General features: G+C 39.6%; 2 long non-coding RNA genes across 2 annotated transcripts, besides 2 other annotated features; one reads left to right on the forward strand and one right to left on the reverse strand.

The window, feature by feature from the left end:
- Nucleotides 17,767–18,966: an enhancer, noted in NCBI's record as "BRD4-independent group 4 enhancer chr4:27218731-27219930 (GRCh37/hg19 assembly coordinates)". NCBI's record gives its function as "activates an origin of replication core promoter dependent on BRD2, P300/CBP, MED14 and CDK7 cofactors, and independent of BRD4, by STARR-seq in HCT116 cells {active_cell/tissue: HCT116}" and the evidence as "EXISTENCE:reporter gene assay evidence [ECO:0000049][PMID:35650434]".
- On the forward strand, nucleotides 18,137–82,883 carry LINC02261 (long intergenic non-protein coding RNA 2261). Its single transcript, NR_125921.1, has 6 exons — nucleotides 18,137–18,221; nucleotides 28,039–28,155; nucleotides 32,022–32,179; nucleotides 77,523–77,951; nucleotides 78,831–78,887; nucleotides 80,928–82,883. It is a non-coding gene; the product is annotated as a long intergenic non-protein coding RNA 2261 (long non-coding RNA).
- Nucleotides 63,164–67,999, reverse strand: LOC124900842 (uncharacterized). Its single transcript, XR_007058438.1, has 2 exons — nucleotides 67,882–67,999; nucleotides 63,164–63,781 (listed from the first exon to the last, which is right to left on the reverse strand). It is a non-coding gene; the product is annotated as an uncharacterized LOC124900842 (long non-coding RNA).
- Nucleotides 79,372–79,572: a silencer, noted in NCBI's record as "peak5014 fragment used in MPRA reporter construct". NCBI's record gives its function as "represses an SCP1 promoter by STARR-seq MPRAs in K562 erythroleukemia cells {active_cell/tissue: K562}" and the evidence as "EXISTENCE:reporter gene assay evidence [ECO:0000049][PMID:32103011]".
- Nucleotides 82,884–144,179: the final 61,296 nt, after the last annotated feature.

The raw sequence follows: 144,179 nt of genomic DNA on the forward strand, positions 1-144,179 counted from the left end.
GCTCACATCCTGACAGTTACTCCTTTGGAGGACAATGACCACCACCGCCAACACAACAACACTACAACTATAGAAGGAGGATAAATTAACTCTTTAAATAGAAGACTTACTATATATTTGACACCGTGCTAAGAATTTATTATGAATTATGCCATTGAGTCATGTTAACATTTATGATATAAGTAATATTGCTAGACATACTTTGCATATGAGAAAATCGAGATTCAAAGAGTCAAATGGAATTGGGATTTGAATCCAGGTGGGTTTGGCTCTATCTCCATTCCACAAAGATATTTATGTCCATAATATGTCTTTCTTGCTGCAGTATAAACTCAGTAGACCATGTGCATCTAGTTGACCCTGGCAACCCTCCTGATGCCACCATAGGGCACGGCAGGCAATAAGTTTATTGAGTAAATGAGTGAATGAATACAGCCTGCATCAATAATTACAGACACCTTTTTTTTATAATTCCTAAAGTATTTCATTTGTAATAAAACTCTTGCAAAAGGACAATAATAAAGTCATAAAAGACTGGCTATCTAAAACATTACTCTAGCCATCATCTTATTCATTTTCAATATCAGCCTGGGATTTCTCATTTAAAAAGGGATAAGTCTCATTAAACAAGAATCCTGAGACAACCAGCGTGCAATATATATGAGTATATATGCATTTTCTTTCATGTAGTGATGATTTGTGTGTTTAATTTTTTATCTCTAATAAAGAATTAAATTGTTTAGTGACCTGAAAATTGAAAATTTTCCCTGTACCAAGACAAAAATGATCATTTCCGGACTGAGTGTGAATAAATGTTCCCTGGTTATCACTTTAGTTCTTCACCAGTTGAATGTCAGAGTTGTGTATTTTCCTGATTATTAGTCTAGGAAATGACTATGTGCTGTTATGCTTCACAATTAATACTCAGACTGTTTTGAAAGAAAGATAATTTGGTGTTTTGAAAGGGAGATAATTTTGTGTTTTCTGGCTCATTCTTCAGGGATAAAAGTAAAGTGGAGAATATGCTCTTCTAGTCTTTATTGCAGTGGAGACAGAAGTTGATTAATTAAGTTGTCACCTAACTATAAAAAACCCATGTCAGTTATTTTACAACTTTAATAAAGTTTTTAGAAATTTACATCAAAATTTTAATCAACATTACATGTATTATTTATAATACCCGGATAGTATCACTGTGGTATATTTATAAGCATTGTGCACTGGTGCAGAATTTCAAACTTGATTCTTCATTAAATTTTAATTCCTGAACTTAGCTCCTCTAGGTGAACACAGATAGGAAATAACAAAGTCCTCACCCATCTTGGAAAGGAAAATGCTTTCCAGGCATTTCACGGCTTCCTCAAGCCCAGGGGGATATGCCTAATGGGTGTCCCCCACATTCCCCAATGACTTTGACACTTCCTTTCCATTTTTGCCTGTTGAATTGCTGAGTTTACCAATATTCCTGTACACTCAGCATTGTTCCAGCAAACCAGGGGTAAAATTACTTAAAAAAAAAAACACTGAATATCTTGGAGGAAATAGATTTTCCAAAGTAAAAGCATGATGGGGGAAAAATGCAGGAAACAGCAGGAAGGGATTGAGTCGGTGGAGGAGTATATCTGACACGTAAAAAATTCATGCTGAGCCTTCCTAAGCTGCTCAAATGAAAAGTGATTAAGGCAAAACTAATGTCTGCATGTCATTTAGAGGAGGAAAGACACACTTTTTAGAGCTGACTTTAATTTTATTCTTAGAATTTATGTGAAGGGAAGGGAATGTGGGAAATGCAATTAAAATAAAATTTTTGTTCAACATGTGCTGTTTAGATTGGCACTCATATTAATTCAAAGAAAGGGAAAATTATCATCAAATATTTAGCATCCTTTTGTGTGAGTATAACAAGTTCAGTAAACACAGTCTCTAACTTTTTGGAATTATCGCTTTAAGGCAGAATTAAGATATGGTAGGCAGAAATCTGACCGTTTAGAGACAGGGACAGTATTCGCTATGGCTTGAGATAAGCAGAATAAACAAATATCTACTTATGCAGGAACTAGGCTTCAGAGTTTGAAAAGCAGAACTTTAAAGCCTGCATGTATCACAAGCACTCTTTCCACGGAATAATTGTTCTGTTCATTTTAAAAATAGCTTTGGAATGACTAAGGCCCCTTTTCAAATATTATTGACACCTTAGTTAATATTTGCTAGCCCAAAAAAAAAAAAGTTTCTCAAATTTGCCAATGGGCAAATGGCTCACTTTCAGATTAAATGATGAAAGCTTTTCCTAAAAAGGTGCAGCATAAATAATGCCTTTGCTCTTTGTCTAATGCAACTGATTAGCAATCACCAAATGCTCTAAGGACATAACAATTCCTTCAAATTTCCAGTGAGGAGGCTAATTATACATTGGCCACTGGCTGGCCACATGGCCCTGGAGATATAATTTGTTTGGTCCATAAAGAATTATTGTTGATTTTCTTTTAAAATAAACATTTAATAATTGGGAAATTTTATCTAAATATCTACATTTATGGTTTCTTTTAAAAATATGTCTCTGCCATATTTTCACATAGCCACAAATCAGTTGCAGCTGAGAACATCTGCCCCTTTAGATTCCAAAGTTCTCCAGTTTCTTGATGTTTCTCAACATTTTTATCATTATCATTAACCTAAGAAAGTTTCTTTTGAGGATATTTTTCCCCTCCTAATTGCCTATCCATTCCCAGAATATTTTAATAACGTAAACACACTGTGTATCGGTTTATCTATGGTGGCCATTTGGAAGACCACAAGCCATTGTACTACCTAAGGATTTTGCACTTCTCAGTAAAAAATTTTTGCCCCCTTGTGAATGATATCACCCCTATGGAGAATGCATGCTGCTCTAAACCTTGTGGTTCGGCAACACTGAGACTGAGTGTGTTTTGTGGAACTAAAAATAAAGTATGAAAAAATTGGAGGACTATAAATCTTATACCTCCCTTATTTTAGTCCTTAAATGCCTGCCCCCTGTGGGCATTTAAGTTTGCAGTCTCTGATCCATATGGGATAGAGAGAAATCATCTTTACGACCTCTAAGGGATTCTAAGTTGAGCCTCTTGTCTGTGAGTACTCTGTCCTGGATGGCCACAGCCTTCTGTGCTGAGCTGTAGGAACCGTTTCTTCAATGATTTCCTCAGGTGAATGCAAGATGAGTGCTTTTTAATTCAGAAAGGAGATGATTGAGAATGTGCTCTGGTCTTGATAGACTGAATTCGTCATTTATCTGATCATGGTTTGTGCTCAAGAAATATTTATTGAAACTTACTCTTATATCTAGCACCGTGCTAGGTCACTGACACCAGTAGAACTCCATAGGCATCATGAACTGAACACAGTGATGATTTTGATCATGAGATTCCTTTGATTTCCTAGTCTCATGTTTGGGGTATTTGGTAAAAGTTAGTAATGAGGGATTTTAAATAATCAATCTTTAAATACTGAAAATGGAAGTGTGAGCAAAAGTAGGAGGAATCTACCGATTTCCTGACCATTGATGCAGGTTGGTATGTCAGTGCAATTTGCCTGTGACATAGTTTTCCTTATGAATGAAGCTTGTATGTGTATTAAAACAGAATAAGAAAATACAAAGCTGTAAGAGGCTGACAGTAGGAATTTTGATACAGGAAGATGTATCTTTTGATCTCATGAAAACAAAGGTAGGGTTCAACTGTTGGGTTTCATTTGATAATTAGGAGATAGGCTGGATTGAGGACTAGTTCTGGGCTGAATGCATAATTCCCATCAAGAGGCTTTTGGTAATTGCTGGAGACCAAATGTTTGTGTCTCCCCAAACTTTATACATTGAAATTCTTACTTCCAATGTGATGGCATTAGGAGGTGGGGCCTTTGGGAGGGTAATTAGGTTGTGAAGTGGAGGTTGATTAGTTCCCTTATAGAAAAGTCCTTGTAGAGCACCCTCATCCCTTCTGCCATGGGAGGACACATTGAGAAGACAGACATCTGTATTAGTCTGTTCTTATGCTGCTAATAAAGAAATACCCGAGATTGAGTAATTTATAAAGGAAAGAGGCTTAAGGGACTCACAGTTCCACATGGCTGTAGAGGCCTCACAGTAATGGCAGAAGATGAAGGACAAGCAACGGTACTACCTATGTGGTGGCAGGCAAGAGAGCTTGTGCAGGGGAACTCCCACTTACAGAACCATCAGATCTCGTGAGACTTATTCACTACCACAAGAACAGTATGGGGGAAACCGCCCTCAGGATTCAATTACTCAACCTGGCCCTGCCCTTGACATGTGGGGACTATTACAATTCAAGGTGAGATTTGGGTGGAGACACAGCCATATCACCATCTATGAACCAGGAAGTTAGCGCTCATCAGACACTGAATCTGTCAAAACCTTGATCTTGGATTCCCAGGCTTCAGAGCTGTGAGAAATAAATTATTGTTGTTTATAAGCCATCCAGTCTATGGCATTTTGTTATAGCAGCCTGCATTGACTAAGACAGATATTGGTGCTAAGACATTAACAGTATCAATTCTTGGGTCCTGCTCTTGTAGGTTCTGATTCTGAGGTCAGGTGGGGCCAGAACTTACTGATGTGGAAATTACTGGACTAGATGAACTCTTGAGACTACAAGTGTCAGCCTCCAAAAAAATATATTTTAGGACCTTAAGTACCAATCCGGGTGGAAATTCATCAGGTTTTGGAACTAGCCGAATATCTCATACCAGTTGATACATGGTACCAGCATATTTTAATGCTTAGTGTCTGTAAAGAGGTAAGCAATAATATTTGGAGAGCTTTTTGGTCTATGTATAGTACTATATCTTATGGAAGTGTTGGTGGCAGTATGAGTGAACCAATGATCAGTTTTAAATAGAATAAATGTAGGTCGACTGCTACTGCAATTAAATACTATAAAAGGACTCATTTAGTTGCTAGTGGCAAAAAATCAATTCAAATGGTTTGAACAAAAGGGGATTAGTTAGTTCACATTTTTGAAAAGGAGACTTTGGATTCAGATATTAAACAATTAGGATCTGTCTTTCTCTATTTTTCAGTTCTGCTTTTCTTTGTAATTTGCCACTACAGACACTATGAAATCCCTTCATTCTTGGGTAAGGTCCATCAGTGGGTGGCAGGATGGCCTCCAGCAGCTCTGGATTGACAAACCTCCTGGGTTAGCAACTCTAGAGTACAGAGAATTTCTCTTTCCCAAGACAGACAATAAAAGGACCAGGGCAAGTTTTCACTGGTCTGGTTGGGTCATGTGATGATCCCAAAACAAATCACAATAGCCATGGGAAATCTGACTTTGATTGGCCTGGAAAGGGTCACATGTCTATTCTTGTTGTTAAAGCATTGTATCAACTCAATCTGAAACACAAGGGCTGAGAATAGGGATTGTTCTCCAACTAAGAATGGGGTACAGTCACCAAAAGTAGGGGGAATGATTGTTGGACAAACAAAACCTGCAGATACCATAAAATAATAGCAAATATCATCAACAGTATTTTCTGAGATAATAAAATCCGCCTTTAAACTCAAAGAGAACAAATTAATGTATGGGTGAGTAAGACTGGTTTTAATCCTTTTAAATTGTCATTAGTGAAAGATCATTTCAGAATGATGGATTTACCTGAGAAAAAACAAAGTTTTCATATTCCAAAACAATGATCAAACTTACTAAGAAACTGTATTTGTGTCTGAAAATATTATTAACATCTTGTTGGTGGTTCTGAATTGGAATGAAAAGACACGCTTTCATTTCTTGAAAGATGATCAGTATAAAAACCGAGAAGTCTGATCCTTAGAGAAAAATGAGGGCCTGAGATGTCAAGCATGTCAAGGTCTAGAAGATACTTGAGGAAGCCAAGAAGCCATGACTCAAACACATCAAAACTTTCTGGAAAGATGAAAAATAACAGCTGGGTGTAGCGGTTCATGCCTGTAATCCCAGCACTTTGGGAGGCCGAGACATGTGCATCACTTGAGGTCAAGAGTTCAAGACCAGCCTTGAAACCTTGCCTTTATTAAAAATACAAAAATTAGCCGGGTATGGTGGACCACACCTGTAATCCCAGCTACTTGGGAGGCTGAGGCAGGAGAATCACTTGAACCTAGGAGATGGAGGTTGCAGTGAGTGGAGATTGTGCCACTACACTCCTCTCTGGGCAACAAGAGCAAGACTCTGTCTCTAAATAAATAAATAAATAAAAGATGAATAATAACGAAAAAGCAGATGGTCACCTATTCAAAGAGATGACAGCAGGGCAGTTAGAGGACAATAGTGGGAGACAGTTTGAATACCTTTTTATATTTTTGATGTTTTCACTATTATGTATTTAGAAATTTGTAAATAGAATTTAAAAAATTATTGGGCCATGACAAAAAAAAAATTCTTCAAAAGCTGGGCATGATGACACATGCCTGTAATCCCAGCTTCAGTGAGGCTGAAAGGAAGGAGGATCACTTGAGCCCAGGGTTCGAGGCCAGCCTGGGCAACATAGCAAGATTCTGTCTCAAAAAAAATAAAATATCCTAAAGTCATCATGTAAGCACAATACAATCTAGCATCTCTGCTGTGCTGGTTTTCTGATTCCAGTTGTGCCTCTCCCTGCTTTATAGGCAAGCCTCAGACTGGCTTCTGATCCATTACAGGGTTCCTCTGGATGGGACACACCAGAAACTTCCAGTTCAGCCTTTCTGGGTATAAATCTCCAACTCCTTTACCAAGATGCTTTCTTCAAGGAGAACAGAATGTACAGAAGGCTGGATGGCAACCTGGTGAGATAAACTACACAGAAAAGAGAAAAATGACATCACCTCATGGACAGATCACAAAACCCTGGCCTTAGAAGTTCTCCAAAATTTGAGGAATTCTTCAGCTTACAGCCATCTATGCTTTCCCTGACTCATGAAATTCTTCCTCTCCCATATGAATTTCTCCTGACTAATGCTAATTAAAGTAGACAGAAGACCCCCTTCCCCCACAGAGCACTGATCTGTATACTTTATGTAGGAAAAATGTTTTTAAAATATTTCTGGAAAACTGAGGCTGATAGGAAAGTCTGCTCACATAAAGGTCCAGCTTTTAGTTATGCAGAAACTTTGTCTAACATAAGAATTCATTTGGGAGGATTCCGGGAAACTGAGGCTTTCCTGGAAGCCTGGTTACTATGGTTTCTTGGGCATCCTTTGATGTCCTCTGCATTTGAATCACTGGCATTTTAATTCTGTGGGGACCATTGTCTGACTGCATTTCTCCTTCACCTTTCCCTGATATCTTGTACTAAACACCAGTAATGCAAATTGATGAATGAAACGAAAGCAATTTGGTGGAAGAGGCAAGAAAAACCTCCACTCAAATTAAATTTGTGCTTGTAAAACGTACATTGATGAGGAAGAACCTGCTGGCTCAGAAACCTTCCTGGAGTTGTGCTGATGAAGGATGGAGTTAACCTTGCTTTACCTTTTTGAGGCCTGAAGAAAGCCTCATGACCGAGAAGTCATATTTAATTTTATTTTCTATTCAGAGCTGATACCTCCTTCTCTCTGTCTTTATTTTGCAGGCTCTCTGTTGATCTGGCACAAGTGTGCAGGTTTTTAAAAACGATGATGTTATCTGTTTACTATTCAAATGCAATTTTAAATGGTTCAGCTCAGCACATTTGAATAAAAAATCCTATTAAAGATGCAATATTCCTCTGCTACCTTTTCGCTGAGTGCATTTGCATGGCATTCCTTTCTCAATTGGAATATAATACTATATACCTGTTCAGAGTGATGTGATTTCCAGCATTGAATTTGCAGTCGTGAAATAGGCTGTTCACCTTCTTATCATGGAAATTTGGTATTCATGCATAATTTTCTCCCTTACATTTACAAAATACATTATTAGCCACGTGTTTGTGCCCTTGCTCTGCTCTATAGCGTTTTCATTTGAAATCTTCCAAATTCTTATTTTTGCTCCTACCATTTGATAGAAATCATGAAATTGCTGAGTTAAGATAAGCACCCTTTCTTTCTTTCTTTCTTTTTTTTTTTTTCTCCTAAGCATGATTGGGGATAGATAGGAATGAGAGATGAAGAAAGCAATGAAGAAAGAGCAAATTGATCATTTACTTTAAAAAGTTCTGACCACTGGCTTGATGAGAAGCATCTTTAATTTTAAATATTTTGCATCTACTTAACTGCCTAATTGCATGGTTAAATGAGCTGTAGGAGAAAGATCGCAGCTAAAACCTTTGATCAATTTCAGCCAGTTCTAGAACACTGATGGTAACACCAGGCTGTGTTTCTCCTCTGGTAATTTTGAACTTCTTCAGAGAGCCCTGTTTATTAAGCAAGGCAGACTTTCTGCTTGGGCAGCATTTTCCAATTACAGAGCCTTCCCTGCAGTATCTAGAGATGGAATCAGGGACCACAAACGTGTTCCGGGCAATGCCGGGCAGCCCAAAGTCAGCAAGTCCAATGCTCAGCCTCACCTTCTCAGTGTGCTGCAGCCTAGTGTTGTTTCCGAGTGCATTTTGACATGTGTTCTGTGTGGTGAATAGGTGGGAGCAGGCTGTCTGCAATAATTGGCCAGCCGGGATTGCCTGGGTGAAGCTCCTGGAACTCGCCCTCATCAATCGCATCCATTGAAATACAGTTACGTTGCTGCTCATAAAGACTGAGTGTGTGTGTGTGCGTGCATATGTGTGTGCATGTATGCTTGTATTCATGCACATATCTGTGGATACTCAGGATGCTGGTTTTTTGGAACTGGTAATTATTTAGAAATCTTGGACTAAGTCATAATGATAATTCATTAGAGGAAGAAAACCTGTCTAGGTTGCCTTGAGATATGGGGCAGACTGTGGGTGGGGGTATTCAACATTCCATGGGTATTGGCTGAGCAATCCCAGTTGTGCTAATTATGAGAAAAACAAATATAGTAACACAAGAAATGTATCAATAAGAATAAAACCCAGCCACCACAATGAGTGTAGCACTAACGGGTGTGCCAAGCTGTGCTGAGTTAAGTCTTCCATGAAAACAATCTCATGCAATGGCAAGAGCATAGATTATGGAGCCAGTCCCTCTACATTTGAATCATGGCTTTATCATTTACTAAAGTTATGTGATTAGGCGTAAATTGATTAACTGCTTTGTGCCTCTGCCTCAGTTTCATCAACTGTAAAATGGGTATATGAATTCTACCTAATTCTACCAGATCATTTGTTCTCAACTTGATGCATCTTTACTGCCTTCTAAGTCTCCCCTGTACTGTGGAGAAGCCAATAACTATGGTTCTTAGAACATCTTTTTGTGTATGGCTTTGTGTAGAGTCTGCCAAGGAGAGGGACTTGGGTGAGATTTTCCTAAAATGAGAGAAGCAGCAGCCATTATGTTTTAAGGGAGTTGGTTGCAGGCAAGTGTGTGGGCAGGTAGATAACAGATTTATAATGGCTTTCAGGTAAGCCTAAGAATCACCTATCTCAGGAATGCTGGCTGAGAAGCCAGAGAGACCCTCCCAGAGGCCCTTAAGGTGTTCAGTGGCCTCTGGGTGAGTGTCGACTCCCACTTGCATAGATACAGCAGCAGGCAGAAAGGTCCTGGTGGCTTCCCTGAATTCATTGCTAAGTCTTTCCAAAAGACTGCAAACCTCTAATTTCCTGCATTAGAACTGTGGATACTTAGAACATGCAAAATACCTTTTGTTTTTGTGACCAAATGCTGACGGACACACTATCTCATAGGGTTGTTGTACAAATTGTGTGGGGGGTTTCAAACAAATGCTTGGACTAGTGCTTTCCACTGAAATTTGCAGCTCATAAGTGCTTGTTACTTAGTTCTCACCTCAACTTTAAGAGGTGTTGGTGGGTAGGAAAGTAGTGAGAGTGTAGTTTCTAGGGTCGGTGTATCTAGGTTTGGAAATTACAGTTAATTTACTTATGAGCTACATGGTTGGACAAATTTATACATACATCGGGGATAGAAGTAGCACTTGCTTGATATGATTGTTGAGAAGATGGAGAGTTAATAACACATAAAGTAAAAGTACCTGCTACAGAGTAAGACACTATGCTTATTAGCATGTTGACAACTTGTTGAGAAGACTGGGTTCTCAGAGATCAGGTTTCCGTTCATCTCTCTGGAAGTGACGGTGGGGGGGGCGGTTGCCTCTGCAGACCATGCCTCGGTTTCCCATAAATGATCCCGGAATTGCCTCTTGCTGGTGTTTGCCTTCCTATCAGACTGGCCTCCAGTCTTTCCTGTTGCCACCTGCTCTGCATTCACTGGGCCTCCCTGCTGGTGAGTGGCCTTGCCCTGATGATCTGCCATTGCATGCTCCCGATTTCTGGCTCTTCTGGTCCAGCTGAGCTTCCTCCAAGTTGTCTGTGATATGTGAGACTGGCCAGGGGACAAAGAAATACTTATTGCCCATTGTCCAGTCACTGCTCCATGTAGAACCCTTTACGGGGAAATAGCTTACTGAACAAAGCAAGTTAAATGAATGTTTTCCCTAGCTGGACCTTGGGCCCCAGACCCAAGTGTAGAACTCCAGTGAGCCTGGCTGTACCAGGGGGAGGATGCTTTTATTTTCGTAAGGGGAGTCAGCTCATGTGACCTGGCACCAGTGCAGGCCCAAGGACAGATCCAGAATTTTGTGTCACTCTAGTCCAATCTAGGGAAAAGGCAAGTACACTTTCCACCTCATCGCCTCCTTCATGATAAATGTGGACACAGTGAATTGGCACTGAGGCTGATACAAAAAGATGGCTGAGCTTCGACTGACAAGACGTTACACCAGGACAAAGGTTGAGCCAAAACTTTAAGAAAGAAGCTTTTACAATAACCTGGCATATCAGATCCCTTTCCAAAGGCAAAAAGACAGAGATTGGCATGGTGGGACATTGAGAAGTAGAATATTTGGAATCAGAAAGGTACAGGCTAAGATACTGGCTGAGCCACCTGCGTGAGTCTGCTAACTTTTTAATCCTTCATCTTTCTCTTTTATGAACATGCAAATCACCATATTTATTTTCAGAACTGTGGTCAGCATCTGAAAGATAATGTGAAAAAGTTGAGGGTCTAGTATATGTAGAATAAATGGACTTCTCCTTCTATTTAAACAGTTTGCCCAAATACCCTCTCTGACAGCAATAACATTTTGGTTTGAGGAGTAAAATATGTGTGTATACATGCTTAGAGCAGGTCCTGGGACACCAAAAGTGCTATGTGGGTGTTAGTTAGGTAAGCATTTTAATTCCGTTATTAAAAAAGAAATACATTTGATAATACAATATAGACAATTCATAATGATAAATTTTAGAGGTTTAGGGATAGATCTTGAGGCCTCACTTGTGTGACAACATTAATAATGGTGCGAGCATTTCTAAATTACATTTTTTTCTAAAAATAGAAAGTTGAATAAAGTCTCCTCCAAAATGAAACCTTTGCAATTAAACTGGAAGGATTTTTGCAAATGTCACACTCTTGCCCTAAGGCTTCCTTTGAACCAAGTCAATAATTTTAGAGATTCATGGGTAGTTGTGGAATTTATATCATGGTATAAAAATTCAAAATGGTGGTTGGGGCACAGATGATTCTGTGAAAATCCCTGAATTTTTGTCATTTCCGATGGTGACATGTTTCAAGTGACATCCCTGTAAATACTGAATAATAATATGTTCCAGACAGAGCCCTCAGGGGACAGGAGAAGAAAATGAGAATGGAGCAGAATTAAAACTGACAAGAGTGAGAGACGGCATGGAAGATAAATAGCAAAAGTGTGGCTCTGTCAGAGGAGCAAGGGCGGCAGAGCTGCTCAGATGATTGCATGATTGATGGAATCAGCTGTGGAGGAAATGTCCAGTAATGTAGGAACAGATCAGTATTGAGAGATAAATCATCCTGCAATCATACACCGCTATCTCAACACTAATGGGGTTGAAAAACAGCACAGTTTTGAGGGAGGTCTTGAGATCATTGTTTTCTAACAACCTGTTCCTGTGTATTGGCAAGAAAGTTAAATCAAACTTGGGACAGCCTTGCCATGCCACGGGTATAAGGGTGTAGGGACTGGGGGAGCAATATACTTTTACCATTGAATTGAAATTTCAGCAGCTCATGGGCTACTCGCCAATCTAAAGGCAAGGGAGCCTTTTTTCCTTGCAAATAGAATTCAGATCCCAGTGCGAAATTGCCACTTTGCTCTCCTATCTTCCTCTTGAATTTTCCCTGTTAATTCCCAGAGGAATATCCTGGTTGTCAGCCTATGGCAGGTCTTCCTGGACATCAGGAAAAGCTTTTTAAGAAAATTTTTTTTAAGACAGAGTCTCGGTCTGTCGCCCAGGTTGGAGTGCAGTGGTGCGATCGTGGCTCACTGCAAACCCCACCTCCCAGGTTCAAGCGATTGTCCTGCCTCTGCCTCCCAAGTAGCTGGGATTACAGGCACCCACCATCATGCCCGGCTAATTTTTGTATTTTTAGTAGAGAGCGGCGGGGTGGGGGGGGTGGGTGGTTCACCATGTTGGCCAGGTTGGTCTTGAACTTCTGACCTCAGGTGATCCGCCCGCCTCAGCCTCCCAAAGTGCTGGGATTATAGGCATGAGTCACCGTTCCTGGCCAGGAAAAGCTTTTTTTAAAGAATGCTAACTGTGCCCTAATTTGAGCCAGTGATTACGTAGGAAGAAGAAAGTATTGCAAGGGAGAACAATGCTTTATTGAGTACCTACTGCATGAGTGGTAGGCATGGTGTTTAGCACATATTAGCCTCAGGAATCCCAAAGAATGCAATCAGATGGATCAATGATGAACTGAATCTGGGAAGATGCATTAAATAAAGGCAAAATGGCAGGATAAAAACCGTAGGTGCTCATTAGTTCTCTGTTCCCCACTCTGCTTAAGCAGGGTCTGGGTGAGCATTTTTCCAAGTCAGAGAAAGCATCACCAGAGTAGGGCATCTGGAGGCCTTTGTTAGCATGAGATTCTATAGATCACAAAATATTCTTAGGTTGCTGTTTGTCTCCAACAATTTAAGGGAAAATGCTTCTCAGAGACATGGAGGGGAGCTCAGCGACACCTTACTTCCTATTTTAATCTGGGAGACTCTTGGGTTAGCCAAAAAGCAGATCTGGTGGGACTTGAAGGAGCTAAACATAGTGGTTCTGCTACTTAATCTTGTACAACATATCCCTCTAGATTTGCATGGCCTTTTCGGCATTTAGAAATGCTGTTCATATCAAGGACTGTTGCAGTTGGACAGTACGTATTCTCTATTCATGTTTTTAGAAGCATTTTATACCGTTGACCCTTTAACTGCATGGGTCCACTTATACATGCGTTTTCTTCTCCTTTGCCACCCCTAAGAGAGCAAGACCAACCCCTCCTCGTCCTCCTCCTCCTCTGCACCTACTCAACATGAAAATAATGAACCTAAAGGCCATGCTCCACTTATGATGATCCACTTCCACCTAATGAATGGTAAAAATATTTTCTCTTCCTTATAATTTTAATAATATTTTCTCTATTATAAGAATACAGTATATAATACATATAACACATAAAATATATGTTAATCAGCTTTATGTTATCAGTGAGGCTTCAGGTCAACAATTGGCTATCAGTAGTTAAATTTTGGGGGACTCAAAAATTGTATGTGGATTCTTGACTGTGTGGGGTTTGTGCACCTAACCCCTGGGTCGTTCAAGGGTTGACTGCCTATGTAATTTTTATATATATATAAAAATACATAATTAATTTATATATACTATATAACATATATAAGTTATATAGTATATATAAATTATATATAATGTATAGCATATATTATATATAATACAAATTCTATATAGGTTTATATATAAATGAATTTTATTTTGTAAATCCTTCAAGTTATATATTATATATAGGTTTATATACAAATAAATTTTATTTTATAAATCCTTCCTTATGTTTTATATGAATAGTAGTGTATATATAGTAGTTTTTATACATATATACACAGTATATATAATAAAGTATGTGTATATATTACATATAGTGTATATATATATATACACACACTATATGTATAAAATACATGTATAAAATATAAGGATGAATTTATAAAATAAAATTTATTTAGGGCCGGGCGTGGTGGCTGACACCTGTAATCCCAGCACTTTGGGAGGCCGAGGTGGGCGGATCAGGAGGTCAGGAGATCGGGACCATCCTGGCTAACACGGTGAAACCCCGTCTCTACTAAAAATACAAAAAATTAGCTAGGCGTGGTGGCAGGTGCCTGTGGTCCCAGCTACTCAGGAGGCTGAGGCAGGAGAATGGTGTGAACCCGGGAGGCGGAGCTTGCAGTGAGCCTTGATCGCGCCACTGAACTCCAGCCTAGGCGACAGAGAGAGACTCCGTCTCAGAAAAAAAAAAAAAAAAAAAGAACAAGTTTACCCTCACACAACACTGGGAAATATGTTTTTTTCTCATTTTATAGATGAAGCTATTAAAGTCCAGGAAAAGTAAAGTCTTTGTCTAAGTTAGCGTTAGAATTTGAATCAGGCTGCATTCCTCTCCCCATCTTCCCGTCTGATTTCTTGTGATTCTTTCAAAGATGTGATTATTCACGTGGTCTGTGCTCCTTAATTCCCTCTACAATCTTACCCATAATGCAAAAGCACCTAATGGCAACAAAAGTCTATTCAACCTGAAATACTATGAGATGATCACCCTGCTTAATTGCTTAAGGAACCCAGCTGAATATAATTTTAAGCTATTTATTATGGGAACAGACTCTGGGATTCTCTGTCACAGTTTCTGAATAGAACTTTTTCTGTGCTGAGCTAAGTTTATCCAGGCATGGAGGCAAAGAACGCAGATGTTTAATTAAAAGGAGTGGCTTAACTTTAGATTAGATCATTGTAATCTTGGGAATCTAGCCGGATTTTAACACAATGTTATTTTTATTTGTGGATAGATATTTCTAAGGAGCTCCTGATATCTTTATAGCCTCTCCAGAACCCATTCTAATTCTAAAAACATTAAATTCACTCTTAGAATACCGAAGCTGAAGGTAATTCTTAGAGATAATCTATTCTTGTGCCTTTATTCTACAGATGTGGAAACTGAGGCCTAAGGATTTAAAAAAATCATCAAAGATCACACAAAAGATTGTCAAAGGTCAAATACAACTTATCCCTATTTTCCCAGGACTTTCTCAGTTTGAAAACTGAGGCAGGGCATGGTGGCACATGCCTATAATCCCAGCACTTTGGGAGACTGAGGCAGGAGGTTCCCTTGAGCCGTGGAGTTCAAGACCAGCCTGGACAATACAGTAAGACATTGTCTTCACAAAAAATTAAAAAATTGGCTGGGTGTGGCAGTGCACACCTATGGTCCCAGCTACTTAGGAGACTGAGGCAGGGGGATCACGTGAGCCTGGGAGGTCAAAAGGTTGAGACTACAGTGAGTCATGATCATGCCACTGCATTCTGGTCTGGGCAAAAACAAAAAACAAAAATCAAAAAAATCCTGGAAAGTCCTATGTCCCTGGGACTCCCTTAGTTCTGGGCAAACTGGGATGGCTGTCATCCTACCTTGCGCTCTATTTATTTATTTCACTGGCATAAATGCAAAATGGACAGATTTGGAGGAGAATTGCATGCTGCAGTTACTGATAGTATTCTAGAAACTGGACAGACAGAACCCAAATGTACTCTTTGGAGTGTCTGGCATGAGCAAACACTCAACAAACATTCATTGAATCAATGAGTGAATGAGAATGCAAGTCACTTAAAGTAGGTGTCATCGCTAGTTCATTTTTCTCAATGTTGCTCTAATTCCCATTGAGAGGGTACCAATGATTTCTTGCTTTTTAACCTGCCTACATTTTGTTCTGGAGTTCCTAGGTAAGATTAAGCTGCATGTAACCTATGGAGCTGCTGTTTTGCAGATGGTCGTTCCCAAGGTGCTTTTCACAGTGTTTTTGAATTATCTTGCCAAAATTTCAGGAAAAGCAGCAAAAAGAAGGGAAAGAAAAGCTTTCATAATGAGAAATGACAGGAAAGCAACTCCCTCATGGGGTTGTCAAGGAAAGAATTGTTGAATAATTCAAATAACAGATTTGTTCATTTCTAAGCCATTTCCTGCCCCAGCTTTGGAAATCTGCAGAAAAGTTCTGGATTAGGAATTATCCAAGACCTGATTTCATTGCTGCCAAGGGATCAGTTGAAGGGACAAGCTCCTTCAGGCGGCTTGGGGAAATTACCATAGTTTGAGGTCACTTACAGAATGTTCTGGGTTGGCAGGCCCTAGGTTGCTTTTTCCTTGCGCCAGGAAAATATAGACAGGGCCAGCACCACATCTCTGAAAATAAAATGTACTGAGTTCTCCCGGGTAGCTCAGCATTAGGTATGGCAGCTGCCCCAGCAGACTTACTTGTTCTTGTTTTGTTTGTTTTCTTTTTTTTTTTGCAGCTGTATCTAGGCATGGGAAGGGGTAGGAACTGGTGGTGAAACTCATGTAGGTTATGAGTCCAGGTGAAAGTAATTTGGCTCTTTTTAAGGAATTTCTGCAAAAGTTTAGAGGTCCTAATTGGGAAAAGTTATATTTTTGGATAATCTGCGAAATCCGTTTATCCGTATCATCCCTGGCCTTGTTATCACAGGTCACTGAGGGTTGGCTATACTTGTTTCTTATCTGCCCCAAGAGGACCTGGCGAGGATTTATTATCTCTTGCCACTAAATCCCTGACCATATGTGTATCAATTTACCAAACAGCCTTATATGTGCTTGGGGACATCCCTCAGAGATGGTTCAGTCATGAGAGCATTTCATAAGTTTTTACTATTACAAATACTACCTCACATTTGATAAGCTTTTACCTTTATTTTTCAGGCTAATCTTACAGTTATTATATTTTTATCCACAAAACTCTTCAAGGGAGGTAAAAGTGTTATTAATGTCCCCATCCCTGACAGATAAGAAAACTAAGTAATGGAGAAATGAGGTGATTTTCCAGAAGTTATTCATGTCAGAGCTGGTCCTGAAACCCAGATCTCTTACAGAAATTCAAATATTCACCTTTTTCTACTCTTCTTTGCAAATGCCTCTACTATTATTGATTGAATGGTAAACACTTTGAGGAAATGGGTTGGATGAAAACTCTTGCTTTGTTGGACATTCTTACTTGAAAAGTCCATCAGACTTAAACAAAGACCAGCTTATTTTGAATCTTAAAAAATGTAAGGCTACTCAAATTAACCTGAAGAGGGATTTGTGTTTTTTAGCAATTTCAGATGCCAGTCACTGTGACAAGTGCTTCTTATTCATTACCTGCACTAATGCTGGTGAGATGTTTGCACCAGCATCTGTTTGGTTTTAAGCTAGATAGTGATATATAGATGATGCCTAGGGCAGTGCACAGCTACCAAAGTACTAGGTATTGTAAGTTTCTTGGTTTGAATACAAATACATACTTGTACATACATACTCAAGAGATAAGCTAGTTTAAGTAAAATTCAATAGATATTAGTTGAAAATCACTCATTGTTCTGGGCACTGAATAAAACATAATCTCTTTCCTTCAAGGAGTTTGTGGTCCAATGAAGGAAACAGGACACTGATTAAAATATGGGTAAAAAGACTATGAGCTAGCATCCATGTGGTAGAAATAGTCTATAAGAAGGTAGGCTTCCCAAGGGCAGGAGTCCGTATCTCCAGAATTTAGTTGCTTCTTAAAGATTTGGTGAATGAAAAAAAAAATGAATGGGTGAATAAATAAATGTTCTAGGGAAGCATGTAGGAAAGACAATTGAGCTGTTCTAAAAGAGTTGTGGGAAGTTTCATAGAAATTGATGGGTGAGCTTCATATTCAAATATAAGTAAGATTTCAGTATATAAAGTTGGGAATTCTTGGCAAAGAAAAGAGCTAACAGAAATATTTGCAAGTGCACAGAGCATTTTGGAATTCAAGGGATGACAAATAATAAGTCTTGTGGGTGGGATTTAGACAGCTGGAAGTGATGAAGTGGAAGTCTAAGAGAATAAGCTAAAGAAGTAGGAAGTACCAAACTAAGGCTTTGACTCATTTATGCCCCAGGGAGGCATCATGTATTTATAAGTAGAAAATCAGCCTCTAATTTGTGCTTTAGTAAAGCCATCTCTTGTGTCCGTGTAGGAGAGTCCTGAGGTGGAGAAGGGCTGGGATCAAGCCAACCACTCACCCACTTAAGAAGTAATGAGATCTTTAATTGCCTTTTCAGCAGTAATGGGGGTGGAGGTGGGGGAGTAAATTCCAAAATCATTAGAAAAGTAGAATGGGTTGAGTTTGTTGACTCATTAGATGTGGGTGGGGAAGAGAGGGCGAAGGTAAAGATGACTAAAGTTTCTAGTCAGGCACTTGGGTGGATATACCAAAACTGTACATTTACATAGTCTGTGGGTTTCTGAACAACCTAACAATTTTAAACCCTCCTAACTAGATGGAAAACTCTTAAATTAGAAGTGCAATTTCAATCCCAAATTCATAAGTACTTTCTCATACAGCTTTGTTATCTTAGATTTCTTTTAGTATATTAAAAAAAAAGGTCAAGATGATGGCTTTTTTCATTCTCGGAAGAAAGCAGAGATGATCGTAATTTTTGCTTTGACATTCGCACTGTTCAGGCATGCCTCATAACTAGCTTTTAGGGCTTCAATAAGTAACGCAGTGACCAGAAGCTCTAAAATGGGATTTAGAAGTTTCCAAATGATACCCAATTAAAAAGTGTTCCAGGCAAAAAAGCAGCAAACCTTGCTTTGAAAGGTACTCACAGTTCCATTTCCCTGAGATGAGGAGGGAGCTGCAACTCTGGGCTGATGGTTAATGCTGAAAGCATTCAACTGCAGCTGTAATTACTGACAAGCAAACTATGAACCAGAATTAGGATTATTAGTAATTACTTCCTATGAATCAGGGCATGATGGGTTCATGGGTTTCTGTCAACTGTTTTGCTTGAGGCAGACGGATATCTAGAGTGTCAAACTTAAAAAAGTTCAGCACAAAGGAATAGATTAGGGAAGAAATTGCCTCAATGAGCTACATGAAAATGTAAAATTAGGTCTGTCTAAAGACAGTTGGTTGCTAACTTTGCTTCTTATCATGAAGGTTATGCTGAGTAAACCAGAAACTCAGGGTCATAAAACTTTGTTAGGATCAACTTTAGAGTTAATTTATTTTAGTCATTTTACTTAGGAAACTGAAGCCCAGACTAGGCAAGAAAGTTGCCCATGGTTACACAGCTGGTCAGTGATAACACTGAGACAAAGTGGTAGTCATTCTAGGTTGCAGGTGCAGGCCTTATCTAAAATGGTTTATCCAATTGTAATTTGTTGACTGTACATTTCGATGCATAGGTATGTGACTCTTGCTGGCATAATTTCTTTTTTTTAATTGTAAAAAACACATAAGATGGGATCTACCCTCTTAACAAATTTGTAAGTGGATTGTACAGTATTACGGTATTTACTATATGTGCATTAATTTTTTTTTTTTTTGAGATGGAGTTTCGCTCTTGTGGCCCAGGGTAGAGTGCAGTGGCATGATCTCTATTCACTGCAACCTCTGCCTCCCGGGTTCAGGTGATTCTCCTGCCTCAGCCTCCCGAGTAGCTGGGATTACAGGCACCTGCCACCATGCTTGGCTAATTTTTGTATTTTTAGTAGAGATGGGGTTTCACCATGGTGGCCAGGCTAGTCTCAAACCCCTGACCTCAAGTGATCTGCCTGCCTCAGCCTCCCAAAGTGCTGGGATTACAGGCGTGAGCCACCATGCCAGGCCTATATATGCATTGTTGTACAGCAGATCTCCACAACTTTTTTGTCTTGCATGACTGAAACTGTATTAATAAATAATACCTCAATTTCCCCATCCATAGCAGGGCAGCCATCATTCTACTTTCTGCTTCTATGAGTTTGACTACTTTAGATACTTCATGTAAGTGGAAAATTGAAGTATTTGTCCTTCTGTGACTGGTTTATTTCACTTAGCATAATGTTCTCAAAGTTTATCCATGCTGAAACAAATCATGGGATTTTCTTTTAAAAGACTAAATAATATTCCATTGTGTATATATATCACATATTTCTTTATCCATTCATCTGTTGACAGACAGTTAGGTTGTTTCCCTTCTTGATTGGTGTGAATAATGCCACAATGAACATGGGAGTTCAAATATCTCTTTGAGATCCTGCTTTAAATTATTTTGGATACATACCTAGAAATGAGACAGATGGATCATATGGTATTTTTATTTTCAGATTTTTCAAAGAACTTCTGTGCTATTTTCCATAGAGTGCCTGTATCTTGCTCCCCAATGGTGTGCAAGGGTTCCAATCTCTCTACATCCTCACCACCTCACAGATACTTGATATTTTCTGGTTTTTGGGTTTTTATTTTTTTAAATAATGACCATCCTAACAGATATGAGGGATATGGTGATATCTCATTGTGTGTTGCTTTTTTTTTTTTTTTTTGAGACAGAGTTTCACTCTGTTGTACAGGCTGGAGTTCAGTGGTGTGATCTTGGGTCACTGTAATCTCTGCCTCCCAGGTTCAAGTGATTCTCCTGCCTCAGCCTCCTGAGTAGCTGGGATTACAGGCGCCCACCACCATGCCTGGCTAATTTTTAGTAGAGATGGGGTTTCATCATGTTGGCCAGGCTGGTTTCAAACTCCTGACCTCAAATGATCCACCTGCCTCGGCCTCCCAAAGTGCTGGGATTACAGGTGTGAGCCACAGTGCCTGGCCACATTGTGGTTTTGATTTGAATTTCCCTGATGGTTAGTGATGCTGAGTATCTTTTCCTATACCTAGTGGCCATTTGCATGGCTTCTTCAAAGAAATGTCTATTTAATTAAGCTGTTTGCCCATTTTTAAATTGAGTTACTTATTTTGCAATTGGTTGTAGGAGTTTCTTATATATTTTAGAAATTAACCCCTTATCAGCTATATGATATGGAAATATTTTTTTCCAATTCATAGGTTGCTTTTCATCCTGTTGATTGTTTTATTTGCTGTGCAGAAGGTTTTAAGGTTTTCAAAGTCATCCCTTCTGTCTATTTTAGCTTTTGTGTCCTGTGCTTTTGATGTTATATTCAAGAAATCATGGAAAAATAGTTATAGTGCTCTTCTCTTATGTTTTCTTGTAGTTGTTGTATAGTTTCAGATTTTACATTTAATTTTATAGTGAATTTTGAGTTGACTTTTGTGTGTGGTGTAAAATAAAGGTTCAATTTTATTCTTTTACAACTAAATGTGCAGTTTTCCCTGCACCATCTGTTGGAGAGATATATTTCCCCATGATGTATTCTTGGCATCCTTGTTGAAGATAAGTTGACTGAATGTGCATAGGTTTATTTCTAGGGTATTTTTCCTGTTCCATTAATCTATAGGTTCATCTCTATGCCAGTACTATACTGTTTTGATTACTGTGGCTTTGTGATATAATTTGAAGTCAGGAAGTATGAGACTTCCAGCTTTGCTCTTTCTCACAGTTGTTTTGGCTTTTGGGGGGTACTTTGTGGTTCCCTATAGATGTTAGGGTTATTATTTCTCTTTATGTGAAAAAGTCTGGGATTTTGATGGGAATTTCATTGAATCTATAGATCACTTTGGGTAATGTGCACATTACAGTATTGAATCTTTCAATTTATGAACATGAGATGTCTTTAAATTTATTTGTGTCTTCTTTAATTTCATTCACCAGTGTTTTGCAGCATTCAGTGTACAAGTTTCTGGCCAACTTAGTTAAATTTATTTCAAACTATTTTTTTGGTGTTGTTATAAATGGGATTATTTTCCTTAACTTCTTTTTTTTGGATTGTTAATTTTTAGGGTATAGAAACATAACCAACTTTTTATGTTAATTTTGAAACCTGCCACCTTGTTGAATTTGTTTATTCAACAGGATTTTTTTTTTCAGAAACTAAAAGAACTTTAGGATTTTCTACATATACATCTGCAAACAGAGATAATTTTACTTATTCTTTTCTTGATTTGGGTAAGTTTAATGTATTTTTCTTGACTAATTTCTCTAGCTAAGATTTCCAGTTCCATGGTGAGTAAAAGTGGTGAGACTGGACATCCTTGGCTTGTTTCTGATCTCAGAGGAAAAGCTTTCAGTTTTTCACCTTTGAGTTTGGTGCTAGCTCCATTTTTTCTTTTTCATATATGATCTTGATCATGTTGAGGTAATTTTCTTCTACTCCTTGTTTGTTGAGTGTTTTTATTATAAAGTGGTGCTGAATTTTGTCAAATGCTTTTTTGGTGTCTATTGAGATGATCGTATGATTTTTATTCTTCTATTAATGTGACATATCGTATAGATAGATTCATACATTGAGCCATACTTGCATCTCAGGGATAAAACCTGCTTGAATGTGATATATAATAGTTTCAATTTGTTGTTCAATTAAGTTTGGTAGTGTTTTGTTGAAGATTTAAAAATTTATATGTATCAGAGATATTGGCTTACAGCTTTCTTTTTTTATAGTGTCTTTGTCTGGCTTTGATATTAGGATAATGCTGACTGCATAAAATGAGTTTGGAAGTATTACCTCCTTTTCAGCTTTTTGGAAGAGTTTGAGAAAGACTGACATTAGTTCTTCTTTAAAAGTTTGGTAGAATTCACCAGTAAAGCCCTTTAGTCTTGAGCTTTTCCTTTCTGGGAGGTTTTCGAATGTGGATTCAATCTTCTTATTCATCACTAGCACATTCAGATTTTCTATTTTTTTCATGATTCACTCTTGATACTTGTATGTCTTTAGGAATTTATCCATTTCTTCTTGGTTATCTGTAAGTCTCCTAGGCTTTCTTCATGCTTTTTATTCTTTTGTCTTTTTGCTCCTCTTACTGAGTAATTTCAAATGACTTTTCTTCAAGTTCACTGATTTTTTTCTTCTGCTTCATCAAGTCTGCTGTTGGACCACTCTAGTAAACGTTTTTGTTCAATTATTGTATTTTTCAGCACCAGAATTTCTATTTGACTTTTTTCTATATTTCCTTTTTTTTTGCTGATATTCTAATTTTGATTTTTTCTGAGCTCACTAAGCATCTTTATGGCTGTTTTTTTTTATTCTTTGTCAAGTATCTTACAGGCTTTCATTTCTTTAGGGTTGGTTTCTATAGATTTATTTTGATTCTTTGATTGGGCCATGCTTTCCTATTTCTTCGTGTGCCTTGTAACTTTGTGGGGGGATTTGCACATTAAAAAAAAGTCGCTTCTCTCAGTCTTTATAGAATGGCTTTAGACAGGGAAAGACCTTTCCTATTCAGCCTGGCTAAAGATTCCAGAGGCCTCTCAAACTTTTTCTGTGGATGCATCTTTTCTGGATTTGTTCAAGTACATTCTCAATTAGAGACATTTGCCAGCTTTTCTTCTTTTTTTCAGGACCTCTTAATTTCTTGCATCTTTGGTCTCTCTTTGTGGTATTTCAGGTTCTCTGGCTTTTAAGCAAGCCACCCGGTTCTTTTTCATTTGCAGTGATCTTCTGTGATCTGGAGTATGCTGGGTCACATCAGCACTCTGAGACAAGAGAGACAGAAACCAGTCCTTCAGGCAACACCTAAAAATCCTGCACATTGGATGGATATTTTAGTTTTCTCTTGCTTTCTCCAAGGAGAAGCCAGAAATTGACAGTTTTCCTCCAATTGCACTACATCGAGCTATGGGGCTCAATGGCAAGTGAGGGGTGTGGCAAGTGGGTGCCACAAATTTTCTTACTGACTTTGACGCAGTTGGTTTTGCCCTGACCTGGGGTGCAGGGACCTCTCAGTTTCTTTGGATTTCTTACAAAGGGAATTGGTCCATGTGTGGTTGAATAGGTTTCTCTGTGGGGAAAGGGAACATCCTGGACTTTCTATTCTGTTATCTTGCTTATGTCATCTCCCTCTCCACTCTTTAAAATGACAAATAATTACTCCTTTGTTAATAATATTCTTTAAAAAAACTTTAAGTGCTATTCAAGTGCAGTAGTGAGAATGGGGAACACAGTAGAACACGGAGTTTGATCTGTAACTGATTGAATTAACTGAGATAGCTCATTGTCTTCAGAAAAGTCTGCCCACTGCATTGCTAAGAGGAGTGGCTCTCTACTATTCTCTTTGTACTACTTGTCTTGGGTTGGGTTCCCCCAGAAGCAGATGGAGATTTGAATCACATAACTTATTTTGAACATAGTGCCAAGAAACACTAGAGGAGGAATGAGGAAATGAGGTGGAAAAGGAAAAAGAATCAACATAGTGAGTGTTAATGAGCAGGTTACCCCTGTGGGCAACTATGGGTAATTTCTGACAAGCGCCTCTGAGAGATAGTGCAGAATATGCCTCAGTGTGGTTCCACCCAAGGGGTAAAGTAGCCTCGGGTATTATTCTCCAACTTTCATCATTAAAAGCACTGTCCCTGGGAATGGCATATTCCTTGTCCTTCTGGCCTACACCACTCCTGGGTTGAGTCCTCTAAATCCAGTAGGGGAAAAGTCATAGGTGCTTGTCTTAGGCAGCAATCAACGTTCAAAGAATTGTGAGTTCAGAGGGAACACGGATAATACCCTGCCAGTGTCTGTTCTTCTGGGCTGGCTGTTGCAAACGGCATGCATTTGGATCCGGTAATCCCATATCACCAGATGCTAGAACAGTATCCAGGAAGAATTTGAAGTATTCTAGGAAATTTTAGAAGGTTAGGCAGAGACAGAGTTTTGGAAGTGAGAGCTCAAGCATTTCTTTGGAGAAATCACTAGAGCTTGGTGGAATTATGGATTCACGTATTCCCTGCATTAAGTTCCAAAGATTATAGGTTACATTGAATGAGAGTCCCATGAAAACCAGTACTGAGAACAGAAACATTGCTTGTGGAATGGCTTTGGCTCACAGCAGTATTAGCACTCTCCAGCATTACCACTCTCATCTAAGCCACTATTTTCCTCCTAGCTTATTGCCGTAGTGTCCTCAATGTTCTCCTTGCTTTTCCTGCAAACCCCCAATCCCTCTTTGCCTCTCTACCCTGACCAGTTATTCTCTACACAGTAGCCAGAGGGGCTATCTAGCACTAAGTCGGATTATGTTGTTCATTTGCTTATAATGTACCAGTGGCTTTCCATCTCACTCAGAGAAAATACTCTAAGGTCCTTTCAATGGTTTACAAGTCTCTGTATAATCAGCTCCTGCCTCCTCACCTCTGAGGTGACTTAGCCCCAGCTCCGGTGGCTTCTTTGCTGTCCGAAGACCACACCATGTGTATTCTCTCCTTCGAGCCTTTCCACTTGCTGTTTCCTCTCCCTGGAATGCTCTTTCCCACACCCACATGGATTGCTTTCTTACTTTCTTCAGGCCTCTGCTCAAATATTGGCTTTTATGGTTACTCTGCATGAAATATTCTTTACTCCTTCTTCGCAGCTTCATTTTTCTCCATAGCAATTTTTATTATTTATTTCTACAGCTAGAATGTAAACCCCACAAGTACTTGAATTTTGTTGATTATATTCAGTACTATATCTCCAGTGGTTAGAATAGTGCCTCACTTTCAATAAGCAATCAATGATTCAATAAATATTTGCTGAATAAATGAATGAAAGTATTAATACACGGATGTGGTTGGACAGAAACTGAAGTATACCCAGGGGAAAGTAGTCAGGCCAGGGAAGTCTAAACCATAAGAAATTGTTGTTGACTTCGAATTGTAGTTAATTTTCCTTTCTTACTCCTTATAATCTATAGTATATGGGGATGCTGAATTTGGAGAAGAGAAAGCATGGTAAGTGACTTCAGATTTTGAGGGACTAGTTTATGAAGAGGAGGATGAAGTTATTCCATGAATTACAAAGGCCAAGATCCCAGATCACAGGAAATAAACGACAGAGAAGCATATTTTTGAAGTCAAAGGAGGAAAGAACTCTCTAACCATTTGTACTTCCATAAAATGGAAGGGACTGCCTTTCTATAAGTAATGAGTCCCCCATCATCAGAGGTGTTCAAGCAGAGTAGAAAGTAGAGGTGAGATCCAGAAGATCTTTGAAGACTCTGTCAATCTTGAAATTCTAGAATTCCATAAACATGAGAGAGAAGCAAAAGTGTCTCTCACAAAGCATCCCACTACAGTGTGAATGCCATTTACTGAATATTCATCTCCTATAACATTTTTTTCATACAGCTGGAGAGTATTCTATTACCTGAAAGACTCAAACAAGCCCCCCCCCCAACTTTTTTTTAAAGCACATACCCAATGTTGGACATTTCTTTTAAATTTTTCATACTAAAAACAGAATTTGACCTTAGTTGGTTTCTGCCCTGAAGGGACATCCTAGCAACAGTGTTTGAGCAGACACAAGCTCAGGCGAAACTAAGAGTGGGTTTTAAAAAAAATATTGTTTCTTGGCCGGGCACCGTGGCTCACACCTGTAATCCCAGCACTTTGGGAGGCCGAGGCGGGCGGATCACGAGGTCAGGAGATCAAGACCATCCTGGCTAACACGGTGAAACCCTGTCTCTACTAAAAATACAAAAAATTAGCTGGGCGTGGTGGCGGGCGCCTGTAGTCCCAGCTACTCGAGAGGCTGAAGCAGGAAAATGGCGTGAACCTGGGAGGCGGAGCTTGCAGTGAGCATCGCGCCACTGCACTCCAGCCTGGGCGACAGAGCGAGACTGTCTCAAAAAAAAAAAGAAAAAAAAAACTGTTTCTTAGATCCAACCCTTTGTCTGTGTCGAACATGCAATGGTTAAGCCCCAAATATATCATGATGGAATAAGGAGGGGAGAGAGGTATTTGGGCTCTGAGTTTCCCCCATGTCTCCTAGGTCAGAGCTTCTTATATTTTATGTGCACACAATCATTGGGGTTTTTCTGTCACAGTGAAAATTCAAATATAGTAGGTCTGGGTTGGGGTCTGAGTTTTTGTATTTCTCCTAAGCTCTTGAGGGAAACCAGTCAGTTGACCGCTTTGTGAATATCACAGTCCTAGTTCATATTCCTTACGGGGCTGTCTATGAAATTGTCCCTATTTGGAGTCAGAAGCAGAAAATCTCATCCAAAGCCTAAAAACATTCTGAATCATTATGATGTTTACTTTGCATCAAGAAAAGCAATGACAAGTGGTTACTAATGAAAATAAGCTGTTGAAGGGAACTGCCAATTAGATAGAAACAATTCAGCTTTCATCTCACATCAAGGACAAAATTAATCATGCATGCTATTTCCAACAAAAATGCTTTAAGTAAATTATTTAGTATTTATATTTTGTAGTGATGCATGCCTAATAAAATCAATGGTTGCAGGGCATGATTAACCGGCATCCTTCAGAATCTAGACCTGCTGCCCTACTATAGGACTTGGTGTTTGAAAAATCCTGACCTTTTTGGAGAAGGGACAGAGGTTTACACTACAGTTTCTCTGTGGCATCCCAAAGTGTGACCTGGATATTTGCAGTTATCTAATCCAGGCTTGTTAAAGGTCCGTGTTCTTAGGCAGAAGTCCTGAACTCACTTTTAAAGGAGCAGTTCATCACAATGTATGACAATTGCCTCTGTTTGCTTCTTCCCTTCTAAAGTGGGAGTGACAGGGACAGTGTCTTGTTCACAGCACATGTAAATATTAAGAAACTAAAGACAGCCGGGCATGGTAGCTCACGTCTCTAATCCCAGCACTTTGGGAGCCCAAGGTGGACAGATCATGAGGTCAGGAGTTCAAGATCATCCTGTCCAACATGGTCAAACCCCGTCTCTACTAAAAATACAAAAATTAGCTGGGCGTGGTAACCTGCACCTGTAGTCCCAGCTACTCGGGAGACTGAGGCAGGAGAATCGCTTGAACCTGGGAGGCGGAGGAGGTTGCAGTGAGCTGAGATCGCACCATTGCACTCCAGCCTAGGCAACAAGAGCAAAACTCCATCTCAAAAAAAAAAAAAAAAAAAGGAAAAAAAAAAAAAGAAACTAAAGACATATTTTTTAGATAGAAAGAGTGAAACTTTCTTGAGAAGAAGTTCCATCTGCCAGCCCTGATCATATTGTAGTCTGCCTTGCAGAATTCATCTGAAGCTTCCTCCACTGCCAGACAGATCTTCCTGCATCAGGTCCGGTGCTGCCCCTGACATGAAATGCTCAAGATTTCTAGACATTGAAACACTCTGAAGAATTGAAAGGTAATTCAAAAAGGAAAAATAATGACTGTCCTCAATGTGTGTGTGTGTGTATATATGCACACCTACCTGCCTGTGTGTGCTTGTTTAGATGATAAGAAAAATACTAAGAAAGTCTCGACAATTGAAACACTATGGAATTGATACAAGCCAAGAAGCAGACCCAAATACACGCAGAGAATGAATAGTTTATCCACTAGATGGCTTAGGAAAAAAATGACTACTTAGTAAAACAACAAATTAAGTTAAATATATTTTCATATTACACAAACAGAAAACAAAAAATCCAGATGGCTTATTTAAAGAAATATTAACAAATAAAACAATAAAAGATCTATAATAAAATGTAGGTAAACATATTTTTGGAGTTCGAAAGACATTTTTAACAAAGAAAGAAAACACAAAGGAAAAGAGGAATATATTTGAATGCATACAATTTGAACACAAATTTGAAACTGATTTTCATCTTTTATACAATGCCAGTGAATTTCCAATGTTAGTAGAATGTAAGAAATAAACATTCTCATATAATGCTGGATAGACTATGAAATATACTTACATTACTGAAGTGTGATTTGGCAAACAAGGTCAAAAACCTGTAAGTTTTACATTCTATTTGATGCGGCAGTTGAATTTCTAAAAATTGGTTTTGAGAAAATTATTATAGATGTAGGGAAATATTATTTTGCAAAAAATAAGTAGAAACAATTAAGTATTCAATGGTAGGGAGTTAATTTACCAGATAATTATGCATCAATATGATGGAATACCATTCATCCATTAAAATGATGAATAAGAATATTTAATGATAAAGAGAAATATTGACAATACATTGTTAAGTAAAGCAGAAGTAAAGCTGTACTGAAAATGTGAACCCTACTTTAAAGACTGGGAGTTTATATGTAAAAAATTAATAGTGGTTATCCTTGAGTTTAGGTATTATGGGTAATTTAAAATTCTATTGCTGCTTTCTGTGCATTTTCATATTTTTATCAATAAACATATTTTACTTCTGAAATCAGAAAGAAGTGTTAATAAAAGAATGAAATCCCCTTACAGATGAAAATAGCATTGTTGTCACTATTAAAAATGAGCAGATGCTAATATTAATAATTGTACTAATTTAGGTCATGTTTTAAGTACTGTTAATAACTATTCTTGTTCTCTGTTAAATTAAGTCTCTTAAAGTTTTTACAAAGTACACAAAGGAACATGTTGAACAATATTTTAGTAGTCTAGATACAAAAAATGTCTCTTTATATTTATAAAAATAGACCAAATTATGCTGTGGTAACTAACAACCCTGAACCTCAGTGTTTTTAAATATGAAGGCTTAGTTCTCATTCTGGATGAATTTCTTTTCTTTTCTTTTTTGAGACACTTTCTTTTTTTTTTTTTAATTATACTTTAAGTTTTAGGGAACGTGTGCATAATGTGCGGGTTAGTTACATATGTATACATGTGCCATGTTGGTGTGCTGCACCCATTAACTCATCATTTAACATTAGGTATATTTCCTAATGCTATCCCTCCCCTCTCCCCCCACCCCACAACAGGCCCCGGTGTGTGATGCTCCCCTTCCTGTGTCCATGTGTTCTCATTGTTCAATTCCCACCTATGAGTGAGAACATGCTGTGTTTGGTTTTTTGTCCTTGCGATAGTTTACTGAGAATGATGGTTTCCAGCTTCATCCATGTCCCTACAAAGGACATGAACTCATCCTTTTTTATGGCTGCATAGTATTCCATGGTGTATATGTGCCACATTTTCTTAATCCAGTCTATCATTGTTGGACATTTAGGTTGGTTCCAAGTCTTTGCTATTGTGAATAGCGCCGCAATAAACATACATGTGCATGTGTCTTTATAGCAGCATGATTTATAATCCTTTGGGTATATACCCAGTAATGGGATGGCTGGGTCAAATGGTATTTCCAGCTCTAGATCCTTGAAGAATCACCACACTGACTTCCACAGTGGTTGAACTAGTTTACAGTCCCACCAACAGTGTAAAAGTGTTCCTATTTCTCCACATCCTCTCCAGCACCTGTTGTTTCCTGACATTTTAATGATCACCATTCTAACTGGTGTGAGATGGTGTCTCATTGTGGTTTTGATTTGCATTTCTCTGATTGCCAGTGATGATGAGCATTTTTTCATGTGTCTTTTGGCTGCATAAATGTCTTCTTTTGAGAAGTATCTGTTCATATCTTTGCCGACTTTTTGATGGGGTTGTTTGTTTTTTTCTTGTAAATTTGTTTGAGTTCATTGTAGATTCTGGATATTAGCCCTTTGTCAGATGAGTAGATTGCAAAAATTTTCTCCCATTCTGTAGGTTGCCTGTTCACTCTGATGGTAGTTTCTTTTGCTGTGCAGAAGCTCTTTTGTTTAATTAGATCCCGTTTGTCAATTTTGTCTTTTGTTGCCATTGCTTTTGGTGTTTTAGACATGAAGTTCTTGCCCATGCCTATGTCCTGAATGGTATTGCCTAGGTTTTCTTCTAGGGTTTTTATGGTTGCAGGTCTAACATTTAAGTCTTTAATCCATCTTGAATTAATTTTTGTATAAGGTGTAAGGAAGGGATCCAGTTTCAGCTTTCTACATATGGATAGCCAGTTTTCCCAGCACCATTTATTAAATAGGGAATCCTTTCCCCATTTCTTGTTTTTCTCAGGTTTGTCAATGATCAGACAGTTGTAGATATGCGGCATTATTTCTGAGGGCTCTGTTCTGTTCCGTTGGTCTATATCTCTGTTTTGGTACCAGTAGCATGCTGTTTTGGTTACTGTAGCCTTATAGTATAGTTTGAAGTCAGGTAGCGTGATGCCTCCAGCTTTGTTCTTTTGGCTTAGGATTGACTTGGCAATGCAGGCTCTTTTTTGGTTCCATATGAACTTTAAAGTGGTTTTTTCCAATTCTGTGAGGAAAGTCATTGGTAGCTTGATGGGGATGGCATTGAATCTATAAATTACCTTGGGCAGTATGGCCATTTTCACATTGATTCTTCCTACCCATGAGCATGGAATGTTCTTCCATTTGTTTCTATCCTCTTTTATTTCATTGAGCAGTGGGTTGTAGTTCTCCTTGAAGAGGTCCTTCACGTCCCTTGTAAGTTGGATTCCTAGGTATTTTATTCTCTTTGAATCAATTGTGAATGGGAGTTCACTCATGATTTGGCTCTCTGTTTGTCTGTTATTGGTGTATAAGAATGCTTGTGATTTTTGCACACTGATTTTGTATCCTGAGACTTTGCTGAAGTTGCTTATCAGCTTAAGGAGATTTTGGGCTGAGACGATGGGGTTTTCTAGATATACAATCATGTCATCTGCAAACAGGGACAATTTGACTTCCTCTTTTCCTAATTGAATACCCTTTATTTCCTTCTCCTGCCTGATTGCTGTGGCCAGAACTTCCAACACTATGTTGAATAGGAGTGGTGAGAAAGGGCATCCCTGTCTTGTGCCAGTTTTCAAAGGGAATGCTTCCAGTTTTTGCCCATTCAGTATGATATTGGCTGTGGGTTTGTCATAAATAGCTCTTATTATTTTGAGATACGTCCCATCAATACCTAATTTATTGAGAGTTTTTAGCATGAAGTGTTGTTGAATTTTGTCAAAGGCCTTTTCTGCATCTATTGAGATAATCATATGGTTTTTGTCATTGGTTCTGTTTATATGCTGGATTACGTTTATTGATTTGTGTATGTTGAACCAGCCTTGCATCCCAGGGATGAAGCCCACTTGATCATGGTGGATAAGCTTTTTGATGTACTGCTGGATTCGATTTGCCAGTATATTATTGAGGATTTTTGCATCGATGTTCATCAGGAATATTGGTCTAAAAATCTCTTTTTTTGTGTGTCTCTGCCAGGCTTTGGTATCAGGATGATGCTGGCCTCATAAAATGAGTTAGAGAGGATTCCCTCTTTTTCTATTGATTGGAATAGTTTCAGAAGGAATGGTACCAGCTCCTCCTTGTACCTCTGGTAGAATTCAGCTGTGAATCCATCTTGTCCTGGACTATTTTTGGTTGGTAAGCTATTAATTATTGCCTCAATTTCAGAACCTGTTATTTGTCTATTCAGAGATTCAACTTCTTCCTGGTTTAGTCTTGGGAGGGTGTATGTGTCGAGGAATTTATCCATTTCTTCTAGATTTTCTAGTTTATTTGCATAGAGGTGTTTATAGTATTCTCTGATGGTAGTTTATATTTCTGGTGGTGATATCCCCTTTATCATTTTTTATTGCGTCTATTTGATTCTTCTCTCTTTTCTTCTTTATTAGTCTTGCTAGCGGTCTATCAATTTTGTTGATCTTTTCAAAAAACCAACTCCTGAATTCATTGATTTTTTGAAGGGTTTTTTGTGTCTCTACTTCCTTCAGTTCTTCTCTGATCTTAGTTATTTCTTGCCTTCTGCTAGCTTTTGAACGTGTTTGCTTTTTCTTCTCTAGTTCTTTTAATTGTGATGTTAGGGTGTCAATTTTAGATCTTTTCTGCTTTCTCTTGTGGGCATTTAGTGCTATAAATTTCCCTCTACACACTGCTTTGAATGTGTCCCAGAGATTCTGATATGTTGTGTATTTGTTCTCGTTGATTTCAAAGAACATCTTTATTTCTGCCTTCATTTTGTTATGTACCCAGTAGTCATTCAGGAGCAGGTTGTTCAGTTTCCATGTAGTTGAGCCGTTTTGAGTGAATTTCTTAATCCTGAGTTCTAGTTTGGTTGCACTGTGGTCTGAGAGACAGTTTATTATAATTTCTGTTCTTTTACATTTGCTAAGGAGTGCTTTACTTCCAACTATGTGGTCAGTTTTGGAATAAGTGTGGTGTGGTGCTGAGAAGAATGTATATTCTGTTGATTTGGGGTGGAGTTATGAGACAGACTTTCACTCTTTGTTGCCCAGACTGGAGTGCAGTGGCTTGAGCTCAGCTCACTGCAGCCTTCTTTTGTCAGGTTCAAGCAGTTCTCCTATCTCAGCCTCCCAAGTAGCTGGGATTACTGGTGCCCTCCACCACACCTGGCTAATTTTTGTATTTTTAGTAGAGACGGGGTTTCACCATGTTGGCCAGGCTGGCCTCGAACTCCTGACCTCAGGTGATCCACCTGCCTTGGCCTCCCAAAGTGCTGGGATTACAGGTGTGAGCCACCACGCCCGGCCCATTCTGGATAAATTTCTATTGTGGAATTTTGAATGGAGGTGGGGAAGTGGGAGATCAGCCCATCTTGGTCACTCAGAGATCCACTGTCTTGAATGTTGTCAGAAACTGACACAGTTAAATGAAATGCAACAGGATCTCATACTGGCTCAGAAATGACATAAGATGTGTTTGCTCACAACACATTGGCCAAAATTAGCTATGTGGTCCCATAAATCATAAATGGCCAGGAAGATGGAAAGCCAGAAATATTTGGTGAATAGCATTCATAATTTCCTTCTTTCTTGACTTGGACAGTGGGTCTACAACTAAAATCTGAAGACTAGGAGGCTGTGATCTGGCAATTACCTTGAGAAAAGCTGAAACAATTAGCATAAGCAAAGAAAAAGAGATGCAACAGAGAAAATATTGAGCATATTTCTAGAGGAGCTTAAATTTCCTGCATTTCTCTTTCCTCAATATGATTAACATGAAATTCTATAGGCTACTCTTTGATAATGTGATTCACTTCAGTGATTACAATTAAAAACTGTAGTGTTTTATGTATTTTGAAAGACACCTCTATTCCTCTGCCCACCAGCAGGGTTATACAATGTTTTATCCGTTTATTTCCAACAGAAGCCAGATGTTTACCATGCTGGTAATGTTCTGCAAATATGTCTTGCTGCTTCAAAATGTTATCATGCAGTATTATTATAGTTCCTATTGTAGAACCATCCTCCTATGGCTCATTTTAAGTTTTGTCTCTTCTGAATTCTCTATAGGGAGTTTTGTTTTAAAACGAATCTTCCCAGTTAACAAGGACTGGGTTAAAGTGAGAAATGTAATGACCGTTCTATTGTAAGGTAAAACAGTCTTACAAATATCTGAACCAGTAGGCCAATCTAATTAATTAATCTAATCTAATTACTTAATTGGAGTAGCCAAAAGCAGTATGCAGAGATTAGGACACAAAAGTGGTCTAACTGTGTAGCAGCTGGATCCGAGGTTTGCCAGCGAGCTCTAGTAGGATTCCAGATGTTCCTGTCCAATCCCAGGATGAGAAATGTCAACTGATGTCAACCCTGCCAAAAGATGTTATTTCTTTAGTGCTGGAATATCTCCCATCCATTAGCCTCCAATGAAAGCGATGAGTGATTCTCATTTGCCATTTTTTTTTTCCCTTTCAGGAATGATCCTGAGAAAGCAAAACACACCAACAGCAGGTAGCAAATAAAATAAAAACTGCTTAGCTTGATGCCAAGTAAATTCTATTTTCTTTGCATTCTGGTCAACATAAAATGCAATATTAATGGATAAATTAAAAAGCTTGTATGACTTCAGAGAGGATCACTGGAGTACTAGTCATAAATGGCTAGAGGTTTTAAAAGAGTAAGGATTTGAAGCTTGCAAGATCAGCCAGATATAGCAGAAAGGTCATGGGTATTTGGATGAGACATGTAGTACTTTCAGCCATATATCATTAGTTCAAAAGTTTCTTATGAGCTCCAGACCCTCGTTATGAGTAATTGTCCCACAGATAGTACACATTCAACATATCCTAAGTGGAACTCATGTTTCCCTTTAACCTTTGTCTCCCCTTCCTCCCACTCTTTCTCTTCCTACTGTGGTGGTTGTGGGAGTAAGAACACTGAAACCAATGTGGGCAATAATCTTGATTTTGTCTTGCCATCAAATCCAATCAGACTCTATGGCATACACTCACAGCTACCTACCCAATATCCATTCTTCCTTTCTTTCCTACTCAGAACACTGATTTTGTTTAAGTGCAGTAATATACTCCAATAAAAATACTCACCCCTTGAGACTCTAGGGGTGATCATATAACCCGCTATCGGCCAGTGGGATAAGAGTGGAAGTCTCTTAGAACTTTTGGGAATCCTATCTTTTTCCTGATATTAAATAACAGGCTAAGTTGGCTCAAAGTTTTTGCCTTCCTCTTTCTCATTTCCTTTCCTGAACGCAGAAACAATGCCTGCAGAAACAATGCCTGCAGATAGAACATACGTTTTTCAACCATGAAGATAAGAGCCACATGCTTTAGATGATAGAGCAGGAAGCTAGGAAGAACCTAACCTTTGACGGCTTCCTTGAGTGGACACAGATTCTTGGACAGTCTATACCCAGACTTTTGTAATGTAAGAAAACTAAAACTTATTTGGTTGAGCCATTGCAGTGGATTTCTATTACATGAAACCAAATGCAATTTGCTATGGTTCGAATATTGGTCTGCTTCAAAACTCTTGTTAAAATGCAATCCCCAATATTGGCAGTATTGAGAGTTATGTTTGTTAAGAGGTGATTGGGTCATGAAGGCTCAGCCTTCATGAATGAATTAATTAATTCATGAATTCATGTCATGGGAGTGGAACTGGTGGCTTTATAAGAAGATGAAGAAAAATCTGAGCTAGCACACTCAGTTCCCTTGTTGTGTGATGTCCTGTACCAATTTGGGACTTGGCAGACTAGCAAGAAGGTCCTCACCAGATGAATTCCCTTAACCTTGGGCTTCCCAGCCTTCAGAACTGTAAGAAATAAATTTCATTTCTTCATTACCCAGTTTTAGGTATTCTGTTATAAACAACAAAAAATGAACTGAAACACAACCCTAACTACACAACCCCCATGTTTGTTGTCTTTACCTATGCAATATCTCTCAGACCTCTCTGCTTCTCTCCATCCCCACTGTCTTTTCTCTGGTTTAGATCATTATCCCCTTTTTCCAGAGTTTACTGCAATAGCCTCCTAGTTATGCTTTCTGCCATCAGTACTGTTCTTTTTCTGGATTGTCCTTAATGTGGCCAGAGTGTTCAAAAATTCAATATTAATCTTTTATGCCTTGCTTAGAGCAGTTCAGTGTTTCCTCATGACTTTGTACGTAAACCTGAACTCTTCCTCATGACTTACAGGGCCCTGTACACCTTCCTAACCTCATCTCTTGTCACTCTCTGCCTTGAACTCTGTACTCAAGCCATGTTTAACTTCCAATTCCTTAAATACATCATATTCTTTCTGTTTTTGGATTTTTGCAAATGCAAGTCCTTACTGTATAATCTTCTGATTGGCTAACTCCTACTTATTCTATAGGCCTCAGTAGTTGGATACACAGGGGAATACTCATTTAATGAGATGGAAAAGACTCAAGAAAGAAGCATTTGGTTTTAAATGTATTAAGTTTGGAATATTGATTAATGATCAAAGTTGAGATGTCCAGGATACAGTTCAATACAGGAGTTGGAAGCTGAGAGGAAAAGTCACAGCTGGAGATACACCTTCAGGAGTCAACAACATCAAGATTGTATTTGAAAACATGGAAAGAATGAGAGCAGTTGGTGAAGGAATAGAGATAAGCAGGGTGCAGGACCAAGCAACACTTGGTGGTCTAGGGAATGGGGAGCTGTCAAAGGACAGTCTTTAGTCTACTACATTGTAGTTTTTGTTGTTTGTTTCTTTTTACCAATATGTAGAGCTGGACTCCAAGCTCCATGAAAGTAGTGTCCCTACCTGTTTGATTTACCATTTTATCCTTGGTGTCCAGCAAAATGCCTGCTATATAGTAGCCATTCAGTGTAACTTTCTTCAAGGAAATAATAGACATGAATTCAACTCCTGCCTACATTATTAACTGGAGAACCTGTGCACCTTGTTTCTTATTTCTGTAAGAAGACTAAATAAAATAGTTTTTAAGATTTGTTTCAGTTCTAAAATCCTGATTTTAGAGTGCCTGTGTTCTATACCCAGCAAGCCAACATCCCAGATTTCTGCATCTATCCTGTGATTTGGGATTAGTAAATGTATCCACTGGTAACTTAGAAAGTGAAACGTTTTGATGTGGCTTCTGATATATCATTTTTCCTCTAGGCTACCAGTGTCCTCTTCTCTAAAGTGAGGGATTTTGACTGCAGCGCCCCTACAGCCCCTCATAGCTTAAAAATTCTGCATTCCATTGTAGGGGAGGCTAAAAATCGCACTACCTTAGTTCTTATGTGAGATCTTTGGCTGTGTCTAGGAACTAGATTGATGCAACACAGACTGACCAGAGAAAAGCATACAGGCTTTATCAATTTCACATGTACATGGGGATCTTTACAAGAGAGCAACATCTGAAGGAATAGCCAAAGCAAGATGCTTTTATACTTTGTATACAAATAGTGATACATTCATGAAGAAATGACAGGACAAAGGGATCTCTAGGCTAGGAGCAGTAAATTCTAAGGGTATCACTAGGAGATATATTGGGGGTGTAAAGCTAGTGGAAGATAAGGGTTACTTCAGGGAGTTTATTCAGGCCCACAGCAGCAACAATATCCTCTCTGGTGATCAGAGGTTATTTTTTCACCCTGGTATGGGGAAAGGCACCCCTCCCAAAGGAATTCTTATGGCTTGCTGTAGGAAATGGCAGATCAGATAGCTTTTTCTGCAAGTACACTTTCTCCAATATTTTCTGCATGAAATAATCAATATACAAAGCAGTCATATTTTGGGATGGCATGTGTATTAATCTGTTCTCATGCTGCTAATAAAGATATGCCCGAGACCGGGTAATATATAAAGGAAAGAGGTTTAATTGACTCACAGTTCCCCATGGCTGGGAAGGCCTCACAATCATGGTGGAGGGCGAAAGGAGAGCAAGACACATCTTACATGGTGGCAGGCAAGGCAAGAGAGCTTTTGCAGGGGAACTCCCCTTTTTATAAAACCATCAGATCTTATGTGACTTATTTACTTTCATGAGAACAGCACAGGAAAAGCCCATCCTCAAGATTCAATTACCTCCCACCAGGTTCCTCCCATGACTTGTGGGAATTATGGTGGGAGCTGCAATTCAAGATGAGATTTAGGTGGAGACACAGCCAAACCATATCAGCATGTCCCTAGCTCCTTCACCATATATATTGGAAAGAATATTAATAAGAGCTAACTTGGATTTTCTACCTTTTGTGGGCTTCATACTTTCCCAAGTCATTTCTTGGAAATAATTTCTTTGAATTATCCTCTTATTATGGGCTTCATTGTATCTCCCCCACAATCTGTATGTTGAAGCTCTAACCCCCAGTACATCAGAATGTGACTGGACTTGGAGATAAGGCCTTGTCTTAGACCATTTTTTAATTGCTTATGTCAGAATATATAAGACTAATTTATTTTTAAAAAGAAATTTATTTCTTATAGTTATGGAGGGTGGGAAGTCCCAGGTTGAGGGACTACATCTGGCAAGGGCCTTCTTGCTGGTGAGGACACTCTGCAGAGTCCCAAGGCAGCTCAGGGCATCACATGGAAGGGACTGAGTGTGCTGGCTCAGGTCTCTCTTCCTCTTCTTATAAAGCCACCAGTCCCACTTTCATGATAATCCATTGATCCATTAACCCATTAATCCATTAATCCATGAATAGATTAATCCATTTATGAGGGTATAGCCCTCATGATTACCTCTTAAAGGACCCACCTCTCCACACTGCCATGTTGGAAACGAAATTTCAACAATGAGTCTTGTGGGGCACAAATATTCAACCTGTCACAGGTCCTTAAAGAGGCAATTTAGTTAAAATAAAGTTATTGGGGTGAATCCTAATCTAATATGACTGGTGTCTTTATAAGAAGAGATTAAGAAAGACAAAATAAGAAAATGAGAGAGAAAGGATGAGAGCAAGAGAATGAGAGAGAGAGAGAGACCAGGCATGTGCACACACAAATCACTATGTGAACACATAAGTGAGAAGGCAACTGTGTGAAAGCCAGTGAGAGAGGCCTCAAAGAAATTAAACCTTCTAGCACCTTGATCTTGGACTTCCAGCCTCCAGAACTTTGAGGAAATACATTTCTGTTGTTTAAGCCACCCAATCTGTGACATTTTGTTATGTCAGCTCTAGCAAACTCATACACCACTTAATACATGTAAAAATCTTGTGAGTTTGATATTCTTTTCCTAACCACATTTACAGGTGAGGACACAGAGTTTAGTGAGGTGAAGTGATACAGTTAGCTCATGGTCTTAACCACTACACTCTAATTGAAGCAATGCAAGTGGAAGTGAAGTAAGAAAACCAAGCTTGTAAGCCAATAATAATGAACACCTGTTGAATATTTGGTAGGCATAATTGTATGCAATTTTTATGTATGAATTTATTCTTCATAACGCTAGTTGTTAGCTATTGCTGACTAACAAATTATCACATAAATCATAAATCATCAAACAGTTGCTTAAAACCACAAACATTTATTATCTCACAGGTTTTATGAGTAAAAAAATCTGGTGACATCTTGGCTGGGTACCTCTTACTCTGAGCCTCTCATAAAACCATATTCAAGATCTCAGATGGAGGTGTAGTCCTTGCAGGGCCCTTGCAGGGCTCACACTGTGGTTGTTGGCAGGATTTAGTTTCTTACAAATGATTGGACTGAGGGTTCAGGTCATCACTGGGTGTTGGCCAGAGGCCTCCCTCAGTTCCTTGCCATGTGTACCTCTCCATTGGACATCTCTCAACGTGGAAGCTGGCTTTCATCAGAGCAAGCAAGAGACAACAGAATGGAAGAGCAAGACAGACGTTTCAGTCTTCGTGTAACCCAATCTCAGAAGTGACATCCCCTTGATTTTGCCATATTTCATTGATGAGAAGCACGTCATTAGGTCCAGCCTATACTTAAGTGGAGGTGAATACAGGACATGTATATCAGGAGGTTGGCGAACTGGTTGTCTACTATGGATGAGCGAAGCTGAAGCACAGAAACGTCAAACAACGTGCTCAAAGTCACACAGCCAGTAAATGGCAAATGACAGCTAGTCAACTCTGCGTCCTGTGTTCTTCCGCTTTATGCTACAATGCTTCGCTATGCATAATACATCAAATGCTATCAGCAAATATTGGAAAAAAACCTTTGGAGTAGTGGTAATGGACCAAATCCAGAGTTGCCCTGTACTATTGCAAAATCAGTTATTGTGTTGGGGGCTGAAGGGGGAGCAGTCTGTAGCAGCAGTCAGCCACCCTCTTTTGTAAAGGGCCGTATAGTATTTAAAGCATTGTCCATATGGTTTCTGTGTCCAACTATTCAACTCTGCTGCTGTAGCTCGAAAGCAGACATAGATAGTAGTTAAATCAATGGGTGTGGTTGTGTTTCAGTGAAATTTTACTTACAAAAGCAGGCTGCAGGCTGGATTTGCCTGCAGACTACAGTGTGCCAACTCCTGGTCTGAATCACCGTGGGCACATAGATGTGCCAAGGAATTCTTAATGTTGTTAAAGCTAGGATGACTTGCTGTATTGAGATCTCAGGAGTCACTGAACCAAAGAATGCAGCAGAAACCATTTCAAAGCAATAGAAGCAAAGAAGGTTGATGTATTATTCCTTGGTCCCTATTCCCCTCAAGACACCCCTAGCGTGCATTTAGCCTTTGCCACTCTATGCGCCTTGAACAACTTGTTTCAATTTGAGGGAAGGAATGCTTCCTTGAATTTTCTTTTAGGCTTTCATCCTATTGTATTCTGGTTAGTTCTTTCTTTGCCCAATGCCTGAGTCCTTTTCCCTTCTTATCAAGCTCCTTGCCCTAGGTCTGGCATTTTTCAGGTTGTTAACATCTTTGCATTATACCCAAGGTTTCTCTTGTAGTTCCCATTATGTTCCCTTAGGTGGAAAGGATCAAATTTCCCTGGGAGTTTCCTAAGTTTCCTAACTCCTGAAGAGGAATGCTCGAAAACTCTAGGTGACACCTTGGGCAGAGGCATATCATAGAACTTACCTAAAATTAAGAGTGAGCCCTGGACCCTAGTGAGTTCTAATTTTGAAAGATGTCTCTATCAAACAGACAGGATATAGGAAGCAAGGGATGGAGTGGTTTGCCTCATTTGGGGAGCAAACTCAATCAATATTGTGAAAATGGCCATACTGCCCAAGGTAATTTATAGATTCAATGCCATCCCCATCAAGCTACCAATGAATTTCTTCACAGAATTGGAAAAAACTACTTTAAAGTTGATATGGAACCAAAAAAGAGCCCGCATCGCCAAGTCAATCCTAAGCCAAAAGAACAAAGCTAGAGACATCACGCTACCTGACTTCAAACTATACTTCAAGGCTACAGTAACCAAAACAGCATGGTACTGGCACCAAAACAGAGATATAGATCAGTGGAACAGAACAGAGCCCTCAGAAATAACGCCGCTTATCTACAACTATCTGATCTTTGACAAACCTGAGAAAAACAAGCAATGGGGAAAGGAGTCCCTATTTAATAAATGGTGCTGGGAAAACTGGCTATCCATACATAGAAAGCTGAAACTGGATCCCTTCCTTACACCTTATACAAAAATTAACTCAAGATGGATTAAAGACGTAATGTTAGACCTAAAACCATAAAAACCCTAGAAGAAAACCTAGGCAATACCATTCAGGACATAGGCATGGGCAAGGACTTCATGTCTAAAACACCAAAAGCAATGGCAACAAAAGCCAAAATTGACAAATGGAATCTAATTAAACTAAAGAGCTTCTGCACAGCAAAAGAAACTACCAACAGAGTGAATAGGCAACCTACAAAATGGGAGAAAATTTTCACAACCTACTCATCTGACAAAGGGCTAATATCCAGAATCTACAATGAACTCAAACAAATTTACAAGAAAAAAACAAACAACCCCATCAAAAAGAGGGCAAAGGACATGAACAGACACTTCTCAAAAGAAGACATTTATGCAGCCAAGAAACACATGAAAAAATGCTCACCATCACTGGCCATCAGAGAAATGCAAATCAAAACCACAATGAGATACCATCTCACACCAGTTAGAATGGCAATTATTAAAAACTCAGGAAACAACAGGTGCTGGAGAGGATGTGGAGAAATAGGAACACTTTTACACTATTGGTGGGACTGTAAACTAGTTCAACCATTGTGGAAGTCAGTGTGGTGATTCTTCAAGGATCTAGAACTGGAAATACCATTTGACCCAGCCATCCCATTACTGGATATATACCCAAAGGACTATAAATCATGATGCTATAAAGACACATGCACACGTATGTTTATTGTGGCACTATACACAATAGCAAAGACTTGGAACCAACCCAAATGTCCAACAATGATAGACTGGATTAAGAAAATGTGGCACATATACACCATGGAATACTATGCAGCCATAAAAAAGGATGAGTTCATGTCCTTTGTAGGGACATGGATGAAATTGTAAATCATCATTCTCAGCAAACTATCGCAAGGACAAAAAATCAAACACCGCACGTTCTCTCTCATAGGTGGGAATTGAACAATGAGAACACATGGACACAGGAAGGGGAACATCACACTCTGGGGACTGTTGTGGGGTGCGGGGATGGGGGAGGGTTAGCATTAGGAGATATACCTAATGCTAAATGACGAGTTAATGGGTGCAGCACACCAGCATGGCACATGTATACATATGTAACTAACCTGCACATTGTGCACATGTACCCTAAAACTTAAGTATAATAATAAAAAAAAAAGAATGTGAAGTTTCATAAAACCAAGCCCACTGGGTGACAATATGTAACCTCACAAATGGTCCCCGATAAACTTTTAAAATGTAATCTAAAAAGTTAACTACTTATGTCAGGGTTTCATCACATAGCAAACCAGTAATTCTACTTTTAGTGTGTTTTCTTTCTCACAGGAAAAAATTATCTGCTAGGAAAAAAATATTTGCAGCCACTGCCTTAGTCTTTATATTCTGAGTCATTATATATATAATATTTAATTTATATTAAATATATAATATTTAATATATATTAAATATTATATAACAATTTATATTAAATATTATATAATATTTAATATACTTTACATATTAAAGCTGCTGGTAGCAGCTTTGGTGGTGATATGATCAACAGTTCCCTAGCTATTTGCCTAGGGCATTGTTAGTCTTTTATACTTATTTATTTTTTTTATTTTGTGCCTTGGATCTCCTAACACTTAATAATATAATTTACTTTGATTACACTGCAGATGGGCCTCTCTCGGACTCAGCTTTAAAAATTAATGCATTTAATTTTAGTAGAAGTGTGCAACAAGACAGCAGGTGACACAGCTAAGTGAGAGAAGGGTTCCTAATTACACTTCTAAATCAAACTGTGCTCCGAGTGCCCTTCTGGGGTTAAGTACTGCAGAAATCTAGGGCAATTGTTGATTGCTGACTCAGTTTTCCCAAGCTGTAAAATGGGGAGGGGAGTATATTTTTATTCAAGACATCCAGAATCCAAATATTTAAAATTTATATTCACTACTCTTCCTAAAGCATAGTGTTTAGGGATGCTTAGCAATGAATGACTCCCTTTTTTCCCCTGTAGGCAGTTTTCTGAATTCCACTCAGCATCACCTGCTGTTTTATTACACATTTTCTCATAATTGCTTTTGTGTAATCAGGTTTTGTAGGATAAATAAAAAAATGACTAGTCATATTTCAAGATATGGAATCCAGGGAGCACCTCAGCATTATTTTAAGATTATTTAAAAATGGATTAATTGCATCCTTTTCTTCCTTCTCATAACAATATTTTCTCATTAGGCTGGATTTATTTATCACATTGCTTTTCGTGTTGTAGTTTTTGCCATGTGAATGAATTATAGACTTTTTCAGAGAGACTTTTAAATGACTAGGTGACGATTTCTTCGCTGTGCCATTTGTAAGTGTCACAGTGATGAAGAAAGCAGCTTTTTAATTTTTTTTCTGCATAAGAAATTAAGATATACTTTTGGGAAGGGTGTGGATCATGTTTCAAGGAGCAGGGTCCAATTACTAAATTTCAAGAAGGAAAATGTTTAATTGAGATGAAGCCTTGATATATTTTGACGGAGATGGCATTTTGGAGGCAGTTGACTTTGTTGATTAACATGTTTTAAAATGTTTTGGCACTTGGCTGGAAGTAGGATCTTTTAAGTCTGGAGTTCTAGGCAAGAAAATAAACATGAATGAATTCAGAGATGAACATGAGTTTACCGTAAGAATACTTAACTAAGCACCAGCCTGACTAATGGGGTGAAATCCCATCTCTACTAAAAATACAAAATGAGCTGGGCGTGCTGTCTCATGTCTGTAATCCCAGCTACTGGGGAGGCTGAGGCAGGAGAATTGCTTGAACCTGGGAGGTGGAGGTTGCAATGAGCTGAGATCGTACCAAATGAACTCCAGCCTGGGTGACAGAGTGAGACTCCGTCTCAACAAACACACAAACAAACAAAGTGAAATGTTTTTGCTTAAAAATCCCAAAGCAGGCTCTTGATTTTAAAAGGGGTCCTGATAAGTAATTAGCATTCTATTGTAGGGAATTGAAAATAGAGACAGAGATCATATCGAATTTTCTAAATAGAAACCCTAAGAGTGGTGGAAATGGAAATTCACAAAAGAAGATAATGGATTTCAAAAACACTTGAGGTTCACTATGACCCAGAAGAGATGATGGGGGTTGAAAAGGTATGAAAAGAGGATTCATTAGAGACTTGTTCCCCAGAGTATAGTCCATGAACTGGCAGACACCATTGACATTACCTGGAGCTTGCTAGAAATGCACAGTCTTGGGCCTCACCAGAGACCAAACACATTTTAACAAGATTCTTTTGTGATGTATGTGCACATTCAGGTTTGAGAAGCACTGTTTTTGAGTAAGACACTGAAAATATTTTTTCTTTACCAATAATGCTTTAGTATTTATGGTTATATTTCCTTCACCATGTGTGGAGCCACACTATTTGATTCTACATTGAATAATACTTGCATAAGCACCCAAATGCAAACGCTGTTTTATAATTTTGAGTTGCTGCATAGATGCATGTATAGGCAGAATCTGCTGCACTTGAGGTTAGAGTTACGAAACAGAATGTAAAGGTCATATACATTGACTACTTAACAACAACAAAATGGGGGGTGAGAAGGGAAAGAAAGATAAGGAAAAGGATAAGTAAAGGAAGTAATTTTCTTCTCTTTAATAACAAGTTGTCAATACTGGTTAAAGTTGAAAATTCAAGAAATGGAGTTTGTCATATTCCAAGTTATAAAAATCTAATAATATAATCAACACAAATTGGTGGTTGAGGCAGGAAGGGAAGGTAGAAGGCAGTGTTAATGAACCAAATTATTTATCCTTCACAGCAAAGAGCTAATAGGTGCTGTCCAGGGTTCATAAATCATGAAATAAAGGCAGGAGCATGTAGCAAATATGAATCATATTTCAAAAATCCAGGTATGTGAGAAATGTTACATTTCTTTATTGCTTCAAGTCCAGTTAAATCAAATGACAATCTTTTCCCTGATAATTTGGCAAGAACTAAATTATAGTTGGGATTAGGGATTCCCCCGCAACCTGTACTCATGTAGTTTAAGATTCCGCAACTTGAATAAACGGGAGGGTTCCTTTACATTGGAACTTCATTTTCTTCATCAGTCTGGTAGTGATGCTACTGCTTGTCCCACCCATTTCCCAGAGTTACTATGAATTTAAATCCAATTAAATTTATAGAACATTTACTTAGCACTTAACAACAAGTAGCTATCAAAATAAAGAGACACAAATAACTACTACAAGTTTCTATTTACATGGAGCATAAACTCTAGTAGGCAGAGTAGAAAGACATGTACAAAAACACATGAGTCTCTGTATGTAAAAGAATTTGGAAAACTGTGAAGTATACCACAAGACTTGGGAACAACGATGAGGCATTATTAATTTTCCCTAACATCATCATCTTGCTCCAGACTCTCTAGTTGTTAAGGAGATAGAAATATATTCTTAGTCATGGGTCCTTGTAAATCTCTTAGTTTATCATCAGGAGTAAAAACATTGCTGCAACACTGGCTGCTCCTAAAATGAACAAATGTGCAGGAATGAATTTCTCTTTAGGCTAAAGGGAAGAAATGTGTTGCTCACATTTTCAAAATCCATGTGTTGATTCCCCAGTTCCTGGTCCTACATGTAAGGGTGGGGACTTGGTGTAGGGAAGGGATGAGTAGGTGGAACACAGATGGTTTTTAGGGCAGAGTAACTATTTTGTATGATACTACAGTGGTGGAAGCATGTCATTATACATTTGTCAAAAACTCTTACAATGTACAACATCAAGAGTGGACATTAATGTAAACTACAGACTTTGGGTGCTAGTGATGTGTCAATGGAGGTTCATCAATTGTAAACATGTGTATCATTCTCATGTGAGATGTTCATCGTGGGTAGGCTGTGTGTGTGTGTGTAGGGACAGAGGGTATATGAAAATGATCTATACTTCTTTTATAATTTTGCTGTGAACCTAAAATTTCCTTTAAAACGTTATAATTTAAAAAGTATGTTATAAAATTGTCCTCTCTTGTCAGTTTCTAACACTGAAAGCGTCAGAGACTATAAAAAAGGCACTTTTTTTTTGAGATAGTCTCTCTCATTTCCCAGGCTGGATTGCAGTGGCAAGATCATGGCTCACTGCAGCCTCACACTCCTGGGCTCAAGGGATCCTCCCAACTCAGCCTCCTGAGTAGCGGGGACTACAGGTGTGCACCACAATGGCCAGCAAATACTTGTATTTTTTGTAGAGTCCGGGTTTTATCATGTTGCTTAGGCTGGTCGAATTCCTGAGCTCAAGCAATCCTCCTGTCTTGGTCTCCTAAAGTGCCGGGATTACTGGTGTAAGCCACCATGTCAGGCCAAAGACTAATCCTTTAAAAAAGGATCTTAAGGCTGGGCATGGTGGCTCACACCTCTAATCCCAGCACTTTGGAAGGCCGAGGTGGGCAGACCACCTGAGGTCAGGAGTTAGGAGACCAGCCTGGGCAACATGGTGAAAGCCCATCTCTATTTTTTTTAAAATTTTTATTTTTTTGAGACAAAGTTTTGCTCTTGTTGTCCAGGCTGCAGTGCAATGGTGCAATCTCGGTTCACTGCAACCTCTGCCTCCCAGGTTCAAGTGATTCTCCTGTCTCAGCTTCCCAAGTAGCTGGGATTACAGGTATGCGCCACCACACCTGGCTAATTTTGTATTTTTAGTAGACACAGGGTTTCATCATGCTGGTCAGGCCTGTCTCAAACTCCTGACCTCAAGTGAACCACCTGTCTCAGCCTCCCAAAGTGCTGAGATTACAGGCGTGGACCACCGCACCCAGCCCCGCCTCTACTGAAAATACAAAAATTAGCCAGGTGTGCTAGCACATGACTGTAGTCCCAGCTACTTGGGAAGCTGAGGCAGAAGAATCACTTGAACCCAGGAGGTGAAGGTTGCAGTGAGTGGAAATTGTGCCATTGCACTCCAGCCTGGGTGACACAATGAGATTTGGTCTCAAAAATAAATAAATAAGTAAATAAAAAGGGTCTTAACTTTGCCTTCAGGTTAGTATCAACTGACCACATTTATTTATTTATTTAACATGTTAGGCCTGAATAGATCTCCACACCTCATTGAATTTCACCCAGAGATGGGGCCTTGAGTGCAAGATGACACTACTGGAAAAGTAATATAGGGTTGGACAGTGAAGGGCCTTGTGTGGACGTTGAGCAATGTTCACTTTATTTTCCTGGCATTGAGGACGTGTGGAAGGTTTGGAGATAGAAAAGCACATTAGTTAGGGAAGATGCAAAATCCCATCCCAGATTAGATTCTGAGATTATTGGCTTAAATGTTATTGTGTTGACTTTTTGTCATTTTACACATCTAGGTGGGCATCTTGTTCTATGTGATCATTGAGAATCTCAGCTCTTTCTAAGTCATTCCTTTTTCATCCCCTGAGCATTGTCTTCTGTATACTCAAAGCTACATCCCTGCCACTGCATCCTGGGTTCCAGCCAAGAGGAAGGGGACAGAAAATATAGGAAAGTGTGTCTGTTGTCTGAAATCCTCAACACAGAAGGGACACGTGTCGCTGTTACTCACTTTCCTTTGACAATAAGGCAGTCTTGTGGCCATGTCTAACTTCCGTCTGACTAGAGAGCCAAGATTTGGTGAAAACTTCATTATTAGGGATGATTTTGGTGAACACAATAGGGTAATGATTAGATAGATGTCTAAGAAAGGAAGTTCTGACTCTTAATTTTCTACAACATCTAGCATAGAACTGTCTATGTGGTAGGCATTTCATTAAAAATTGCTGGCTCATTTATTGAATAATAGATTGATATACCCAGGGTGAGGCTTGAGGGCATCTCCTGTACATACAGTGGCATGTGAAGATCTGCTAGTGGAACCAGCCCAACAATGCCTTCTTCAACACAATAGAGGAAAACTGGTTATTGAAGGTCCATTCTGCTCTGTTAGGTTCATGTCTGGGAAGTCTACAGCCTCCATAAGACAACAGGGAATGATATGAGACCCCAAATCAGGAGGTTGGGAAATGATCCAATGTGCCACTCTACCTATTGCCAGGAAGGGGCTGACAACAGTTGCTATATTGCATTTCTACCACCACAGTTTGTAGAGAGGGATTTTATGTGGAAGTCAAAATACGTTTTAATTAATGCTTTTTTGTCTTCCTTTACTCTTTCCAATGGTGAAGAAAATGAATAGCGGTGGTGAGAGAAGCAGGCTCGAATGGGCAGTATTTTATCACAGACATTGTTTAGAACAGCTCTCCAATGATAATATTATAAAGCTGACTAACTTTGTGCCAGTTTTTAAAATCATTATTTTAAAATTCACTACAGATAAGGCACCACCCTGCTGCTTACACTGGAGTGGGCTGCTCCCAACTCCCCACTCCTTGGTGTGCTATTTATTTTCTTCTTCCTTTGTTTTTCTTTTCCCATCCTTCTCCCTTTTCCGTAAAACTCTCAAAAATATGTGTCTGTTCTCACTGTTTCCCACTTCTCTCTTCCCATTCTCTCCCAAAGTCCCTTTAGTCAGACTTTTGCTCCAACCACTTTATTAAATTAGCTGTTGTCAAGGTCACCTGTGACCTCAGAATTGCTAGATCCAATTGTCGATTCTTAGCTCTTGTCTTACTGGACATATCAACAGCATTTATTACCCTTGCTCACTTCTTCCTTCTAGAAACCCTTGCTTCCCTTGACTTCCAGGGCACCATCGTCCCTTGGTTTTTCTCCTTTCTGGTGTCTCTCTCTTTCTCTCACTCTTTTTTCATCTCTCTCTCTCTCTGACCTTTATTTCCTACTATTGGAGAGCCCCAGGGCTCAGTCCTTGGTCCTCTTCTCTTCTCCATCTGCACTCACTGCCTGAGTGATCTCATCCAGTTTCATAGCTTTAAATATCACATACAAATTGGTGACTCCCACGTTTATATCTCTTAGCCAGACATCTCCATTCTATTTCAGAGTCTTGCATCCAACACCACCATTTACATCTCCATGGAATAGATGCTTTGAACATGAGTGTCCCCAGCTGACTCCTCATCTCTCTCTACAATTGCTCCATTGGCAGTTTTCCCATCTAAGTTAATGGTAACTCTAGTTGCTCAGGCCAACAGTATAAAGAATTATACATGACTTCTTTTTTCCACTCTCACATCCAGCCTATTGGGAAATTCTAGAGGCTCATTTTCAAAAATACACCAACACATGACAATTATTAGCAGTTGCACTGCCATTTCCTAGGCTCAAACCAATGTCGTCTTTCACCTGAATTGTTCCTCAGCTTCCTAAATAATCTCTCAGACCCCACCCATTTATCCTACCTCATGTCTATTCTCAACACAGAAGCCAAAGTGTAGAAGTGAGACCATGTTAATCATCTTCCCAAAACTTTCCCTTGGCTCCTTTTAAACTCAGTAGAATTGCCCAAGCTCCACAACCTGCACCTCCACCATGGCCTTCCCAGTGTGATTTCCTGAGTCTTCTCCCTCTGTCATCGTCTTGGCCACACTCTCTTTCTGCTGTCCCTAAAGTGCTCCAGGCATAGGCCTTGCTCAGGGCACTTGCACTGTCTGTCTTTGTTGACACTGATTATCATCCCCCAGATACCTGCATGACTTACTCCCTCAACTTTGCAAGACTTTGTAGAGGCATAATTTCAATGAGGCCTCTCATTACTATGCTCTATGAAACCGCAGCAGTCTGTAGCATTTTCCGCCCACCTCACTCTTTTTTGTATCCAAAGCAGTTATCACTTTCTAATGACTTTTCTAATCATCACTTTTTTTTCAGATGAACATATTTTTCCCCTTTGTTTTATTAATGTGGTAAATTCCACAGATGGATTTTTGAATACATACAAAGTCAGAAAAGAAAAAAATAATGGCACAATCTTTGTTTGTTTTTCTTTCCCACGTATAGATTTATCTTAATTCTGTAGGATTTAACGGTATGAACATAATGTACTATATACTTAGTAATCTTTTACATTATTGACCATCCTTTCCCCACTAGAATATAAGCTCTGTGAGGGTAGGGATTCTTGACTCTGTATCCACAATGCCTAGACAGTGCCTAGCATATGGTAGGAGCTCAGTAAATACTTGTCGAATGAATAAATGAGGGTTCTTCTTCCTGTCCTCTTGATAGTTCATCTTCTTTCCCCATTCCTTGCTTAACTATAACTTTTGGCAAGTTTTCTCTTCGAATACTTTTGAAGTATTCAAATACTTCGAATACTTCAAATACTACTCACCATCCATTCATCTATCCCTCTCTACAATACATACTTAGTGAAAGCATTAGGCTGTTCTTGCATTGCTGTATAGAGGAATACCTGAGAATAGGTCCTTTATAAAGAAAGGAGGTTTCATTGGCTCTCCGTTCTGCAGGCTGTGCAGGAAGCATGTTGCTGGCATCTGCTTGGCTTCTGGGGAGGCCTCAGGAAGCTTACAATCATGGTGGAAGGCAAAGGGGACCCAGGGGAAGCAGGCACATTGCATAGCAGGAGTGGGAGCAAAAGAAAGAGAGGGGGAAGTGCCATACACTTTGAAACAACCAGAATTTTTTAGAACCCATTCAGTAACATGGGGACAGCACCAAGCCATGAGGGATCCACCCCTATGAAACAAACACCTCCCACCAGGACCCACATCCAACATTGGGATTACATTTCAACATGAGATTTGGGTGGGGACAAATATCCAAACTATATCACTGAACATATTCTTTGTTCCCCAAACTGTGCTAAAAATCTAAAGTGAGTAAGAAACAGTTTCTTTCCTCAAGCTCACTCTTCTGTGGATGCCTACAGACATCTTGGAATTAGGTTTGGCCTCTAATGAGTTTCCATGTCAAATGACGGACTGAATCCCCCATTTCCTTATAACTTTCTGGAAGCCATTGTAACTACTTGGGTGGGCAATAGCTCTCAGCTGTTGGGTTGGGAAGAAAGGCTGAGAACCACTTGCCTGTAATGATGGAAGCTGTAAGTGATGCTTCTTCAGGAAGTGTGTGATCTGCTGATTTGGAGCCTCATGTTTGTCATTTGTCACCTTGGTCTGGATGGGACAGATGACAAGGGCTCCCTTACCTTTTTGTTTAGGCCAAGTAGTCACATGTGTACCCCTGGTGAATGTGGAGCTTTTGGGGAGCAACATGAAGAGGCTCTCGTTTGTCCCAAGAAGACTGCACTGTTCCCTGAGCCTCTAGTGCTGTTGAGTTGATGAATTCCACCTTGGCTGAGGACTCTTCTGCTCATGACTCGGCTTCCTAGTCCTCCCTTGTCACCTGCCCAGCTCTGATTCAACCCTGGAGGCTAAAGGGCCTAAAACATGTAAATGGAATGGGAAGCTTGTGCAGGGGCAATCAGTCTCCCCACTCCTTTATCAGAACTTCCCACCCCAAAACTATCTCTTTATTTGTAGGAAATGGAATGCAGGCTTAGGGATAAAATAAGCCCAGGATTGCATGGCAGCCTTATCATTTTCTAGCTGTTTGGGTTTGAGCAAGTCAATTTGCTCACTTTGAGCCTCAGTTTCTCCCTCTGTAAAATGGTGATAATAACAACTGCTTTACTGGATTGCTGAGAGGATTAAACGATGTAATGTTTGTACAACACTTGCTTCAGGGCCTGACATATAATGATCAGAAACTATATGATGGTTATTATTATTATTTAAGGACTTTTATTTTCACATATGTGAAAAGTTGTGTTTGCTGTGCTGGTTGTCAGTTGTTTTTAGACAGAGTCTCAGAGGAACAAGATTTGAAAATATTATTATTGGCACAACACAAAACAAAACAAAACAGAAAAACAACAAACCATTTCAACAGGCTCCCAGGCAGATGCTGATACTCAATCATTGTGGCTACAAAAAAGAAAGACAGGGGCTTTTTTTGCCTTGTGGTGCGGGAGTGTTTGACATGCTTCAAATAGCCTCCTGTAATAGGGGAGCAGAAGGCCACCCCCTATCAGGGCAGGAAGTTTCTCTCATCTGACGAAGGAAAAGAATGTGCTTCTTGGCCTCTGTTCTCCTCATGCTATCTTTGTACTCCCTAGATGCCTTCAACTGCTTTGCACAGCTAGGGACAGGTTCTGGGCACCTGCTCTGTTTACAATACCAGCTCCAAAAATGAGCCCAGATATCTGATTACAGGCCAATGTCTGCAAAAACAGCCTTTTCTTTTTCCCCACTGTGAAGCTAGATTTCTGGGGTTGAGTAAGGAGTATCACAGTTCTTGTAGCAGAGGGACAACTCTGTCCTTATTGTGCCTTTCCACAACTGATATTCCTAGGGTAGTCCCTAGGAGTCCTATGCCCTGGCCTCAGGGTCAAGGAGGAGGAGGGTCTTGTGGACCCTGTCTTCCATTCCCCTCACTAATTCCCTGCACCCCTCCTCTTCTGTCACCAGAATCTTCCACTCTACTTTGCAGCAACATTGGCTTTGAAATGATGTGGTTGTTTTCCAGAAAGTTCACTAGTCCTTCCAGAACTTTTTTTCTTGTTTTATTCAGACTAAAACATTGTTAAATGCAGTGTGATATAGAAGAATGCTTCTTATAGCAACATGCTTTGGCTTTGGCTCAAATTTCAGCTGTATTACTTTCTAGCTGTGTTTCCTTGGGCAAGACACTCAATGTTTCAGAGATCCAGTGTTCCCTTCAGATAAGAAAGGATGATAATATATACCTTCAGGGTTGTTTAAGAATGAAATAAGCTGGGGTTTGAAAGATCTCAAGAACTATTAGTTACTCTTGGTTATTTCTCTAAGACTTTCTGTAAACTAAACTCCTTAGACAAAGAGGAAAGACAGGTAGGTTAGAATAGTGACAGCAGGAAAGTGAGTACAGAATCGAGATAGGCATTGTATTTGTTTACTAGATCTGCTGTAACAAAGTACCACAAACTGAATGCCTTAAGACAATGGAAATTTATAGTCTTACAATTCTGGAGGCTAGAAGTTCAAGATCAAGGTGTTAGCAGGGCCATGCTGTCTCTGGTCGCTTTGGGGAGAACCTTTCCTTGCCTTTTCTAGATGTTTGCTGATAATTTTTGGTGTCCCTCAGCTTGTAGATATATCTATCCTTGTCTTTTCTAGCTGGTATTTTCTGACAGTTCTTAAGGTTTCTTAGGTGGTAGATACATCACTGAAATCACATAGCCATCTTCTCCCTATGTGTCTAAATATCATCTTCTCTCTGTGCTTGTCTGTCTCTGTGTATAAATTTCCCTCCTTTTTAAAGGGCACCAGTCATATTATATTAGGACCTACCAGAATGGCCTCATTATAACTCAATCATCTGCAAAGATCTATTTCCAAATAAGGTCACATTTATAGGTGCTTGGTGTTAGGGCTTTAACATATTTTTGGGGGGACAAAATTTAACTAATAACAAGCATTAATACATTATTGTATTTTATATCTTTTTTTTTGCTAAGTAATGCAATCTTTTTTTTCGTTTACTCTATTTTTCTTGGCAGTGGTTCTTACTTGTTTCTTCTAAGAGATGAAGAGATTCACCCCCTAATTAGGCTATTCTACCCATGTTTCCTAGAATCTATCTATCCATTATCTATCTATCTATCTATCTATCTATCTATCTATCTATCTATCTATATATCTATGTATCTATCTTCTATCTACCATCTATATAGATACGTAACTTTTCTTTTCATATGGAACTTTCATTTTCTTCACTGGTGATAGATATATGTGTGGACTCTATAAAAGATTACATGTATTAGACTCTTTGCTTATTGGATGTTGAAAAGACACCAGAAGTAATAACAGTAGTTAATTTCACAGGAGGAAAACATACTTTCTTTAAATAAAGTAATAACAGTAGTTAATTTCACAGGAGGAAAACATACTTTCTTTAAATAGTGAAAGAGCCTTTTCATTTAAAATATTTGTTTAGTGAAAGAAACAGCTCTATCAGTTAAAACAATGTCTTCTGTGAGAGAATCATTCAGCAACATTTCCTGCTCCAGACAATCGCGCTGGTATATACACAGCAAATCATTTCAATTTACCAACTGTTCTGAAATTATCTGACCAAGCAGAAAGCATTAATTCGAATCCTGTTACAAATGGACATTGAAATAGGGTCATGAACCTTGGAGGAGATGAGGAAGAATCATCTTCTCTCTGATTTGGAATGGTCACGTTTATCATTGTTCAGTGTTTTTCCTCTTTTTATTTGTAATTAATGGCACACTGCAGTTCAGGTCTGCTGGTCTTAATCTACAAACTAGGCCATTAGCAGCACCAGTCTGCATGATGGCATACCAATTAAAATTAGGAGATTAAAGAATAATGTTCCTTGCCTGGGACCAGTTCGCATACCAATGACAATTTCCCTGGCTGTTGAATGAGGAAAGACTTAAATGACAATGAACTTGGTATCATTACATTTAGGGGACATTAAATGGGTAAGGGGAGATGGGAGGGTAAAGGGTGAGTATGTTAGGGTACTGGGAATTAAAAGACAGAGACAGAAGTTTTTTTTGTATTTATTTTACTATTTGCCTGTTTATTTTTTACTTTCCACAAATATAGAAATTCTATCTAAATTAAAAGTGGTTCCTATTGAGGGAAAAGATAGTCAAATTCTGTATTTCTCCATTCCCAAAAGATCTTAGAGTTTTTTTTTTTCTTTTTCTTCTGTAAAATAAGAAAAGGATATCTAGCCTTGTATTACAGCCAGTGTTGGAGAGATGGTACAATAAATAAGTTCAGGATTCAATCTTAGAATTTTTAGAAGATGTCTAAAGAAGGGTTCTGAAACAAGAAATGGAAATTCACGGAATTTAGCTGAAAAATAGAAAATATATTGTAGGCTTAGCCCATATAAATCTAGAGGCCCTCATGTCCTATGTCTCAGTACCCAGCCATTTTCATACCAGCATAGTCCAGCTTCCAAAATATATTAAATAAGAATATTATTTTCTTGGGTCCTCTGAAGAACATTAAAAATAACCTAATTCACAAACCACAGTAATACTTGCACAGATCTCCTACCTGTTTCTCTTGATCCCTAGACCTTTCCAGAGTCTCATTCAACAAGCTACCTCTAGAACTTTTCTGACAGTCAATGCTCCCCCAGTTTTATTTTTCTATTTTGGTACATGTTCTCTGGCTTTTTAAAACCTTTCTGATTCAGGCAAGAATTCTTCCCAGTTTCCTCCCATTTTGCCAGCACTTTACCTAGAACCTCCAACTTAAAGGAAAACTGGCCTGCAAAAATAAAGTTCATCTAAGTATGGATAAAGGGAGACCATTGGCAGAGGCTAATGAGGATAAAGGGGAAGGTTAAGAGCATCCATACACCGATAATTTTTGTCCCTGATGCTCTTGGGTCATTCCCCAAGCAACTGGAAGGATGTCAGAAACTCACCACTTCTATCTTTCTTGTTCTTGAGCCACGTCGTTTATCATTCATGATGTAGATCTGCTTGATTTTTCTCTGACTGAAGCTATTCATCGGCTTGCATATGGCTCTTAAAAATAGACCACCTCAAAATGGCAGCCTCAGTTCCTGTGTTTTTATGATCTTCTAACTGGCATTGCTTTAATTAAGTGATTTCCAGGAGATAATTCCTAGGAGAAAGAATCTAATGGCTCAATTTGTTTCAGACATTTACTTCATGTCCAATAAACTATGGCCAAAGAGTTTCGGATCATGCTGCTTGTGCATTAGGAGATGATAGTGCTTGAGGGCTTGTCAAGGTGGAGGGGAGTCGGGGAAGGGGAAGAGAGTAAATAATGTGGCATATTCAGTCCAGAAGATGTACTTAAACTTCTATAAAGTGTTGTTGTTATTTCAAACTCAACTCGTTTTGCACATCAGTCCATTAGGCTTTGTACTGAGTCCTGATTGTGTAACTGAGTGCCTTTGGACACTATTACCTGGTTTCCCTGGAGTTGACTTAAAAATCTGTTTGGAAGCTTTTCCAACTGAGCAATCAGTGACCTGCTACTTCCTTCAAGATTATGAAAACTTCTGGTGACAATTGCATGGGATTCATCTTTGGAGGATACTTGAGGAGAGAAGACAGAGTTAGTGCAGTTGAAGATGTACTGAAAATCCGGGTAAGCCCCCAGTGATTTGTGCTCTGGAGAAACTGATGGTTTTATTTCTCTTGGTCTGCCAAACATGTCCACTAACCTTAACAGAAAGGCATAATTCTCGAACTACAATCATTGACCTGTTGAATTAAGCCTGACTTCTAAAAGATACAGGTACTTCAAATTCAATAGGCCACAAATTGTACTCCCTATACCCTTCTACATGCACACCAAAACAAGAAACACTTTTCATTCCTCATTTTCCACTATGATTTCATTATTATTATTATTATTATTATTATTATTATTATTATGCTTTAAGTTCTGGGATACATATGCAGAATGTGCAGGTTTGTTGCATAGTATGCCATGCCACGTTGCATAGGTACACCACATGCCATGGTGATTTGCTGCACCCATCAACCCCTCATCTACATTAGATATTTCTCCTAACAGTCTCTCTCCCCTTGCCCCCACCTGCTGACAGGCCCCGGTGTGTGATGTTCCCCTCCCAGTGTCCATGTGTTCTCATTGTTCAACTCCCACTTATGCGTGAGAACATGTGGTGTTTGGTTTTCTGTTTCTGTGTTAGTTTGTCAAGAATGATGGTTTCCAGCTTCATCCATGTTCCTGCAAAGGACATGAACTCATCCTTTTTTTATGGCTGCATAGTATTCCATGGTGTATATGTGCCACATTTTCTTTATCCAGTCTATCATTGATGGGCATTTGGGTTGGTTCCAAGTTTTGCTATTGTGAACAGTGCTGCAATAAACATATGTATGCATGTGTCCACTATGATTAATGTTATCTAATTATTCAAGATAGGAAGTAATTAGAAAGTATCCAAAATTAAGATGATTTTTGCTTGAACTATTCCTACAGGCCCTAACTCTTCTATCTTCTCCAAATGTTATATGTTATCTATTTCTAATCCATTTCTAATATGGGTTAGAAATATCTTTTTGAAAATAAAAAATAAAATTTTATGGCTTCTTATTTTCTAAAGGACAATTCAAAACTGCTTTATAAAAGCCTTTCATTGATCTTATCCTAATCTACCTTCAGAATTTCTGAAGTCTCATTACCTGTCACCTCTTTTCTTCTTGTTTTCTTATTCACTAAAATACCCTCAAGGCTTAGAATGATACCTGGGACATAGTAGGCACTCAATAAATTTTGTTTAATCAATTTCTTTTTACCATTGTCATTGTTATCCTCTTTCTTTGCTTATGAAATTGGTCTTTCTTATTTTCTTCTTTTTTGTATCAGTTTCTAAATCTTTTTCTTCTTCTTTTAATTCTAAATATGTTTGTGTTCATCCATATTCTTCCTGGTTTTCAAATCTATGTGTGAGTGCATCTTCACCTCTGACTTTATCCCTTGAACTTTAATAACAGAGTATTTGATTAAGCCTTTCTTTAGATTCGTGTTACTTTTGTCAAGGAAGATAAAAGTAGTGTGTTCACTTATAAGATCATAAATGTGGTCACACACTGATATTAGTAAGAATGACCCTGAGCCACAGACTAGAAGGGCTAGACTGCAGTATTGGTTGATGGGAATATGGACCTTTTGCCTACTTATTCTGATGTCTCATAGTTTGGCTTCTACTAATGTTCACCTGCTGCTACTATCCTTGCTAGTCTCCATTCAAGGGTCCAGTTTTTAATCTGTCACTGTGGTTTCTGTGGCTGCTAAAGTTAATCTCAACATGCTGGTCATCTTGCTGGTGCAAGGAGAATGATTTTCTCTCCCATCAGCAACTTTGTTCTTCCACTTAGCTTCTTGTAGATTTCAAAATGTGACAATCACTTTTCTTAATTACCAAGAGGTCAGGCTTACTTTTTAAAATTCCTTAGAGCCCCTTGCTGTAACAATTGAGCCCTGTACCCCTTGGGTCAGGGTAGATGTTACAAAGAGTCTCTCCAGTCAAGCTCCTCTGAACTCTCTTTTCAGTTAGGCCTAGACTATTGGACTTAAACATCTATCTTTGCATTATCCAATTTTAGCAAAAATCCTCTTAAGTCAGTTTAGAGAGATCCCTGCATGTAGATATCCCATCACCTTAATATCTGATCAAATTCCTTATCCTCACAGTTCTTGAGGTGATATCTGATCACCCTGGCCTGGCTTCAGCAAGAATCCTCTTAAGTCGGTTTAGCCAGTATCCTCCACAACCCTAATGTTTCCTCTATCCATCCACTGATACCTCACTCTACACCTTGGCTATAAATCCCCACTTTTCCTTATCATAGTTTGAATTGAACTCATTTCTATACTGAGGGCTTTTTTTGTGTGTCCTCTATCACAATGCTTTCCAAATAAAATCCGTTCTTACCACTTTACTGTCAGGTCTGTTTTTTCATCAACAGGGGACATTTTGGATAATACCTTATATGGTTTTATTCAAAGGCGTACCCTACATTTAGTCAACAAATGGAGCCTAAACCTTTTAATTACCTCGGGGTGATTTTTCAGCTCCTATGAGACACTCCCTGACTGATCATCTTTCTCTGTCCTCTAGATTTTGATTGGGATACTAAATCCTATTGAACTGGGCTCAATGACCCTTTCAGTTTTAGGAAGGAGAAACTACTGTGGCTATTTTTTTTTTTTTTTTTTTTTTAGCAGAAAGAGGTTTAAACCTAGGAGCTTAAGAAATCTTTGGAAGTTGATGTGTTTTGGATGTGGCTGGGCCCATGGGAATATCCCTGGAACTAATGCACTAGACTGGTCTCCCAGGGAAGCTGCTTCCTCTGCTAGGAATATGGGGAATTAAGAGGCCCCCCCTGGAGCTGTGGTCCTCATGAACACCCCAGTTTGGCTGTGGTATAGGGCCAGTTTCATGACTTATCCCAACTTCTGTGAGGCACAGGGCTGGATGTCAAATGCTGTGGCAGTAAACCCCAACATTTGCCACAGGAAAACCAAAACAGCAGGAAGAACTCCACCTCATGCTCAACTTCTAAAATCTCATGTGAGTGTTTATAATGAGCAGAAACTAATTTGTATTCAGAAATCTGTCTTCAAGGGAATATGGGAGATATAGCTTTTAACTTTTTGCGGTACAAGAAGGAAGCTGGTGTAGATGACAAATGAGCTGAACCTCTGTAATTCATCACAGGCCCATGTCAAACATCAGGATTAGACCGCTGCTTCTCACTCAGACTCCAGACTTCCAAAGGCATGGCTGGAAAGTGGGCCACATGATCTGCAAGCAGATGTATCCCATGGTATCCCACTTCCCAGGCACTGCTGTTGGGCAGGGAGGAATCTCTGACTGAAGGCCAGTGAATTCATTGCTTCACCAACAGATAACCAGAATCTATCTCTTGGGAATTTGAACTAAGCAGAGGCACATAGCAGAAGGTCTGACTAAAAAGACCAAATTTGAAAGATCAGAGGCTGGGGTCCCCATGGTGGGCCTTGTGTAACATAAGTACACAGAGGCATTTAGGAAGAGAAACAAGAAAAACAGAGCATATAAACAGATACAGAAATAGGCCTCTGAGGAACAGAAAGAGAAGTCTCAGTTTCTGAATTTCCAGAGAGGCCCGACTACGTTTAGTTTCCTGCCTTTGGATATTGTAACAACCCCTACTTCTGTGTTTTTCTTGAACTAGTTTGAGTGAGCTTCTGTTCTTTACAATAAAATTGATTCAAGTAAAAAGGTACAACTTTTGGATGCCATTTACTTATATATTAGCATTTTGTTGGGGAAAAATTCCTCACACATACTTATTATCCTTATATGAATTTTCTAGCTTCTCTACTCCTGAAGAGAAGGGAGTTTAATGTGGGTTAAGAGAGGTATTTGGCCAATCTATATTAATCAATCTATCAATCTATCTATCTATCCACTTACTCTAACAATATCAAAATACTACATATGTGTGCACACATGCACACACACACACATGTCTCAGTTTTCCCTTATGTGTATCTTGAAGATAATAAAAACATGTTAGAAGTCCCTCCTCTCCTCCCCATTATCTGTGGAACATTGACTTCATATTGCTTTGGTGACAGATTATAGGGAGCGTTTATCTAGAAGGTGTTTTGTGGTCTGTCTACAATGATGTAAACTGTTCTGCAAGAGATGCCTGGTTCAAATGTCTAAACTGGCTTTATCCATAAACATGATTAAGTTTCATAATAACCATGAAAACAAAATTTTCAATAGGAGTTAATCGTGGCTTGGATAGGTATAAATGTTAGTGACTGGAACAGATGAGCATCTCCTTTTAAGATAATTGCTTGTACGAACGATGAACAAGGACATCTAAAAGCCATTTCATGGGGAATTTTTTCCATTGACTCTTTGCTTGATTTTAACTACATGCAAAAAGCGCTTTAACCCAGCACCTTGGAAATAGTCATTGGGAATAGTTCATCATCCTTTGCTTGGCAGACAGACATTGTGCTTTAAAGTACAAAAACCTGATCTCTGTCTCCTCTGGGTAGAGCACACTGTATTTTAAAAAATTTATACCCTCCTTTGTTTTTAGGGAAAATAGCATACTTAGGCCCATCTGTGGTGTCAATTACAAAGAAATGTCTGCAGGGAGACGGCCTTTCAGAGATTCTGGAAGGCTAAAGGTAGAGATACTGTTCACTCCCTGTTGAAGATGTGGCCTTTCACAGTGTTGGATGCTGTTGGGAGTGATCCAAGAACCAGCAGAGCCCAGTGTTAGTCAACAGCCTCTTCTGTGGATATGTAGCTTTTCTGAGATAGCAATGAAAAGTAGCATAGCAAGGTGTTTATTTATTATTATTATTATTATTTAATGTAGATAACATCATTGGCAGCTGAATTCCCAAGATCAGAGAAAAACCATGTGAAACCTTCTGCATCTGTAGCCTTTTGTGTGTCCCTTGCTTACCCTCTGATTTGTGTCTGGTGGTGTGTTAGACAACAAATGCATTTGCACTCATTTTTAATCATTGTGGTAGTTGGGTTAATTTTTTCTGAATGTGCTGTTTTTATTGAACTGCACAAGTCTCCAGATTTATAATGGCCAAATCTGCAAGGACTATAGGCTTTCATTGTTTCATTTGTTTGTTATTGGCCAAGTTCTTAGCAGAAAACAAAAAGAATTCTCAGTTGATACCTAACTATAAGGGAAGAAAGAGATTTAAACTGAGTTTTGGGGAATATTCTTGGGCAACGCAAAAACACAGATGACATTATCATGGGTTCTGCTTGCAGGGGAATCAGAAGAATAATGGTAATGATCTTAGTAAATTAAGATTTTAAAAGTTGATTTATCCTTCTTGCCATTTTAATCCTTTTTTAATTTATATTTATTTTTTAACATTTGGGATATATGATATGTAAAAAAATATTCTTTTTCTAGGTAACACAGCTGGGATCTCATTTATGAAATATTTGATATACTCAATAAAGACAGACAATGATTTGCTTAATTCTTTTGCCTTAATGCAAATGGTTCAGTACAGAGCTTTGATACATAATCTACACCTTTGTTTATGTGTCCATATAAAACTATGGAAATCTAGTATTAAGCAAGTCACATTTCTCATACTTAATGTGTTTTAAATAAAACAATTTTTACTTTTCCCAAAGTTTCTTGGTCTTTTCTAACTATATCATCATTTTATTAAAAATAATTGAATGAACTATGATAATGAAGCAGGCTTGTGAAATATCTCTCCTGCCTTGAGTTGTTCACTTGCTTGCATGACTTTAACCTGTTTTGAAGGCATATTAACAATAATTAATAACCTCAAAGGAAAAGGTGAATAATAAGTAGCAAATTTAAACAGATGGCATTATAGCTAAAATGTGTGCAGTAGGAAACAGAAGGGCCTGGTACTCAAGAGAAGATAATTTTGAAACATTTTCTTTCTCTTGGTATATTGTATAACTGAAACACTCTCTCATGATAGGCTTTGAAGAAATCCTCTTAGTTTAAAACCTCTGATAGGAATGCCCAAGTGGGATTCTTTAACCACAGACTCTGAACTATATCTCCTGATTTTTCTATAGAAAAATATCAGTGGGGATTTAATAAAAAAAAAGAAGATTAGAAAGAAATATTTTCTGACATGAGTTGTTTTAACAGAATATGGAGAAACTGGGGCCAGACTGAGGAAGTTCAGCCCCTTATTGCTCTCAAAAACTTGAGAAGTTTTCTGAGGTTCCTGAAGCATGAGTAAAATTACCTCTTTTTTTTTTTTTTTTGCCTGTCAGTCACTGTTTAGTAATAAAAGCACCTGTGATTGAAAATGTCATGGCAATTACTAGCTGGAAAATTCTCCTAGAAGCTTGTTAATAACACTATTATTACATTAAAAATTACCAAAGTGATATTTTTGTTACTTTTTTTTTTTTTTTTTTTTTTTTTTTTACTAATAAAGACAATATAGTCTCTTCTTTTAATTCATTGCATACCTTACAGATAACAAAGAGTAAAGGGTGATGGTCAGGTAATATGTATGAAAACACAGACTGCAATATGTACAGAATATTATTTTATTATTTTCTTTTTAATTTAACAAGCACTTGACAAACTCTGCATGTGACATCAGTTCTAATTCTTAGACCCCAAAACTTACACAATAATTCTGACCATGAAAATGAAGCAAATTGAAAATATTTTATGTCATTCTTAAGAATATGCTTGGAAACATCTTCCAGTAATGAGCCAAAAGAGGCTAAAGTATCAGTATTTTGGCCTTCAGGTTAAAACAATTTAGAATTCTTAGTTTCTTTTCCTTTTTTTTTTCCTGATCCTGGAAACATCTGGGAAGTTAACAGAGAAAGCCTTCAGCCTTCTCTAAATGTGACAGAATTCTTGTCTCGGTTGATTAGGAAGTTGAGCCACAGTAATGAATGAGAACACCTTTGCCAAAGGTGATTTGCACAAGGTCCCTGTAGGTTAGTACAAGTCTCACGGTAAAGAAATGTTCATCTTTGTGGAAGCTGATTCTAAAATATCCCTGAGGAAAGAAGAATGAAGGATCCAGACAGATGAAGGAGGCCATCTGGATCAGGCAAAACAAGCAAAGAGAGGACTTGAGGCTTTCCATTTCAGGCACGTTGCTGAAGAAACTGGCATCCGGCTTCAGAAGTACCTAAAAAAATCAGAGATAAACAACTAGGAAAAGCCACATGTGCCTTGATATTGTGTATTGCACTTATGACAGAATTTAGGAAGGCCTTTCACAGCATCTAGGCCTATATTATTACTGTACAGATAAGGAAACTGAGGATAAGTTCAGAGTTAGGTCTAGAACACATGTCTACCAGCAGATTTCACATTGCAATGCAGAATTAGGGATAAGGGAGTAAAATATTCAATAAAGTATTTCTGCATATGCTGCCCCTGTTAAAGATCAGCCATTATGCTCTAACGAAGTCCAATTGAAGAAAGATAGCTCAGAGAATTTGAGTATTTGAAAACCTTACACATGAGTGTTCAAATGTGATAAGGCTTGGCTCTGTGTGCCCACCCAAATCTCACCTTGAATTTTAATAATTCCTACATGTCAAGGGCAGGGCCAGCTGGAGATAATTGCATCATGGGGGCAGTTTCCCCCATATTGTTCTTGTGATAGTGAGTGAGTTCTCATGAGATCTGATGGTTTCATAAGCATCCGGTATTTCCCCTGTTGGTACATTCTCTCTTTGCCTGCTACCATCCATGTAAGACCTGACTTGCTCCTCCTTGCCTTCTGCCATGATTGTGATTAAGCCTCTTCCTTTTGTAAATTGCCCAGTCTCTCATATGTCTTTATCAGCAACATGAAAATGAACTAATACAAAATGATAAACAGATCTCTAGACAACAAGAGGCCAGATACAAACAAGGAGTCACCAGTTGTCTGAAGTTCTTCTGTGGTTCAAATTCAAGCTAATGCTTGAGTACTGGACTCAAGCAGGGGTCCTGAGAGTTCTGGCTTAGTGTGGGTATGAAGCCAGACTTGCCACAAGCCTGCAGGTGAGGGGTCAGGAATTTAGCATCCTTGGGTTTTGCTGAGCTTTAGAGCCCGTGCCAACAGAATGTGCTAAAGCATCGACTTAAAACTATTGGTCTGAGCAGTAGAAATTGAGTATGAAGCAACCAGGTAGAAACTGGATGCAAGAGAAAGAAAAGCTAGATTAAACAGAAGGTTATGGGGTGACATTCTAGAGACTTTTAAAGGACAGCCTGATGCCATACCAGGTGGTGGAGAAGAAAATCTTCAGGGTGCTAAATCAGTCTAGACTTTATTGTTGGTGATCATTTCAGAGGAAACTGAGTTAGGAGATGAAGGAAGTGTGGTGGGGAATATGTGTTAGAAGGTTTGCTTTGAGGCTTGACTTGGGAAAATGTCCCTGGTCCACTGTGTAGGTGTGAGTCGAGGTGGTTAGAATACAAGACGATGACTGGGAAGAACTGTTGACTGTGCCTTTTTCATTCAGACAATAAATATTCATGAGCATCAATTTTGTGCCAGGCACTGGAGATACAACAGTGCCCATGGCAGAAAGGGCATCTGTCTTGATGGTGCTTATTGTATTTAGAAAATGCCATAAGAAGATAGATACATGAATAAACATAAGTACAGATGTAAAATGAAAGAAATAAAAATGGGATATCACAAGGTGAAGAGTTTTTTCAAGAAGATGGTGTGGGAAGGTCTATCTGAATAAACATAAGTACAGATGTACAATAAAAGAAATAAATAATGGGGTATCACAGGATGGAGAATTTTTGAAGTAGAGGTTGTGGGAAGGCCTATCAGACAAGATGGTGTATAATCAGATGAGAAGCATTGATCTGTTTTAGAAGCAGAAGAAAAGCATTTCAGGCATAGAAAAGAGCAAATAAATAGGGACTGAGGGAGGAAAAGTTTCACGTTGTTCTAGGAACTGTCACAAGACCATTTGACTGGAGCATAGCAGGCATGGGGGAAAATAGCATGAGGTGAGTTTGGGGAGGCAGGCAGGGAGAAGTTTGTAAGGCATTATGGGTCTTGGTAAGTGTGGTAACCACTCTCCTGAATGGTCCCCAATGATACACTGTGTGGTCCTTTTGCACACTTTACCAGGATTAGTCTTTGTTACCAATAGAGTATGGCAGAAATGGTGATATGTGACTTCTGAGATTGGGTTATAAAAAACAATGTGGCCTCTCTCTCTTTCTCTCTATCCCTGTGTGTGTGTGTGTCTCTCTTTCTTAGATCATTTGCTCTGAGGGAAACCAGTGGCTATCTTGTTAATAACCTTATGAGGAGGTTCACCCTGTGAGCCTCACGAGTAGGCTTGGACATAGGTCCTCGAGCCCTAATCAAGCCTTCAGATCATTGAAATTCCAGCCAACAGCTTGATGGCAACCTCATGAGAGACCTGAAGTCATTAAGCTAAACCCACTTCCAGATTCCTGACCCTTAAAAACTGTGTGAGATGAAAAATTGTTGTTGTAAGCTGCTAAATTTGAGGTCATTTGTTACCTAGCAATAGTAACTCATATTGTAAGGACTTTGGATTTTGTTTAAGTACAATGTCCTTTAGAAAAAAAGGAAAGAGAGGTCTTGGAAACTGTCACTAACTTGAAGGTTGACCAAGTAACCTTTTGAGATAGTGTTCAGTGATGATTTGCTGGACCCCTTGCCTTTAGACAGTGATATATTGTCTCCTTGTGTTTAGAACTCTAATACCAATAGAATCAAGAAGTTGTTCTATTTGCAGTCTCCTTGAAAACAAAAGCAGGACTACATTTAAAGCTGTAATAAAATAATGTTATTCTATTCAGTCCCAAATGTTATCCTTCCTAGACACTTGGTACATCATTGTCTACTCTAATCCAATTCAGTAAGCATTTTTAGAGAAACTTTTTTTTTTTTTTTTTTTGAGACAGAGTTTCACTCACTCTGTTGCCCAGGCTGGAATGCAACAGCATGATCTTGGCTCACTGAAACCTCTGTCTCCCAGGTTCAAGCAATTCTCCTGCCTTAGCCTCTGGAGTAGCTGGGACTATAGGCATGCATCACCATGCCTGGCTAATTTTTTTTTTTTTTTTTTTTTTAGTAGAGATGGGTTTTCACAATGTTGGCCAGGCTGGTCTCAAACTCCTGATCTCAAGTGATCCCACTGCCTTAGCCTCCCAGAGTGCTGGGATTACAGGCGTAAGCCACTGTGCCCAGCTGAGAAACTTTAAGAGACAGTTCTGTGTTTAGTGTTGTGAGGCCAGGCCTATGGCCAGAGTCACAGTTCCTGTCCTCTAGTTACTCACAATCTAAGGTGGAATTGGATTATTTTATATTCTGTCCAAATTGGTGCTCTCTCCCTTCTCTTCCCTAACACTTGATTCTTGTTTTTGATAAGGATGCTGAAACTGCAGAACACCAACAGACGAAGACTGGTCTAAGGATTTTTTCTTTCTTTTTTTCCTAACAAATACAAGTACTATCTGTATTGTTTCCAGTCCTATGTAGAAATTGAGATTTTCTGACCTGAGGAGATTGGGTCAGGAGTTTATAAGCTTTCTTGTTATTAAAGTGGTGGTAAGTGGGTTACTCTGAAGCTTGTAGCTAAGTCCTTGTTGAGGCAACTGGTGATTAACCTAAGGTCAGGTCCATTGTCACATCCAGTCACTCTTTTATATTACCATACTTAGGGCATCGAGAGACAAGCTTTACCCTAGTTTTACATACCATAAAAAGCAAGTAAGCATGGTTTAAAAACATGCCTTGAACATCTACATGCATCTCCTTTTGTTGCAGATGTTCTCTCTCTTTTTTTTTTCATCACCACAATTCCTCCTCTGTCCCCAATCTGGCCCCTGGTAACCGCCATTCTACCCTCTGCTTCTGTAAGTTTGAGTTTTTTAGATTCCAGATAGAAGTGAGATTACCTCGTATTTGTCTTTCTGTGTCTGGCCAAAAGTCTCTCTCTTAGTGCTATACAGAGATCTCTACATACCTTCCTTTAGAAAAGTAGACAATGAATACTTTCTCTTAGTTCTTTCTGATATCTAAGAGAAGCAAAAAACCATTGCCTGGCAGTGACAGGATATCTAGGAGAAACAAAAACCATTGCTTGGCAGCATCAGGCTGATTATAGGAATATTTTTTTCCCCAAGGGCCTCCTAAAACACAAACACACCCAGAACAAATACTAATATATGGCAAAACCTGATAGCTGTGCCACTGAAGGTGCATATTTCAAGGTGCCTTTGAGATTTGGGTACCTCATTTTGGAATTCTGAGCAGTCTTCATAGGCAGGTCCATCATCTCAGTGGAGAAGGAGGTCAGCTGGGTGCACCGAGGCAGAACTGACTGGCTAAATTGCCAATGGCCGCAGAATGATCCAGCAACAGTCTGAAGCCAGGAGGACAGAAACAGCTGTATCCAAGAGGCATTGAAATCTGTCTCTAATTACATTCGCCCAATAAAAGCTTGGTTATTTACCATTGGAGAGATGCTCATAACAGCATTTACATCTTTCATCCTTCCAAATAATTTTGCCAGGTTTTTTTTTTTTCTTCCCCTAGGTTTGAAGGGCCAAATGTTGAGAAAGCACATTTCCAGAATGTCCTGTTTTTTGTGTGATGCAATGTAAAATCATCTAGTAATTTCAGATGCTAAGGAGGGATGTCTGCTTCTTGAAAAAGAGAGTGAGTCTGTTCACCAGGACTCCACTGTGTCTGTGTTGTGGTCCTGGGAAGATTAACCAGCCACAGTTCTTCATTTATCTGATGGCAGCTAGCCCGGGTTAACATTCAGAGTGAGTCCTAGTGGTAGAGGTTTCCGCAGTCCAATGGTGCATAAGTACTATTCCATTAGTAGTGGGAGCAACATTTACAGGTCAATAAAGACTTCATAAAATGCTTTATATGCTGATGTCAGCTAGCACCTAGCACACACGGGTAGCCATTAAACTGGTGCGTTTGCTGAACGGAGTTCATTTTCAGAAACTTTTCAATGAGACGTTCCTAAACAGAAGTGTTAGCACAGCACACAGGAATTGTACTGTTTTCTGAAGCCTCAGTCTTAGCCCAACTGCCTGATTGTAATTTGAAAAATGGCATTTAGCAGTTTCTATATAGATAGCATAATGGTTACTATGATTAGCTTCAGAACCAGACAGACTTGAGTTCAATGCCATCTTTGTTTCTTACGTGATGTAAGCATGAGTTCTTTAATCTTACTGAGCCCGGATTTCTGTCGTGTGTCACGTGGGGAGAATATTACAGCTAAAGCAAAAGGAGAATGCCTTTTCACTATTCTTGATTCCAAGGGAGACATAGTCTTGGCTTTGATAATATATGTGAAGTGCTTAGAATATTGTCCAGTTCACATTAGGCATTCCATAAGTGGCCATTATCATTATTGGAAGTTATTCTGACTCCCTGTGTACTAATTGGGAAATTGAGGGGTGGCTGATGTTATTGCCGCTTACTCTATGACTTGTGAGAGAGCAGAGTTAGACACAGTTCTTGCTTTTCAGTCTGATGTGGTTTTCACAGTTCTTATTTACCTTAGATGGCTTGGACTGAAAAAATCCATGTAGGAGGCATCCTTGCAGATCATATATTAACAAAACAAATAGAACAAATTTCTTCTTTTTCTCTTAAAATAAATACTTTGTATAGGCCGAGCTACCCACTCCATCTTTTCTTCCTTCCCATCCTTTCTCAACCCACATAGGCCTAGCTTTCAGTTACCCATTTTTGAGACTGGGGACCTGTCAGTCAATATCTGCTCACCTCACATGCTCCAGTTTTCTTCCATTAGGACACAGAAACATAATTAAATGGTGAGTAGGAATAAAACACAGAATATATTATTTTCTGTTTCGTTTTGCTGCTTAATTCCTTTCAAACTCATTCAGCATATTGGTATGCCTGAGAAATAGGTGACTAGGTGATTAGATCTCATTTACCTCGTCGTCTCTGATCAACTGACAATAATTTTCTGGGACATTGTCTTCTGAAGGATTTTCTGATTATGCGTGTAGGTTCAACAGTGAAAAATCATAGTGGCCAATTTAAAATGACTGCTATGGGTGCAGAAAATGAAGGAGAGGTGGTGGTGTTGGTACCGGGTATTCCATCCATGCCTTAAGATACTGGGTTAACAGCAGCGTGAGAAAGTCTTTCAGAGCAGGAGTCATTGCTGATCCATCTTGATAAATCCTAACATACATTTGGTGCTTTGCATTTTGTTTTTCAGATTTATTTATTTATTCAGCAAATATTTGTTGAGTGCCTACAGCATTCCAGGAACCTTGTTATCCAACTAGAAAAGTGTGTTCCCCTGACAATATACAAGCTGTACTGAATTCAGTAGTTTACCATTTCCTTTTTCTATCTCTTCTTTATTTCATTTCTGAATTTCGTGTCAGTTCATGCCTTCATTATCTTGACCTGAACTGTTATAACCATGGTTTTCTAGGGAAAAACCGAGTACCCCACTCCATCAACTGCCCGAGGTTTTAAAGCACATTTATAAGTTCTCCCAGGGGAGAGAAGAAGCAATAGTGAGGGAGAAGAGAAAGCAAGGAAGGCCAAGTGGTAGAAACCAAGTTGAAAAGTACTGCCATTGAGAGATTACTGGGAGAAAAAAACGAGTTTATTTGGAGATAGTTTTCAAATAACCACAGATACCAAGAAAGACAAATTTTCTCTTGGAAAATTTCTCTTGGAATTTGGTAGATGGGCACACCCACCTTCTTATTTTTATAAGCTGTAAAAGCTTATGACTGTGACAGTCTCCTAAATGGTGTCCTAACCATCATCTTACACTATCCATTCCATCCTGCCCACTGTTTCTAAATAAGTTTTTTCAAGATGTGCACCTCCAGTCATGTCACTCCTCTGCTTAGAGCTCTTTGATGGCTTCCATTGCCCACAGTAGAAGTTTTTGTTAGAAATTATCAATGCATTAGGATAACTTGTAAACTGTGTACCACATATCTGCTATTAGCTGAGTTTCAGTGTTAAAGATTGGGAATAATTTACTTTTTAAGTGTAAATTTTACAATTTTGAATTCCATTATTCTTTGGGGTTGTGAATGATCAGCAGCCAATCTTTTCTAAGTTGTGGGCTACACCATGTGGCATTTCCCACCAGTGCTTGTCATGATGTCATTGTTATTATTTCACTCAGAATCTGGGATTGTCCAGGCATATGTATTCAACATTTCACCATCAACTGTCATAGATTTTGCAGTAGAATAGCCTCTAGCTGATCAAATAAAGTCCAGACTTTGTAGAGGCTTTGTGATGACCCTCTATTCTCATCTTGTTTATCTCTCTAGACAAATCTTTGAGAGTTCCACCTCTTACTCTGTCAAAAATGTTTTTCTACAGCCCCTCCTTCCAATCAATTTAATGAACCCCTCAAATATTTTAAGATCACAATTCAATTCAAGCATTACTTATAAGGTCTACCTTGATCCCTTTCTCCCTGCTTCTGGTAGAATTGAGTGATCACATAATTGCACAATAATTAAAAAAATGAGGACACCTGTCTCTTCATTTCTTATTCATTTCATCAGATCCCAGTAGAAAGTACCTATTGCATCAGTCAGGATAGTCAGGGCCTGCTGTGAGAACAAACAATCCTCAAATCTCAGTGGCTTGCCACAACAAAGGCTTATTTGTTGCACCTGGTTCATGTTCATTGTGAATTGGCTGGCATCTTTCTCTACACCATCATTCAGAAATTCAAGGTGAGTCAGAGTCCACTGTCTTAGACACCGCTGGTTATTGTAACAGAGGAAAGACAGGGTCTCACAGAGGCTACTCCATCCCACTGTTATTTGTATTTCTGATTCATCACTTATAACTATTAGCATGACGCTATTCAAACACACAAAAAAGCCAGGAAACACAGGATTATCCTATGCATGTGAGGCAGAGAGCAAGAAATATCTGGCAAATATTACTTATTATGACCACATTTGCCCAGATAGAAAGCAATCACGGTATTCCCTAGAGTTATGGAGGGGCCTATTTTTCTGGGCACATTTGTGTGACATATATGGACATACTCGGCTGTTCCTTAGCAAAGAAGAATAACTGATAATATACAAGGTGTGCTGTATACAAGGTATGTCTCTGTCACACCTTGTGTCTTCAACTCCTACAGCCAGGTTCAAGGGTTGGGGGTTCTAGAAGCTTCATAGAACACATCCTGTTTCTATTTCTATGGATATCCTAAGTAAGCTTTGCATATCTAAAAACTCTTTGTGAACCATTGTGCTGGGAACTTCATATATAACATCTCACGTCTCGTCCAATAATCCTATGAGGTAGATATTGTTTTCTGGACGGGGAAATAGAATACTAGAGAGGATAAATAGCTTGCTCAAGGTCACAGAACTAAAATGTGGTGGAACTAAATTTAATTCCAGCCTGTCTTCTGAATCTGTAACTTTTATTTTTCTTTTTACCTCTGCAGCATTGTACATGAAACCCAGGGAAATATATTAACTTCCTTTAAAGTTAAATGTATTTTAAACTTGTACCTAGTATCATCTGAGGGTGCTCTAACTCTTGGTATGTTATATTCTGATATGTAAACCACATTTCTTATTGTTTTAAACATTTATCTGTCTGCATTTTTAAGGGAGAATATCAAGGGTTTATCTTCTTACACAGTCCTGTTCTGACAGCATGAGGGCATTTTGTAGTGACAGTGAGTTTTAATTCAGAAAAATGGATGGGACAGTGATTCTCCTGCAGTAAGAGATTTATACATATTTCCTTCTCTCTGTTAACGGGATTTATTCATCAGCTCTGAACAACACTTGCCAAAGGCTGCACTCTCTCTCCCCTCCATCCCCCGAAATAGGTATTGGTATTTAATAAATAATCATTGTTATGACTTAAAACGCTCGTTATAACCAGATGAAACAAGGCAATTGGGTTTTATTTTTAAAGCAATGAAAAGGAGTTAGTTTATTGCATCTCTTTCAGAGAGCTTAGGTGGGGGTTTCAGCCACAATGATGCTACTTTATTATGAATTTCTATCAGTTGGATAGACTAAAATTAACATTTGATGACTTCTTCATTGATATCTGACATTTTTTCATAGGCAGACTCTAATAAAGAAGTCAGTTAGAGCTATTAGACATATTTTAGAAGAATTTTTGGTGCATATCTTCACTTAGATTATGAAATTTAAATCATTGCTGCTATCAGTTTGAATGCTAATGATATAGCCTGCCAGATGGAAACCTTTCATAAATTTTCACTTTTCTCTTACAGTGGGTTGTAAATCTTAAGTAAATGACTTCTTGGGTGAACTATGTTGATGTCAGCTTTAGTGCCTTATGTCCACACTAATTTCAATGTCATAAGTACCTGGAAGGCAGGCAACTCTTAATTAAATGCCATTTTCTTTGTGCATTATTGAGCTAGAGCAGAGTGCAGACTCTCCTTACATTGTCTGTGGCTTACTGGAGAATAGCTCTGCTCTCGCTTTGTCACAAGTGGGTTCTTTTGGAGCTATTTAAATGCTTTGGTGTCATGCAGCTTCTCCTGTCTCAACTAAAACTGTCTCCCTCAATGTGTCTTTCAGAGAGTAAAACACTGTTTCCTTAGCCTTTTGTTCTCCATTTTGACAAAACACATTCTGTAGGTTCTTGCCTTTTTTAACAATTTTTTTCCTCCAAAAATTGATGTTTTAGTTCTCTTCAGGAGTGCTAATCTCCATATGAGAACCACACTGGATAAAACTCCTTTTTTCCCTATGGGGTTATATCAGTATTCAGACTAAATCTTCTGAAGGACTTTTCTACCAGTTATGAAGAGTTCTGATAACTTGTGCCTGCTTATTACTTAGATTTCTTGGGAATTTTTTTATTACAAATATTTTTTTTCATTTAAAACTGAGCCAAATTTTGAAAAATATTATCACTTATTTTTTTTTTTTAAACAGCAGACAAAACATAAAATTAAATGAAAGATTGTTCAAACTTTTTATTCCTTGGAAGCCCAAAGGAAAGAGATGATAAAATCACAAGAAAAATACTTAGGTGAGCCAATAAATATTCCCAGTAGAAATCTCAGAAATCCTACAGGTAAAACAACTTTTTCCAGTTATTGAGTTATTTTCTCAGCAGTTGTTTATTTATTGATTTGTTTTGCCATTAAACCTACAGACCAAGTGATAAATGTGCTTCCTCTGTTGTTACAATGTAATGCATTGAGCTTTTCTTGAAGCTTCATTAAAATTATATCTAAAGCACCGATTATAAGAAAATGATTAATAATACAATAACATAGAGCAACTGTTCTGTGGGGCTGCTTGGAGTTACGAGTTTTTCATCAACTCTGTTTTGTTCTCTGCTTCTATCCATGCAGGGAAGCAAACGCTCGTCACCATGTTTTCTCATCAAGCAACAGGAACCATCATTCTGTAGAAACAAAGGCACCGACAAAACATTTCCAACCATTAAAATAATTTTCCAACATGGTTTCAGTAATTAGTGTATTTCATTTTCAACAACTATAATTAAACCTGACCTTTAAGCTAATTATATCTTGACATTTATGATTTTAAACTGGCTTTCCCTGTGGTGACAGTGTGTTAGATTCGGGTTCTAATGCACAGTTTTGTAGTATTTACCTGTTGTCAAAGGGTCTCTGTGTGGCTCGAAGGGGACCATTTCACCCAGCGTCCTGTTATTGGAGGGCTAATGGTGCCACCAATGGTGCAGAAGGAATATTTTCTTCTACAATATACAGATGATGCTGAATTTTTGTAAAAGTGTTTGGATATAATTACACTCACGGCAGAATCCCTGCTAGAAAATTTCAAAGAACAGGATGAAAATTAACTCAGAGTCTGAGTGTAGATCAAGTGGCCTTTTTTTTTTTTGCATATAACAAGCTGCCATAGAAGAAAAGTTGAGTCAAAGTGAAACTGGGGAGAGAGGAGAACCCAAGATGGCAGGCCTGGTCTTGTTGGTTTCCATTAAGCTTGAGCAATGATGGGAATGTTCACTGTTTTTTTTCCTTTTGTCTCTCCTAGGCTACTTCCAAATTAGCTTTCCTTTTTCCTGATAATAAGAAGAATAGCTAATATTTTCTAAGCCTCACTGTGTGCCAGGCACCATGTTAAACACTTCACATGTCTTATATTCATCCTTTAGCAGTCCTTGGAGGTATGGAATCCATAGCCCCTTGATTTTCTTCAAGTGTCAAATGCCAGTACTTGGTGAAACAAGATGTATTTTGAAATGTTAATGTTCATGTTTCTTTTTCCCCATTTGTCTTATGTGATCATCCACTGTTTGGTCAGAGGCATCCATACGGCTTTTAAGAATGAGAATAAACAGTCAGGTTTGCTTTTCTTACTTCCAAAGTGGGTTCTAAGGGAAGCAGTGCCACAATCAGAGAAGTGGAAAGAGGATAGAGTAAGAACTAGAGAGCCAGGCTGCTCATCGCCTCACCTCCTTGCATGAAAGAGAGCTGGAGCAGGGAGGATAGGTGACCTTAGTGGAGGGGAGGCAGGAGAGAAGTGAGTTCATGGGAAATGTGGTGCAAAGCAAGTGAAGACATGTTGTGGGGTGGGTAATAGGAACAGCCAAGCAGAGTACTAGAGAGTACCCTGGAAGCTCAGCCTTCAGAGGCAGACTGCCAGTGGGGAGAGGACTGGCCATATTCAGGCAGGTGGAGGAGCTGGCTAGTGGAGCCATTAGCCTCATTGCCCTTGTGAGATCTGAACTTTTCATGGAGAGTTGCCTGCAGGTGGCTCATGGATTGTTTGGTAGGAAGATAACTGTGATGAGACTTCATGAGGCTATCAAAAATCTGGGGGCAGTGGGGGTGGGGGGAATTCACTTTTTTTCTGTGGCCTGGGACACACATAAGAGTCTTAAAATATAGGAGGGAGGTCATTACGCTTAGAGAGTCAGGGACATTATGGAAAGGAAAGCCCAAGCTTTATGCTTAGGTAGGACTAGATGTGAAGGGACCCTGTCTTGTAACATGGAAAACGATTTAAGTTCTCACTGGATATTTATTTTTAACAGTGATTTTGGTTAAAAAAATCAAAATCAAGACTCAACCTGGTGGTTTTCTAATGGTGGGATTAGAGGCAGGGGGATAATTGGTTTCAAAAAGGCATCCTGAACTTGTTTTATATTAAACTCAGTGGTTTCTACCTCTTTGCATAATTTTAGGATGCATCTTATTTCTGGGCATCTCATTTCTGGGAAGTGAGATGTGTGCTTCACCACTGTGTGTTGCCAAAGAACAGGTTAGATCAAGTGTGTCCACTGACTGAGCAGTGCGAATGGGCTTGGGGAGTAGGATTGAATAAGGCACAAGATAAGCACAAAGATAGGATGTTGTTAAAGCATTAGGACACAGACCTTGGCAAAGCTATTACAACTTTAAGATTGTTCTGTCGTCTTCTCTAGTTTCGTCTTCTTGGAGATTTGGGGCCTCTGTGTGGACTGCAATAAAACAAGTTGCTGAAACATTGTGTGAGAACACCCTGGCCCTTGCTTCACTTTAGGCAGGTTTCAGACAATGTCGGTTAGCTTCCTTTTACTCCATGTACCTGCATAGAAGGGAACCGATGGTGAATTGGTGATTTTAAAGTACTGGTGGTGAGAAAGGAAGAGAATACTGATTAGAATTTTAAAAAATGTTTTAATTTTTACTTTTATAAATACAGGGAGTACACGTGCAAGTTTGTTACATGGACTAGAAAAATACTAATGAGTAAAAATCGACAGCCATTTGAAGTTAGGGTCAGCCCCAGGGATGTGTCTTAGAGTGGTTATTAGGTGGCTCTGTCATGCATTGCTTATTTTACTTGTCTATCTGACTAGGCTGCAAGTGCTATGAAGTTAGGGCTGATAGTTTTGTTTAGCTTTGTTTTGTTTTTCCACCTGTGTGCTTAGAACTGGTCAAAAATGCTTCCAGATGAGTGGATCCAGCCTTTGGAAAATATTTTCCTCTTCATGAAAGGCCAGTCTATATATGGCCACTCATGCCTCTGTTCTGATCATCATCTTTCTGTCCAGTTCCCAAGAGGAGTCAGTTTCATGAGTTTTGGGGCCAGGGGCTGCAGAAAATTGTAAAGACTTCAAGAGAGCCAACTCCTTGTTCCCTTCAGCATGTCAACAAGGCAGTGTCAGAGAGCTACTCATTCCAGGTGCTGCTACTATGACAGAGAACCCTGGACCACTCCTACTGATGTTGACTTACAGAGGAACTAGTTGGTTGGCCTTGTGGTTAATTTGTTCTCCATCTGGGGCAGGCTGTATAGCCTGTATATCCAACTTCATCTCACAGGAGACAAATAGACTGGACCTATCCTTGCAAGTGTATTGAGTGGGTCAGATGTTTAGCAAGATCCTTATGACTCTAATCTCTGGTAGATTTATTATCTGAGTCTTACAACCCCTTGCTGTCTTGAAGACTATAATCTATATAATGTGTGGTGAGTAAAACATCTAGCCAGAATGCCATTCCTAACGTGTTATTGGCCTGTAACTCTGCCAAGAAGGCTCAGAAAGTCATAAATCTGATGTGAATTTATAGTGGCAGACTTAAGTGTAGTCAATGACAAGAGAGTCCTGTTATTTTACTGACAGGGGATCACCAACACACTGAGACTTACACATCTGGTCTATTATGAGTTAAAAGTAACACTGAATTTAAATTGCTTTTAACACAGGATATATCTAAACATTCACTGTGTATTTATTTATCTCTGCAGTTCAGAGACTTTTCTGACCAAAGTCTTTACATTTCTGTGGTAACAGCTTATTCTTTATCAGTAATGATCTTTCTGGGGCCATTTGATTTGACTGTGCAGTGACACATGATATTTGGATAAACCAGGATTTATTTCCTCTTTAGCTCTGCACATGGAGTTTGGTGACACGTTTACAAGAGATCACCTGTGATGAGGACAAAGGTCGGTGGAAAGCTGTTCAAACAGAGAGACTTGGCCTTGAGGAGCCCATTTGAACCTCAACTCTTGACCTGTTCATTGACTGTGTTGGCTAATTGGGTCTTCAGTGCAAAGCAAGAAACAATGCTCAGCTTTGCTAACTGTCTGTGTAGCCAGAACATGAAAATCAATCTACCGATGACCAAAAGGGCATAGCAAACAACATCCCTGTGGAGTTGGGTGTTTTTGGCCTTGGCGTTCCACAGATGTGACCTGAGAATTCACACAACTTACATGAAGATGCAATTCATATAATTAATATGTTCACTGCATGAAGATTTTATTCACCATAAGTTGGGATGGTGAGAGACGGACAGAAAACACAGAAGCCCGAGGTAAGTAGAAATGTGACCCATGAAAGCAGTTTGGGTTCAGCTGAAAAGATTTTGCACATTCTGATATCATTGAATTGTATTCTTTTTTTTTCCCCCATCAGTGAGATGTGAAGGATTTTACAGCTTGTGAAGGAAAATAAATCATATGAACACAAAACAAAAAAAATCCACCTCTCTTTGGATACATTCCTTGGTTTAACTCCAAAGAAGTAGCTTGTGTGGCTTCTCCTAAAATGTGTGAAATACCACCTGGCTGGGTCCCAGGGAAAAAACCAACTTGGGGGTCCCTGAGTGCTGAAGTCTCCTGGCAGCTCAATCCTTGTTAGTATTTGAGATAAATAAAACAATTGATCTTATCTGAAAACTGCATAGAAAGTAAGAATGTTTTTATTACATTGAAAATGAAAAAAAAAAGCTCTTGACTTTTTTTTTTTTTGATGGAGTCTCGCTCTGTCACCCAGGCTGGAGTGCAGTGGCGTGATCTCAGCTCACTGCAACCTCCATCTCCTAGGTTCACGCCATTCTCCTGCCTCAGCCTCCTGAGTAGCTGGGACTACAGGCGCCCGCCACCATGCCCAGTTAATTTTTTGTATTTTTAGTAGAGACAGGGTTTCACCGTGTTAGCCAGGATGGTCTCGATCTCCTGACCTCGTGATCCACCCGCCTCGCACTCCCAAAGTGCTGGGAGCTTTTGACTTTTTTAAAAAACTTAATGCTGTCAGATCCAAAGGAAGTTAAATAAGCATGCATTTGGATTTAGAATCTTGATTAAAGAAATATCTTGGAAATGAGCCCCATAGCACAGGACCCTCTTCGGTAGAATTTATTAGAAAGATCCCAAGTGGCAAACATCATTTTATTTTCTCTTTCTCATTTAAGGTGGGAAGCTCTTTGCTCTCTTTTAAGATGCTTACTGCTGAAGTAAGTACAAAACAGGTAAGCACATTTTAATCAGGGGATATTTTCAAGGCTTGCAACAGTAAGTTACATTGGATCTATCTAGGAAAGCTTTTTAAAAATCCCCAAACCTATCTCACGTACTTTATTTTTAACAAAGGAAGGGAAGAGATAAAAGAAAATAAAGAAGGAATAAATCGAGTATAATGTGGCAGATGCCTTTCTCACTGCCTATAATTGTGTAAAGAAACAATACAATGCAGTAAAACTCGGCGGATTTTATTTGGTTTATTAGCTCCAACTGCATCTCGAGCTGTCTCACTGTCCCAATTTTAGACAATACATGACATCATAATTGCTTCTGGCATTTTACAGTAATAGATACTGGTGAGAGTTGTCTGAGTTGGTTTTTTTTCTTGCTTCCCCTCACTTTATGAGTACTTCTTTGGAAAACAGCAACCTCTCATTTGCGGCGCATGCACATTTTGGCTAAGATAGTTCTTCACTACGCTGCCTGCAAAGATATTCTGCTCTATTTAAGTTCGAAGGCAGCTTTCTTCAATCCACCAAACAGACCCTTAGGTTCTCCCAGTGATGCCTATCAGCTTACTCAGTGTGGTACCCCTGTCCAGGGTGCTGAACTGGGGAGATTAGCCAAATTAACCAAAACCAGGGCAAAAATCATTCTCAGGAAATCCAGATTCCTAAAGTAAAACCTTGGGTGACTTAATAGTATTTATATTCCACAATATATGTAGAGATTTTCTTTTGCTCTGCATGCATGACCTCTGTTATGTGCTGAAGACCCAGCTAACAAACCAGTAACAGAGAGGTGGCTAAATGAAGTCACCAAGGCAAATGTGAGTTGAAAATTGACCCAAGCACTGGATGACAAGGACATCTTTATAAATATATGAAGCTGATGCAGGCTTTGACTGCCATGCAGCAGATTAGCATTGTTAAACTGTGTCACAGTCCAAACAGTGCCTGGCTAGAATATTTATTATGTTACTTAATCTTGCTGAGCAAACAGACTATATTTATCAGCACAGGGAAGGAGCTCCCCTTTCAAGGGCCAATTTGTCCAGAAAAGTATGAGATAAACATACATTGTTACAGATGGCAGTGTTAGGGGAGATGATTTTAAGTCTCACTTTTATAGGTGAGGGCACGGAGAACCAGAGAAGGTAAGTGACTTTCCCAAGGTCACATAGCTATTATGTGGTAGTGCTGGGACTAAGTTTTTAGTCTTCTGATACCTTGAAAATTGTTCTTCCCATTGAGACAAGCACCCTCATAGCTGGAGAGCAGCCTGCAAACCTATGAACAGTTTCTGCTTTCCTGCAGAGTCACATGGTGATAGTGGTCCTGAGCAACTTTATGTTTTCTCTCTGATATCCCTTAACACTGGCCTTTGGGAGGAATAAGACATATTTCTCCAGGCCTCCTGCTGCCTGAGCCATGATTGGCATACTGTGACATGACTTTCCTATTACTACATTAAAGTGCCTTACAGGCTCATTCCTTCAAGATTCTGCCATCACTTATGACTGAAAATGATGAGGACATAAATAGTTATATATTGCAATGTATGGCAAGAGAGCCAACTGGAAGTAGACACCGTTCTGAAGCTCCCAAACTCTCTATATCTATTGTATGTTTCTTAGCATTTTCTATTTTGAATTATCATGTTTTCATGTAGTATTGTTCTTTATTGTATTGTAAATGTTCAAGAGTGCCATTATTACCTCTGTTTTACAGATGAGTAAACCAGGAGTTCAAAAGACTTGTCTAAGATAAATGAAAACTAACTAACTAACTAGCAGTGAAACAGTGATATCTAGTTTCTATTCTATTCTTATTTCCCTTACCACATAGTTCCATCTCCCTACTATACCTGGCACATAGATAAGAATTAATACACCTATTTTGAATGAATGAGGCCAAATCTGACTTCCACATGCCTTCATTTTCATAATCAGTGATACTTTAATCTCAGGAGTAATGGAATGAGCTTAGCAGCTTCTCCCACAAACCTGCTTTCCAAGCTTTGTTTATTCTTCTTCTTATTTTTTTTAGACGGAGTCTAGCACTGTCACCCAGGCTGGAGTGCAGTGGCGGCATCTCAGCTCACTGTAAGCTCCACCTACCAGGTTCACGCCGTTCTCCTGCCTCAGTTTCCCGAGTAGCTGGGACTACAGGTGCCTGCCACCACACCCGGCTAATTTTTTTGTATTTTTAGTAGAGATGGGGTTTCACCGTGTTAGCCAGGATGGTCTCCATCTCCTGACCTTGTGATCCGCCCTCCTCTGCCTCCCAAAGTGCTGGGATTACAGGTGTGAGCCACTGCACCTGGCCTGTTTCTAATTTTATGAGGAGAATACCCTACCTATCTTTCTTCTCAAAGCAAGTCATTTAAGTTCCAGGAAATTATCCCTTAAGTCTGGCTTTTCTGTGTGTCTCAGTTTCCATTCCTCTCTCCCTCCTGCTACTGTACTAGATCAGGTCCCCATTTTCTCTGATCTGCACTAAAATAATGAACTTCTTATGGACTCTCTTCCTGTGGATTCACCTCTCCTCCAGTGTGGTCCTCACAGAGCTGAAGGTTCTAATTCACAAATCTGATTACATCACCCTCCACTTCAGAACTCCCCATTTTTAAGGTCATAATCTTAACTCATGTACATGGCATGCCATGCCCTTCATGAACTGGCCACTCCTTGCTTTTGTAGAGTTATCTATTGCCACTCTTTACTTCTTACTCCACACTCTACTCTACCATTATTGAACTACTTGTCATTTTGCCCGATGGTCTTTCAGACTTCCAAGTCTTTGCATGTGGCATTCCCTGGAATATCCTCCTGCCTTGACAAAGTTGTACCTACATATATGATATTGTGAAAACACGTAACCAGTTTTTCTACCATTATAGCTCACATTCTTTTGACAATGTCAAAATTGTATTTTAAAAGTGGATTCTGGGACTTTTGCTTCTGGCAAATAAGATATCACTCATACTTACTAAAATGGTTAAAATCAAGAACATCGACTATTCCAAGTGTTGGTAAAAACAGAGAGGAAATGGAACTCCCATACATTGCTGGAGGAAATGCCAAGTTGGTGTAACAACTTTGGCACACAGTTTGGCACTTTCTTTAAAAGCTACACGTGTCTACTACATGACCCAGCCCTTCTGTCCCTTGGTATTTATCCAAGAGAAATGAAAGCACATACCCATACTAAGGCTGCTACGCCAATGTTTGTAGCAGCTTTATTTGTTATAGCCCCAAACTGGAAACAACACAAATGTCCATCAACGGGTAAATGAATAAACAAATTGTCGTATATCCATGCAGCACAATACTACCCAGCAATAAAAGGAATGCACTATCGACACACTTTACAATGTGAAATAGTATCAAAATAATTATGGTGAATGATAGAAGCCAGATCAAAAAACAGTGCGTATTGTATGGTTCCATTTATATATACAGAAGAATCTCTGTATCTGAGGATTCTGCATTTGTGGATTCAATCAACTACAGATAAAAAATATTTGAAAAAATTTTAAAATGCAACATAAAAATAATACAATGCAGTATAACAACTATTTATATAGCATTTATAATGCATCAGGTATTATCAATAATCTAGAGATGATTTAAAGTATAAAAGAGAATGTGGGAAAGTTGTTCAAATACTGCACAATTTTACATAAGGGACTTGAGCGTCCATAGATTTTGATATCCACAGGAATGTCCTGGAAAAAAATCCCTGAGGATACTTGAGGGGACAACAGTAAATCCAGTAAATCCAGGGAATATAACCTAATGCATAGTGACAGAGAGCAGATGAAAGATTACTTGGGATGAGGGTGTCATGAAGAGGGGATGGGAAGGAAAGGGGGGAATGGATTGAAAATGGGCATGAGAAAACTTATGGTTGGGGTGATGCTTTTTTATTATGTTAATTGTGGTGATGCTTTAATAGGTATATACATATGTACAAACATATTAAATTCTTCATTTAAAATGTATGTAGTTTATTGTATGTCCTTTGTCCTCAGTAAAACTGTTTTGAAAAACAAATCCTAAAACTTACAAATAATGATTTTTTAGTTGTGAGAATTTCAGGCATTTTGGTGGGTGCCATGATCCTGTTCGGAGCATCTTTTTGTTATCCCTTGTCTATCAATATGACCTAAGAGTAAGGCTTGTCCCAACTATAGCCATTGGCCATTCCTAGTAAAGTATTTTCAGGACTATTTTTCACTTCTGAAAATAAGAAAAGTAGAACATCTTGCTGAAAAAATGTAAGAAATATCAGACAGCATCATCTGGGGTTCTCTTCTTGTATTAGTTAGGGTAGGCAAACTGTTTCAGCAAAAATACCCAAAACATCAATGACTCAATACAAAGGAAATTATTTCTTACTTTCATGCAGGCCCTATGGTGGTGCTCCACATGATCATTCAGGGATCTTTATCATTTCTGCCCATTGCTCCACCATCCCCTAAGGCCTTAATCTCCTCTCTTGTATCTTGTCAACAGGCAAAGAAAGAATGTGTGAAAAATGAACTTGAAGGTTTAACATGGTCAAAAGCTAGAAGTAGTGGGTCTCATTTCTGCCCATGTATTCACATTTTATTGGACAGAACCCACCCTCAAGATGACACCCAACACCAACGGGAATGAAGGGAATGCATTTTGTAGCCAACCTTCCTGTCTCCATTACAGTCCTCAATACCTACTCTCATTTCAGGTGTTTCTTAATGATCCAGCACTAACTTTTGACAGATATACGCCTTCATTATTTAATAATTTTTTTGTGTGTGTACTTCCTATGTGAGAATACACATCAAACCTGGTTCTGTATTTATTGTAGTGTCATAAAGGGATACAATGTACATAAGAGAAAGAGATAAGAGAAAGAGATATTAAAAAGATAAATTTCTAACTAATTATAATTGAGGTAGATACTACAAAGAGAAAGAGCAGACAAAGGACCCATGGTCTTTCTATGAAAAACTGAACATTCATCCATTCATTTCAACAAATTGAACTCAGTGTGGAGCACTGAGCTGCCATGGTACAGAAGTCCAATCCTGTGAGTTTCAGTGACCCCTGCACTTCCGGAGTTCACAATGAGTTGAGAAAATAAAACACCTATGCAAGGAACTCTATCAAAAGGCCCTTTAGAAGTACCATAAGAATTTGGAGTGGAGAACAACCAGTTATCCAAAAGAACTGTTTTCTCTTTCCTCTGGTAAGAAACTGCATTTCCTATGCTTCCATGTAGTTGGGTGCGGCCGTGAGTGAAATGTGAGCAGAACTGTTATATTCAAGCTCTGCTTCTCTTGCTTAAAAGAAAGTGATTTCCATGGATTTATGCTATTTCCTCTTACCTGAAGTTTTTATGGATATATTTGTGGCCCAGCTTCAACCGTGTGGAAGACAATGCCCCAGAAGATGGCAGAGCCACAAGATGGAGGGAATCTGGGTCTCCATATGACTGGATTGAGCAGAGCTGCTTTCCCAATCTGGATTCCTCATTTCAGGAATCTTACACAGAAAGCCATAAACTTTCATCTTGTTCCTGTCACAATATTTCTGAGTCTTTTTTGTTGTTGTTGTTATAAGAGCTTAGTCTTTTCTAAGTCTCTGTGAGAAATAAAATAAAAACAGAGTGATTCTTAGAGAAGAGCGATCCCCTCTGGCTGCAGTGACCAGGAGATGCTTCATGGAGAAGGTGGCATTTAGGTTTAACATTTTTTAATGGGTAGAAGAAAGGGGACTTTAATAGAGGGATGAGCCTAAGGAAAGGGCTGGGACTAGGAAAGTAGAAATTAACCACAGAATTGCATCATCACACATAGCTCTGGCTAGTTATCTCTTCTCCTTCCTCCTGCCATACAGATGTAGAGTTCTCTAATTTTAGAAGTTCTTTTTCTGTTAATTCTCGTCTAAAGACGTTTAATATCCCATAGGGTTGGCAACATACGTAAAATTATTTTTAAAACTTTTTGGTGAAATTTGCCATTATAATTAGTCTCTTTATAATACAACTCATAATCCCTGTTATATCACTGCAGTGAAATGAGGATAATTGAAATAATTAGTTGTATGATTCAGCTACAGTGTTATGGTGGCCTGGGTAATCTGGAGTGCTTAGAATTTGAGGTATAGGCCAGGCCAGTGGCTCACACCTGTAATCCCAGCACTTTGGGAGGCTGAGGCAGGTGGATCACAAGGTCAGGAGTTCGAGACCAGCCTGGCCCACATAGTGAAACCCAGTGTTTACTAAAAATACAAAAATTAACCGAGTGTGGTGGCTTGTGCCTGTAGTCCCATCTACTTGGGAAGCTGAGGCGGGAGAATCACTTGAACCTGGGACGCAGAGGTTGCAGTGAGCCGAGACCATACCATTGCACTCCAGCCTGGGTCACAGAGGAAGACTCTGTCTCAAAAAAAAAAAAGAGAATTTGAGGTATAAGTGTTCTGAACATCTCCCCTTTGCCTACTTGTATCTACTTTTTGAGGGTCAGTGAGTACAACTAACACTTCCTTTTAAATATATTCCCCACCTCTTATGCTCTTCTCCTAACATGAACTGCAAGATTCTAGTATATTTGGGCTTATGACCATGATAGCTTGCTCTATAGTTTAGAAAGTGCTTGTTATATACATTATGTCATTCTAATTTAGATAACTGTAAGGTAGATTCTGGGCTGGTATTATCCCCCTTTTAGATGAGGAAAACCAAGGTCCAAGAAAGGCGTTCGAATTTTTTGCTGGAAGTTTTGCTTATAGGTAATTGTTAGTCCAGGAGTCAAGCTCATGCTTTCTTATTCTAACTCTAGTGCTTTAAGAGATCTGACCTCTTCTGGCAATTTGTTCCTAGGTGACTTTGTCTGGCAATGTCTCTACTGCAATGTAGAGAAGAAAGTGTTGGTCCTGGAGCCATATGTGTGGGGCTAAATTTTAGTGTGTCACATCCTAGCTGTGTGACCATGGGCAAGTTAGTTAATCACCATGTGCTGTAGAGTTTTTATCTACAAAATGGGAATAAGCATATTACCAACCTGATAGTATTTGGGGTGGATTAACTGATATATGTAACATGCTTACTAGGTGTTGGTTCCAAATGTTATTATTATTATTCTGCTCTATTTTAACAATCTAAGTTTTGAAAACTCAAGACAAAATCTATTCAACTTTTTTGTTGCAAATTCCAAATCAGACCCCATCAGGAATTCCAGGTTCTCTAGGTTCCAATGTTCTCTCATGAAAGAAGAACTGCTAGAGAGATTCCAGTTCCTGTAGGACGTCAATTAATTGGAACTCAATGACCCAAAGCCCTAAATTAACTAAAATTTCTTTCTTTTGCTTTGTTTTTAGGAGAACCAAAAAACTTGAGGCAGTTGACATTCATTCATTCAGTTATTATTTAATGAACTCTTGCTTTGTGGAACATATTCTGTTGTGTGCTGTGAGGGTCACAAAAGTGAACCAGATGCTTAGTCTGCCCTCAAGCTATTTGCAATTTAGTAGCTAAGATAGGACATGTACACATAAGCTTAATAGAATGCATAGATAAAAGATAAAGGAGGGGATGTGAGTATTTTTTTTTAAATTGCAGGCAATGGGAATTTAGCAGGAATTACTTTTTTCAATCAAGGTAGATCACAGGCTCGGTGGATTTGGGGTTCTATCTTCTACTGCCCTGTACAATAAAACCAATGTTAGGAACGCTATCTCTGAGGGCCTGCAGGACCCTCACTTATTGCAGCCAAACTCATGTATGATTTACTAGACTGATACAGAAAAGGTTTTTGATCATATAAATGAAACATATATTAAGCAAAATAATGAAAAGATATTTATTCCCACACTACTCAAAAATCACACCACCAGAATATTCTAATCCTATTAGCTATGCACCTCCTAGACCTCACTAGAGGCCAAACACATATTTGGTGTCTTCAGAAGTTCTCAGTATTCAGAATATATTAGATGTTATACAACGCACTGAATGTATCCTGGAGATTTTCAAGGGGGAGTTTGCAGAATACACTTGCTGTTTGATTAGACAGATTGGTTTTGAAAAAAGAGAGTTTTGATTAGACAGATTGTTTTTTAAAAAGAGAGAGAAAGAAAATAGAAATAATAAATAAGAATAAATACGTTTAAAATCCTTGTTATATCATTACAATAATTCTAAAAGCTGGGGCAATGTTACCATCCCATTTTATAGCTTAAAAAACTGAAGCACATGAAAATCAGGTAACATTCCATATGTCACACAGTTAATATGTATTGGGGCCAGGATTCTAGCTAATTCTAGTAGTATTCAGAGCAAGTTTGCTTAAAAGTATATTATACTCCTAGTAGCGTAGTACAAAAATTAGCAAAGAAAATGAACAGGCAATTCACAGGTAAGAAAATATGTTGACCAGTAGATATATGAAAGAATATTCAGCTTTTTTAATTAATCAGAAAAGTGCAAGAGTTTTTTTAAAGATAATAGTTTTAGACTTAAGTGCCATATACTATCTGTAGCAGCTACTCAATTCTGTTGTTGAAACAAGAAAGCAACCATAGAAAATACATTAAAAAATGAATGTAGCTGAGTGCCAGTAAAACTTTATTTACAAAAACAGGTGGTGGGCCAGTTTTGACCAGCAGGCTGTGTAGTCTTCTGACCTCTGCATTATGAGATTTTATGAATATAATATAAATATAAAAAAGAATGAATATGTGGGAATGTAGGAATATTCTAGATATAGTATTAAGGGAAAAGATGCAAGTTTCAGGGTAATGTGTATGGTACGTCTCAATTGTAAACAGCAGTATGGCAAAATATATATGACAGTTGTATGTTGCAGCCTGTATATGTATGTTGAAAATATCTACATAATTTGGTAAGCGCTGGCATGGACCAAGTGCAAAATGATACCTATTAAACTACTAACTTGGGATTTTTCAGGGGGCAATTGGAATTGGGCAGGTAGAGACTGGTGACATTTTCTACACATGCTCTGATTTGTTTGTCTCTATAAACCATCACAAATTATTACTACAGTTTTTTAAAAAAGCAAATGGTATATCATAAGAATAAGAAAAAAGAAGAAAGAAGGCAAGGAATGAAGAGCAAAAGAAAGGAAGAATGGAGGAAGAAAGAAGGAAGAAAAGAGGGCAGGACTCTTTTCAGTTGATTTTAAGGTTTCCAAATGGAGAAACACTCTGTGGATGGAGCGCCACATGTGCTATGGCACATTTTTTTCATAGGTGAAAGTCAGATCAGGATATGGATAGCCTAACAGAGTATAAGCCCTCGATAAATAGTAGGTGAATGAATAACTTCTTAAAGGTATATTCCTGAAAAAAGAGAAAACTTAGATGACTTTATAAATATTTTTCCTGTTTTCCCCCTAATTTTTATATGAAGGAAGGCAGCTTAGCATCATGGATAAGTCTGTGTTTGAGTCCTTGCTCTGTGCCTTACTGGCTGTGTAATCATGAAGTTTCTTAACTTCCCTCGGCCACAGCTTCTTCATCTAGTCAGTGGGTACCATAAGAATACTTACCAAATAAGAACTGTTGTGAGGACCAAATGAGATGACATATGTAAAGTGCTTAGAGCAAGGCTTATATGGAAAACATTGAACCAAGTAAAATTGATATTGGACGCTGTTTATAAAAACAGCCAGTTAGGCTGGGCGCAGTGGCTCACGTCTGTAATCCCAGCATTTTGAGAGGCCGAGGCAGCTGGATCACCTGAGATCAGGAGTTTGAGACCAGCCTGACCAACATGATGAAACCCCGTCTCTATTAAAAATAAAAAATTAGCCAGGCGTGGTGGCATGCACCTGTAATCCCAGCTACTCGGAAGGCTGAAGCAGGAGAATCGCTTGAACCCGGGAGGCGGAGCTTGCAGTGAGCTGACATCGAGCCACTGCACTCCAGTAGCTTAATATGGTAAAACTCCATAAAAGTTAGATTTTGCTTTACGGGTCTTTGCCAGTCTTAGGGGGTGGGGGTGAATGTTGGGGGTGAGAATCAGCCATGGATATGGGCATAAGGCAATGGAGACAAAATGTGGGCTATGAGACAGGCCTAGGTTTTTACCCTGGTTATATTAACTGTGTGACCTTGGGCAAGTTACTTATCCTTCCAGAGATCCAGTGTCCCTATCTGTGAAACAGGATTAATAATGTACCTCTTAGTGTTGGTAAGAGGATTCCTTAGAAAATATGCTTGCTTCTACATAGTTTGTAATCATGTGCACATGGTTGATATTCACTTACATATAGTCAGTATCAATGGCATATGGTTGATACCCATATGCATAAGTTTTGCATCTACATTCAAATGGTGGGCATTCATGTGCATGTGGTTTGTATCCACACGAACATGGTCAGTATTCCATGTGCACATGGTTGTTGCTTCACATGCATATAGTTGGTATCCATGTGAATGGGGTTGGTATCCACATGCACACAGTCAGTATCCACATGTGTATGGTTGGTACCGCATGTGTGCATAGTTGAATTCACGTGCACATGAATGATATCCACAAAGAGCAGTCACAGTGTGGTTGACCCCGATGCCTGCCTTTCCCATTGGTTTTATGGTTGCCTGTGTGCTCTTCTCTGTTGCTGATAACACCCTCCTGCTTCCGTTTCCATGGGTGAAACACTTCACTATGCTGTTTTGTGGCCCCCCCTTGGGGCTTTTGCTTCCAATCCCAGCTGCTTCTCTTTTCTGTAGGGTCATCTGCCACCCTCTTCCTCTTCTGCCATTTGCAGCTTCTTTGCTCTTAGCTCTGCTGCTCCTATCCCACCTTAGTCTCTCTCCTTCAGTTATTACAGCTCTTATAGAAGACTGACTCTTCATTGTGCAATCTTTTCTGCCCAGGGACTTGGGTCAAGCTCCAGGGGCTGGAGAGCACCAGAGTTATCACCATCCTCAAAAAGTGTCCCTCAGTGACAATCCTAAAACCCAGTGACTCAAGGTAGAATCCAGGTGGCTTGATACTTCTCTCCTTAGTGTAAGTATCTGCCCCATTCGTCATATCCAAGCTCCACATCCTTTTATATATTTTTCCCCCAACACTTGTATCTTCCAGAAATATTTTTTCACATGTCTAAGGATCTAACCATCTTTCCTAAAATTTTCTTCCAGTTTCTCCCCAAAGATCTGTCTGGTTTTTATGCAAAGGGAACTCTAAGCAACTGTTTTAATATGCTGGAATTTTGGAGGAGTATATGCAGCTTTAGCAAATCTCCCCCCATCCAGAGCACACAGACCTTTGCCGTGTGCTCAACTGACTTTCTTGGAGATATGATGGTGGGGTGGGGGTGGAGAAGCTACCCATGAGACCAGATGTATTCTTTTTCTTCAATTTTTAGTGTTTTTGCTGGGGGCAACAGACTTTGCTATGAATTAGAAGTGACTGGGGTCTCAGGCTTGGGAAAACTTCTCTAGATAACAGTCAGAAGATACTAATTCCTTCTGCTATCGCAGCTGCCTCAGGTGGTCTTTCCTATGTGTGAGATTAGCTGCAAAATTCATGTGTGTCTGACTTCGTAAACACTTATATTCCCTATCCATTTCATCAGAAAACAGGAGGTTAAAACTTGTACTTACACCCTTCTAACCTCTCTGAGGAAGTTTGGCTTTTCTTTTGTTGAGCAGGAAGCTTCCTCGGTGGGGAGTAATGATATCTGACCTCAAAGGTATGGATGTCCAGAGATCACAGATCAGGCTGCTTTAACTTAAGAGCATGACATTGAAAATTCATGCTGTGCCCAAGGAAAAGCAAGTTTAAGAACCAAAAATCTTGAACAGATTTTGCTCAGTACTCATCCTTCTAAACAACTCTTTGTTTTTTCCAACTTTTTACCCTAATTCTTCCCATTGGAAAAGTGCTGGTCTTGGAATTCAGATGCTTTGGCTAATTTTGTGTGTAACTTAGGAAAATGAACCAACCTCCTAGAGTGTTAGTTTATTTACTTTTTTTTTTGCACAATGTGAATAATAATAACCAAATCATGGAAAATGGCCATTTACTGAGTCCTGAGATATTCCATGCATTTCATGTTGTAGTAGACTTCTCTCATCTTGGATAGCTATGTAGCACTCATTCTCCTTTCCTAATAGCATTTGATTTTCTCTGGGAGATTTACCTCTCCCCAAGTATGTGTGATCTTGGTGGGAGTGTAGATCCAGGACCCCTGTTTGCCATCATTGGAGCTGATGGGTCCCCTTTGCCAGATCTTTTTTTGCTTCACTAAGTATTGTTAAAGGGCAATCACATAATCCAAGTATGGTTAATTAGACCTTTTGCTTTTGGGATCTTACATATTGAACAAAGTAACTGAAAGCAATGGATAGAGTTCATTCACTGTGTGAGCAACACTACTGACAGGCTGTGGAGTGCTTTCTGCTATGAACACTTCCTGGGAATCTTTAGTTTCTTATCTGGTTAGAGCCTGATCCTCCAGATTTTTCATTAATCTTTCCATTTTCTTCAAACTTATTTTTTCAAGTCTTTTTTTTTTCTATTTGTTTACAACAAAAAAACTTTATTTATAAATGCAAGCATTATTTTGTTTGATTCTGACAATAATCATATGAGTAGGTGCAATAATCATATCCAATATACCTATAAGGAGACTGAAGCTCAGAAATGTTAAGGAACTTAACCCAAATCCTGTAGTATGAAGAGAAGCTAGAGTTTAAACCCAAGTGATGGGTGAAAGATCAAATAACATATAAACATTTTAAAGCATCTTGCATAGTCCTTGACACATAGAAAGCACGTAGCAACATTAATTAATTCTGAATGTTTTTGTTGGTCAAAAAGTGACTACCTACGATGAGGGGGAAAAATAATTAATGCACCCAGTGTGGGAAACTGTAAAACAAAGCTGTGATCCAGTGGCTTATTATTTTATATAGATACTGTTCATCATCCTTGCTTATTTCTCTAAATTGAGCTTTTTAAGGGCAAGGTCTCTGCTCTGGAATCTCTTTGCATTTCCAGAGAATGCTAGAAAATGAGTACTCTTGCTGTATTGAAAAGAGCCTATTAGGAACACGCCACAAAGCCTGGGTTAAGATTTTTTTTTTTGTGGCTTAGTGTGGTCCAGATCTTGACACAGCCAGTGCCACCACAAACATCCTGTTGATGATGCTTTAGTTTTCCTGGAGTAATAAACAAGAACAATCACAGCCTTTCCAATCCCCCTTTGAAGAGCATATAATAATACCAGTCTGGGCAACATTTCAAAACTAATTACTTAACAGAAATTTCGCAGCATAGCAGTGACTACTCACCAGGTATTTGAAACTGGTAAAAATCTAACAGCATGGCAACCATTTTGATCATTTCTGTTATTAAATTTGTCTGGACTTTCCTCTGTATTTCTTAAGAGGCCAGTTTGATTACTTTTTCAGGCATATTTTCATTTGAGCAACCTCAGTTTTAGATTTATTTATTGCATACACTTATTGCTCTACTGATATACAATAAAACCCCAGGCCCTTGAGTGTCGATTGTGCATGAAAACAGTTTTTAATAGAATGAATTCCCAAGGGGAAGTTAAACAGCGTCTGCTCTTTCCTTTCTTTCTTTAGGTATTTTCTACTTTTCCTTCTTTTTTCCTTTTTTCCCCTAAATCCAAGGCTAACACAGAACAGGCTCCAGGCTCCCTGTGGGCGATTGTGTCGAATTAAATCTGACCTTTTCCAAATTGTCATTCTGGTCATTTGGAAATGATGGAGGTTTGGCCGCACCTGGGCCTGCACTTGTTTAGTTCCCTCTGCATCGTGCTCTCTGGCTTCTGTGCAAGGATCTTTTCCATTTACAATAAAGTGGTGTGGATTTGGAAGACTCAGGGATGGCCTGACTTTCTGACTTTTCTGAGTTGGTCAATATGTCAATAATCAGTGGGGGTGCCGGTTCTGTCTAACTTCACCCCTGGCCTTTGCACACTCTCACTCTTCCGCTGAGTCCCTGATCACGCTGGGATTGGCTTTTACATGCACCTCTTGTTAAGGTTGTGGCTGTGTTTTAAAAAATAAGACCGGTCAGAATGGAGTGCTCTGGGGAAGGAGCAGGCTTCTTTAGTGTTCAATAATACTTGGGCTTGGGCTCTGGTATTTTTATTAAGTTCTGCTCTCAGAATTTCACTGCAGTCCGGCCTGCTATAAGTGCTGAATGTCTCCTCTGAGGGAAGATGGAGAGTTTTCTTTAATAGATAGGTATCCTCAAATGTAGTTTCAAGGGTCCTTTTGTGAGGGTCTGCAGGCAGAATCATAACACACGTTTGTCCTCTGATTAAAGGACATCTCTTTGGGGATAATTTATTTTTGGGAAGGAGACTTGAGGAGGTTATGTTCATTCTCCATATAAAGAATAAGTAACATTCCGCAATGATGATCAGTACGGAAAATATGTCTTAAACCAAAATAACATTACTGTCACCAAACTCTAAAGAAATGTTTACAATTTTTCTTATGTTGGGAATTGCAAACATAGATTTTGCTAGTTCTGTCGATTGTTAACTTATTACTGAGTTTAAGGTGCATCTATAGGGACCTGAGGGGATAATTGTACCTATGACATAGGGATTATAGGACATATTTAAGGCATTTAGCATAGTAATCACACAATGAATGTTAATTATTAATATTGCTATTACTCTTTTGAAAAATCAAATATTTGGAGAAATGCAGCTTGATATGGTTTGACTGTGTCCCTACCCAAATCTCACCTTGAATTGTAATAATCTCCACTTGTCAAGGGCAGGGCCAGGTGGAGATAATTACATCATGAAGGCTATTTCTTTCATACTGTTCTCATGGTAGTAAATAAGTCTCGTGGGATCTGATGGTTTTATAAATGGGAGTTCTCCTGCCTCCATGTAAGAGGTGACTTTGCTCCTTATTTGCTTTCTGCCGTGATTGTGAGGCCTCCCCAGCCATGTGGTACTGTGAGTCAATTAAACCCCTTTCCTTTTTTTTTTGAGATGGAGTTTCTCTCATGTCACCCAGGCTGGAGTGCAGTGGTGTGATCTCAGCTCACTGCAACCTCCGCCTCCCAGGTTCAAATGATTCTCCTGCCTCAGCCTCTCAAGTAGCTGGGATTACAGGCACCTGCCACCATGCCCAGCTAATTTTTGCATTTTTAGTAGAAACGGGGTTTCACCATGTTGGTCAGACTGGCCTCAAACTCCTGACCTTGTGATCCACCAGTCTTGGCCTCCCAAAGTGCTGGGATTACAGGCTTGAGCCAACGCACCCGGCCCTAAACCTCTTTTCTTTATAAATTACCCAATGTTGGGCATGTCTTTATTAGCAGCGTGAGAACAGACTATCCACAGCTGAATTCGTTGCTGTTGTATATTCAAATTTTAGACACTAAAATGACAAATTTGGATGAGTTATTGATCACAGCACCCTAGATATTAAGTGAGTTGACCAAAGCCATTGGGGTAACTTCAAAAATGATGTTATAAATTCTTGGACATTCTTCCTCTCAGGAGGTGGCCCCTAATTTCTTTCCCCTTAAATATGGGCAGGACTTCACGGCTAACTTGTACTGAATGGAATGGAGCAGTAGGGAAGCTAGATGACTTCCCAGACTAGGTCACAAAAGGCAGCACTCCTGGCTCTCTTCAGCCCTTGGAATGCTCCCTCTTAGAACCCAGTTGTCATCTGTGAGGAAGTCCAGCCTACATATAGGGATTTGGGCTAACATTGTCTGCTGAAATCTCAGCTGATAACCAGTGCCAATAGCCAGACTTATGAGTGAGGTAGCTTTACAGGTGACTCCAGCCCTAGCCACTGTTGCATGAACATGACTCATGCACTGAGCCCTGTGAGAGTGAATAATAGAAGCAACAAAACACCGTTGTTTATGCCACTAAATTTGGTGTTTTTTAATGCAACAATAAACAGAGCAGATAGTAAAGCATCAAAACTAGAACCCAGTTCCCTTGACTTTTGTCCGTCGCTTTGATCGCTTCATTAAGTTAGTTTCTTGACTTTCATTTGTTTTAAATACGAATTTATAAAATGCTTATATTTCAGTTATATTAAAGGTCTTAGACTATTTTTAGAAGACGAGATGGTTGGAAAGGGTATTATACTATTTGAACCACATTATACAAATGAATAAATTGTACCTCAGAGAGTTCATTATTTAGGATCATTGTAAGTGGTAAAATGCAATGCATATTTAAAACTTAAGTGTCTAAATGTTGGATTGCGAATGGCAATGATGACACTCACAAACAAGGGCTCACAACTAAGCTGTTCCCATACATAATTGAGTAACAATGCATGATTAGCTATTATCAAGATCACGTAATCAAATAGTCTGGGCTTCTGCTTGATTTTGGAAGATTTGAATTATGCTTGAGAAATGAACTTATTTTTTAGTATTCACTTCATTTTGTGATCTGTCAATAGAATCAAAATGCTCACTTAAATACATCCAGAAATGCACATTCCTATGGTTGTTCATTTGTACACTTTCACATAATAGTGTGAAAGCTTTCTTTTCCCCTTTTCTCATGAAAGCTATTGGAAGAAATGGATTAGAAAATTGAAATATAGAAGAGACAGAATCAAGGTGCATGAAAAACAGCGTGTTTGCTGAAGGAGTCAGCCTTCAGTGGTTGGATGAGGAAACACATATTGCTACTGTGGACAGCATAGTGGTCTGGGAGAATCCTGGGGGAAAGACTGCATCAGAGTGATGGGGAATTTCTAATTTTTGCTTTTGCCTACTCTGCATATATCTGCCTGAGGGATAGAAATTACCCAGTTTTTCTTTTTTTTAACTTTTTCTGCTGCAGGCAGTGCTTTTTGGTGGCTGCAGTTCTGATTCACAGAGACCAAGAAAAGGAGAAAGCTGCTGGCTTGAAGACTCCCAGGAGCCACCACTGAGAATTTTTGATACATTAAACATAGAACCAGCCCTTCTCCTCTGTGGAGTGCTCAGCAGTCTGGGTGCAATTTTATTTGTGCCCAAATACCTCTTTCTCTATGACACATTCTTAAATTTCCAAACCTTTTACACTTTTAGATTTAGTTTTTAGTGAATTCTTTTGGGTTTTTAAGCATCTTTTGCTCTTTGGTTAGGATGTTGTTGGATTGATTTGTGATATCCATAGATTGTATGCCCTTTGTACCAGCTGTCTGTTGGGCAAGAAGAGTTGTCCCTAAGAAAGAGAAGACACTGTAACTTTTGATATGTCTTAGCACAGACAGGGATGGCCAAGGACAAGAAGGCTTGGTGTTTCTTCTTTTCTTCTTCATTTTCTTCGTCAGTGACTCATATCAGAGTAGAGGTATCTCTGACTATGAGAAAAGAGTAAGACTAGCTGTCTTTACTCTGGTCCTACAATTCAGGGTTGATTCCTGAAAACGATTCTTCTGTTTTCAGATGCTGAATTATCATAAAGTAAAAGGCACTTTAGTGTCAGAAGACCTGTGTTCAATCCTCACTCTGTCATTTATGAGACCATGGTATGTTACTTAATATCCCAGAGGACCTCAGGTTCCTCAGCTGTAACATGGGGGTAATAATGACGACTTCATGGATTCAATAAGGTACCACTCAGCAGCTATCAATTCAGAATTAGTTGTTGTTTTTTGCTTTTTTTTTTTGATAACATAATCTAGGCTAAAATTTGAATTTAACACACAGATAACTAAGTGAATAAAGAGAAAAGAGGGTAAGTCCATTTTTATTTTATATATAAAATGAAACTTCGAGTTTAAGAAATTTTAACACTGGCTGGGTTCAGTGGCTCACGCTTGTAATCCTAGCACTTTGGGAGGCCAAGGTGGGCAGATCACCTGAGGTCAGGAGTTCTAGACCAGCCTAGCCAACATGGTGAAACCCCGTCTCTACTAAAGATACAAAAATTAGCTGGGCGTATTGGCAGGTGCCTGTAGTCCCAGCCACTCAGAAGGCTGAGACAGGGGAATGGCTTGAATCCGAGAGACAGGTTGCAGTGAGCCAAGATCGCGCCGCTGCAGTCTGGCCTGGGTGACAGAGCAAGACTCCATCTCAAAAAAAAAAAAAAAAGAAAAAAAAGAAAAAAAAGAAATTTTTACTTTAATGAAAACATTTATCTGCCCCAATCTCTTCTGTGTTAAAAGTTCTCTTTCAGAAAGTCCCTTCAAGTGTACCTCTGTCCCCCTCCACGTACTTGCAGTTTCCTGGGAGAAGTAATACTTTAACCCCCTGAGTATAAATTGGTTTCGGATAAACTTAAAACAAGTCCTACTGCCCATGGCACCACTTTCATACCAGAAGGTGAAAGCATATTACTATAGTTATGCTAAATTTTCCTCAAAAAAAGATCTCTTGCTTTTATTACAGCAAACATTCCATTCCATCTGGGGAATGCAGCCGAAGTCCAGCAGCTGTAGGTTCCATACTCTGAGTTACTTGTATGGGCTGAAGATACGATAGTTGTTAGGATCTGAGAAGCAGTGATAAATGTCCCTATTTTCCTTTTCTTTACAAGACTGCAATACTATAAATCATCAAAATGCAATCCAATTAAATTTATGGGTGTGAAATGAGAAGGCCTGATCTCTTGCATTATAGAAGGACTGAAGTTTCTTTCTTCTAGATTACATTACGGGCTCAGATAGGAAACATTGTGACATAAATTCTAAAAAAACACAGAACAGAAGAGTTGCATAAAAGGTGAAAATCCGTTGTTGAGATTATACTTGAAAATCCTTAGGAAGAGAATTCATTGGAGGCTGACATTTGTCTAAGAAAATCCACTGCTTCCAGTTCATCCTCCGTGGTTGGAGCCCATGGCTCTTTCTTTGGTGGAGCACCAGGGGAAGGGGTTGGCTTGCATTTGGGGCCATTTGTATAAAAGCAGCTCTCTGTAATCCTAGATTTGGGGCCATTTGTATGAAAGCAGCTCCCCATAACTCTCTGTGGTGGGGTGAGATGGTCATGGGAATCTGCCGAGAAGGGAGCAGAGACATGACCCAATGTCACTCTCATTTCCAGGCATAGGATCATGGAGGGGTGTTTCAGTTGGAATCAACTACTGCATTTTTTGTGTAATTATTTCTCTGTCTCCTAATCTCTCTAACTCTCTTTCTCTCCTTTACCTGAGAGCATATATTTAAAGTGTAAAAGTGAAACGTGTATATGATGGAGCTCCCTGGGATATGCACAGAACTTCTGTCTTTATTTTTAAATTCCTCTGTTTTCAGACGCTGAATCTATTAACGTTTCTGATTGACTTCTTCCTTTATCCCCACAGCACAGAGTCACAGGTTTGTAGAATCACTGATGCACAGTCTTGGTTCTCTGAGAAATTGATCCTTAAGCGTGTCTGCTCTATACCACAAGGGACCACGGAGCTTTCTTAGGTGTTCTGGGGCTGTCTTTTTTGTTCAGAAATGTTTAATCTTTTCTTCTTTCTTAGTGAATAATTTATTTAATACAGTCAACTACAGTCAGGTGAGAAAAAGTTTATTTGTGTCTCATCAAAGCAGAGACAAATTCTCTATTCATTCTGGTAAAGATTTTTTTTTTGACAGTGCCAACCAAGAGGAGTTGTGTCTCCTGGTTCAGAAACTAGACATTTGATGTGAATCTGTGAACTCTAAAGTTTCAAAGTATCACAGAGCAGTAGAAAGAGCACTGAATGTATAGCCCATTGAATGCAGCTTCTATTCCAGGCTTAACGTAATGAGAGCTGGTACTTACTATAAGTCAGATCCTGTTATAAGAGCTTTTCATATATTAGCCCATCTTTAATCTCCTACAAATCCTATGAGGTAAGGCTATTATTTTAATCTTTGTTTTAAAGTAGTGGAAGTGGAGGCACAGAGATGTTAAGCAACTTGCCCGGGTCACCCAGCTTCAAAGTAGCAGAGCTGGGATTTGAACCTTGGCAATCTGGCTCAGTATCTACATACTTAACTGCTGTTAATTGCTATTTTCCCTCCACCCAAACTTATTTAATCTTAATAACAATTCTGTAATGCAACTACTATTATCCACAATTGGCACAGGAAGTAACAAAATGAGCTCAAATTCACCAGTCCAGTAAGGGAAATATCTAGGGCTTGGATCCAAGTTTCTCCAAAAATCGATAATTATCAGAATCCTGCTTCAAAGAGGGATCTGAGTTTAAGCTGTGGTTATATGCCATGCAAGTCCTGTGACCTTGCATAAGTCCCCTATCCTTCTGAAGCCACAGTCCTTATTCATAAAGCGGAAATGATAATACTGTTCTGCCTACCTCATGGGTTTGAAGGTAGCAGTAGCCAAAATAATATAGGGAAAATCTTGTTTCTCTCCAGTGTTTTTGGCAGTGAATAAGGGAGACTCTTTGGATCATTTCCTCTTTCATTTTCTAAGAGACAATATAGTGCTGCAATCTTGGAAGAGTTACTGTCCTTTCCTAAGCATGGAAGTTACTTCCCAGGAGGCACTTGGGCACTGAAGTATTTGGATCTGCCTCATCAATCTATGTGGTTGATGTTTCTAATTTTTCTTAGACTTTTCTTGGAAGCCCAAGCTTAGGTAGAACCTTGAGGGGAAAAGAAAGGTACTTAAAATAACACCAAATATTTTTGCAAAAACAACAAAATATTTTGAGGAAGAGGAGTGTCTTCTAAAACAAGCTACTATGCCAGTTCCTTTTGATAAAACTTTATGTCAATGACACACTTATAACCTTATAACCTGGGCTGTTACAATACAGGAGCCTGACGATGAATCACATAAGGGCTAATGTTATCTTAAAAACTCATTAAACATTGACTAAATGGTCAAGTATTATGGAAAATCCATTAATAGAATTCTGGGAGTCTTGGAGTGAAGGCAAGTGATGAGAAGAGTTAGACTGTGACTATGAAGAATGAGATTTATGAGAGATAATCTAGTACCAATGGAAGGGAAGCTATAGTGGAAGCCATAGTGGAAGCCTGGGAGGTTTAGTAGATGGGGAGATAGGTTGACTCTAGGTACGAGAAAAAGGGCAATTAAATTGGAACTCGGCTTCATTTGCTCTCAGTAGCATCTGAGCCCATGCTTCTATTAAATTCCTGTTTCAGTTATTTATTGCTCTGTAATGATTCTGTGGGTTTGCTGGGTGATTTTTTTTTCTTTTCTGGTTTTGTCTGTGCACAATCACATGGGTACATTGAGCCAGAAAGTTGGCTGGAGGCTGCATTCAGGTGGGTCTGCTGGGATGGCTGGGATTCTTCCTCCAGTGGTCATTCATTCTCAAGGAAGATGGACTGAGCCATGGTTGGGGTGGGGGGAAGCATTTCAAGAGGACAAACTCCAAATGCATATGCTTTTTTCAAATCTCTATTTGTGTTTTTGTATTAGTCTCTTCTCATGCTGCTATAACTAACTGCCCTAGACTGAGTAATTTATAAGGGAAAGAGGTTTAATTGAGTCACAGTTCTGCAGGGTGGGAGAGGCCTCAGAAAACTTACAATCATGGTGGAAGGGGAAGCAATCACGTCCTTCTTCACGTCGTGGCAGGAAGGAGAAGTGCCAAGCAAAGAGGGAAAAGTCACTTATAAAACCATCGGATCTCATGAGAACTCACTCACTATTAAGAAAACAGCAGCATGGGGATAACTGCGCTCATTATTCAATTATCTCCCCCTGAGTCCCTCCCATGACACGTATGGATTATGGGAACTACAATTCAAGATGAGATTTGGGTAGGGACACAGCCAAACCATATCATTCTGCCCCTGGCCTCTACCAAATCTCATGTTCTCACATTTCAAAACACAACTATGCCTTCTCAACAGTCCCCAAAAGTCTTAACTCATTCCTGCATTAACCCAAAAGTCCAAGTCCAAAGTCTCATCTGAGACAGGTAAGTCCCTTTTGCCTGTCAGCCCGTAAAATCAGAAGCATGTTAGTTACTTCCTAGATACAATGGGGTACTGACATTGGATAAATACACCCATTCCAAATGGGAGAAATTGGCCAAAAAGAAGGGGTACAGGCCCCATGTCTGTCTGAAATCCAGTGGGGCAGCCAAATCTTAAAGCTCCGAAATGATCTTTGACTCCATGTCTCACATCCAGGTCACGCTGATGCAAGGGGTGGGTTCCTATGGCCTTGGGCAGCTCTGCCTCTGTGGCTTTGCAGGGTACAGACCTGCTCCTGCCTGCCTTCATGGGCTGGTGTTGAGTGTTTGCGGCTTTTCCAAGTGCATGGTGCAAACTGGGGTGGATCTACCATTCTGGAGTCTGGAGGACAGTGGTCTTCTTCTCACAGCTCCACTAGGCAGTGCCCCAGTGAGGATTCTGTATGGGAGCTCGAACCCCACATTTCCCTTCCACATTGACCTAGCAGAGGTTCTCCATGAGGGCTCTGCTCCTGCAGCAGATACCTCTGCCTGGACATCTAGGCATTTCCATACATCCTCTGAAATCTATGCAAAAGTTCCCAAACCTCAATTCTTGACTTCTGTATACCTGCAGGCTCAACACAATGTGGAAGCTGCCAAGTCTTGGGACTTGCACCCTCTGAAGCTATGGCTGGAGCTGTACTTTGGCCCCTTTTAGCCATGGCTAGGATGCAGGGCACCATGTCCTGAGACTGCACAAAGCAGCAAGGCCGTGGGCCTGACCCATGAAACCACTTTTTTCTCCTGGGCCTCTGGGTCTGTGATGGGAGGGGCTGCTCTGAAGACCTTTGACATGCCCTGAAGACATTTTCCCCACTGTCTTGGTGATTAACAGTTGGATCCTCATTTCTTTTTTCTTTTCTTTCTTTTTTTTTTTTTTTTGAGACAGAGTCTTGCTTTGTCACCCAGGCTGGAGTGCAGTGGCACGATCTTGGCTCACTGCAACCTCTGACTCCCAGGTTCAAGCAATTCTCCTGCTTCAGCCTCCTGAGTATCTGGGATTATAGGCACCCACCACCACGCTCATCTAATTTTTGTATTTTTTTAGTAGAGATGGGGTTCCACCATATTGGCCAGTCTGGTCTTGAACACCTGACCTTGTGATCTGCCCACCTCGGCCTCCCAAAGTGCTGGGATTACAGGCATGAGCCACCACACCTGGCCTTGCCTCCTTATTTCTTATGCAAATTTCTGCAGCTGGTTTAAATTTCTTCTCAGAAAAAGGGCTTTTCTTTTCTATCACATTGCCAGCCTGCAAATTTCCCAAACTTTTATGCTCTGCTTCCCTTTTAGACTTGTTCCAATTCCAAACCGTATCTTTGTGAATACATAAAGCTGAATGCTTTCAACAGCACCCAAGTAACCTCTTGAACACTTTGCTGTTCAAAAATGTCTTCCACCAGATACCCTGAATCATCTCCCTCAAGTTCAAAGCTCCACAGATCTCTAAGGTGGGGGCAAAATGCCACCAGTCTCTTTGCTAAAACATAGCAAAAGCCACCTTTATTCTGGTTCTCAACAAGTTCCTTATCTCCATCTGAGCCTGGACTTTATTGTCCATATCAGTATCAGCATTTTGGTCAAAGCCATTCAACAAGTCTCTAGTTCCAAACTTTCCCACATTTTTCTGTCATCTCCTGAGCCCTCCAAACTGTTCCAAACCTCTGCCTCTTACGTAGTTCCAAAGTCACTTCCACATTTTTGAGTATCTTTACAGCAGCACTCCACTACCTGGTACCAACTTACTGTATTAGTCTGTTTTCATGCTGCTATAAAGAACTGCAAGAGACTAGATAAAGGAAAGGAGGTTAATGGAATCACAGTTCCGCATGGCTGGAGAGGCCTCAGGAAACTTACAATCATGGTGGAAGGGGAAGCAAACACATCCTTCTTCACAAGGCAGTAGGAGAGAGAAGAATGAGAACCAAGCGGAGGGGGAAGTGCTTATAAAACCATCAGATTGCTTGAGAACTCACTCACTATCATGAGAAGAGCAGCATGGGGATAACCACCCCCATGATTCAATTACCTCCCACCTGGTCTCTCCCACAACACATGGGGATTATGGGAGCTACAATTCAAGATGATTTTGGTGGGGACACAGCCAAACCATATCAGTAATGTTTGTTGATGTATCACTAGCCAAAGAAATTCATGAAGCCAAGCTCTAACTCAATGCAGTAGGAGAATCAACAAGAGCATGTGTCCTGGGATATGTGATCTATTGGGGGTGATTAATCAAACATTCAGTGATAGTCTGCTCTCTGCTTTCTTCCATATGTAAATATGACTACACCTTCTAAGGTTCCCAAAGTTTCACTTACTCATGACACCATAGTGAATTTTATGAATTCATGATCTGAATCTGATCTAGATGTGGATGAGGACTTCGAGTGAGCTTCTCTTGATCTTGAGATCTGTGAACTAAAAAGATAAGACACTTGATCCCTGATGCCTAATACACAATGGTGATACAGAAGAGAGTCAAAATAACCACATTAGATATTTTCATTCTAAAAGGAGAAGGGTAGGAGGAGGCAGATAGTTGTCACTGATCCATAGCACTTCTGAAATTTAGCCAGGTGCATAGTGTCAGGGCTTCTTGTTCTAGGAAAAGAAATGTTCCTTGACTAGGACCCAGTTCTGCTTCTTGAGAATGGTTTTCTAATCCATGGTTCTCTTTGGCTCTTAGCTCTACCATCTAGTCTTCCCTTTTCTAAAAGAAATAGCCTGTGTTCGCATCTAAGTAGCTTTCTCAATCTGCTTCCTGCTTATAGAAAGTTGGAGATCCAGAGCTTCTTTTCATTTTGAACCTTCTCTGCTCCTTGTAGTTCAAGCTAGTACAAAATTTTACACATGCCACTCAGTGGGAATTCTATAAATTTGATTTCATGCCTCCAAAGTCATTCCATAGCCCTTTTTAAGGCAGACCTCTCTCTGTTGTGTCAGGGTGCTGTGGGACATTGTCTTTAAGATTTTAGAAAACTTTAGTTTAATTGAGAGGGGCTAACTAGGTACTCTGTTAAATCTTTCTGAGGTTTTAACTAAAGGTCTTATAGATAAACCTTTGATTTGATCTCAACTCGAGGCTATTTCTTAGTTTTGACTCTTTTACTGACTAAAGACAGTAAAAAATGTGAAATAGTTTTATTTTCCAACCTAGTACATCTTTGATCTTCTATAGTTCCTTGAAATTCTGCTTGCATACTTAATACTTCTCTCTGTATCTAATCTCTCTATTCCTTATACACGAGAGCCAGTTGGCACTTTCAATCTTCTGCCTGGAAATCTCTTTAGTCAGGTGCACAAATCCATTTTCTATCTGCCAAATTAATATAGGCAATACTTTTGCCAATTGATTTTACTACACACCAAAAGCTACTGTCTTTCTAGTCTCCCATAGCAGGTTCCTCACTGTGGCAAACAGAACAATAAACCCTTAAAGATGACCATGTCATAATCTTTAAAAACCGTGAATATGTTACCTTATATGAAAATGACAATAGGGAATTTAACATATGAATAAATTAAGAATCTTGAAGTGGGGAGGTTATTCCGTATTATTTTATGTGGCCAATGTAATTATAAAGGTACTTTTAAGGGAAAGAGAAGAGGGAAGTAGAAGAGACAGAGAGAGGAAAGGAGATACAATGATGGAAGGAGAAAAAGAGAGAGAGAAATTTGAAAATGATACACTGGTGAATTTGAAAACAGAAGAAGCGACAACAACTCAAAGAATGTAGGCCACCTCTAGAAGATGAAAAATGCAGGGAAATGTTTTCTTCTTTAGAGCCTCCAGAAGGAATGTAGCTCTGCCAAACCTTGATTTTAGCTAAGACCCATTTTGGACTTCTGACCTCTAGAACTGTAAAATGAAAATCTGTGTTGTTTGAAGTCACAAAGTATGTGGTAATTTGTTACAATAGGTGATTGGTTCTATCCCATTTAATGAGTTCCAGTAGACAAAAATCTGGCCTTAGATATTCAAAGAGCTTATGGATGTAGGGAAACAAAAGTGGCATTGTCTTTTTTTTTTAAGCCAAAGCAGCTTGTTGGTGTTTCAGAGTTTTTATTAAAAAGAACGGTTGGCATAGTGTATTAGTCTGTTTTCACACTGCTAATAAAGACATACCCAAGACTGGGTAATTTATAAATGAAAGAGGTTTAATTGACTCACAGTTACACATGGGTGGGGAGGCCTCAAAATCATAGCAGAAGGCGAATAAGGAGCAAAGTCACACCTTTCATGGTGGCAGGCAAGAGAGCATGTGCAGGGGAATAGTCCTTTTATAAAACCATCAGATCTCATGAGGCTTTTTCACTATCACAGGATCAATATGGGAAAAACCCACCCCTATGATCCAACTACCTCCCACTGGGTCTTTCCCATGTCACATGGGAATTATGGGAGCTATAATTCAAGGTAAGATTTGGGTGGGGACACAGCCAAAGCAGATCACATGGAGTAGTTTAATGTTTGACTAAAGCTCCTGTGAGCTATTGGTCTTTAGTGGGATACATAAAGTATTTTATAAATATCTGATCTCTATTCAAATTATTCTTTACCACTAAACAAAAGATTTATAAAATATATCATTTAGTAATGCAGCCTGGCAGAGAAAGTGTTAAAATCCATGTAAGCTAGTAGAGCTAAAATTTGTTATTATCTTAGCCATGAAATTTGAATAAATCAATGAACAAATGAGGTTGGTGTGTAGACTTATAACCTGCAAATCTTTTGTCTGTTCGTTCCATGCATGAATGATTATTACCAATGGCTATTTAATGCATTCATGTGGAAAGATACTAATTCACAGCAGGGAAGTAGCAGCTCTCACTTAGGATCTGACTCTGGGGTTTGTGGAACATGAGCCAATCAACATACCTGAATGCTAAGTGTTCACTGGGGGCTGGACATCAGGGACATACTTGCAGGTATATATTATTCACTAACCAGAACACCCAGGAAAGGGTCATGACTATTCTGAAAACCTTAATGGTTTGAGAAATGGACATTTGAGCAATTTATAATAAGCTGCTCAAGAGTTCCTAATTTAATTTCTTATTTTAACTGCTGTGAGAGTCCAGGGTGTCAATGTTTCTTGAGAATATTACAGTGAAAATGAGAACTAGGAGAAGAATTTCATTCTTTTCTTAGGATAGAAGACAATGCCTATCATTCACTAGTCTAAGATTAGTCTTTTATTAATTAGTAAAGAAATACTTTTTGAGTGTTCCTATGAGTGTGTGTGTGGTCAGCTCAACGCTTACCTCTGTACCAGCAGTACTTGGTCAGAGGAGGTGAATTACTGGATTGTGGGCCAGGTTATAAAGCAGTGAGTTACTGGTAAATGATTAACAACTGAGTCTCAGAGAAAAAGAAAATGCCTTGATTAGTAGAGTTTGCCAATTTCATGGTGTAAATACTCCCATCATGACCAATTTAAATTAACTGGATGTCACTGAACATGGGTTTGGGAGGGGATGTTCCCAGTTGTCTCTCCTCAGCTGGTAGAAAGTGATGTCAACACTACATCACTGCAAAGAGATTTCAGGGTATAGTTACTGTAAGAAACACATCATGCTGTAAGATGAAGAATAACTGTAAGACTCACCCAAACATCTTGCAGGGCCTACACTGTCACTTAGAAATAATGATATAAACTGGCCTGGGGATTTCTAATGCTGGCTGGGGATCACTGGGTCTCTTTGACCATGGGACCTAAAATCCTAAGTCCCATTTCTAGAGACAAGCCTATCTCAGTACAGATGTAACTTTCATGAGCCTTAAAACAAAGCTCACCTGATATGGTTTGTCTCTGTGCCTCACCCAAATCTCATCTCAAATTGTAATCCTCACTTGTTGAGGGAGGGACCTGGTGGGAGGTGATTGGATCATAGAGACAGTTTTCTCCATTTTGTTCTCATGATAGTGAGGGAGTTCTCAGGAGATCTGATGGTTTAAAAGTGGCAGTTTCCCCTGTGTGCTTTCTCTCTCCTGCCACCATGTAAGATGTGCTATGCTTCTCCTTTGCCTTTTGCCATGATTGTAAGTTTCCTGAGGACTCCCCAGCCATGCAGAACTGTGAATTAATTAAACCTCTTTCTTTTATGCATGACCCAGCAGGCAGTTCTTTATAGTAGTGTGAAAACAGACTAATACATCATCCTTACAAGAATAGCTTAAGCTCCCTTTATGAACAAAACAAAACAAAACAAAAAACACCTTGTAACTGATCCAGACCAAATACAGGTATAAAAAAGGGAGAAGATTCCAGAAAACTCTGAGAATGGTCTCCAGATGGAAACCCTTCTGGTTAGGCAGTTATCTGGTCCCTGACTGTATCTGGCCTGTGCCACCAGCTTGCTCCTGCTCTCTATCTTGCAAGAACACTGCCAGAATACACTGTCTGAACTCACAGTGCCTACCTAAGTAGGACTCATCTTTGACATGTGCAAATTGGACCAAAGTGGAGAAGTGGCCTCTGGAGAAGCTGGTCAACTAGGACCACGCAAGACCCCCAAACGTGAAATGGGACAGAAGCCACACAGTCATCTACTTTTGGAACTCTTCTATATACCTGCATTTAGACTTAACAACATTGTAGATACAGTGAAGGTGAGTAGTTTAAGGATTTCTCTTTCTGTTTGCTTTTCATTTTTTTTTTCTGCGGAAGAGAAATAATTTAAAATTTCACTTTTTGCATGAAGGACAATGCCATTCATATCCTCCTGGTTGTATTTTATCTTAAAGACCATAGAGCCTAAATCTTGAACCACCTCGAGGGTGGGAGATACTTCATGAAGCAGCTGTGTTAAATGACAAACCCATCTAGGTAATTGAAACACTTGCTGGATTTTTAAAAAATTGTACTGTGATTCCAATTTTAATTTTTCAGAGACATGTTATACGAGAGATTAAAGGACTCTATTTCAGTGATTCATTTAAATCAATTATGAATAAGTTGACATCCCTGGGAAGCCTTTGAATATTTTATTATATGTATGGATGGCACTTCTAATTGGAGATAGTTACACTCACCTACTCCAACTCACTCCTTCTTCAGTACAGATTCCCAAGCCAATCAATCTTAAAGTTTCAATGTTTAAAAAATTATTCCAAAACCATTTAAAACAGAGTGGGAGTAAGAGAACCATATCCTATAATCTCATTGTTCTGAATTTCTTAAGGTAGATGCAGGAAGAGTCAGTTCTGACCTAGATTCATTATAGGTTGGGGTGGAATACAACTCTGGTGGCCTCTAAGGTGGTGCTTACCAGGGTTGCATCAGCTGGTCTGTCTGGGAAGCATGTGGCCTGTGTGTTTCCCATGAAGCAATTGTTCAACAAAAATTTGAGGGTGATGGCAGTGTCAGAGACTCTGAGAATGCCTAGAATGACCCAGCTCCTGGAAAAATTTGGACTGAGTGTGTGGTGCTGTGCTTTCTTTACCCCAGGAAACATCCCATCCCTACATGACCTATCATAAACCAGACATTGAAACCAGGGTCTGGGATGAAAAGGGTGATTAAGCCACATGTCCTACCAGGATATTTAGAACAATGCATATTATCGTATGTTCAAGAATTCTCTTCTCAGTTGCTTACAATAGCTAAAAATTTGGAAACAACACACATGTCCCCAAATTGGAAACTAAATTTTAAATTATGGCTTAGTAATACAACAGGATTCTATGTAATTATTAAAAATATTAGTACATACATTCTATAAAACTTGAATGAATAATGTATAATTATGTTAAAAACATTTATGTTTTATTTATGTAAAACATGCATATTAACATCAACACATATATAGAAAAATGACTGTAAGAATTTGTAAGAATTTGTGACTTATTTCTGTTTTGTTTCTCTATATTTCTTCATTGAACAGACACCACATAATAATGAAATAAGGGCAAAAAGTTAAACATGAAAAAAGACAATTGTTACAAATACTTACTTTAAGAGAGCTGTTTATGAGGCTTTGGCTATGACCCTGTCTTCCTAGACTCATTCCATTTCCCCCATTTCCCACATATACCTCCCCTCCCCCATCCTCCTTTATGGAAGCTCAGTGTGGCAGATTCAACTGTTTTGCTTCTAACCCCCAAGGATTCTCTCAGGACCATATTGTGAAGGTGGAGACCTGGCTACTTGATTTTTCACATAGTTCAGGGAAGCTGGAGCTATTTCAAAAATCCCAGCAGGGAACAGGGTCCCTGTTGGAATCTAGTGGCTGCCATGCCCATGACAGACCCTCTTGGCTGGCGTCATCATTGATTCAGACACTCAGGCCTTCCTGTCTCAGTTTTCCTTGGCTTCTTTTAGAACTACCCCTTCTACTGATGTGCTCCTGCCACAAAGACTGCAGATCCTGGACAGATCCTAAAGTAGCTCATCAGGATGCAGCTGCCCTCTCGGCTCAATCCTACTTAATGTCTATGTCAGCATATCCCTCGTCTCCTCTAAGTCTCAGGCCACGAGCCGTGTTTTTAGCTTTTCTAAATGGAAGCATGTCTCAAGAGGAGGATTAGCTAATTGGCTAAAGAACAAAGAATCAATTTAGTTTAAAATAGTTTCTTTAAAGGTGGTGTTTTGCATCCACAGTGATTTTCCAAGGCACTGTGTGCTTTGTCCGAAATCCTGGGGGAGTCTAGCGTGAGGTCTGCCTGTCACCATCAGGCAGGCAGGATGGCAGTGGACCCCTGCTTTCTGTCAGAGTGAGAAACCGACCCAGAAAGGGATGTAACTTGTAAACCATCTGCAAAGCAATGAAAACTGCTTAGGGTGCCTCTTGAGTGTCATATCTTCAATAAAAAGAATAAAGGAAATTATCAAAAGCTATAGAGAGAAGATAGCTAAAGAATATATAGCCCTACCTCTACACCGACTAATTGATTACAAACAATGATCTAACAATATCTTCTGGTGCTGAAATTTATCCCTAGCACCACATGTAATCATAGCTGATGTTTTAAAGTAAAATAAAAATCTCTCATTGTGTAGTTAATCAAGTCATTTGGACATGTATCTCATTTGAAGTAGAGAACCGTATTTAGGCAACACCATCTAATAATTGAAATCAGGCATAATGCCAAATGTTGCAATACACGAAGAAAGTATTATTTAATACTGCTTTTTTTGTCACTACAAAAATCTGTCTTCCCACTGCCCCTGAGTTTAAATAATACATGCAATTCTAACATTTTTTTGAAAATAAAAATTTTAAGTAGGTTTTGCTAAGAGTTTAAAATGTGAAGTAATACATAACATATGCTGATACAGATGGAAAAGTGAATACCCTACAATTTTCTGAGTAACTACTGAGTGCCAGACACTAGGTATAGGTTATTTAGAAAATGCAATAGTTGAGAAATGTAGACATGATTATTATCCCTACTCATCTGATATTAAAACTGAGGCCAGGGGGTTTCATCTTTTCCAAGACCTTCCAGACTGGAAGTGGTTGAGTCAAGTTTTTACCTTTCTAGCTTTAAAGATGCCTGGCTTTCTATAAGCCAAATGATCTTCCAGATATCTATCTATCTATATGTATATGTATATCTATATCTATTAATCTATGTATACAGAGAGAGAGCATGCACATATTAGAATTGTATTTTAGAATACTTAGAGGTGAGAATGAAATTATTTAAAAAGACTTTGTTCAGCAGGCAAATGTGAAGTGAATGAAGAACATAGGATGGAGAAAGGAAGTGTCAGAGTAATGGAGTATATCCTAAACCCTGCAACATGATGAGACCTCCTGCAACTCAAGGAGAATGGCAAGGTTAGGTGATGAGCAGGAATGAAAGAGTGAGAATCAAGACAAGGGGGTTAGCCATGAGTCCTCTGGAGGCAGGGTCCCTTTTTAGACTGTTTCCTCACTGCTCAGCACAGAGAGTCTTTCTTGTATATCGTTGGTGTTCTATAAATACTTCCCAAATGAAGGCATTGAGTATTTTAGAACATAGATATCAAGTTCCTAGACTGAATCTGAAATTACTGAGATATAGAGTCCAGGTCTTCCTATTCCAGGTAGTTCTCATTCTACCTGGTACCTGGCTTTATTTAACATAGAAAAAACCATTCCAACCTAGACATTTTTAGTGCAGGAGTTCTGAACCAGAGGTTCATGAGTGGGCTTGTTTGGGGGAAAAAGGTCTTTTATATAAGGGGTCTGTTGTAGTGCTTACATATAATCCAGGTTTTAGCATGTATGTACATTTTAATAGGGAAAGAGGATGCATAGCCATTATCAGATTCTGAAGAGGGAATCTAAATTATAAAAATCATAATGATAATAAGATGAAGTGATGAGAGGACAAAGAAGATTCAAAGTCTGTCCTTTCCATTCTAATTCATTTCCTTCTCTCCATCCTCCAGAATGCCAAGGTTATTCTTCATTGCATTCCTTCGCTCTTGCCATCGTAAATGCTGACATTTAAGTGCTGTCATCATGCCAATTTCCTTAAATATCACTTCACCATTTTTTTGTTCAACTAACTCCTCTTCACCCTTTGGAACCCAGAGCATTTTCCATCAAGTCTTCCATGACTACTTTAGGTCCCGTAAGTTTAATATCTTCCTGCTCTGAATTCCTGTAGAACTTATGTTTAGCCTACACAACTTACCATTTAATTCTATAGCATCTGTCCCTGTTGTTTCATGAAGTCAACTTTTTAATGCTAATGGATTAACAGATCTTTGGGTGCAGGTACCACATCATAAATTAGTGGTTGAGAGCACATGCTTGGCTAAGTCTTTCCTCCTTACTGTGTGCCTTTGAGCAGGTTATTCAACTCTGTATCCCTTGAATTTCTCCTCTGTGAAATGATCATAATCTTAGAACCTATACCATTCAGTTGATGGAAGGATAAATGAGATAATGCATAACAGGTGCTTAGCATAGTCTCTGGAAAACAGTAAATTAATCTGAACTATTAGAGCCCACTTATCATTACCTTCTACTTCTAAAGCAGTATGAGAATCTCTCTACTCCCTTTCTTTAACTCTCAGACAACAAGAAAGTCATTTAAGTCTGTTCTGTCTCAGTTCCCCCATCTTTGAAACAATGCTGTAATATCTGCAAATGGGTTTCTTGTAGGGCTCACATTCGACAATGGGAATAGACATGTTTTGGAGCCCTGACCTCGCAACAACCCCAGCCAGGCTGTCAAAAGCCCTTTCCTAGATTTTCCAACTGAAGTACTATTCTCATGTTGTGATGTTTTCAGGGTCTGAGCCTAAAACTGTCAGGAGCAAAGTTATTAAACTTCCTCAGTCGAGTTATTAAACACAGCCTATACCCAGAAAGAGGGAGATCTAGAAGGAGGGAGGTTGGGGTGCCTCGAGACCCTGGTTCCCATAGGCCATTGCCGTTCGTTGCCCTTGGTGTTTACTTGAGTCGAGGCTCCACTGCCCTCCACTGGCTTCCATGCCTTGCTCCCCTAACAAAGCCATTTAGAGCTGAGTGCCCTTCGGGGCTTCTGGAGTTGCCCTCACTAGTACGGAAGAACAAGAGAAAGTCTAGCTATTCAGTAAGAGAAAAGGTGACCAGGACAAGGTGAATTTTTCTCTCTTCATGTTTCTTTTCCAATGAAAAGAGAAACAGAGGAGATCCTAGAAACATTAGAGAGAAGTCGGGAAGCACATATCCCATTAGTGTTTCCTGGCACTGCCCAAACAGAACAGGTGAGAAACCAATACCCTTGTCTTCATAGAATTTGAGGTAAACATGTTTCCCTAGTCCACGGAACACCAAGAAGCTTGGGAGAAGAGTACCAGTGCAGGGCTGGGTTTAGGGTCCAATGGACCCTATTACCCAAGGAGGGTGGCAGCAATTGCAGTGATGTGTGTATGTGTGTGTGCAGCAGGGGAGGGGAGTGTGGATGACGATGGGGGAAGCTTCTGAGGGAACAGCTAGGGTGACCGTGAGAGGTGCAGAGGCAGGGCAGAGCATCAACAAAGAACCGTTTCTTTGACACGGCATGGGGTAACTGCCAGCAGGGAGAGCCGATAATCCACCCCTTCCACAGTGCTGAGAAACTAAAGTTGTTCTTGGCTGTTGGGGAAAACTTGAGCTCCAGCAATTATGCTGATGGGGTCTTATCAAGACATACGAGCTGGGCTCCATGACTCGAGCATGTAATCCCAGCATTTTGGGAGGCCAAGGCAGGTGGATCATTTGAGGTCAGGAGTTCCAGACCAGCCTCAGTAACATAGCAAAACTCCATCTCTACAAAAAGTACAAAGATTAGCTAGGCATGATGGTGTGTGTTTGTAGTCCCAGCCACTCAGGAAGCTGAGATGGGAGGATCTTTTGAGCCTGGTGGTTGAGGCTGCAGTGAGTCATGATCATGCCACTGTACTCCAACTTGGGTGATAAAACAAGACCCTGTCTCCAAATAAAAAGAAATATGACCATTGGAAAAAGGTTATGATGTCTTTAGAATATAGGCTTAGATTGTTTTACTGACCAGGGAACAAATGTTGCTCAACCATCTAAGCCATAGTCAAAGTTTTTGCCCATGCATACACAGATAGATACATGTATAAGGTGTACTGTCTATAAATACGCCATCTGTAGATCACTGTCCCTTGGTAGCTAAAGGATACATAAGAGTTGGCCCCACAGAGCTTCCCCTTGCCTTCCATGAAGATGATGATTTAATAAAGCTAAGGTTGTGATGATCATCGAAAAGGCTGCATTTTATGCATTTTTCACACCTAAAAAATTTACCCTCTTGGTGGCAGAGTCTCAGAGTTTTCTGAGGATACTTCATTGTTAAACAACTTATTTTCAAATAAATGATTATGAAAGTAATAAATGTTCATGTCAGAAAATTTGAAAAAAGTGTAGAAAAGGCCAAAGGAGAAAATGAAAATCACCCATAAGGAGACCTCTTCAGGAAGAAAGGAATCCTCTTGCTATTTCAATATAAAGTCCCTTGCATTCAATTCAGTTCGAAAGCATTCACCCTCCAGACCTCTGTGTTGGGGGTGGAGAGGATGCATATTGGAATAAGACTAAGCCCCTGCCTTGAGGACCCAGCAGTGGAATAGGGGCAATAACAACTCTGCTCATATGAAATGCTGCTCCACTGTGAAGGTTCCAGCATGTTCACACTTGTTACATTTGCCAAGACACTGAGGGCTTTGGTGAACAAAACAGGCTTTTAAAACTCCAATAATAGGCTAAATAAAATGTATGAACAACCTTTTATCCTTTGTTTCTAACATAGGATCCAGATAAAGGAGTTCAGGAACTAAGACAAGACTGCATTGCAGTCAGCATCTAATAGCAAAGGTGCACTAACTTGCTTTTTCATTTGAGTGATGGGGGTGCAGGGAAGAGTCTGTTGCCAGAAAGATCTGATGCAGATTGGGGCAGACTATTAACCAGCTGGGTGTCTGCCACATGTGGGTTGAAACCACACTTACCAAATTGCCTGAGACAGGTTGTATAAAAGCTATCAGCTGTTACTAGCTTTTGACTTGCCACCAGTTTCTTCTAGTCATTTCTTATTATTGTCTTGGTGCCATAAATGCTTCTGTACAGACGACTGCATTTATACTGTGGGTAATACGTGCTCAGGAGGAACTTCTATTTTCAGGGGACAATTTGGGGTAGAAGAGGAGGAATGTGGCGGAGAGGCTACAAATGAGTTTGGCAATTATGGGTGTGCACAAGACAACCATGTTTACAAACATTTCCAGGAAAGCCAGGCAGCACCTGGGCCTCCCGGAGGTTGTTTTACTGTCTCTGTAGCTGGATCTTTGCTTGGAGGCAGTGGTGCTATAGGTGAGACAGGTGCAGTGCAATGTCTCAATGAACAGCCACACCACCCACCCTTGCCCACTAGCATACCTGGCATCAAGCTCCAGCAGAGCAATCAGAGAAGGGATGGAAAAAACTCACCTTAATAAAACAAAACATAAAACACCCTGCACAGTGATGGAGAAGATTCACAAGTTAGTAAGGAAAATTCTCAAGCAAGTGGCTGTAATGATGGGTTTTGGGTCAGCCCCATGCTTTAAATTAAAACCTGAAAATAAATTCCCATCAGTTAAGAAGAGCTAGGCATCTCCTTGTGAATTGTCCATAGCTGTTCACAAGCTGATTGTCTTTCTTTTCTGCAGGGATTTCAGGGAAAATAAGCAAAGAAATGGAATAAACCCAACTGTTGGAAACAGTTCCTTTCATGCTTTGTCACCTTGTCTGCAGGTCTTTATCAACACAAGAGGCTTGCTGGTGGGAGGGGAATTAAACATTTGGGCACATTTACCTGCAGTTTGCTGTAGCCATTTTATTGTATAAAGGTTAAAGGTCAGGAGCTTTAGGAGACTAAGGGCATCTTTCTTCTTTAGGAATCTAGAATAAGACCCTATGACGGCTTGCATTTCTTTTGGCCACAGGACGAAGCTGTGATCTAGCCCTGGTGTCATGTGGCCTTGGTTTGAATGGTGCCATTGTTGGAACATGCATCTTATCTGCTATACATTGAACATTTATGTTACCCACCCCCAAATTTATATGTTGAAATCTAGTGCCCAAAATAATGATTTTATGAGAGGAGGGGCCTTTAGGAGATGACAAGGTCATAAGGATGGAGCCCTCATGAATGGGATTTGTGCACTTATAATAGAGACCCTAGGGAGCTCCTTAGCCCCTTCTATTACTATTTTGAGGTTACAGCAAGAACAAGGCTATCTATAAACTAGGAAGCAGACCCTCAGCAGGTACCAGATCTTCTGGTGTCTTGATCTTGGCCTATCCAGCCTCCAGAACTGTAAGAAATAAATTTTTGCTGTTTATAAGCCACCCAGTTAATAGGGTTCTGTTACAACAGCTCGAATGGATGAAGGCATCATCTTTGGACCCATTCCAGATTACATTCTCCTTGCTTTTTAAGGATTTCATCTTTCTCAGCTTTATTTGGGGATCACTGACTCTGGACTAAGTTGTGGTTGTGATTTTTTTTATAGCCTTTGTATTTTTCTCTCTCCTCTCCTATCTTGGCTTCTTCAAAATATGACATTCAACTGGGTTTCATTCTGGTTCTTGATAATGTACAATGAGAAGCAGGCAATCAGGACCGAGCAAGTCCCAGGAATCACAACAGAACAACTGGGTTCTAGTCACTGTTATAACATACCCTTATCACTTTAGACAACCTATTTGAACTCTTAAAGTGTTTATTTTTCTGTAAAATCGGGCTAATATCTATCACAAGAGGGTTGTGAGGATCAAATATAGTAAGGAATTATTTAAAAGCGCATGAAGATAGAAGTTGTCTGTGTAGTTGAAATAATATGTCTCTACTATCTCTATTTTGATTCGGTTGGTCTTAGAAAGAATGTGGGTTTTTCATAAAGACAGGCCTGTCCTGCTAGGATTTGGGCTTCTAAGATCAGGTTTGAGCACAGTTGAAATGTTGGCTGTCATTAACCACAGTCTATATCACTGCCTTGGATGTGTAATTCTGTAGGAACCTCCTATTTTCTCCTATTATATGAGCCTGGTAAAAATAAAGCCACAGACTGTGGGTAATTTTTTATAGAGTGTACTTCAGACAACTCAAAATCAATAGTTTTTTTTTTCCTGTTGAAGGCACCCAGGAAAGTAGAACATAGGAATCATAGGGGTTTACTATTGCTTTTTGAGTTTGATGGTAAAATTTTATAGTAGCCTCATAAAATGCATGGTTGAGTACAAAGTGCAATTGTATTCCATTATAGTTTATCATTGTCTGATGATGGATAGGGCTACATTTTGCATTTTGTAACATTTGACATCTAGTATATATGTAGTTATAGTGAATTCTTACACTTTTATGTTGCCTTGACATCCATTTTGAGTATGAGTTTAACTTTCTCATACCAGAAGCAGGGCTCAGTCTCTCTTGACACTTTCCAGTTCTACACCACACTTGAGGGGCTCAAGCCGGTGGCAGAGATGAGCATTTAGAGGCATCTCTCCTGCTTAGGCAATTGGGCTCCCGGCTTGCCCACAGCTTCCTTTAAATGGATGAATCGGGCACTTGCCTGAGAACTTAAAGTGATGCACACCCTAGTCCCTTATCTATATTGCTAGTTTCTACATGTGTGCGCTCTCTCTCTCTATTTAATTTGCACCTTCCATTTGAGGAACCAGGGACTATCCCGGGCAAAGTTTCCCTGGGACACCAGGGTGGGGGACACAGGCCTGGCTCCCAACACCACAGCAATAGCCAGGCAGGTATAAACTGTACATGAGTCAGACAAGAGCCACAAGGGCATCTGCCAATATAAACAAGCTCCTTGTGTGAGGAACCTCTGGTCATGGGTTGGACAACTAAGCATTAGCCCTTCCACCAGGTGAAAGAAGCATTACATGAACGGCACGCTGTAAACACCATATCCAGCTCCCATTCATTTTCCATCAGGGCATCATTGCTAGGCATGCTGATACCGGAATCCCAGTTTAGCTGGGGGCTCTCAAAATAGTGGTCAAAACATTGAATTCTGTTTTTCTTCTCCTAGTGGCTTAGGATCTCTAAGGCAGGAAAAGCACCTGAGGGTGGGATTGATGAAGGGGGCAGCAGACGGTGGGAAGTTTTTGGTGGCTTTTCAGAGACCCAAGGAATCAGAAAAAAAAAAAAAAAGGTAACCCCTAGCTTAGAATGCCCTTGGCATAAAGGTGGGTAGGTAATACCAGTGATAATAATATTAGTAACTAATGCATATTACAAGATTCTAGGCTTTGAGCTCATCACCTTGCATTCATTAGCTCATCTGAGCATCTCAGCTTCCCCATGCAGTTAGGCATGGTCGTGTGACTGAGTTCTAGCTAATGGGATGAGAGGGAAGTGATGTCCAGCAACCCATTCAGGACTGGTCTGTACAGTTGCCCACAATCTGTCTTCAAGCTCTTTTCCTGTTTGCTGCCTAGATTTAGAAGACTTTGACCTCAATGAGTGAGAGAGAAACAGGTTGGAAGGGGCCTGGGACCCCGAATGACCATGTGGAGCAGAGATGCTTATCAATGAGGTACACTTGCATTCTAAATTCAACTCTGTATAAGCTAGAAATAAACTATTAAGACATTAAAAGGTTGGTGCTTATTTGCTACAGTAGCTTTTTAACATTTGTACTAATTTAGTCCCCAACCAATATCCAGTATATCTAATTGTACTGGATAGTACAGTGATATCTACTTCCATGTATTGCTATAGAAAGAGGTTTACTTACAAGAAAAAAAATAAATCAATAGATATTACATCTTTTTTTTTTAACTTTAAGTTCTGGGATACATGTGCTGAACGTGCAGCTTTGTTACAGAGGTATACATGTGCCATAATGGTTTGCTGCATCTTTCAACCCATCATCTATGTTTTAAGCTTTGGACACGTTAGATATTTGTCCTAATGCTCCCCTTCCCCTTTCCCCCCACCCCCCGACAGGCCCCAGTGTGTGATACTCCCCCCATAGTGTCCATATGTTCTCATTGTTCAGCTCCCATTTATGAGTGAGAACATGCAGTGTTTGGTTTTCTCTTCCTGTGTTAGTTTGCCCAGGATGATAGTTTCTAGCTTCATCCATGTCCCTGCAAAGGACATTAACTCATCATTTTTTATGGCTGCATAGTATTCCATGGTGTACATGTGCCACATTTTCTTTATCTAGTCTATCATTGATGGACATTTGGGTTGGTTTCAAGTCTTTGCTATTGTAAATAGTGCTGCAGTAAACATACATGTGCATGTGTCTTTATAGTAGAATGATTTATAATCCTTTGGGTATATACCTAGTAATGGGATTGCTGGGTCAAATGGTATTTCTGGTTCTTAAAAATACATATGGTGACTGAGAATCCCATGGTCTTCGTTTTTGGAGCTAAACAATGTGCTTTACTATAACAAACCTTCAGTCCTTTGTTCCTTCCTTTGTTTTATCCTTCTTCTCTTTCTCCCTCTCTCCCTTCCCTTCTTATTAATTGCTAGTTGTGTTCCAGGTATTATGTTACATGAGGAAACAAAAAAGGAAGAAAATTAAATAAATACAGTTCCTGCCCTTAAGGAGCTCAGAGTCAAAGGGTGGGTTAAAATATATCAGTATCTAATCATGCTGCAATGTAGTAGTGACAGAGGATCTGTACTAAAGGAGCACGGAGGAGGGTACCTGACCTAATCAGGGAGGAGTGAAGAAAGCTTAGAGAAGATTAGGGACTAGGGTAGGGAGGAAGTTCCTGAGATGTGGGTTTTTCCATGATAAACCCTAAAGACTTCCAGACAAATCTGAGTGGGTTTAAATGGTGTCATTGTTGGAACTTGCATCTTATCTAGTGGAGGCCTAGGTGGAGGCAAGGTCCTTTTCTACCCTCAAAGGATGAGCAGGGGTTTGGGGAGAACATTCTAGACCAAGGGACATCATGAGCAGAAGCAAAGAGAGAAAGAACACATGGTGCTCTGGGGAACTGTAAGCAATGCAGTCTTGCTGGGGGACAAAGTGGAAGACAGCGCTGCAGAAGTGAGGCTGGAGAGGGAGGCAAGAGACAGACTATGAAGCTCTGAAACCAATTAAAGGAGCATAGGCATGGTTTTTGTTTTTGTTTTTTTTTTTTTAATGCAGGTGAGGGACTTAATGGAAGACTGAAGGCAGGGGAAGAGTGAGGAAGACACTGCAGAGGTCAAACCCTGGTTAGGGTTGAGAAGAGAGGCAGTTTTTAGAAGTCCTCAGAAGGCAAAATCTTCAGTTCTTGGCTATCGAGGAGACGAATGTGTCTAGGGAGAAAGTAGATGACTCCAAGATGATTTGTGCATTTCTAGCGACACCGTGTGGCTAGAGCCCCTGTGGTCGGCTGTCTGTCAGGTCTTCGTGAGGGTCTGTCTTGTCTTCTGGGGAGAGTAACTTTTCCTTCCCAGCCTCTCACTCTCAGCATGGAGCACTTTTCTGTACTGCCTCCTGGCACCACAGAACACTGTGACACTCCATAACAAAGGAGCAAACAAGCTACCTTAGAAAGGCAGATGAGGGCTAAGAAAATGAAAAGGAGCATACCTAAAAGAGGAACTAATATTTGAAGCAGAAATTCATCAAGAGCCTGGTTTCAAGGAAAGGAAATTATTTTGACTTTTGCTTCCTCTTCCCCAAACGTCCCTGTGGAAAAGCATACTTCCATTGCCTTTCCTCTCTAGACTCAAGGTTACACTCTCAGTCACCCATCATAGGAACATTTCTACCCATTGATGGGGAAAAGTTTCTCTTCTAAGCGCTGAAAGTATCAGTAACAATGGGGGCCTGATTCCCATTGTCTTCAGCTGGTATTGGTGGAGCACTTACAAAATCCCAGGCTTTGGACTTGTTCTTTTACATGCATTATCTCATTTGAGCTTCATCTCACAACCTCCCTGGGAAGTAGACACTCCTAATAGGCAATTGCAATCACGAAGATTAATGTAATACTTAAAGTTAAAGCAGTTAAATATTTTTCTTTACCTATGAGTTACTTGAGGTCAGGAATGCTTTTTTATTATTCACTTTCACATCTAGCCCAGTGTCTGGCCAGATGCCTTAGGAATGTTTGCAGGATCAGCGAATAGATTGGTTCCTTGAAGGAAAACAAAGCAAAGGGCAGAAAGAGCACACAGTCTTGGTAGCCAGCTGCCTAAAATCATCTTAAGCACTTTAGTGGCAAGGAAACCCAAGGCCTCTCTCTCCAAGTTTTCACATTTTCCAATATTTGACCTAAAAGATATATAAACCATCACATTCTTTGTTTTGAAAAAATAGCATTTACACAGAAAAGGATCGTCTTGAGGTCTAGCACACTGAGAAAAAGGAAAAAACCCTCTCATGTACAATGAAAACCAATTAAGAATTGTTGATAGTTGCGTATCTCATTATATGACCAAATTAAACCTAGAGCTTGGGTTATTGGGGGTGATATTTGTTTGCTATGGTTGTGTCTGGGGATCTGTCCTGATTCACTCACTCTTGTAGGTTCAATACATCTAGCTCAGTCTGAGACATAAATGGGAGCCTGTTGCATCAGTTCAGTCAATCAATTATTCAATGAAAATATATCAAGTGTCCATGGTGTTTATAGCAACAGGTCAAAAGGGAATCAGATAAACAAAACAAATACCATGCAGGTACTGCCTTGAAGGATACACATTTTAGCTGAGGCCTTGCAGAATTCAATGCATTTATTTGAATAGCTATCTTAATTTGGCTTTTGTTTTCAAATGAATGTTAAAGGGCCAGTCACATATTTTATGGAAGTTTATTTTGCTATATAACTAAATAATATAATTGCGTTAGTTAAAGTTACTTTTAAGCGCATCAAATGCATTTTTTATACAGATGGAGATACTGAGATATAAACCCAATTGGCGCTTTACCCAAAGATCCATGTTAGAGGAGAGGCTAGAACTTTTTTGTTTAAATATTTCTCCCCAGGCATAGTGGTTAAAACACGACTAGCGCTGAAAGTAATGGGCAATCCTTTGGAGCCTGGTAAAATGGTTATGATTGAGAAGTACATATTATCATCAGGTTTGTTGTGTTATTATTAGTCTCTTGTACAGACTTAAAAATGAAAACAAAAAATATATTTTCATTAATTTCAGCCTATGAATCAAAAACAGGAGCATACCTTATGATATTCATAACCATTTTGAACACATATTCTGTTTTGCAATACAAAAACATAATAAAAAAGAAACCCTACACTATCAGAACTAGAAACTAGAAACTAGAAAAAAAAACTGTCCTGAGAGTAAATCATTATGACTTCTGCCAATTGTAGATTCTTTCCTTAGATATATGCAATTTTGAAGGGAGTAAACTCATTTACTTAAAACTAAATGACATATAACATTGGTTATACCTATTAAAGATGAAAATTAATCAGCAAGACAAGTTTCAAACCAGAAATTTCTCTAAATGTGTTTGATTGCTTTTATATACTGAATTTTTTTGTCCTCCCCAAAATTCAAATGTTGAAGTCTAATCCCAGTGTGATGGTATTTGGAAGTGAGGTCTTTGGGAGGTGATCAGGTCATGAGGCTGAAGCTCTTATGTAATAGGATTAGTGCCCTTTTTAAAAAGACCCCACAGAGCTCCCTTGCCTCTTCCATCATTGAAGTTATGGCACAAACATGGCTGTCTCTGAACTAAAAGGCACGTCCTCACCCGATATTAAAAATCTATGTCTTGATCTTATACTTCTCAGTTTCCAGAACTGTGAGAAATAAATTTCTATTGTTTATAAGCCACCCAGTTTATGGCATTTTGTTATAGCAGCCTGAATGGACTAAGACCTCTCCTTTAATCTTAACAATATCCCCATCATGTCAATCTGATTATTACTCCCTTTTTACACATGATGAAAGTGGGGTTTAGAGAACTTACACAACTTGTGCAAAGTTATGTATCTAGTAGGTAGGAGTGATCCCTGGTTGTTCAACTGTCTTCTTAATGTTCCACAATCTACCTTTTATCTTGATCTACCCATAGAAAGAGATGAAGGGGCAGCATGAGTTCCTTAGAAAGGTTAATATCTGCCTTTCCTATTTAAATACACGGCTGTGTTAATTTCAAACTTGTATCCTCAGCATCTGTTATTGTCCCTAGCATATATAAGTTAATGCTTCATTGAATTATGAACAAATAAGAGCCAACATGGACATTCTGTCATTTTACAGTATGTAGAGATTAGAATATGTAACACAGTTATCCTAAGGGGATACGTTTTCTGACTGAGGACAAGAAATCTGGACAAAATGATAAGAGGGCTTATTTTATTTTTTTTCATTGGCCCTGACTTGAATTTTGGTTGTAGTTTTGAGATTTGTCCAAAGAGTCAACATCCAAACAAACCCAATGATCACAGGCATTCTCAATGTCCACCAAGAACTTTTAGGAAACAATACTTTTGAGAAATAAAGCCCAAGACTGATTATTTTACTCACAACTGCACCTATACTTGGTGGAGTGATTCAATCAAGGAAATGTCACACAAAGGTTCCATCTACTGAATCACTTGCTAACAGTGAGGCCCAGTTAACATTGCAGACCTGATGCTAGGGGGAAAAAAATCTCATCAAGATTCTACAGATTTTCGGCGGTGGCAGCGCTCATTCAAGGAGAGTGGCTTTGAGTGCTCTGTCCTGTAATATGAAATATCATGCAGCAAGCTGTACTCTCTGATAATTTTTATAGCAAAACATAACATACTTTTCCAGCAAGGTCAGATATGTCAATAAAAAGGTACAAATGGACTTGCCTGCGTTTCTCAATTTTGAAAACAGTCTGAACTCTTTAGTGCATTGGTGCTGAGGCTTGAAAAGCAAGTGTATTTTCAAAGGGACTCTTGAGGCTGCCTTAGACTTTTAAGCAGGATGCTTGCCTGTGTAGCCAGGATGTCCCAGGGAATAATACAATACTTTGACCTTGGACCAGGATATGTGAGCGCATAGGAAAGGGCTGAGTTGCTACCCCTGCATCTACTTTTAGTTTATGTTTGAGGAGGAAAATGAAAACAAAAACAAACAAGTGAAAACTTCACACAGGACCTGTATTAGATTTCTACTGAGGCATAACAGATTATCACAAATGTTGTGACTGAAAACCACATTCATTTATGATCTCACAGTTCTGTAGGCCAGAAGTTGGGGCAGACTTGGCTGGGTTTTCTTCTTAGAGTCTTACAAGGCTGAAATCAAGGTATTGGCCAAGTTATGCTCTTATCTGTAGGATATGGGGAAGAATCCACTTCTAAGATCATTTAGGTTGTTGGCAGAATTTGCTTCCTTGGGGTGTAGAAATAAATTTCTTGCCGGATGTTGGCCGAGGGTCATTCTTAGCTCCTGGAGGCTGATCTTAGATTGTTTTCAAATGGCTCTGTCCATCTTTAAAGACATCAACTGCATGTTGAATCCTTGTCACATTTTGAATCTCTCTGACTTCGTTTTTTTGCAATCAGCTAGATAAAACTTTCTGCTTTGATAGAGCTTGCATGTTTCAATCAGGCCCATCCAGATAATCACTGTATTTTAAAGGTAGCTTATTTAGACCTTTAATTACATCTGCAAAATATCTTCACAGCAGCACTTATATTTGTATTTAATTGAATAACTGGGCACGAGAAAACTTGAAAGGTCATTCCAGAATTCTGCCTACCAAAGGACCAGTGTGAACCATTTGCTTTGCATATGCTATGTAATCTAAATCTTTCCACAATCTATTAGGAAACAAGTTGATTGCCTAATACCCTCACCCAGTTGGTGATAAATTTGGTCCCAGATTTTCTGACTCTAAAATCGGTGCTCTTTCTTAGTAACAATAATAATGATGTTAATAAGAATAGTAGGCTCTATGTGCCGGAAACTGCCACTTTTTATTTACTAACTCATTTAACCCTCACAGATACCCTGTAGGTGTGTAGTATTATGGTTTCATTTTGTAGGTGAAGAAGCCATAGAGAAGCCAGCAAGTCAGTAAGGCTGTCAGCATAATAAACTGTGCTAGTTAATTTCAACCTCTCTTGTCAATGCAGCATGGAGGAATTCAAAGAGAACTCAGGAATCTCACCAACATCAGCTCTAGATACTCATGGATTTTGTGCCTTGTCACTTCTCTTTCAGTCCCGTTTTCTTCACTTGCACAATAGGAAGTGACACTTTCTAAGACTTTTATTGCGTCGAAGCAAAACTTGTACTGGATAAAATTGAACAGTCAAGGAAGACTTTGAAGGAGTGAAGAATGTGCCATTCCCAAATATACCAAATTGGTATATTGATTATTTTGAGTTGAAAAGCACTGAAGAAATATCAGAAAGGGCTAGATGACCTATCTCTTCCTAGATGCAGCAAACCTTAAAAAATCCTTCATCTGGGAGGGTTACCCTCTCTATACCAGAGAGAAAATAGCCCTTATCACCAGAGACTGGGAAGTTGGGGCTGCAATGGACCTGAATAAATATACTTGCTGAAGTAATCTGTATTTTCCATTAGCTTTACACCCCTCCACACCACCTATACCTCCCAGTGACTTCCATAGAAATTTACTGTCTCTAACCATATCTTCCTTGTCCTGTCAGTTCTTCCCAAATATATCATTCCTTGCCTAAATAGTATGAAAGCATCTTGCTTTGACCACTTCAAGCTTCACTTTTTTTGTAAGATTCCCATGTACATGTTAAACTAATAAAATTTGTATGCTTTTCTCTTATTAATCTGCCTATTGTCAATTTGGTTTCTTGACTCAATTGAAGTGCCCACAAAGAGCCAAAAGGGGGGTTGGATGCGGTCTCTGGGTCTCCTACACTTTAATAAAGAACATTGCAATAGGGAGGAGAGCGCAGAACTCAGTCTAAGCTTAACTCTGCTGAAACAAAGGGCTGAAGAGGTTTTAAAAGCTGAGATGGGGGCATTGTAGGTTATTTCTCTTTGCTAATTGGTTTCACCCAAAGGAAAACTAAACTTCCTCATATCTTCATGATAGAAGAAAGTTTTCCGACTTGGAACAAGGTGCCTGCTAAAGCTAGGCTCCTACCTTTCCATAGGAACTGGGGATAGGAACTCTATTTTCCTTGATGATGTCATTTCCAAGGATGGCTCCCAGATCCTTGAGAAAGACATTCTTGGAGTATAAACCTGGCAAGAGGCTTTTAAGAAGATTTACTTCTCAAAGGGACAGAGGAAGAATTTATAATTACAAGTTTTCTAAAGCAAATGCTCTAAGTAAAGAGAGGTCAGTGACTTAGAGACATGAAGAAGCCTGTCTAAACTTTAGTCAAGCTGAGAGATGTTAAGGCCAATACTGTCTCGGCCAATTGTGAGGACTAAATAAATGTTGTGTTGCCTTGCAATCTGAAAAGTACTATTCAAGAGTCACTTCCTCCTGGAAACTCTCCTCGACCTCTTAAGTCTATTCTCTGAGCTCTTCTTCTCTGGTCCCAGAGTGCCTGATCTTTCCTCCACCATATGTCATGTTATATAGAGCTGCTAACAGCTTAAGTGCCCCTCAAAAGCAGAATAATATAGACAGATAATGGTACATCCATGCACATGGGCACCATAGCCATTAAAGATTATGTTGAAGAAGAAATTTAATAACTTAAATTGTTTAAGTTATTAAAACATAAAATAAAAATGTTTATGGTAGAGTGTTACATTAAATAGGGGCAAATTATAAAACACTATGAAAAATATTGCAATTAAGGAACAAAGTAAATAAACAAACAAAATCCCTTGGAAGGATATATACCAAAAGGACAGCATTTATCTTTGGGTGGTGGGGTTATGGTTTATTCTTATTTACTTCTTTGTGATTTACCATTTTTGTGGATTTTCTACAACAAAAATACATTACTTCCATCACTAGAATGGAAAACACAATTTTATACAAAGAACCATGGACAGAAAAAGTCACCAGGGCCATATTTATGGCTGCCCAGCCATAGTCTAATGGAGGCAGACACAGTGCTTTATAATGTTTTATGAGTAATTTCTTGTCCTCCTTTTGATACTATCCTTCTGGTGGTCCAGACCTTGATGGAGAGCAAGGTGATGAAAAGGGCTCCATTTTTCCTGATCCACTGGTGTGTGAATAGCTGCCAGCCCTGCAGGAGAGAGGGTTTGGGAGAAGTTGTATAACAGGATTGGGGTTATGCTTTCTTGCTCCGGCTTCATCTGCATCCTTAATTGATCAATTCATCGATGGAAACATTTATTTCTATTGTTTGTCCCCACGTACCTTGCCAGGAAGAGTTGTTGAGAAATGGCATGGGCCGCATTGTGATAATGAGTGTGCATTCAAGGGGGTATTCAAGCAAAATCTGAAGGGACACTTGTCAGGAAAACGACGAAGAATCTTCAAGCTTCATATAAACCAGCTGGTTACCTTTGTGGGCTCTGTGGCCTTCCTCCAATTTAGTTTAAAGAGAAGGCGGTTTATTGGTAGGATAACTCTCTTTTAATCCCTGAACAAAAGAGGAAGTACAGCCAGGCTTCCTAGGTACTGGGAAAGTCAGTCACAGTTGAGGAAGCCACTCTGACTTTTAGAGGTTTGTTTTCCGCTTTTCTCTGTGGCTGCATCTTGGAGCCCTAGCTAGCCCTACCTCTAAGCCACAAAATCTCTCCTCCAGTAACTATCAGAAACAGTGGTATTCCTCAAGAGGGGGAAGGAGGGAGGGAGGAAGAGAGAGAGAGACAGAGAGAGATTGAGAGAGAGGGAGAGAGAGAGAGAGAGGAGACCAATCCAGTCATGCATCTGTGTTTGGGGGAGAAAGGATTGACAGGCACTATCACAACAGGTTAAAGTAATGAAAAATATATTGATTGGTAAACATGCACAAACCTTCCTGGATGACATACTTATATATGGGGCAAATTTTCACAGCAGTTTCTATTTACCGGAATCTACTTCATCACCTTTCCTTGGTCAAATTGTTTTACATTGCAGTGGTAACTCGAGAATGCCATTCTACATGGGTGATTAGAAAAACATTCTGGGGTTGGCTCTCTGAATTGTTATTTGAAATACACCATCTAGAATCTAAATGGCTTATATTCAGTTCAGTTACTCTGATTACAGGCATAAACTTGTATTTTTATGTTAATCTAAAGTCATTTCCTATATTTATTCAGTGGGCAGAGCTAGATAACTAGGGAATTGAAGACCTCTTTGAAAATATAGAAACCCTTAAAATATAAAGAAAACACTGGGAGTAAAATTTCCCTCCATTGTGTCACAGCAAGGCCTCAGGTTATGACTGCTGGTTCATTCTATAACCTTCGACAATATCCAGCCTCCCTCATTGTTGCCTTTGCCTGCAGCAGCTAGCATTTCCTTAACAAATTATGCCACGTTTTTCATTTCTATTCACTTCATCATTTAGTCAGCAGAGTTGTAATTCCTCTTTCCCTAATACGTCTTCATTTTCGACCCCATTACCTGCACAGTCTCTGAAGGCTCACCTGTTCCTAGCACGGCGTTCCCATTCTCAAGGTGCTCTCCTGGGTCTCTGACAATCTGCTCCCTGCTAATTGGTGCAGATGGGAGTAGGAGGATAAGCAGAGCACATGAGGGAGGAAGCAGATTTTCCCAGTAAGTAAAGGGCCCTTGGGAGCCAAGGCACTTTGGGGAAGCTGCTTTAACTCTGTCAGGCACAATGAAAGAGGGATTTATGGAGTCTTATTCCAAGACATTTTTCTTGTCCCTAGAAACGATATTTCCAAAGGGTACACTAGTCTTGGCTGATCCTCTTGAGGTCTATACTTAAGCAAGCTCAGAATAATAATAATAAATAATAAATATCACTTATTGAGCCCAACACAATGCTAAGCACTTTGTACATAATCATTCATTCATTCATTCACCATAGGAAACCTATGAGGTGTGTATTATTTTTCCCGCATATCACCTGAAGAACCACAGTCTCAGAGACATTAAGCAGTTTGACCAAGCTGATGCAGCTCGTGGGAGGCTGAGTCAGGCTGAGATGGCAGATCTATCTGTCTCCAAGGAAAGTGTTCCCAGGCATTTACTCCACTGCCTGAAGTAAGTAGAGTTTATTTTTGGATTCTCTTTCTATCCCTTTAGGTAACCTCTTTCCTTACTTCTGGTACTCCTTGTTGTGATCAAATTTCCCAGGGCCTGTGCTGCATTATAGGGTTCCTGGGATTGTTATCCTGCAAGTATTTGGTAAAATAATCTCCATTAGAGTGGCTAAGATGGTGCCCCTCATGTGGATACTCAGCTAGAGTTGAGTGCTCTTGAGGACTAAAAGCTAATGACGTAATTTTTAGTCCCTGTGTCTCAAAGCAGGGGAAATAGTTTTGAAATGGGAGAGTCCCTTTATGCCCCACACAGGATGTGCAACAAGGGTGTGGCTTGTGTGTTCGGCCACCAAGTGCTTAAACTCCCCCCACCCCCACCCTGTTACAGGAGGGGGAGCACACAGACAGGCAGGTTGAAGAGCTGGAGCAAGTGCCTTGGGGCTCCGGCCCCACCATAACTTCTAGGGGTGGGTATCTGTGACTCCCAAAGCCTAAGTGGGCATGTGTTACAGTGTGCTCTTTTAGCTTTGCTGTCCACAGACTGCTTAAGTGTTAATCAACTCAGTGCCCTCTTGGTACCCAGGTCGTTTTCTGGCATCCAGGAAGAATTAGGTCACACAGGAACTTGAAGGATAAATGTGGGGGTTTTATTGAGTGGTGGAGGTGGCTCTCAGTGGGATGGATGGGAAGCTGGAAGGGGGATGGAGTGGGAAGATGATCTTCCCCTGGAGTTTGGCTGTCCAGCAACCAATCTCCTCTCTAATGGTCCCTAGCTGAACTCCTGTTGGTGTTCAGATGCTCCTTCTCTTCTCTCCTCTGCCGTGCTGTTCTGTCATTCTTCTGCTCTTCTGTTCATCTCCTCATCTACTTCTGGAGCCTGGGGTCTGGGGTTTATATGGGTACAGAATAGGGGAGTGTGGTGGGCCAAAGACAACTTTTGGGCTCAAAACCAGGAATGCCTGTTCCCATTTGAAGCCATGGGTTTCCAGGCTTGGGGGTAGGGCCTTTGCTGGGGAACCATCCTTTTCTACTCAATATTTTCCCGTCTCCTATCCATATCAGTTTCTGGTGAAAAGCATTGCCAGAACAACCCATATCATATTGGTAAGGATTCTGTGATGGTTAATTTTACAAGTCCGCTTGACTGGGCTAAGGAATGCACAGGTAGCTGTAAAACAGTATATCTGTGTGTCTCTGTGAGGGTCTTTCCAGAAGAGATTAGCATTTGAACTGGAGAATTGAGTAAAGCTTGTAGCTCTCCCCAGTGCAGTGGGCATCATCCAATTCACTGAGGGTCTTAATAGAACAAAAAGGTGAAAGAAAGGTGAGTTCTCTCTCTGTGCTTGAATGGAGACATCCATCTTCTCCTGCCCTTGGAGGTTTTTGCTCTTCCTGGTTTTCAGGTTTTCATACTTAGACCGGGTCTCATACCATCCTCCCACTTTGCTCAAGCTTGTGGACTTGTACTGAATGATGCTTACCTAATTCTCCAGCTTGCAGACAGCTAATCCAGCTTAGGGACTTCCGTAACTGCCTGAGCTAATTCCTATAAGTCTTCTATGTATAATATATATTTATTATATCTATATATTGATTCTGTTTCTCTAAAGATTCCTGACTAATACAGTTTCTGTTTTGCTTATATAATGACTAGCACATGGAAGGTACTTGGGGAATGTTTATTGAGTTGAATTACAGTGCAATCTCTAGTCTCAGAGACTCCTCAGCATTTGGTTTGCACGGAATCAGGACATCATGGTACACTTTCAGGCATGTGGGCTACAGATCACCAGAGCTTTGGAAAATTGTAGAGCTACCAAGATTTTGGTTTGGAACCAGCCAGACCAGGCTCCAAAAACTGCTTCAAAAGAGTGAATTGCTTTAATAATGTGTAGTCCCGCTAGGACTCTGGGTTGTCATTGAGTTCCAGGGTTTCTGTTTGGTGGACACATGGCACTGGAAGGGGTTAGGAGTGATGGGGTAAGGGTGCAAGAAAGGTTTGCAAGTAGGGTATAGGCATTCCAGCTCAAATTTACTCATGCCTTCATTGATTCCACAAATATTTATTGAGAATCTGGTATCAATCTGACAGTTCTGGGAATTTGAATTAGAGTGGCAAGTCAAGCCGTCATGAGGTTTCCATTCTGGTGTTGGAGACAGGAAGCAAATAAACATGTTATTTCCAGATACCTGTAAGTGCTGTGGAGACAAACAGGTGACGTGTGGAAGACAAAGTGGTGTGGAGGATCAGGGAAGGGTGTTCTGAGGTGGTGACAGTAACTGGGAACTGAATGAATCTCTGGAGTCCAGAGCCTCTGGTACGGGCCTGCTGATTGGAGCAGATCCAGCAGGAGCTGCACTGTAGCAGTTCATTTTATGTGGATATTGCTCTGTTATTAGTCACATCTTAATTCTTCAAATTCAATGATAACACAGGATAAAATTGTTCGTGGGACTTTGACACAGTCAGCCTGTGACATGAGCATTGCCCTTGTCATCCTGGGAGGCTTACATAGAACTAGGCTCAAGGCAACCTATGGGAAGTAAAAGAAAGGTGGTGGAAAGGGCTGGATCATGGAGCCAAAAAAGCACAGTGAGCTTACTGAGAAATCTTGGTCAAATTATTAGGCTTTAGCAATCTCAGAGTTCTCACCTGTTAATTGATAGAAGGGGTTGGGAGAGGTGGACACTTGAAGGAAAGCATCCTAGTTCCTCTCTCTGGTACGTCTGTTAATCCTCACCTGGGTTGATCTGTTAAAGATATTCCCTGATCCATTTACATTTGTAAGAAATAATAAGTCCTGCCATTTATGAACCTCCAAGCCTTATACATTTTATATGTTCTCTTAGCCCCACAACAACTTTACAGAATAGCAATCTTTATTAGGTCAATTTTATAGGTAAGGAAACCAAGGAATAGAGAGATTAGGAAAAGGAAAGGGGACCGACAGTAAACATTCACTATGTACAAGGAACTGTGTTTTGTGACTTTAAGGCGTGGTCTTGTTTTATAATCATACTAACTGCGCTCTGAGTCTCTTAAAGTTCCCACTTTACAAATAGGGAAACTGAGGCTCAGGATAGTCTATGATTAGCTCAATAAATGTAAAGAAAGAGACAGAGCTGAAGTTTGACCCCAGCCCTATGCTGCTGCGAAGGTTCCTTCTTTTTCCACATATCACGTGGGGATGCTGATGGGGGATGCTTCTCTACCAGCAGCAGGGACTGGGGGGCTCTTTTCTGCCCTAGCAGAGATACCAGCCCTGGAGGGCTCTTGATGTCTGTCTAGTTACAATTCTGGGCACTGTTTCCATATTCCTGCTACGTTAGTTATGTGATGACAAGGCCTAATTATACCTGTCAATATCACCGGTGAGGTAATAGTACCACCTACCTAGAATTTTTGTAAAAATTCAATGACAACATTTAAAAATGACAAAAATTATATGCTAGATTTAAAATGCCTCATCCAGGTATATATAGAAGGTACTTGATAAATGGCCTCTGTTACCTTTATTGAGAAATACGGCTTTTTCTTTTCTTTTGGGTCTCCAGACTTGAGCTTAGCATTTTTATGTTAAATTAAATAGAAAATATGTACATTATGAATAAACCAAGCACATATTGATGATAGCCTAATGGATGAAAGAAGTAATCAATTCACAGCTTGGACTTTGGGGACTTGAATTCTAGTCTAGGTTCTGCTAGTGTTATGTGAGATCATTCAGAAATCACTTAACATTTCTGGGCCTGTTTCCTCCCTTGTTTCATGGGGCAGTTGTCCCAGATGATCTCTATGGCCCCCTCTAACTATGGAATTCTTACATTATTGAATTCAGAACCAGTAAAATCTGAATTCATTCCCTGATGTTTGTCACAGCTTAGTGACCCTATCTGATGCCCTATCTGATCCTATAAATACTCACTTTCTTGGTATCCATGTGGGTTTCCATGTGTGGTGTCCGAATACCAAGACTGAGAGCACTGATTCCTGTTATCTGCCCTGGTAGCAGGATGATCAAAAATGGAAGTCTGGGCCTAGTGATTAAACACACACACACATAAAAATTCCCTGGTGTTTGAAAGGATTCGACGGCACAATGAATCCTTTCCTTTTCCTAATCTCTCTATTCCTTGGTTTCCTTACCTATAAAATGGACATAATAAAGATTGCTATTTTGTAAATTTGTTGTGGGGCTAAGAGAACATATATGATGTACAGGGCTTGGTATCCATGTGTGTAGACTGGATTTCACATTTTGGGCTTTAGGACATGAAAGGGTATCTTTCCTTTCCTGTCATGTTGTTTCATGTTCCTGATTTTCAACCAGGGGCAGTTTTGCCCCCTTGGGGACATTTCACAATGTCTGTAGACATTTTTGATTGTTACAACTAGGGGGAGGTGCTACTGGCATGTGGTGGGCAGAGGCCAGGGATGCTGCTCAACATCCTATAATGTACAGGACCGCTCCCCCGCAACTTGTACACAATAAATGCTTAACTGGTGCAAAAGGCAGTGGTAATCAGGATGAGAAACACTGTTGTATGTGGAAATATATTTACAAGAGACAAGAATATCCTAATACCAAGCCTGAGAGCACTGATTCCTGTTATCTGCCGTGGCAGCAGGATGCTCAAAAGTGGAAGTCTGGGCCTCGTGATTAAACACACACACACATGAAAATCCCCTTGTGTTTGAAAGGATTCAAAGGCACGATGAGGGATGCTATTACAGTGCCTCAGACTTCTGCACAGAGGAAACACATTACCTACCTGTAATGAAGGATTTCTGAATAGATAAGGGCTGCAACTTCTACAGGGGAATGTTTTAGCCGGGGGCATGTGGATTTTAGCCGCATGAATAATATCAGCATTAATGGGAATCATTATGCTGCCCTGCATTGGAAATTTACCACCAAATGGATAACAATACCCGACAGTCAGAGGCCACTGAAAATCTGTTTCACTGGCAGGAGACATAGAAAAGTCTTGAGTGGGGAGCACTGTTGGCTGCCAGCTCATGAGTGGCTTCAGGCTGAGTGGTCTGTGTACAGACAGAATGGGGCACATAGGGCAATGTTATTCAATGACTGCATGAACCCAGGGTGGCATTAGGACAGGTCAGTGATCTCGGGTTCACCTCTATTCCCCTATGGAGCTTTTTCTGTTCATTTTGTAGTGCTAGCACTCTGGTCCCTGTCACTTCCCAAGGACCCCAGTTCTCCTGACACCCTCCGGGAAAGTGGCCTGATGGACTAATTCTCTCTAAGGTGTCAAGGATTCAGGTATTACCTTCTGCAGGATAATTTGTGATTTAAAAGTGTGTCATCAACAAATAATCCAAAGCATGAATTTGAGGTGGATATGAAAGCACTGGAGCATAGAAATTTGTGTTTCTGGAGGGTCTGTAACGGTACTCTTATTACCTGCCTCTGCATAAATCCCTCAGATCTTGATTTAAGCTGCTGTGGAGTGTTTTTGTGCATGTTGTAATTTATGGAAGTTCAATATGTAAAGCTGTAAAGAACTGGAGATGCTCTGTTAAAACAAGGCTTGGGGATCCGGGAGTCAGGCCCCTGGGTTCCTCCCCTGCACCACACCATTTGTTCCTGTTTTTTCTAGAAACATTTGGCTCCATGGAGCATAACTCCTCAAGTGATAATAATATTTGTGTAGAATTCAGAGTACTCGGAGAACACTGCTGTAGGCTGGAGACAAAGACCCAGCCACCCTGAGGGCTGAGTGGATCAGTAATTGGGAACAGTCTGCCCTGGAAAGCTGTGCCAGGGAGCTTAATATGAAAATCACTGCCCTTGGGCGACCTTGACAAAACCTGACAAGTCTAAAGCCCTGAAACTGAAAAAAGTAGAAGATATCAGCCCCATTGCTAACTGGCACCATACTGGAGTTAATGGGATTGGATTCATTGTTTAATTCCTTAAGTAAATAACCATGGGTCACCTACTGTGTGCCAGTTACTCCTCTAGCTCCTGTGGAAATAGATGAACAAATCCCTGCTTTCAGGGAGTTCACATTCCAGTGGGATGGGAGTGGGAACAAGTTAACCAAAAATAAATGAATGAAATATATAATCAGTGAGCTTCATAAAATAATGCAAAACGACAGACTAGTGTATATTTGTAAATGTGGTGGTCAAATAAGATAGTCAGGGAAGGCCTTTCTCAGGAGGAGGCCTCTAACCCGGGTGAGACCTGAGTGACAAGGAGGATCCAACTATGTGGTGAGCTTGCAGAAGAGAGTTCCAGACACAGGACACAGTGTGGGTAAAGGTCTTGAGGTGACGCTAGGATCAGCATACGCAAGAAACAGCAAGAAGACCAATTTTTGTCTTTGAAAAGTTTTAAATCCCCCCCAAAATTAGCCATTTTTGGTGCTTTTGATATTTTTGGTACTTGATCCTTACCTAAAGCCTGTGAAGGTTATTGTAGTCTCGCGTTGGCTTTTTCCGAGCACTTCTGAAAGTGAAATGACTTGGTCATACCATGATGTTTGGGAGCGTGGAAGTGGGAGGGCCAAGCACAAAATTCACTGGAATGATGCCGACTCATCTTTACCTAGAAGACAAAGGATACCTCCAGATTTATAGACAGATAACATTTTGGGCACTCCTTTTGAGGTATATTAAATAAATGATTTCATTTATTCTTTATAGCAACCTATGTGGTAGCTGCTATTGTTATTCCCATTTTATATATGAGGAAACGGAGGCACATACATTGCTGGGTAATTGGGCAAAAGGTATACCTTACAAAGAGTGGGGGGGAATAGAGACCAAAGCCTGGTGAACTCACTTCTAAGCCCACATTCTGAAGATGACCAAGATATCCATGCCATTGTGTTCAAGGTGTCTAAGGGAAGTGATGCGATATAACTTTCCCTCACTTGAAGATCAAAGGCTAGGCTCAAACCACTAGTGGGTCCTGCTATCTTCTGGCAGAAAACTGTCACAGCCTTCATGAAACTTTGCAATGCTTCCTGTATTTAAACACAAGTCTCAGTGCCTGTTTTTATCAAGAGACAGTCTTTTCTCCTAGCCATTAGGGAAGTACTCCTCATCATTACTCGGAATGTCACTTAGGCCACTCTCTCCCCACCAAGTCTGTTTATTAGGTGTGTGAGCAAGGGAGGATAGGATGACTTGAACTTCAAAACCCTGGATGCCTCCAGCTGCCGTTGAGCATGGCCCACTAAGCTCCCTGTACAGGTAAGAGATGTTTGCTACGTGCAGAAGTGACAACCTCCCATTCTGCAAAGACCTTTTCTCATTGCTCTTTCACTGTGTCATGGTGGTGACAAATCCCAGCCTTGTGATACCCGGCCTCCAATTCAGAAAATAATTTCCCGAGCTTTCCTATTGCTCAGTGATGAAGGAAGAAACTTCTTTCATTCTTCTTCACCCTTGCTTGTTGTGGGGTGATGAAAGATGAAGTTCCGGTGATGCTTTCCAGAATCTCTTGGGTTTAAACTTCAAAGTCCTAAGTTGGTGACTTTGAAGAAATATACCAATATAGCGGTGTTAATATTAAAACACAAAGGCAGGCACAACCTCTCAGCAATACTCATTAGGGGTTGAATTACTAATAGGAAGTAATTCAGATGATGGAAACAGAAAATAAATGCAAATGTTCACTATCTGAAAATTAAGATGGATTATATTCCCAAATAGTACCCAACACGGTTGGTTATGAACAAATGTGAATTTCATTTTACCTTCCTTTGGGTCTATATCTTTACTGCTGGTGGTAGTTGTCATAGTCCGTTCTGCTGCTATAGCAGAATAACATAGACTAGATGGCTTATAAACAACAGAAATTTATTTCTTGTAGTTCTTGATGCTGGGAAGTCCAAGATCAAGGGTGCCAGCAGATTTGGTGTCTGATGAGGGCTGCTTTCTGGTTCATAGATGGCAACTTGTCACTATATCCTCATGTGGTGGAAAGGGCAAGGCCCTGGGGCTTCTTTCATAAGGGCACTAATCCCATTCCTGAGGGCTCCACCCTCGTGACCTAATGACCTCCCTGAGTCCTCATCTTTTAATACCATCATGTTGGAGATTTTCAACATATGAATTTTAGAGGGACACAAACATTCAGGCCATAGCAGTAGTATTAATGAAATTTATAAAGCACATTAATGTCATTTGTAGGACTTCTTCACTTCTTATTCCCCCACCCTTTTTTGTCGCTTTAGGGAAACTGTGCCTCAGGCCCCCCAAAACAGTAAGTATTTGAAAGACTATGCAAAACTACAAAAAAAAAATCAGCTTATTTCATTTGCATGTTTTTAAGACTTTGCTATAACTTCAAAAACTCTGTCTTTATTTGTCTTTATATTCACAATTTAAAAACTCAGCTGATACTTCAAGCATTTCGAATATGACAGGGCTTTAAATATTAACCTTAGGAGTGCTGATCAGTGGACACGAATACCTTGGAAAGTGATTTGTGTGTCTGGTACTAGTCCGCTTGTTTTCTTCCTTAATGACTAAGTCACTCCTGAAAATAAATGAGCCATTTACAGAGACACATGCAGACTTTCTGGCCCTTGGGGCACTGTTTTAGTGACTGGAGAAAAATAGACTGTGCTGGTATTGAGTCCAACCCAATTCATCTGCTCTGTATTTCCCTTTGGCTATTCAAGTGGTATGAGAAGCAGAATAAGTTATTATTACAAGAGCAGAACTGAGTTCAAAACTTGTCTTCATCACTCACTAGCTGTGTGACCTCAGGCAAGTTATTTAACCTCTCTGAACTGTAGTTCTGTTACCAGGGGATTAGTCTGAGAATTTTGAGAAACACCATCTATAAAGTGGCCAGTAGGGTGCCTGGTTCATAATTTATTCTCAACCAATGGATGACACAGAGACTATTAAGAATAAATTTCTGTTCTGTTCTACAAAATCTATTGTATTCACTTTCCTTTCTACTAAAGATATAGAATGACAATGTGATGATGACAAAGCCAAACCGTTTAAGGCCAGGGATGGTGTTTAATTTGTTTGCCTCCCTGGGGTTAGTAGAGTTCTCTGCACAAAGAATTTGCACCTATTTAATGATAAATGATATGACTGGAACTCAATAACAGATCTTTAGGATGGACTGAAAAACAATTCTGGAATTTCAGACAGTTTTGCAAAAGATTCCACAGAACTTCCACAATATCACAGGGCATAGGTTAAGGAAGAAACTGTATTCAGGAAATTTACAAAACAAGAATCAGCAAGTAAAGAAGATATACAGTCTTGAAATCTCTCACTATCCCCAAGGAGAGGTGGTCTGGGGAAAGGATATGCTGCTGGACAAACCATTTTAGGGCAGGAAACATGTTTCCCATTACTATGGTCTTTATGGTACTAAGGTGAGAAATGGCCTTGTCAATTGCATGCGGCTTTAGGGGAGAAGACAAATATACTACTTGAGCACCAAGTACTCTGGGTTTGGGTGCTGCTGTTTATAGGGGTTGTCTGGGAAAACTAGCTGCCTAGCACCTAGAGATTTTGGGGCCTGTGGCTCATTGCAGCATCTCCTACTAGCTGAGGAGGCCCCTAGACCTCCTCGCAGCTGAGTTATGGGGAGTTCTTTCTAGGAGAAAGGAGAAGTAAGCCCCAGTACCAACAAGCTCATTGTTCAGCCAATTCTGAGAGAACCCTCAGAGTCATTTTTAGACAATCCTGCTTCTCGTAACCACATAAAACTACCTACAGATGACACATATCAGCATAGTATGATAAGTGACAATATTAGTATTGTTACTTTGTCGCTATGATAATAACATTTTATATTTCTTCTTAAATACTTCTGTTTCTTAAATTTTTCTTTTACTTTCTCTGAAATTTTTACCAATACCTACTATTTTTCAAAGCTCCTACTTTCTATCAGTCACTTGACATAAAATTCTCCCAAGAATCTTGAAAGGTAGTCTTGATTAAATTAATTTTTGCAGATGAGACAATGTTTATCATGCAATTGCAATCATGTGTTGAAGTCCTCAGAGCAAGTATCTGGTCAGGTTGGGGCTGAAATTCAGGTCTCTTTGCTTCCAGAGATTGAGCTCTGCCTGTTAGGTGCTTCCCTAGGGATGCTGAAGAGGGAGGAAGAGTTGTGCCTTTGTTGACTTTTCCTTTTGCTAAAGAAAGCAGCAGAATGCAGTGGTTTTCTCCTTCCTCTGTGATGCTCAGAGGAGGGGGATGTTTGATACGCTGGGCAGACTGCATCAGCAGTGCCAGTTAGCTGGCGTGCCCAAAGAGAAGGCAATTATGTCCACTCTGCCTGTGTGCTACAAAGACTAGCAAGAGTGTAGATAGGAATGTTATAGATATCAGCCAAAATTATTCAGGCATACCTGCAGGCCTCATAATAATTCACTAACAGCCCATTTGATTCAGTTGGTCAACTACATTAGCCTGAGCATGCTATCTGTCACAATGGCTTCTGCAATCATTAAGGAGAAAAACTGTAAAAAATTGGATACCCCAAAAGCTTGCCAAAAAAAGTGAGCATTGCCATTTTCACTTAGCACAAATGTTGTCATAAAGAATGTCCATTGTTTCAACCCAATCCATTGCCTCTGTGGAACTTCGAACTGCTTCCTTAACTAGACATTTATCATGTCTTATAATGTCAGACATCTTACCCCAAATCTTGAAATTGCTGCAAAGCCCCAACCTATTATTCAAAAGGCCTGTCATTTAAGTGGGAACCTTTACTTGATGGTAAAGTGACAGGGAAAGGCAAGGTGACCAAAAGATGCATTTTGGGCTTAGAAAGAATTACACATTGGCAAAGCTCTTCTCTGTTCTAACTATTATTGTGACACATAGGGCAGGGAGGGAGGGAGGGAGAGAGAGAGAGACAGAGAACATAATGCATTTTCATCAATATCTCTGAGACCCTCAAACATGCAAAGGCAGAGATAAGAAACTCTTAGTCTCTCAGTCGGTAACTTATTGATTGCACACAATGTTCATTAATGAGCCAACTGTGAGACGGCTAGGACCAAAAAGTTTCTATCCCCAAATGTGCTGACATGTTTAAAATGGAATGCTTGTCTGCAAGAACACCTGTGTGTGAAACTGGGGATAAAACTTTTTGGAACCTTTGACTTATTTCTTGGGCTCACCGTCATCTATTATTCACATTGATAATTAGCTGCAAGGTCTATTCACATCACAAACAAGGAAGGGGGAGGAAGAGTTCAAAAAAAATCCTGCAAGTGCTTTACCACAAGTGAGTGGTTTTTGAAGGGGAGAAGTTTGTTACTAGATTGTTCTGACTTGTGCTCTGCCTGAGGAAGAAATGGGCAAGGAACTTCCTCAGAAGCTGAAGGCTTGGCAAAATCATTGTGCTACAAATGATAAGAGTGACAGGTCACCATCATTTTGCACCATGGATTGAAGAATTCAGTAGTCAGTATTACAGCTGTAGCTGCCAAGGCATAAGATAACATCTTGGCTTTTTCTAGAATCTAAAAAGGTAAGCTAAAACATATACAAAGACACACATATTAATGAGGCTGTCACATAGCAAGGTAACTTGGATCCCATTATATAATTCTCAGAGCGGAGAAAGTGACTCCTTTGATCCATCCCCACTATCTAGGGCTCTCCCAAATTCCCTGCTGTGCTTGTCCAAAAGTAATGAGGTCTCTGAGCAATCAAGAGCGTGGTCCAAGTGACATGTGCATTTTCAGGCGATACATTACATTTTAATGTTCATTTTCTAATTAGTGTCTAATATCAAAGAACATATGATTAAATACATATTATAGTACCAGGCACTGATCAAAGCATTTTGTACTCGTAAGCTTATTTCGTCCTCACCATAGCTCTCCAAAGGAGGTATTGTCTCTGTTTTACACATTAGAAAACAAAAACATAGAAAAGACACTCACTTCCTTTCCGAATCGAAGGCCCGGCTTGGCACTTCCTGGAATGGAAGCCCACTTTTTTTTATGCTATACTGTGCAGACTTCACTGCTGAACTTCACATTGACTCTTGCTTGCCCTCAGACAGCATGAAGACTTCATCATTGCATCAGGTCTTTTTCTGGTGAGAGAGCTATCACTTAAACTACTTTAAGTAAAAATGAGATTTTTGTTCTTTACCTCATATTACTGAAATGTTCAGGTGTACTTCCAGACCTAGCTTCAGACTTACCTGTTTCCAAATGTCCCAAAGACATTGTCAGAATGCTATTAACATCTCCTGTTTTCTGATCCACCTTCTGTGTTGGCTTCATTCTCATGTAGGATGTTTTTCCTGTGGTGACAGACACAGTCTTACCTTTTATCAGCTGAGCAATGCTAGCAGAACTTGCTGAAAATTAAAGTTGCTGTGTTAGTCTGTTTTATGCTGCTGATAAAGACATACCTGAGACTGGGTAATTTATAAAGAAAAAGAGGCTTAATGGACTCAGAGTTCCACATAGCTGGAGAGGCCTCACAATCATGGCAGAAGGCAAAAGGCACATCTTACATGGCAGCAGGCAAAGAGAGAGAATGAGAGCCAAGCCAAAGGGAAAACTTCTCATAAGATCTCATGAGACTTATTCACTACCATGAGAACAGTATGGGGGAAACTGGCCCCATGATTCAATTATCTCCCACTGGGTCCCTCCCACAATACCTGGGAATTACGGGAGCTACAATTCAAGATAAGATTTGGATAAACCAAACCATATCAGTTGTCTTAATAGTTCCTTCCCTCCACAACTTCAGGTGAAATATGGAAAAGAAAGTTATATTGCAAGTCTTGTTGAGGTTGTTGTATTTTAAACATTCATTTGTAAGAGTTCCTTTATGTTTGACCCTTTTCTTTTTTGGCTGCTAATAAAATTAAGACTTAAAGGAGAGGCCTGGTAGGATAAGAAAAAGACCTAAATTTGAGGGTCAGAATCATTTATTAAGTTTCATTTCTAATATATGTGTCTTCGGAGAAGTCTTGCTATATAAATGGAGTCATAATGGAATAGATGGGGTTACATTATTTGATCTCTGAGGTCCTTTCTGGCTCTCAAGCTCTATGGAGCTGTCCAAGATGACTTTCGTAGGGGATCCTGAGTGTTTAATGAAAGGATTTTAACCTATCACCCAGACTTTCTGGTTCCCAAACCCATAGATGATACAGAATCCAGGAACCCTTCTCATTAATAATAACAGGAAGGCTGCTGGTGGGTTTTAGGGATTAAAGTCAGAAGGTATCTCTCTGGGATTGAGAAAAAAATATATTCTGACTGAGTCTGGGGAAGAGAGTGGTGATGAAGAAAAATGAAGGCATTAGGGTCTCATTCTAATTTGTTACCTTCACACTTTTGCTTGAAGGCTGAGTCCTCCATCATCTGAGTAGATTAAAGTAAGGTGAGAAACTGCCCTGTATGGGGGGCAGATGTTAAGGATATATAATTGCCTACTGGAGGGGTGAGGAGACTGAAAGTCAGGGAGTCAGCCTGAAGCTGTGGGGATCAGAAGTGGGAACCCAGGAGTGGGGAAAGTGGGTGGATAGTGGGAAATCTGGAAATCCATGATCCCGAGGGAGAGGCACAGCATACAAGGCTGAAAAATAGAAAATGGTTCTTAGGCAGTTTCAGGTCTCAACTGTTCAGTTATACCTTTATTTTTTTCAATCGTTTCTATAAGCTAGATTCAAATAAACTAACTTAAAAGAGGCAAACCTACAAGCAAGAAAATATCAACTTGAATGCCAATTTAAGTAATTTACCAAGATAAGTTTAACTACCTATATAACTGGACTACAATGCTGGAAAATCTATTCTGGAAGTGATTTTAAAATGAGAGGCTTGTCTGGTGAGCACAGAGGTAGAACAAGGGGAGATAGTCTTAGGACATAAATGTTTAATAACAACGGCTGATAGCCCAGGGTGTCTTCACAAGAGGGACACACGGGGATTGGAAGGCTCAAGATCATGAACTAGGGCCCCACTAACCTGCCAATGCTAGGCTCTCTGATTCTGTTTTCCAAAGTCCCAGGGTGTCTCTTTCCCATCTCTTATCCTTGGCACACTCATTTTTTAGATAAGCTAGTACCTTTTATTATAGAGGATCCATTTTAAAAATCTTGGTTGTTTACTCCAAATCATTTTGTCTCTAAGGCATCTTCTGCATGTATATATATATATATATATATATATATATTTGTAATGGAGTTTCACTCTTGTTGCCCAGGCTGGAGTGCAATGGCATGCTCTCGGCTCACTGCAACCTCCACCTCCCAAGTTCAAGTGATTCTCCTGCCTCAGCCTCCCGAGTAGCTGGGATTACAGGTGCCCGCCACCACGCCCAGCTAATTTTTGTATTTTTAGCTGAGGTGGGGTTTCACCATGTTGGCCAGATTGGTCTCAAACTCCTGACCTCAGGTGATCCGCCCCCCTCGGCCTCCCAATGTGCTCAGATTTTAGGCATGAGCCACTGCGCCCAGCCTCTTCTGCATATTTAACATCATTTAAATTGTGTTGGTTTTATAGCATAATTCTCAGAATTCAAGCTTTATGTTGCTGTCATCCCTGTCTGTTTCTCTCACTTGTAAAGACATTTTGATTTACCAGTTTCCTCTGAGAGTTAATGATGGAAAGAAAAAGAAATTAGCTTTATGTGTTCAGGAATTGTCCTTCCTGCTGCCTGACTAAAGAGAATTTTATGGCCGGGCGCGGTAGCTCAAGCCTGTAATCCCAGCACTTTGGGAGGTTGAGGTGGGTGGATCACTTGAGGTCAGCAGTTCGAGACAAGCCTGGCCAGCATGATGAAACTCCATCTCTAATAAAAATACAAGAAGTAGCCGAGCGTGGTGGTGCATGCCTGTGGTCCCAGCTACTTGGGAGGCTGAGGCATGAGAATTGCTTGAACCCTGGAGGTGGAGGTTGCAGTGAGCTGAGATCGTGCCACTGCACTCCAGCTTGGGCGACAGAGCGAGACTCCATCTTAAAAAGAAAAAAAAATTACTTCTTATATTTACCCGCTGCTCTTTGAAGTGGGTTCTGCTATTGCTAACGGGGCCGCAATGGTCTTTGTGATTCTGGCATCTTTCATTAGACTTTGCTTCTTGATTGGTAAAGTAAGAACTTGGAGCTAAGGGACCTGAAAAGTTTCTTTTAGTCTCAACATGTTACAGTTCTGTTGTTCTCCTTGGGCTGAGTTTCATGACACCCCAGAGGTTGGATGTTGTAATAGAAGGTTTCACAGTGAAATTTTAATGGGTTATTTAGAGAGTGAGACAGACCCATTCTCATAATCAGTTACTAAATGCTTTTCTAAAAATGTCAAGAGCTGCAATTACATTGCAAGGAGTGAGTGTGTGTGAGTGTGAATGAGTGAGTGTGTGTGTAAGAAGTGGGGGGTGTAAGATATAACATTAATTGAGAGTTCATGGAAGTCACTTTTCTTTTTTTCTGGATAGCTGTTTTTAGTAATCATGCTCCGATGAACTTTGGCCTTGTAAACAGAATGATGGCAGTGATTCTATTGAAGTAAATTGGTTTGTTCTGAGACCCCAAAGGATAACATTCAAGTAATGTGAAAGAAATTGTTTTAACAGTTAATTAAAAAACAAACTAAGCTAAACAAAACACCAAAAAACCTCCACCTACATTGGAAGATCAGTGACTTTTGTATTTCTTTTCTATTAAGGGTCTTTTAAAATAGATTTTGCATTTAGAAAATTAACGAGACTTACAGGAACATGTTAAAACCCTACCAGTAACAGTTATGCCCATTATAATAACGCTATTTTAAAATGATGTTGGGGTATTATGTTAATATTAGGTTAATTTCAAATGGCTGTAGTATCCTCTTCCCTGAAGAAGTCAT

The sequence above is a fragment of the Homo sapiens genome, chromosome 4 (assembly GCF_000001405.40).
Source record: "Homo sapiens chromosome 4, GRCh38.p14 Primary Assembly".
NCBI classification, from domain to species: Eukaryota; Metazoa; Chordata; class Mammalia; order Primates; family Hominidae; genus Homo; species Homo sapiens.